The sequence below is a fragment of the Crocodylus siamensis genome, chromosome 11 (assembly GCF_052110815.1).
Source record: "Crocodylus siamensis isolate JL-2025a chromosome 11, ASM5211081v1, whole genome shotgun sequence".
Lineage (NCBI taxonomy): Eukaryota > Metazoa > Chordata > Crocodylia > Crocodylidae > Crocodylus > Crocodylus siamensis.
Window position 1 is genome coordinate 39,333,186 of NC_143405.1, and position 144,179 is coordinate 39,477,364.

The 144,179-nt window shown below is 43.6% G+C and overlaps 2 protein-coding genes across 4 annotated transcripts; one reads left to right on the forward strand and one right to left on the reverse strand.

Moving 5' to 3' along the window:
• Positions 1–19,248: 19,248 nt before the first annotated feature.
• Positions 19,249–78,973, reverse strand: WNT7A (Wnt family member 7A). The gene is made up of 4 exons (XM_090021625.1): positions 78,210–78,973; positions 77,703–77,929; positions 59,396–59,667; positions 19,249–23,025 (listed from the first exon to the last, which is right to left on the reverse strand). Exons 1-4 carry the CDS (start codon positions 78,278–78,280, stop codon positions 22,546–22,548), a joined length of 1,050 nt encoding a protein of 349 aa, XP_089877751.1. The 5' UTR covers positions 78,281–78,973; the 3' UTR covers positions 19,249–22,545.
• Positions 78,974–104,739: 25,766 nt separating this feature from the next.
• FBXW12 (F-box and WD repeat domain containing 12) lies at positions 104,740–123,752 on the forward strand. Of its 3 annotated transcripts, none has more exons than XM_090021831.1 (10): positions 104,740–105,017; positions 105,666–105,703; positions 108,569–108,732; positions 112,177–112,298; positions 115,721–115,930; positions 118,108–118,155; positions 119,556–119,763; positions 121,122–121,303; positions 121,385–121,512; positions 123,420–123,752. In XM_090021831.1, exons 1-10 carry the CDS (start codon positions 104,928–104,930, stop codon positions 123,517–123,519), a joined length of 1,290 nt encoding a protein of 429 aa, XP_089877957.1. In that variant the 5' UTR covers positions 104,740–104,927; the 3' UTR covers positions 123,520–123,752. The 3 variants fall into 3 exon arrangements, with proteins under 3 accessions (XP_089877957.1, XP_089877956.1, XP_089877955.1); XM_090021830.1 differs by having other exon boundaries at positions 104,742–105,017; positions 105,666–105,809; positions 117,991–118,155; XM_090021829.1 differs by having other exon boundaries at positions 104,742–105,017; positions 117,991–118,155.
• Positions 123,753–144,179: the final 20,427 nt, after the last annotated feature.

The window sequence follows — 144,179 nt, forward strand, 5'->3', positions numbered from 1 at the left end:
CCCTATGGCCAAATCTCCAAATCTTTTCCGACTTGATTCGGAAGTTCCAAATCAATTTGGAATGCCTAAAGCTTCCCGTGATTTGATTTGGATTCATAGATCCAAATCATCCGAATCATCTCCAAATATGAATCATGAGCCGAAGCTTTGCACAGCCCTATTAGACACCCACTTACGCAGATTCCATTAGACCTACATGATGTCTTGTATTCGTGATGTTATGTTTTGAGATATGTGCAAATGGACAATGAAGTCCCAACAGAATTTTAGAAGTGGTAAACACAGAAGGAAAATACCATGCAAACTTAAGCAAGGTTTGGTCAGACATTTGCTTAAGAAAGCATTGCTAGACCATAGCTAGATTTCTATTGACATCATCATTCTCCTTTCCATTGGGAAATGTATTGAGATGTTGGAGTGGGAGCAACAAGGATCACTTATTCTGGTTTCAGATATGAGTTTGAAACAGAGGTTGATTATAGACAATGCCTGATTTCTCTAATAGTAATTGTTAAGCCTGATGTTCCCATACTGATTTTATTAGTTTTCACTGATTTTATTAGTTTTCGTATTAAAATTGTATATCATATGATCATAAGGTATTGTTTTCTGGCCTCTGAGATCTTGCAGGCATGTGGGAGTAGGTTTTCAGGACGGAAGTGCTGAACAATTATGTGTTCCCAATCTACACTCCTAGATTTTTACATGTGCAGCATAATCTCATTATTTCCTCAGTGCCTGCTCAGGATCAAGTTTGGATTAAGGAAGTATTTTTTTGTATTCTGAGGCAACAGAAGCTGGCCCATCCACTAAGCGCATCCAAGCTTTTTCCAAAATGGTTTGCAACCTCAGATTTTTGCCAGATATGCTACTATTCCTATATTTGCAGGTAGCAGTGATGGTCCATAGAGCTTTTTTCATCTTCAGCTAGCCAAAATGCTAGTGCACAACTTGGGACACACTTTTCCTGGCCTTGTCACTCTCCAGGTGTCCTGAATGCTACCCCAAAGCCAACTCAGAAGTAGCGAGCACATAATATCTTCTCTGGTACTCATTTGCAGGCTTCTGCTACTAATGCTATTACCTTAGAAATCTCTCTCACCTTGTACTCCAGTTTTCAAATTAGGAATAGCTGAGATGTTTTTGTAGTTGTTCATGGTAAGGCACTGAACTGCAAAACCTGAACTTGTGAGAACTGAGTTTGTCACCCTGCAGAGTGTGATGGAGGGGCACCTTTGTCTACCAGAGTTTTGGCTTATTTTTTTCCCTTCATACTGATATCATGAGGGTGTTCTAGCTGCAGGTATGTTCTTGGTTGTGATATTCTGAATCTTCTTTCATCCTTGAAGACAAGGATTGTGGTCCCAATCCTAAAAGCCTTAGATAAACACTCTTTGCTCACTCAACTAGTCCCACTCATGTCAATGCATAAATGAAGGCTTGCAGAATTAGACTCATTTGATTTTCCAGTTTTTCCATAAATGATTTCAGAGGACTCATGAGGGAAAGAAAAACTGTCCATTAGGTTCACTGTGTAGCACAATTAACTTGAAAACGTTATGCCCTATGGAAATGTCAGTTTCTTTGTCTGTTGAAGTTCTCCTCCAGGTATTTGCAGTGAGTAGACTTGTTAAAGCAGAACAAATACATGAAACTCCAGGGCTGAACGCTGCTCATGAAAAGAAAGAGATTACTGACTAGATTTCAATGGGAGAAACTCAGAGATGCCTTTGTAATGTAACTCTTTATTAATGATAGAAACTGAAGAAAAGGAACGTATTGCAAACCACAGAGAGTAACCAATATGCCACTTAAATATAAATGTAGTTTGTGTTATCTGTAACTGAAGAAGGTCATGGAATCTATGATTTACAGTGAGAGCCTCCAGTGCCAACAAATTAGCATCAAAAGCCCTGGCTTGGCATACAGAGAAGGGCAATAACTACAGCATCTGAAAACTGCTCCACAGAACTGCAAACCTAGGTGAACAGCCTCTTCAAGTTTGTGCTCCTTTCACTAAAATGGCCTGGCTCCTGATCACAGACCTTAATGTACCTAAAAGCAGCCAGCTCAGTCTTAAAAGCAAATGTCAAAAATGGCAATGCCAAGCTAGCCAGTGGGAAACAGAACCAGTGGAGTGTAAGCATCAGTGGAGTTGCTGCAATGAGAAGTGGGTGAGTGAGGTTCCAATAGTGTTTTCATATTTGGATGCTTCTTTGATTTTAGGACAAGGACAAGAGCAAAGCAAGCCCAAAGGCAGCAGGACTTTTGTGAGAGAGGCAGAAAAAGAACCAGCACAATGTGAGAAGTCTTAATTGCTGCTTCCCCCTTCTGAGTAGTCTCAGAGAGTGCATGGGGAATGAAAAAGGAAAATGAAAAGATGGCAAAATTTACTTCAGTGTCCTTGGATGGTGAGTTTTTTAATATGTAAGAACTGAATGAAGTAGAGAGGAGAAATGTAGCAGAGGAGGAGCTCCACAATGTTCAATCAGTCAGTACCTCATCCCCAAACTAATCACCTAAACTATACTTTGTAAGCTCAGCTACATGTTTTTCCTTCTTTGGGTACAATTAAAATGACCCTAATGAATTGTTTCTAGTTTAAATATTTCTCAGTGCTGAGCACAGCATCAAGAAAAGAAGGAAGAGGTGGGTGCCTTGTCCAAGCAGTTCAATCCTAAAGCTTATGAGTACAGCCCACTGTACTCATACCCATCTACACACTCAATTAGGGTGAAAAAATAAACAATTTGTGCCAGAGTTTATTTATTCCAAGTGCAACATTTACATTTGTACCCAGGACCGTAGCATGATGAGCCAGAGCAGAACAGCCCCAGGCTGGCAGGGGGCTTGAGGTGTGAGCTCCAGAATCTGGGTGGCCACAATGGGGGGAAAAGGCCTGGCTGGGGCATACGGGTGCATTGGTGCAGGGCTAGCCAACAGGAAGCTCCCACACTGTAGTATCCTCATGCCCTAGCCAGCTCCAGACACCATCAACACATATGTTGCAGTGGCATAAATTACTCCTCCATAGGATAGTACTTGTCCCAGACAGTACTGTCCTGTGGTGGAGTTAATTTACTGCACCCTAATATGAACTCACATGTAAACAATGACACTTTACTGCAGCGCTAATTAGTCATTTCAGCAGTACAGTGCACGTATAGAAGTGCCCGCTGACTGTGATTCTTATCTGTACAGACTAAAGGTGTGGTGGGGGTGTTAGGAGACAGAGATTGTATTCAGCTTATGCTCACTTTATGATTCATCTTACCCCTTGAGCCAACTGGTTGGTGCTTGTAGGACACAGCTATAGAGCTATCATTTTTTCTTCATGGGAGCAAGGAAGGAACACTCTGTGCAAACTATTTGCTGCAGTGTAAACCATCACAGTCTACATGTGCAACGCTATTAGATCACAGCAAACCGATTTTTGCTGCAGTAAGATAGTACTGTTAGGGACAGTACTGTCTTACAGTGGGAAAAATAACTGTGCCTAAATGCACATTTAAGCACTGACCCAGGTGAATATTGCACCCGGTCAACACAGGCAGCAGGGGACCAGGCCCCTGCCTGCCACCAAGACACATGGCTCCACTCTTTGCACACTCTAGTGCCCCAGCCAGCCCCTCCACAACCCAACATTGTCCCCCAGAGCCTGGACCTTAGCCCCAGGAGCCTGCTGCCAGCTTGAGCCTGCTCCGCCTCAGCTCAAACAGCTGCTGTCCCAGGCACACATAAACAGTGAGCCCAGGAACAGTTAACTGGAGCAAACTGCTGCAGAGTTTATCATATCACCTTAATGGCACATGTAGATGCACCCAGGGAGGACAAAGGAGTGGAATTCTACCTGGTATTTTTTATGGGGACATGAAGAGAAAGAAGCTGCTTTTATCCTTCTGCATGTGCCCATCACACTTCCCCATGGCACAGCCAGGAAGTCTGGCCCTCCAGTCACCTATTTGAACAGTTAATTTGTGGGGAACTTAAATATATTTCTGTTTGTTTCTTCTTAAGCTCAACAATAACACCAAGCTTTTGTATTCAGATGTGACTCAAAAAGAAAAAGAAAAACCAGAGCGATCAGGTCTCATTGAAATTATTATGTCTGTCACAGTATACTGCTCAGGAAACAGATATGAGCAACCTTAATAACAAGATGCAGTTACTGCCATTTGACAGGCAAAGCAGTGTCGTTTTATGATAGGACAATTGATACAAGCAGGATCAGTTAAACAGAGAAAATCAAATAAAAAGTGGATTTTCATAATCTCATGTTGGAATAAAAAGGATTGCTGTAAATGAAAGATTCAGCAGAGTTTTTTTAAATATGAAAGGCACAACTAAAAACATTAACGTTGGTATATCCAAATATAGACTACCATAAAATATTAGAAATGTAGATTTTCTAACCAAAGATCTTATCATTGACTTGGACTACTTGTAACTAAATCAATGACTGATAAGTGATTTAACCTACTGTGGTTAACATGAAGGTTTTAAAAGATTTTAATTGTTGGGAAACAGGGTAATTAATATTTTGCAAATAATTCCAAATGGGTACTTTGGTCATGTTAACAACTGGATAGGTACACTCCTACTCATGAGAAACATTTATTTTGGTCAATTAAGAATCAGAAGTTCTAGATTACAGTGCATGTTTGGGTATCTTAAGTTTCCTGTAATACTATTTAGGAACTTTTATGGGTGAAATTCATTCCTTTGTAGAAGGCCATGACAGGAGCTATGCACTCCTTAAGCTTCACTCAGACCTTCATTACTTAGTTACCATTGTCATCATCAGAAATATATTGGGAGTAGTCTGTTGCATTGATCTTCTACTGGCGCCCCTCAGAGAAGTGAATTTTATCCTAAATGGGCTATATCTGCATATAGTGGCCTGTGCCCACTAACAGTATAAATGCAACCTCTCTCATTGACTTCAAGTAAAGCAAGGTGCAGCTTATATGTTATGTTCTGTATTGTGCACAGCAAATGTCTATGTTGTGCCAGGAATGGGGTATTTAAAATCAGATTAAAATATATTTGCCAGGTTGCTTAGTGTGATATAAATGCTTTGAAATTAAATGTACCATTTAATCTTGCAGCTCTGTAAATCAACCTTTGAACGGACTATTAATCATAATACATTGCATTTCTACATTGTGTATTTCCTCTCCATTTTAAATACTGTCAGGCATGAAGTCACACTTCCTTACAGCAACTTGTAAGAGTTGTAAATATTACTAGTGAAATTTGATTAGCAAATATAACCACATTTGGTGTTATCTATGACCTATGGGAGATTTACAGCTTAGAATCATTTTCTATGAAATCAGGGTTTGAATTTTAATGCCTTTTTAGTTCTTGTTGTAAGTGTATAATACCAGGGAGGAACCAATGTTTAAATACATCTTGTGATTTTGGCAATTCTGTTTGTGTACACCTGGTTGAGATGTATTCACAACTCCGTTTCTGAGCTTTTATATAAGACTGTAAATGCTACTAATTTTTGGATTAGACACGTTCAGTTGGGTGGAGATGACCTTAACAAGGTTTATTTTGAGTCTGTACCACTCCTTAGGAAGTTTACCATGGTGGTGATGGGCTTTACAGTGATTTGCCAACCTAGGAGCTCAGCAATGGCTTCTCAATACACTTATAAACTCACACAGTGAAAACTACAGGCAACCTAAAGCCCCTGTTTTATAGGTTGTGGAAACACTAGTTAGCCTTCAGAGGCACTGCCTGTCTGTCCCCCTCAAGTCTTCCTGAATCATATAATGTTTTCTGCAAACTGATGGGAAAAGCTAATAGATACCTTTTGTTGCTCTCGGTCTTGGGAAACACCAAAGGGGTGTCTACACCTCACCCTACGGTGATGTAACAATGTACTATATTGCTGTACAGTATACTATGGCAACGTAGTGATCATGTGTGTCTACACGTGATTGCCAGCTACATCACTGTAGTGGCATACTCCCTGGGTATAGTGCACCACTACAGTGAGGTAGCAGCAAAATTTACCCCTGCACCATGAACATGGCGCAGAAACCACATGTACTGTGCCGTGCTTAGTACTTCCAAAAGGATGATGCCATGGCAACATCACCATACAGCAGTGTGTAGATGCACCCCAAAAGTATTACAGAAGCCATGAAGCATGCAGATGTGATATTGATGCCCAGTGTGTAGCATGTGTAACTTGAGTATGTAAAGAATATTCCACAGGAGAATTAATGGAAATAATGAAAACAGTAGCGTTTGGTCCAATGTGATCCTGTCCAAAAGGAAAAGAATCCCACTTTCACAAGTAATGTTACAGGCACCCATAATAAAGACATCTTTGACAGGGGTGATGGAGTAGAATCAGGCAAAGTATGCCATGCATATGAAAACAAAAATGAATCCAGCACGCTTCTCCTTAGTTCAGTAGTTCTCAACCTCATTACACCCAAGACAGCTCTCATAAAATGCCAGATCTTAGTTTTCACTCATTTTTGGACTACAGAAAAATAATAGAGGGCTCCAGTTGCAAAGAACTCAGAAAGACCACAACAGATCAGAATGATCTTGACATGATGAATTCCTATTTGAAATCTCTGAGCACATCCAAATAAGCGTGCATATGTGGTTTGTGACGCCACAGACCTATTTCCAGTGCCACAAACCTCATGCGCTGCACATGCAGGAATTTCCTATGCTGCTAATTTGCAGTGTGGCAGGGTTTTTTGACACCAGAAGATTCTGGTATCAGAAAAAACCTCACCAGAAAAAAACTGGGGCAGTGCATGTGGTAGCACTGTGCATCACTCAAAACCAGAGCCTGGCCAGCTAGAGCCCAGGTGCTGGCCCTAGCCTCCCCTACCCCACCTGAGACAATTTGCTGCACACCAGACCACATGTGCACAGACATTCCCCAGGGACAAATAGCAGCAGCACATAGTTGTGCTGCTGCTATTTGTCTCTGAGGAAACGCACGTGTGCACTCATCTGGGAACGCACTCTGGGTTTATCTTGTGAGTAATATTTGCATACCTAGAAGTGCTAACATTGTGTGGCATCCCAAAGCAGTCTTGAAAGGACCTCTAGGTGCCCCAGGGTACCACAGTACCTAGGCTGAAAATCACTGCTTCAATGTCTCAGTTTTGACAAGCAATTTTTTGTAGTACCAAGGCTAACGCACTAGTGCATCAGTTTGCCGCACTGATACAGGCTAATGGCTAATTAGTTTAACATCATTTTACTTCCACATACTGGATTAAGTATTTAAACTTTAGGCATATCAGTATGCTTTGATATGTTCCTGGGTCTGTATTAACTAATTAATTATCTCATATTCTACTTTTAGCTCTAACATTATTTATATTCTACTGCACCCTTGCATGCAGACACAATAAATGTCATTCTGCCTCGGAAACCACTATTTAATCTACCAGGGATAAACCTGTGAAATGTGTCCTCCTATCTAATGAGGTGATTTTATGCATTTTTTTCACTGAATTGCTAATAAATCTTTGAAATAACCATTCTCTAACAGAATTCTATGGGGCTCCACTTTTAACCAACCCTGCTTTCAGACCACTTATTTCTCAGGGTCCTTTATCAGCTCTGACGTGGTAATGCCAAAATGGTGAGTGATCCAAGGTGACAGTGTTACAATCTCATTCTTCTTCTTTTTTAATGCTTTAAGAACTCCATTTTCCCCAGTCCTTGGAGAAATTTGTGTCTTCCCAATGACTAGGCAGCATAGTTTTTAGCAAATGTTTTAGGCTCACTTTATATCATGAACTTAACAAGCAAACTACAGTATCTGCACTCACAGTAATGTGTGATCTTAATGGCTGAATGGCAGTGAATTGTGAGCAAAAACTAATGAAATTGGTGGAGTGTGTTCACTAGAATTTGAATTTTGAGGTACATGCTAGGATAACAGCCATAATTTAAACCCAGTCAAACAACTGGCCTTCAGGAAAAAGAAAAAGCACCCTGTACTGTTGAGGTAAGGAAGCACTGGCTCAAGGAAGTAATTATATATTATGTGGAAAAAGTCAATTTAAGTGCTCAATAATTTACTTAAGTGGTTTACTTGACTGATGTGTTGTCCTGACCCAATGGGGCATAGTGGCAGACACTAAGTTATGGCATAGTTCCAGCAAAAACAGCGGTCATCATTGTCCAACATAAATCATTAACTACTATCTCATTCCAGGTGTTCACAGGTGCTTTAAAAAAAAAGGTGATAAAATTTATGTTTGTAAACATAACTCTGTCAGAACTAATCCTGTTTTGGGCAGATTAAGATGTTGTCCATGCCTCTTTGGTTAGGGAGTACACATTTTCAGGAAATAATGATCCAAGAATAGAATTAGGTTTTAAATGGCAAACCCTGGATAGCAGGGTTTGGGTGGTTATTTTTTTAAATACTGGGCAACCATAAAACAAACTGCTCTGCTGAAATCTGTGCACTCCACTCTCACAAATGATAGAGAAGTGAAGAAATCAATGTTGGCAGAGGTCAGGCAGACACTGAGCATGCATGCTATCCACTGGCACTCATCCCTGATTCAAAAAGACTCAGTGCCTGAGCCAACTTCACCACTTTCCATGCTCTCCCTTGACTCTGGATCACTAGTGGCTTCTTAAAGGTGTTCTTTGGACTCCTACCAGATTTCATACAGTATTCTAGGAAAAGAAAGAGATTTCAATTTGTAGCCATGACAACAAAGCTAGGAAACACCAGCCTTCTCTTTGCTTACTGTACCTGTGATACACAGAGCCCTTTGACTTGGCCTTTTGTTCTATGTATCTTTTCTAAGACATAAGTGAATTTAGTCTGGAAAGCGAAACACTGATAACACTAGCTATAGGCCATATTATGTTCTCACTGATGTAAATCCAGAGAAGCTCCATTAAAGTCAATATTTATTTGAGATTTACACTAGTGTAACTGAGATCAGAATTTAGCCCACAGTTTAATTGTTCTATTATGTCTGCCAGTATTCCTGAATCCTGCCCTGCAGTAACTTTGATGTGTCATTACTGTGTTTTCATTGAGCAGAGACTGTCAGTTGCAGCAAAGCCTATGTTACTTGTACTTTAACTGCCCGAATGGAAACTATGATGAGCCCAATGAAGTATTGATCTGAACCCAGAAATGTTTAAGTGCTAGGCATAGCAACAGGCTAGTAAGCTGCTTGTTCTATTAGATCTTTGCCTTATATCTTCTCTTATATTTGTGATGAGGTAGTGGGTTAGGGTAGTCTGGCATTCAGGCTTCAGTACAACCTACCTGGGTAATACTTGGTGAGAGCATAAACTGATACTATAAACTTATAAAATTCAAATAATGCTTAAAGCTTCAAGAAAGGAAAATATATTCCTATATATTTTTCTTCCATTAAGCTTTTGAAAATATAATTAATGCTGTGCTACTATCCATGGTTATCTGTGTATGCAGTTATAGAGCTAACATCAATAGTCAAGATCATCTAAAACCTCAGGAAGACCTTTCAATTTCAGGTCGGATAGAGAAATTAAACCAGTGGTTCTCAACCTTTTAAGACTCAAGAGACTCCTCAGGAAATCCCAGTTCTTATCTTTCACTTATTTTTTGGCTAGAGAAAAATAATAGATCAGCTCTTCCGTTGCAAAGAACCATGGGCAACTGGTGCTGCCTTAGTTGAGGGGGGCACGTGCCCCTACAGCAATCAGTCAGCGACCGGGGGGGGTGTCTCTCCACAGCTGATCTCACTGACTGGAGGGGTCTTCCTGTGGCCAATCTCACTGACTGTGGGGGCCTGCAGCCAATCACGAGATGGCCGATCGCTGAGACCGATCGCTGCAGCTGCTTCCGGAAGTGGTTGTGGTCACTTCTGGGAGCTCAACAGCACTCCACTCCCCAGCCAGCACTTGCAGGGGGGGCACCAGCACTCCCACTTGCCCCCCGTCCAGTGCCTAAGCAGCAAGCACAGATGGTCAGGGGGTGCACCGGTGCTCTCAGGAGGTGCGCATGCACCCCTGTGCACCCCCTATGCACTGCCACTGCAAAGAACTCAGAAAGCCCACAACAGATCAGCATGTCATCAACATGAAGCACTCTAGATTCCTATTTGAAATTTCTGGGTTTATCTTGGGAATCATGTTTGTGCACCTAACATTGGGAGTATCTACACGGGGCACTACTGCATAGCAGTTATTGTGCATTTATTTTGTACTTGTATAACAAGAGTTACTGCGCAATAGCACTGCCAAATGCTGTTTAAGGGACGCTACTGCATAGTAGCCTAATACTACTGCACAGTAGCATCTTGGCATGGTTTTTGGCACATGAAGCCATTGCACAATAGTATCAGGCTATTGTGCAGTCAGCATCTCATGTAAATTCACCCACTGTGTGACAGCATCACTCCTTGAAAGGATCTCAAATGTCCAAGGGTGCTGCAACACCGTAGTTGAAAAATCTCTGGATTAAACGTGGCAAGCTTTGTGGACCATTTCCAGGCTTCACTGTATACATGGAAAGAGCTAAAAGCTACCTAAACACCCAGTAGCTCATCCCACATGGCCTCCAGATTCCATTGACTTCTCAGTATTTTCTAAGAATAGTTGTTTTACAAATATAAACAATGTTGTGGTTACAATGTTGCCCTAAATAAATTGCTTAATATGATGAATATTTTTCATATTATCCATAGCACTGAATAATTAATAGTGTCATTCATCACCATTCATACTATCTAACAAAGTAGGTTGTTGCCTATGAAAGCTTAAGACCCTCTGAACCAGCTATTCTCCAAGGTACCACCCAGCAGTGCCATCTGCTCAACTTCAGAGTAACACAGCTAATACCTTTGTTCATATATATTTTAATTCTCACCAAATTTTATTCTATTCCTGACCCTTGGTATTAAAATTTTTATGTTATCCATTAAGTGGGATCTCTATGGCTAGCTGAACTTCAGTGGTTCCTGGCTACACTTTCAGTCAGATTTTTGCCTTCCCTTTTCCTTGCCTTCACATGGAATAATAAATTTCAGCCCCAGTGTGTCCTGGCCTAAGATCTCTGAATGGAAAGGCAGAATTTTGTCTACTGTATCAAAGCTGCAGTGACATACTTATTAAAAAATACTGTTATATTTACGATTTTTACAGATAAGGACTGTGTTGAAACTGGTTGCTTAGAAGTTGAGCCATTTCAAAAAATGAGACGTTAAACTTCTTTAATCTGAATGAAAACCCTCTTTGAGGTGAATTAATATGGCAGATTGTGTCTTACATTATTAGTCCCTTAAAAGTATGAATATTTGGAAAGATTATGTTCAGAGGAACATAGTATAAAATGGTTCAACTCTTGCTTGGGAGCCAAAAATAAGAAGAGAAAAATAGTTCATAAATCACTTGGAAAGTGTAAAGGATAAAATGAATTGGAAATAGCATCATTTTATTTTGTGGAAAATAATAGGAATTGTCGGGTAATATAATGAATTAATTTATTTTAAAGAAGGACATTTTTCACTGGCCTTAGGGAGTTGGGTACCACACATGAATTTTCATTAGCAGTGGTGTGCAGACTGTCCCTTAACCCAGTTAAGAGGAGATGAGCAAAACCTCCCTTGTTATTAGGGAAATTCAACTTCAAACTTTCTGGCTCAAGTCCTTTTCTACTTTTCTCTAACAATGGCTATTTTTTGCCAACATTAGAGGTATGAGCACATTTTCCATTGATACATCAACCAATAATTTTCCATGGATTATGTATATAGTTGGTTACTAAATCATTTTTTCTGTTCTTTGTGCATCGCTCCTGTGTCACTGGGTATAGGCATCATATACCCTTCTATAAGGGAGTCCCTGTCCCTCTCAAACGCCATAGCAGTGTTTTTTGGCTGAGGAAATAAGTTTCCTTCTTCCAGATAATTGCTTTCCTATATCTGGCGTTACAAAGCATGCTTTGGAGTGAAAGTTTCTATTGCCTTCCATAGAAGCTGGTAGTAAGAGACCTTATCTGACATCCATACAAGATATACATATATAGTACTTGGTTTAGAAACACCTGGCATCAACTTGAAAATGGACACATTCATTTAAAAGAGATGGAGACAGAAGAAAAAATAAAACCCTTTTGGCAAAGGACCTCTGTGTAAAACCCAAAACAATGCACAGGAAAAGTAGAGGGTAGTGGTCATGTCCAAATGCTGGAGACAACAAGCTGCTCAGTGGAAAGTGTATTTGTTCGTTCTGTTTAGATCTCATTATTTATTTTCTCTTTTCTTCAAACCTAATGTCTTAGTAATGAATTCCAGGGAGATTTTTGAAACCCAGTGATATCATGGGTTAAACCTCTTCTCTACTTTTTGAATGTAAATTCTTTTTGACATTCTTACTTATTGCAAAGCATTGACTTTTTTCCTACAACAAAACCAACCGCTATTTGGTTTTGCATAGTTAACATTTTGCTAATGGGTAGCCAAGATTCTCTCAGCAGCTCAACAACATTTTCTAAAGCACACTGGCGTTGTTGTAGCAACTGGTGGCTGATCTGTGAATAAAGCAGATGTCATTGTGGCTGAATAAAGAGAGAACAATCTATCACCCAGCTACTACCACTCCTTCTGCCCAAACAAGTCATCAAAATGACAACTTTGGTACCGTAGTCATCAATTAAGGTCAATGTATCACCTTTACACATCTTGTTATTATAAACTGATGTTATGCTATAAATGTGAAGAATTTCTCAGCTGCTTGCCACCGGTTTTCTCATGGAGGAAGTGAAGATCTGCTGAGGCCCTGACTGTTTGCCAGCTTCCTTTTAGGCTTTGATTGATTTTGTACTTTCATGCAAACTGGTCTGGCCTAAATAAACACAATGTATATCCTGAGAAGTTTTTCTCTTCAGTGTTTAATCTGAATTCAGTTCATGAGGCTTCCAATTAGAGATGGGCAAGCGTTGAAATATTCTGACCGGTACCCAAATTCAGTACAAAGAGGGAGACAGAAGCAGATAAATTGCCTTTCTAACTTTTCAACAGGCTCTGATCCAATTTTTTTACTTGTTCTCCAAGTCTCACCATTTGTGTGTTAGAGCAGACATGCCTTACATCCTCCTCTTGAGGTAGCAGGGAAGAGTGGGCAGTTTGTGAATAGAGAAGTGACAGAATTTAGTACTTCCACCGTGCCTTCCATTTTGAAGAGTTCTTAACAGTTTTACAGATCTTTAATGATGTAGTCTCACAGTAAGCTTGTGAGGTAGACAAGCAGCATTGTTCCCATATTATATTTGGAGAACAGGAGCCATTGTGCATGGTTTTGGCTTACCCAAAGTCACTTGCTGCCAATGCTGGAATTAGTACCCAGACCTCATCACTTATAGGCCTATTTGTCCTGGTCTAAAGATATTGTTGAAGATGTATTGAAAGGGGAATTTAGACTAGACAAAATCAGATGTCAAGGTTGTATGGCTTCCCCTCACAAATGCTTAATGAAGATTACATTTATTAATTATTATCTATCAGGTTTTGGTGAAGTCTTTGTAAAGTATGAGTATTCTATGATCTCAGTTATCGGCATGTTAGGTAATACATAAAAGGAGAGCTGATCTTCAGAGGACTTCTTTAAAAAACAGTGCTTTTAAGTCTGAACATCTGTATATAGAAAGGGCTTAGTCCATCTGTCTGTGTCTGTCTGTCCATAACACTCTTTAAATGTGAATAGCTTGAAAACTGTAAGAGAGAGAACATTTGTGTCTTCAGAGAAATGTCTTTGTTAAACCTTAGCATTTGTTTACTGACCATGTCAGGATGACCCCAACTTCCAGAACTGCAAAAAAGTCAGGGGCCAGGGCTGTTTCTACTGAGCTCCCCCTGGGAGAGTGCTGGGAGCCTGGGGCAGCGAGGAGGGCAGAGGGAGGGAGTAGCTGAGGAAAAGCAGGAGCTGGGCAGAAGCACAAGGCAGTGGGCAAGCAGCAGCAGCCCCATCCCGACCCCCAAAAAGGGAAAGAGGTGCCCAGGGGTGGTACGGAGGAAGCCTCGAGGCGTGGGTGGTTGTTATGAGGCGTGGAGCTTGTCTGCCTTTGCCCTTGCCTTTGCCCTTGCCCAGCAAAGAGGCATGCAGGCAGCAGCTGGGCAGCAACTCAGAAAGAAGACTTAGTCCTAATGTGGTACAATGGACTAAGAGCTGTTAACAGCCAGAAGTGTTTTCCAGTATGTTCAGACTTTGTCATCTGTGTCAGGCCTGTCCAACCAGTGGTCCATGGGCCATGTATGGCACTTGTAGGGTCAGTTTGCAGCCCTGGACTCCCACCTGGCCACCACTCTCCCTATTGCTCCAAGTTTCTCTTCCCTTCTCCAGCTTTTGTGTCCTGCCCTGCCTCCTAGGTGAGACAGAGCAGTGCAGGGGCAGGACAGGGGTGCACTGGAAGAGTGGGGAGGGAGAGGATCCTCATACAGTACAGTCAAGCACAGCAGGGCAGGGAGAGGTGGTATGCCTGCATGCATGTCCCTGGGATCTGCAGCACGGTCAGGGGGTGCACCTATGTGGCCTGGGGAGCACATGAATGTGCATACACACACCCAGCCCCTTAGAAGCTGGACAGCCCTGATCTGTGTCAAGCTCTGTCTTGTATCCCTTGGGTACAGAACTCCAGCCCAACACAACCTGCAAATATTGTTCATTTTGAGACGGCAAAAATAGGCAAGTGAAATCGTCTTTTAATTTCATTATGCCCCACAGGCCACCATTTGGACAGTCCTCCACTAAGCTGTACAGAGAATCAGTGCAGTCAAGATACCAGTATACTCCCACGAACAGCAGTATATGTCTAACGCTCATTGCTTGCTGGCCTGCCTCTCCTAAGCAAAGCTCCTACTGACACCCCTCTAATTTACTGAAGTTATTTCTGGCTTCTTTCTGTGAGATCCTAACACTATTACCTTAGAGATTTCCATGCTACGCTTCTGAGAACACATTACATGCATGAGATTTTAAAGTTGCACTACAGAGCACTCAAAGAAATCAATGCAACGAAGTTTGCTTTAATATATCATATAAGATCTTCATGGCTCCCAGGTCCCTTCCTAGCTCCCTGGGCTGCAGGCTGCTGTGAACATTTTGCTGTGAACACCTACTGCTCTACATAAATAACAACACAAAAGAAAGGGAGAAATGGTATAAATGTTGCAGGAAGGGATGTCTATTTTCAAATTCTTACTAGTGTAATATACCGTATTTTTCGGACCATAAGACGCACCTGACCATAAGACGCACCCAGTTTTTATGGCAGGAGAGACTATGTGTGCCGGTGGCCGGCCATTTTTATTGCCGGCTCCCGGCCACTGGCACGGGCGCCGGCTTCCGGTGTAAACAAGTGTTGGATGTCCCGCTCGGGCTCCGCCACCTCCGCGGGCAAGCTCCGCCCCGTCTCCCCGGGACACGGCATAAACAAGTGGTGGGTGTCCCGCTCGGGCTCTGCCGCCTCCGCGGGCAAGCTCCGCCCCGTCTCCCCGGGACACACACCTTCAGACCATAAGATGCACCCTCGTTTTCCCCCCACTTTTGGGGGGAAAAAAGTGCGTCTTATGGTCTGAAAAATACGGTAATTAAATAACATGGTACTTTAACGATGACTGTTGACAAGTGTATTTAGAACTAGCCATCAGGAAATGAATAAATATGTGAAAAAAGAGGCATGAGCAATGAGTGCATGAGTTCACCAGATCTTATTAGTCACACCATCCAGTGCATTTACACTTGTGCATCGTCCAGGTCAGAATTTGGCACTATTCCTCCATATTTTTCACTACCATATATCATGTGCAACTGGCCAGATGGCAGGGGCAGGGGGTTCAGTGACTGGCTCAACACTCCTTCCCCCCACTTTTGGAGTCATGACATGGGAGCAGCAGCCAGGGACTTTTTTAAAGTCCCCAAATCGGAATTTCCCCTCGCCATTTCCCCATCATGCTCAGCACTACCTCCCCATCCCTTACCTCTAATCCCTTCCTCCCTTGCCTACTGCTGCCACTGTCCTCAATTGAGCCAGGGGTGGAGAGAGCTCCAGAGCTGCTCCTATCCTGCTCCAACTAGAGAGGAGCCAGACTCAGTTGGGGGAAGGAGCAGCAGTGGCAGTGGGCAGGTTTCCCCTCATGACCAGTCCTGCTGGGTGGTCCCCACCAGCCTGGGGTAGAGTGGGGAAACCTGCCTGCTGTGTCCCAGGTTGATCCTGGCTCCCCAAGCAGTAGCTCCCAGCAGCCCTGAGTGGAGTGGAGCAGGAGAGGCAGGTTCCACAGCAGTGGAAGGGGGGGTCTCCCATTCCTGAGCCCAGAGGCATAAACAGAGAAGGTAAGGGGGGCATGAAAGGGGGAGGGAGGTGCCACTGAGTAGAGAAGGGAAAGGAGCGAGTGCTGTGTGGGAGGGAGATTCTTACCTAATTCAGAGAGTTAAAAAAAGTCTCTGACTGCTGCTACCATGGCAGTGGTCTGCCCACCCTGGTGGGGTGAGAAAGGCTGGATCAGCCTATGGCATCAGGAGGTTTGGTCATTTGCAAGCATCTACAATTTTCCTTGTGTATCAAAATTTAAAAAACACCAGAGCTGGTCCACTGATTGCAAATGCAAGTGAAATTTGATACTGAAGAATTTTGATGATAGGGAGCTGTACACAATGTATCAATCCCAAAGCACATGCATATATACCTTGTGAAAAACACCTAGCTATTTGGACCATTTGGCACATTTGTAATTGTTTTTGTGTCTGTGGCCACTGAAATTAACCAGGAACTATGGAGTGGTTTCTAAGGCTGTACTTAATGTGACAGGAGGAAATGAGATGAGTTGGTGTGGGAGGTATAAACCACCCCTACTTTTTATTCATTTTAAATCCATGTGTAAACACAAAGGTGCTCACAAGTAAATTTTGCTCCTTTCTCTCTCACGTTTGCACACACACACAAAGATACCACTGTTTTCTCTTATATTGGTGAAAACCACTCTTCTTTCAGGGGCAAAAAGACAAATTTTCAATTATTTTTTTTCCTACCAAGGGTAATAGTGGCTGACAAAAATACAACCCTCAGAGGTGATATGTAAGATGAATATCAGTCTACACTGTAGCCATACTTAAACAGATGAGTATGATTTCTCTGTGAGATACAAATAGTTTGTAGATGCCTGAAAGTTCACATCCGGTGTATCTTAGAGGTAACTTGCATGTGCTTCAGTAATTAAGGAGATAGTTATCATGTACATTCCCCTTGCCTTGACCTAATCCGTGAATACACAAGAGCTGGGGCATTCCTACAGCTGCAGAGACATCATCTCTGCTATGCCTCTGGCTCCTATGCAAAAAAAAATTGTAGATTCAGATTATACTTCTTCATTTATTAGCTTCGTTACATATCATTAACATTTGTTCTCAGAGTTAAAATTCTCTGCATTTTGTTCATGGTTAGATTATATGGCTTTAAAGAGAACTTGATGAATTAATGTTATAGTTTCGCCTGGAAGAAGATATTCCTGGTGGCTCATTGGGACATTGCACATTTGGAAAGCTGCTTGAGGCACTCCTATAGTAAGGAAGAGTGTTTTAGTATTTAGGAAAATTATGTAGATTAATTCACTGCCAAGAAGTCAAAATGTATGAGAAATGGAAATATCTGGTGCAGTTTCTTAAATATTACAAGCCACATCTCAGCTCGCACTTCCTGGAAGTATGCTGGAAAACCAGTAGTTGACAGTTTACACGTAGGGTAGAAGCTGACTATTCCAATTCTGGCCAAGTTTGGAAACATACGTTTAGCAGATTTGTCCTCCTAGCAACAATAGATTTTTGGGTATGTGGTTGTGCAGCTCATTTTATTAGGAGCATACAACTCTGTGTGTATGAAGTCTACCTGATCTACACTTCAAAGAACTACTCAACACTGCTCACCAAGACACTTTCATGGACCCAGAGGGACAGCCTTCCATCTTCAGCTCCTTCTGTGAAAAAATGAAGTTTATTTCCTGCCCGTGTGGACTTTTTACCATCTTGTACCATCTATACTTTTATCAGAGCCTGACTGGGAAAACTTTGATCCCAGAAGCTTGCAGAAAAGGACAATTTTCTTGCAATTTCCCGGTTGATCCAATAAAAGGTATCCTTTTGAAACCAGGAGTTCTTGTTTTTTGTATGTCTTCTTGTCTCAGACCAACACAGCTACCAAGTACACCTATGCACTGTTTTGTCATTTCACTGATTTGGGTGTCCTTTATGTGTCTACCATAATTACTTAAATATGCAAATATTATCTGAGGTATGTAAGCTGAATTTCCATCCAGACAGAAACTACACCCTACCCCATTTTTAAATGCAACCATGATAACAGGCTTTGCAAAGTGGTTTTGGTTAAAGCAGTTTTATATTTCCCAAAATAGGCCATTAAATCTTAAGATTATGAGATGCTTCATACATACTTTTTCCTTTTTCTCGTAATTTAGTAAGCTCAGAACAATCTTGCCATTTGCCAAATGAGCCAATTAAGCATACATTTAAAGGAGGTTTTCAGTTTAATTATTACTGTTGAAAGACATGTCTCCATTAGTTTTGTGCAAACATGGCAAAGAAAACTTAGTCATTGATGGATTCTTGTTGTATGCTGGTATTGTACCAAGTATGCAAGCTGACTGAGATCAGGATTGTTACCACCTTTAAAAAGGCCAGTGAAATACTTCAATTAAAGTCCTTTACAGTTTTCTCTGGATTGCTACAGGTAGCCTTTTAACCCCTTTGAAAAAGGCATCCAATTTTAAAGAGTATAGTGAAACGAATTGTTGTAAAACACAGTGCTGAGACAAATTACGCTGGTTCCAACGTTTTTCTTAATGTTCCTCCTGTTTTCAAATATTCAATGTATGTTTGCTTTACGAACATATCCAGGTTATTAATGTGAACATCAATCTGACACTCCGCTCATTTAGCAGAGATACAAAGATGTATTTTCTATTGAGGGCTGCATTGTTCTTAGCTGTGTGCATTTCACTTTCATTGTGCAGTTCTTCACCAAGTAAAAACAGAGCTCTTCTATTCCTTAAGACAAAGAACAAACTGTTTGGAGTAAAAAATATCTACAAAATCGTAAATCTTTCTCTTTCTCCCATTTATTCTTTATGCCATTCAAATACATGGCCAATTAACTCCAGATCCAGGATGGACTCAGATGAGCCAGATTTCTCTTATCTGGGAAGACACAGTCAAATCTTCAAACACTTTTAGGAAGCTGCAGCAAGACATTTCCCTCCTTCCTAAAGTTGCATGGTCCTTTTCACATGCAGCAACCCAACTGTGAGATTCCACGTCCAAAATAAATCATTCCTTATTATGTGGAACACAAAAAATATTGCAAATGTAGGTCAGTGTAAGTCCCCATATTTTTTACGGAAATGTTAAATTTATGAGAATATTACTTTTGAAAACCATTTAAGAATTGATAACATCTTTTCTAGTTTGCAATAAAAATAAATAGATTTTCATTGTGTATCCAGTTCTTTATTATTGAGTAAAACTGTTTAAAGAAATCTGACTTTTAAGAGTTAATGTGCTAGTTGTACACTGTGCATCACCTATGCATCAAAATATACAGGAAGCAGCAGTTTTACAGAATGCTTTCCTATGGTTGAAAAAAAACATACTGCAAAATTAACACTTCATAAAGTAGCAGTAATCAGTGAAGAATGACAAACTTACAACTGTGGTGCATATCCAGATAGGGAAAACCAATGAATATTATTAAAGAAAAAAATCAACCAAATATGTCAGAGATGTGCATTATTAAACCAGATTGTACAATTGTAATTAACCTCCACATTGCATGTTTTATTGAGTTTTTCGTTTCATTATTGAGCTTTAGTACACAGAATTTAGAAATCCAAAAGTATAAACTCATTTTTTAATATACTACTTTAAAACAATTAAATAATGACAAGTCATAAGCTTGAAAGTAAACTGTGTTAATTTTATCTGACTTTTACTTTGATATCTCACACTGGTATTTGAACTACTGTAAAACTGCATATTATGTGGTGAGTAGTAGGTTTGGAAAGAAACACTATGTATTCAGTCATAATTGTACCTTGTGAGGAGCAGGTATTGCATGGTTTGGGGGTTTTCCTTTTTTATTTTTTTATTTTTAATGAGAGGGATAAAAAAAAACCAGGCCACATTGAGGCAACTTCTAAAAAATACATTACTGGACCAGAATCCCATAAAAGGGCCTGTATTGCTTCCATTTTTCCTTTTCTCAGCACGGGTCCCAGTCTTGCTGTTCTAACAAAAGCAAAACCTCCAGTTAAGTAAATGGATCAGACCCACTGCTAATCTGCTTATTCTCTATTCATCCCAATATGTATTGCTTTCAGTGGGAGTCACTAAGGAACACGGATAACTAGTGAATTTGTGGGTTTCCCTTTTTGTCTGCCCTCTCAAATTACTGGAGTGGGTATGATCTTGCACTTCTTACCTATGGAAGAGGTTGCCCTGTCTCAAACTGTGGAACATGCCATAGCAATTAAGAGTCCCAGCCTCAGCTCCTTACCCAAGGAAACTCACCATAGAAAGCAAAACTGTCTGGTCAGCCCCCAAAAGGCTTAGGTAGGAGCAGAAAGATTCTAAATGGGAGCAATACTTATTTACTTGCAAATGTTTGGGGAAACAGGAGGCACTAAGAAAGGAAACAAACAGAGGACACAGGAGACCTTAATGGGGCTTTGGAAAAACAGGTTGTTTAAGGTTTGACTACATGTGGTTTGGGTTTATAACTCAAGACTTTTTGGGGAAAGAACAAGGCAAATGCCAAAAACTGTTGGCCAAAATTGTAAGCTTTGTATCTTATCTGTGAGAATCAGACAATGTGTGTCATGTTAGTTTTTACAGTCATAGTCTACAGTCTTCCACTGATAAAATCAAATTTGACAGTAACACAATATAGAGATTTAACTGACAGCACACACAGCACATTTGCTAGTCATAATGCCACAGTTTAATGACTGACGCATGTGGGAAGCTAATTCAGATTTTTTTTTCTCAATGGGATAAATGAGCATTCAGTTAATACCAATCATGAATTCAAGCCATGTGACAAAACTGATGCAACATACCCTGTTCTTGTTTTGCATATTCTGCAGATTGAACTACAGAAAAAAGCCAGTTTGTACACACATCCGGAGAGAGAGTTCATTCTGCATTTTTGACACATCTACTAACCACAGCTGAATGTATCCAGCTTGCTGCTGTTCAGTCCACAAACTAATCAACCTTTCTCTGTTAAATAGCCTAAGAGTTACAAATTGAATGCCTGTTCTGAGAAAAATTACAGGTTATAGAATTATACAAGCAGACATAGTATAAATAAAATATTCATATAAAAATAGTCTCTTACAAAATATACTCTCTTATCCTATGGTTCATTTTCCAAAATGTGGAAGTTTGTCTGGAGTTTCATATTTATTTTTGATGTATTCCAAAGTGGATTTTCATTATGCTCCTTTTTAATTGGAAAAAAAGAGTATTAGTAAAGATATCATAATCTTTACCAGGTTGATGTTTCCAGACAACTAGCAGCAAACAGCAAAAAATATATAAAAGATGCCTGCCTTTGTACTTAAACATCTAGTACTGCAGAAAATATCCTGCAAATCCAACTAGTAGAAATATCCAAGTAAAGAATAATATATACAGCTCCAGTTTTTTCCTTGCCGTATCTACAAAATTATTCCACAAAGAAAGCAAGCTATCTACTTTAATTGCAGAATAGTTCCAAAAACGTTGGTAGAGTTCTTCTTTAATTAAATAAATTAATATTAGTTATCTGAATAAATTGTTAAATATTGCTATTATTCTGCCCAGATGTCCCAATCCCTGTGCTAAAATCTGCAGCACAAAAAAAAAGAAAGCAGATAAACCAGTGTCTATGGAAAACCATCAACAGTTCTACTTGCTGTAGCAAACTGTGTGAAATGGAAAGATAGGCAAGACCAGCAGAAGCTTTTCAAAACTGTAGAAACCTAAATCTGCATACTCCACACTCTTCAGTAGCAATCCACACTGGGGTATTGTCCACCCCATTCTGTGCAAAGGCCATTTTTAAGGTTTTGTTTCATTTCTCCCACCCTACCCTGCCCCCTTATTTATAGATACTTGTATATTTAACCATCTTTTTCTAAACAAAAGCAGTTTCCAAACTTAGAGATTTTTCATTTGACTCAAGTTCCTTTCATACAGCAGTCAATGCATTAAGCTTTAGAAGTGCAGATTACTTGAGATGATTTGTTTCTTGTTCTGTGTGGTAGGTGACTTGCTTATTTTTTGTTCTTTTTTGGCTGATTTGTACAGGTCTTAAATGTGTATCCACATAAGCACTGAAATACAAGCGGAAAAGATAGGAATTTGTTTGTTATCTTTTGTTCTGGAAGAGAGCAAGTTTTTTTTGCTACAGTCTTGCGTAGGTATGTTGAACTCATGTGCAAATGTATTCATTCCCAGGGATCTAGCTAGTCATCCTCCCCAGCCACACTTTCATTTACAGGTATACACTTCTGTTCTTTCACTGCATGTATTACACTTAACGTAGCAGCACCAATGAAATTTACAGTTACACTGCCATACTCTTGAGTACTGGTGAGTGTTGTAGCCTCGACCACAACACATCAGATCACAGCCATTGGACTGCTGAGCTGTTTTGTTGCACATTCTTCCCTGTGTTCCCACACTGCCAGTGACAGGGTCTTCTTCACAGTAATTTGGAGACTTTTCTATGTACACTAAATCTGTATCCATCGGTTTGCGGTAGGACAACGGCTTCTTTATTTTAAGGAAGGTTGGACGCTTGTTTCGACTTGCCCTCACTGGTTCAACCTGAACTGCTTCATTGTATTTGTCCTTAAGGATGTAGCCCAGCTCCCGGAATTTAGGAAGGGTTGTCCAGCATGTTTTCGTAGTACAAGATCCAGATACTCCATGACATTTGCACTCTAATTTCATATTTTCTTCAAGAATCTAGAATTGAAAGAACACAGAATGAAGCATTAAAATGATAGGACTCCATCAAACATGTTGATCTGATAGCATTACAACAATTTTTTGTTCTCAAATGTGCTATTTACCATAACAGCTATTAAAAACAATGTAAAAAGCCTTGCCTGCCTACACTGCCAATTGGTTACATAACTGTGTCAGGTATCAAACTGCCACTGATGTCAGCTGAGTTTTGTCTATAGAACAAGCATAACTGCTAATCAGAGAGGAGAGCTTTGTGTAACTCTAGAAACTAGCTAGAAAAGCAAAAAAATACTGTCTTTACTAAACAAATGTCTTCACCTTGCTTATTACACATTTCTTTAGTGCTCCTGGTGTGTTTGTGTTGCAGTTTAGAAATATGGAGAGTACATCTCCCCAAAAATCCCTCCCCCTCCCCCGCTCCATTACCACTGAGGCCTCTACCCAGACGGAGGCCCTGGCTCTTGGCTGTGGGGGCTGCCTGGCTCAAATACAGGCAAATGAGATCAGGAGAAAAGACCCCTCCCCTTGCGGGGTGTGCTTCACATTAGAATCCCTGGAGTGCCAGATAGGGGACCTCCAGGCTGCTGTGCAAAGGCTGCATGCTATCAGGGATGGCAAAGAGGAAATCAAGACCTACCACCAGGCTCTTCGCCTGAAGAATGAGGAGGGAAGAACAAGGAAGGCTAGCAGGACAAGGGTGGACAAAAGAAGTCCTCATGAAGTCCAGCCGGGGGTCGCTTGGACAAAGGTCATTTCTAGCCCCAAGGCAACTTGCACTAGTCACCACCCCCTAGAACTTCACAACAGATACGAACCCCTCACAACATCAGCAGAGCCAGCAGAGTCGCTGGCTCCAGCACGCGAGGAAAGAAGGCGGCCAGCAGCCACACATTGGAAGAGATGCAGAGTGGTTGTTGTGAGACACTCCCTCTTGAGGGGAATAGAGGGCCCAATCTACTTTGTAGCCCATGAGGTCTGCTGCCTCCCAGGGATGTAGCTGAGAGAAAATCCCTAAACTTGTCCAACCCTCCGACCACTATCCCATGCTTCTCATCCATGTGGGCACAAACAACACAGCTTGAAGCAATCCCAGCCAGATCATGAGTGACTACAGGGCTCTGGTGGCTGGGCTCAGAGGGTTGGGGGAACAGGTGGTTTTCTCCTCGATCCTCCCAGTTACAGGTCATGGGCACAGGAGGAGAGATGTATCAATGAAGTAAACAGAAGACTGAGGCACTGGTGCCACCACAAAGGCTTTGGCTTCTTCAATCATAGTCCGCACCTCAGAGACAGAGGCAGTGGTCTGTTAGGAAGAAATGGCCTCCACCTCAACCCCAACGGGAAAGAAGCTTTTTTTGACTGGATTGGCTGACCTGCTCAACAGAGCTTTAAACTAAGATTGCCAGGGGACGGGTAGACAACCATCAGAGCAAGCCCAGGAAGTGACAAACACATAAATCAGCAGGTCAGGAATTGCAATTGAACTTACTCCAACACCATCCTAAGGATGGGAGTCTCCTAAATGCACAAAGAAGCCTAGGGCTTCTGAAGGAAGGCTTAGCTGCTTGTACACAAATGCCAGGAGCATGGGGAGCAAACAGGAGGAATTGACCCTTCTGCTAAGCAATAACAAATATGATCTCATAGGGATAATGGAGACCTGGTGGGACTCCATCTATTACTGGACCACAGGTATAGATGGCTATACCTTGTACAGAAGGGACCATGTTGGGAGGAGGGGTGGGGGTGTAGATCTCTGTGTCAAGGAGCAGTACACTTCCATAATAGCTGACATTGGCACCCAAGGAGGGTGACTTGAAATACTCTGGGTTAGAATATGAAGAGAACGTGGTGAAGGGGAATATTACTGTAGGAGTCTATTACAAACTACATAACCAGGAGGAAGAGCTAGGCCATGAATTCTCTAGGGAACTAACAGAGGCTGCACGCTCTTGGTGCATGGTTGTCATGAATGATTTCAACCACCCTTACATCTGATGGAAAGAGCATTCAGCTAAATCTGATCAGTTGCAAAGCTTCCTCACCTGCATTGACAAGCTCTATCAGCTCAAGACATCCACAGGCCAACAAGGGGCAAGGTGCTGCTAGATCTGGTCCTAGCCAAAGTGGGTGATCTAGTGAGCAACCTGAGGTTTGACAGGAAGCTTGCTGACAGTGATCATGAGTTGATCACTTTCTCTATCCATCGCAAAACTGGCAAATCAGTCAGCAATGCACAAATCCTCAACTTTAGGAAAGCTGACTTTCATAAGCTCAGGAGGTTAGTTGTTGAGGCCCTGAAAGATCACAGTCTGACAGGTAAGGGAGTCCAAGATGAGTGGTCACTCTTTAAGGACGCAATCCTAAAAGCACAAGGGAAATCCATCCCAGCCCATAGGAAAGTTAGTAAAAGGGCTGGGAGACCCCCTTGGCTCAACAGGGAGTTCATGGACCTCCTGAAACTTAAAAGAGAAGCCTATAAGAGTTGGAAGGTGGGAAAAACCTCTAAGGAGGACTATGCATCACTGGCCTGTACCTGTAGGGAGCAGATCAGAAAAGCCAAGGAAAAAACTCAGTTCAAACTGGCTACAGGAATCTAGGACAATAAAAAGTCCTTCTTCACTTACATGGGAAGTTGAAAGAGAAATAAGGGCAACATTGGACCCCGGCTGAACCAAATGGGGCAGCTGACATTCAACACCCAGGAAAAAACTAATCTCCTTAATGATTACTTTGTGTCAGTTTTTCACCATCCCTAGGGGATCACCCTACCCAACAGGACACAGGATTACAAGGGCACAGGTGACCACATGCCTACATTTGGTGAAGACCTTGTGAGGTAACACCTTGAGAGACTAGACATCTATGTCAGCGGGCCCTGCTGAAATGCACCCAATAGTGCTAAAAGAGTTGGCTGACATTATAGCGTGACTAATGGCAAGGATATTTGAGAACTCATGGTGCTCAGGAGAGGTTTCTGAAGATTGGAAGAGGGCCAATTATTCTGCCTATCTTTAAGAAAGAAAGAAAGAAAGATCCAGGGAACTACAGGCCAATCAGTTTGACCTCAATCCCTGAAAAGATTATGGAAAAAATTATTAAAGAATCCATCAAGAATAGGCTAACAGAAGGCATCATCCTGAGAGACAGCCAACATGGTTTCATTATGGATAGGTTGTGCCTGCCTAACTTCATCTCCTTCTATGACCAGGTGACACATCACCTGGACAGAAGAGGAGAGGCTGATGTCATTTACTTGGATTTCAAAAAAGCCTTTGATTTGGTCTCCCATGATGTCCTCATGACAAAATTGAGGAACTGCAGTCTCAACAACCTTATGTTCCGATGGCTGGGGAACTGGCTCTGTGGTCGTACCCAAAGCATGATAGCTGATGGAACTGAGCCAACATGGCACATGGTGACCAGAGGCACCCCGTTCAGTACTTGGACCAGTATGCTTTAACATATTTATAAACAACCTGGATTCAGGTGTCAGAAGTGGACTGGTTAAGTTTGCAGATGACACCAAATTATGGGGAAGTGCAGTCACACTAGAGGTTAGGCTGGGAATTCAGGCCGGTTCGGACAGGCTCACAAAGCAAGCAGATCAAAGCCTGATGATTTTCAGCATAGAGAAATGCAAGGTGCTCTACCTCAGGAGAAAGAACCCACATCATACCTATAGCCTCAATGGTGCTACACACATTAGCACTACAACTGATACAGACTTGGGGGTCATGATTGACCACAAGATGATTATGAGCCACCAATGTGATTGCGCAGGGAAAATCTCTAACAAGACCCAAGATGTCATCCTCCCACTTTATTCACCCTTGGTGAGGCCACAGCTGGAGTACTGCATCCAGTTCTGGCCTCCATGCTTTAGGAAGGACATGGAGAAGCTTGAGAGAGTCCAGAGGAGAGCCATGCACACAATCAGAGGTCAAGAGAGCAGGCCTTTTGAGGAGGGGCTGAAAGGCATGGGACTCTTCAGCTTGGAAAAGCGTAGGTTCAAGGGGAACTTGATGACAGCCTATAAATATATCAGGGGTATACATCAGGATCTGGGAGAACATCTGTTGACCAGGGCAACCCAAGGGAAGACAAAGTCTAATGGTCACAAGATGCTGGAAGACCTTTTTAAACTGGACATAAGGAAAAACTTCTTTACTGTCTGAGTCTCCAGAGTCTGGAATAGACTTTCTCCAGAAGTGGTGCAAGCATCTACTCTGAACACATTCAAGAAGCATTTGGATGATTATCTTTCTGGGGTCATCTGACCCCAGCTGACTTCCTGCCCCTTGGGCAGGGGACTTGACCCAATGATCTCACGAGGTCCCTTCCAGCCCTAATGTCTATGAAATCTATGAAATCCATGAAATAGCATGCCCTTCACCAGTACCATAACAAGCAGAGTTGGAACCTGGGACAAACCCTGCAGGAGAGTGGGAGAGGGGGCACAGGTTCTGAGAGTGAAGGCAAGGAAGGCACAGCAGTCTAGTCAATGCTCAAAACTCCTAAGCAGTCCCCAAGTGAGCTAGCTGCTGCTGCCACTGCTGCGTGCTCTGCCCACCCCAGCTGTTGCTTTTGAAGCAGCAGCAGTAGCAGCAGAAGCCTTGGACTACTCTGGAGTTCCCAGCATGGGTGTATTGCCACGGCATGGACTCCACAGGAATTTCAGCACCCCTCCTAACTTGGCACTGGAGATAAGTGCCCCTCTCCCCCTCTCCCCCTCCCCCCCAGTTAGCCTACTGTATCTCACTACTAATGAGGTTGTTCTGCAGAAAAGTTCTTTATGCTATATTTCTGGAAAGTACAATATATAGTTGTATTGAATTACATGAACCAAGCTGGGAAAATAAATTCTATTCCCAGAAATGGCAGGACACCAGCCAGGTGAAAAATTTCATCAGATTTACCAGGTGCTGATGTACTGATAGACATTTGCAGAGCAATAATTTCACAGTGGCTCATCATTCTCAAACTAGTCAGTCATATGTGACATATGGATCACCTAAGAATACTAGCATCATGCCTCAGAAGTCTATAAATTAATGCTCTAACTATGTTCTTATACATTACATTCCTGAACAGTGAGAAGATAGACGAGATGATTTAAGAGTCATAGTCTAGCAGCCGAAGAATGACAGTCTTTCTTTCAGCCCTATTTTTTTTAATTTCTCCATTTTGAGGCTATCAGTGATACGTTTCTCATTTTAATTCAATCCTATTCTCATTCAAGAGGCCAGTTTTGTAATCTGGTACAATGTCTGGAGTTGCAACCAAAACAGTAGAAGCTTAGCAGACTTGTTCTAACTCTCACACCAGTACTCCATCTTGAAATATTAATACTAGCCACATTATGGTCTATTTTCTATGTAGCTAGGTGGAGGTTTTTGTTCCCTAAATGCAGTTCACATTTTAAATAGCCTAAATTCCCTTTCAGTTTATTTCATTAACATCCCATTTACAGACAGCAGTCACTGAGGGAATAAATAGTTCCTGCAGAAAGAGCTGAATAAGCTGATGCAATGGATCAACAGTTGAAAGGACTCATGACATGTGATGAGCTTGCTGTTCTATGTGACGTATGGCAATGCCAACTGGAACTAGCTTAGGAAGTTTTCTGGTCACAGTCAGAGCTGGACACAAGCAGTTGGGATAAAAAGAACTGGCTTCATTTTAACATGACACATCAGAATAATGCTAATCAAACCTAAATACTATGTGTTTTTTGAGAAGACTGAAAATGCAGCGTTAGTTTTTGTATATTATTATGCTTGAGTTTTGTTTTCCTGATTTCTGGGACCTACTTTGTGCCTTTCTGTAGCAATCAGCTGAAAGTAAATTTAGATTCAGACCAAAATCTTCTTCCCCTTCTCTTTTTAATTTGGCCAGATGTAATTTTTAAACACACTTCCCATTTCATTTCTATATTCCCTCCTAATCCACTCTTCCTACCTTCAGACCATTAGCCCATTCATAGGTTGCACTCTTGTTTGCTCTTCCTCCTGCTGCTCGCTGCTATTCCAGAATCTGGTAATTCAGCAGAGACAATTTGTCTCCTTCAGACTTCTCAAAACATAACCCTACTTGTAATCTGAGCCACCTATGTGCCACAAAGCATTTATCACAATGGAGTACTGTGATGGCAGATGTCATTTGTCCTGCACTAAAAAGTATATATAGTGGCATCTTCATGCAGTTGAGTTACCTCAATAACTCATCGGTGCTTTCTCAAATTCAAAACAGGAGCTATGTGGCTACTTGGAGAAGTTGAAGTTTCTGTGTTAAGGGTATCTTTCCTTGGGCCCAGACACCATAGTGCATGTCTGCTGCTTAGAGTTCATATTCAAAAACCTATATTCATCATAATACAAACATTAACCATCTTCAGGGATCCTGGTATTCTGTGATTAAAAAACCGCAAATTCTCCGATAAAAACCCCAAAATCTGCGATTAAAATGAAACACTACTATATGTATGTGTGTGTGTTGTGTGTATGTATCAATTGAACACAATGTTTTATTGAAATTTTTAAGCAATTTGAAAGCCTATCAGTGCCTCAAACACTATAATAAAATAAATTCTAACTACCTATTAATGTTGGTATTTGATTTTGGGTTTTTATATCATGGGAAATCAGAGCTTCCACTGCCCCCTTAGCTCACAGAATGCAGGTCCAGGCCCCCTCACTCCCAAGCTCCAACCCCCAGCCCTGCTGGTGCCCCTCACTCCCCAACCACAGCCCCCCAGCCATGCTGGTGCCCCCTGCCCTCACTCACAACCCCCCGGACCCCAGCCCTGCTGGAGAAGGCCCCAGCTGCCAGGGCAAGGGGCCCAGGTCCACAGCCTCCTGTCCCCCACAGAAGCACCCGAGCCCCAGCTGCTGCCCATGGGAAGTGGTGACTCCTGCAGTGGAGCAGAGTGCAAAGCCCAGCTCCACCACCCTCATGGGCAGCACAGCCAGAGCAGAGCCCATGGCAGGGTGGTACAGACTGTCCTTTGCAGGCTTGGGGGAGAAGGAGGCAGCTCCCCACCATTGCATGCGCTCCTGGGGGAGCAAAGGAGACCTGTGCCCCCCAGATCTGTGCATGGGGCAGGGGCAGATGTGGGGGTCGGCTGCCTGCTATGGGCTCAGGCTCAACACCCTGCTGCCCTCCCCTAGGGCCTCCACAGCCCCAGGCAGGACCTGGTGTGACTGGACAAAGCAGGGCCAGGTGAGGAAGCTCTTTGCTGCTGCAAGCACTACCCTGGCAACATGTCCCCTAACTGCCCCACAGCAGCAAGGGGCACAACCCCATGCCACCACTCCTGCTGCTGCCAGCCAGGCACAGAGCACCTCACCAGGGTGACATGGGGCTTGCAGCAGCAAGGAGCTTCCAAGCCCAGCCCACTCTGCCCTGCTGCACTATGTCCTACCACTGGGCTGCAGAGGCCCTGAGGGAGGGCAGCCGGGTGGGGAGCTTAAACCCATAATGGGCAACCCGCCCTGGACACAAATTTGGGGGGCACATGCCCCCATGCTCCTCCAGGAATGGACACAGTGGTGGGGAGCAAGCTGCACCCCCCCAGGTGAGCCACTCATGGCCCTGACCCACCCCCTGCCAGTGCCCTGAGGCCACGTGTTTTGGCCTCGGACCCCAAGCCCTATTCACCACCCAGCTGGGCAGCAGCCCCAGTCCCAGCCCCAGCCTTGACCTTCCCAACTCCTTCCCTCCATATGACGGCTTCAATTCCTGCCCTCCCTGCTCCCTGACCAGACTTACCTGCAGGAGCTGCTCTCCAGGCTGCCAGGCTGCCTGTGCCCCCTGCCTGATCACCCTCCTCCAACTGCTCCCAGCCCCTTGCAAGCTGGAACTCTGGTAGCCTGCACAGAGTTCTTTGCAAAACTGCAAAATCTCCAGGTTTATCCATTAAACTGAGAATTCTATGTTTTTCTTAAGGAGAAAACCCATATTTTTCTCTGTTTTTCCATGGGAAATGGAAAACCCAGATCCCTGATCATCTTTCAGGAAAAGTGAGATTTGTTCCTTGAATGATTTTGCCAATGACTGAAATTTTTACCTTAGATTAAGAATTGTAATATAGCTTTACATCACTGGATTCAATAATAACCAATTGTTGTTACATAAGAGGGCCATAAGTATCTGAAATATTGTTTGATACCCTGACTAAAGCCAGAAAATGTCTTTCTTCTAAGAGTACTCCAGTGTTGAACACTTATTATAAGGCATTAGAGAGAAAAATTAAGTTATTAGCAAAAATGAGGAAATCCTTCAATATTGGTAGAGAACAAAGAAAGTGGTCTCACCACTTCCACATAGCACTCACAGCAAATAGCATCACAGAGAAGACTCTGAGGATGAAATTTTGCCCCATTTCAGAGGCAGAGAAAAAGGTAACTCATGTTACTTTCTACTGGGAGCAGGAATGTGACAAAATCCTTGAACAACTTCCAAAATCCCCTGGTTCACATAAGGATGTCATATGAGAAAAACACATTTTCCTTACAAGAACCCTGGTCATGTGAGAGATTGGCCATTATGCTACAGACTAATAGCATAAATCTAAAACATATAAAAATACATCAGTTAACAGTTGAACTGATTAGAGACCAAACTATTGTCAAGCAAGGTTTTATTTAAAAAAACCCTGACTTTGAAAAGAGCAATAGATATTGCAGATCTAGTGAAATCTGTGCTTTACAAATAAGGCTTAACAATTACTAAAGTAATTTATGTTGATCTGATTAACAATGACTATTACAGCCTAAAGACCAGGATAAATAAATAGCAGAGAGTAGGTCTGCTTGCAAGATAATGTGAAGGTTCAAGCACAAGGGTAGTGGTTTTATGCCTGTAATAAGAGCTGCCACTTTTTCAGAGGTGTGATTCTCTAAAAAGAAAATAGATTAGAAACAAACACTTGGAGCATACAGTGATAATGATGTAGAAACAGTTTTTTGACTAGCTTAATAAATTTACAAAGCAAGGATGAGTTTGTGAAAGTGGAGATATGTGCAAAAGAAGTGAATTTCAAAATAGATACGGGAGCTGAATACTCCAGTCATAAGATATAAAATATAAGTGACCACCCAGTGTTAAAACTCAGTGTGGTTTATGTAAGTAGTATATCTAGAAGTCACATGTGAAGTTCACATGTCTGTGAAAAGACAGATTTCACTCAAGTCCCAAAGAAGTGGAGGGGGAAGCTTGCACACAACGGCTGCCACTGCCATCCACCACCCTGAGTCACTGCTCCGCATGTGGCCGCTGCTCCAGGACCAGCTGCCATCCCTCACCTCACCCCACCTTCCCACCCCTCCACCCTTGCTCTGGGACGAGCCATTGCTCCAGTTTCAAAAATCCAGAGTTTTCAGATTTCTGGCGTGTGCTCGGTCCTGAGCATGCCAGATTTATGAGGTTATACTATAAAGCAAAAAAAAAATGGTAGTAACTTTTTAAAAACAACTGTAAAGGTCATGGCTATACAATAGTGTGATTATATGTGGGTGACCAGGTTTGGTCTAAAAAACTAAATCTCAAATTCATTACAGTTAAGTGATTCACTTAGAAAACTGCTTGAGATGTAGTACCTAATGGGTACATCTACATAAGATGCTTAATACACAGTAGACTAATTCTACTGTGCATTAGTGCATCACAGCAAAAACCATACTAATGCACAGTAGAATTACTCTACTGTACGTTAAGTGTCATGAAAAGACAGTGCACCATTGCTACTGTGCAGTAACACCACTACTGTGCATTTAGTTAGTACCTCATACTAGAGATACTAAACTTAATGTGCAGTAGCAACAGAGCATTAATGCACATGTAGACATGCCCAGTGACTAGGAATCAAATGAGCCAGATTCTATATATTATCAATTGCTGTAGGTCATAGATGTTTTTTCAACGTAACTGACCGGTTGTGAATGCTTCTAAATCACCCACTGAAACAGAACTATGTTCACATTGAAAACAGGTCTTTGCAATTGCTTTATTGTGTTCAACTATTCAACCACTGGAAATCATATTAACTATATCCTGCTGCAAAATCCTACCAAAATGATCTGACTTCAGAATTGCTAAATTGTAAAACTACTTTTTAAATGTGAAAAGTGAGTTCAGTAAAGAGCTGCTTACATCAGACATTTCAGGAGAAATCCTAAAAATAGGGAACTTTCTGGAAACAGAATACTGTTTTAAAATGTGTTAAGATGCACAAAATGATCTAACTTTGCAGCTTTAGAGAGTAAGTCTAGATGGATGTGTTAGACTAGGCACAAGTATCTCAAAGAAAAAAAAATCCTACGGGGGATAGAGATGCATATTCTATATGAAGGACATCTTGTCACAATACTGAACACCATGAGATCAGAAGTCCTAAGCTTAGTACAGAGCCCCCTCTGCATTGAGAAGTGTAAGGAGAGCCTAAAATGCCCATTTCTGGCCAGCCATGAATACTGCTATCAAAAGGTAGCTATGAGTGAAGTCTATGAGAAAAAATGAAAGAAGTTTTGAAGCACAGTGGTCATCCTTTGCCTAAAGACAGGAACAATCTATTTGAATTAAACAGGAAAGACTACCTCTTATGAGGGGACTGCTACTAAACATTTTAGCTGGGCAGTTTCAATATGCATTATTTAGCAATTTAATAACATATTTTAAACTGACATTGCATGGCAACCTAACTGCACATGATAATAGGACTGGATCATTTCAGCCAGCATCTTTTGTATACCTGCTTAAACACACCACACCAAGCCTTTCCTCTGCATAACCATAAGGTTTGGTGTAAGAAGTCAGTGCAAAATGCAAATTGTGACAAAGAATAAACAATCAGTATCTAACAAAGCGCTTGAACCCAATACCACAAATCCTTAAGTATCATAATCAGAATAAAGTTAACAAAACACACAGAAATAATACTAGGATAAGAATGCAAAACAGTTATCCCCATTGCAAGGGCAAGGAAAGTCCTTGTTCAAATAGAAAGTATCTGGCAACCTGCCAAATAAAAGCTATATTGCAGGATCTTGTGTCACTCTTAAGCATCAGGTTTTTATAGGAATAGAAGACATTTAAAAAGAAATCAATCATATTGGTAGTGGTGGAGTGACGTAGCCATGATAGTCCAGGAAGTATGCAAGATGCAAGGATTTCTGTGGCTGATATCTTGTATTAAATCTTTTATCAACTTCATGGTTGGATAGACTTAGATAAACTTTTAAATGCAATGCCTTCTTCAGGTGACAAGCATACATTGGCTCACTCATCCCCAATGGTATTAAAAATGATGATAGAAGTAACCTATTATTATGTAAAACAGCAAGTGGTTTGGTTTTTTTTTCAAAAGAATAATATTAACTTCTTTGGGATATAAGAACTGTAATAAATAATCAAACTTCATCAAAAATTATCTGTTTCCCTCAGACAAATTATTTCTCCCTGGGCCTATCTGTTCACCTGCTTATGTGCTTAAAGAGACAGTCAGTCCTCAGAGCTTTTTCCTAGTTAATCTTTTGGGAATTATTACTTAAATATTTGTTTGCATGCTATCCTGCAACAGTCAGGTGCAGAGAGTTCTCTTTTTTATTTTATACTATTTTAGCTATTTTATATATATATTGTCCTTAAATATCAGTTTTCCCTTTTCCTTTACATTATGGAAAATAACCCATTCATAATAGCCGATTTTCCAAGTACACCATCTTTTTCTCTGTTATCCAAAAAAATTCAAGAAATTAATTAGGACTATGTAAATATATAGCTTCATAGTGCTTAGGGCCGGAAGGGACCTAAACAGATCATCAGGTCTGGCCCCCTGCCACAGGCAGGAACGGGTGCTGGGGTCATATCACTCCAGCCAAATATCTGTCTAGCCTCCTTTTAAAGACCCCTAAGGTAGGAGAGCGCACCACCTCACCTGGGAGCCCATTCCAGAGCCTGGCAGCCCGAACTGTAAAGTAATGTCTCCTGATGTCCAGCCTGAACCTTCTCTCTAACAATTTGTGTCCATTATTCCTAGTAAAAATGACACTATGAAATGCCATTTCTGTAGGCATGTCCAGATGAGAGTGCACATGGGCAACTGGTGCCTCCTGAGTCAGAGGGGGCACTTGCTCTCCTCCCCCCAGTGGCCAGTCGGCAACCAGAGGGTGGGGTCCCCCCGTGGCTGATCACACTGGCCAGCGTGATCAGCCACAGGGGAACCCTCCCCCCACCGGTTGGTGTGATCAGCCATGGGGGGACTGCGGAGATCATTTCTTCTGGCACACCTACTCTCCAGCCAGCGCTCTCAAGGGGGACACCAGTGCTCTCGCCTGTCCCTCCTGCCATTGCCTAAGCAGGAAATGCTGCTGTTTGGGGGTGCACCAGTGCTTTCAGGGGGTGCACACGCACCCCTGTGCACCCCCTACATGTCACCGTTGAGTGTGCATGTGCGGTTTGCAGGCACTGCAAACTGCATGTGGTGCATGTGCATTTATTTGCCACACTACAAATTTGCAGCATGGTGCCAAAATTTCATACCAGAAACTTCCAGTATAAAAAAAAAGGCTGCAAAAAAAAAAAAAAGGCGGTGTGGTACATGTTCCAGGAGTGGGTACTGAAGTAACTGGCTTCTCCAGGGTGATGCTCTGGCTGCCAGCCAGAATGTCTCCCCTGCTGTACCTGTCAGACCTGACCTTTTACACTTTTCTTCCCCCCCACCCCCCACCATTTTTGCCCTTTCATAGTTTCATAGTTTCTAGGGTCGGAAGGGACCTGAGCAGATCATCTAGTCCGACCCCCTGCCATGGCAGGAAAGAATACTGGGGTCAAACGACCCCAGCAAGACGTTCATCTAACCCCCTTTTAAAGACCCCCAGGGTAGGAGCCTGCACCACTTCTCCTGGAAGTTGGTTCCAGACCCTAGCCGCCCTGACTGTGAAGTAGCGCCTCCTGATCTCTAACCTAAAGCTGCCCTCTGCCAGCTTGTGACCGTTATTCCTGGTCACTCCTGGCGGTGCTCGGGGGAACAGGGACTCCCCCAATGCCTGCTGATCCCCCCTGACTAGTTTATAACAGGCCACTAGATCCCCCCCTCAGCCTTCTCTTTTGGAGGCTGAACAGGTTCAGGTCCCTCAGCCTCTCCTCATAGGGCCTGCCCTGCTGTCCCCTGATCATGCGAGCGGCCCTCCTCTGGGCCCTCTCCATGCTGTCCACATCCCTCTTGAAGTGTGGCGCCCAGAACTGGACGCAGTACTCCAGCTGTGGCCTGACCAGTGCTGCATAGAGGGGGAGGATCACCTCCTTGGACCTGCTCGAGATGCATCTGTGGATGCATGACAAGGTACAGTTGGCCTTCCTAACTGCCTCCCCACACTGCCGGCCCATGTTCATCTTGGAGTCAGTGATGACCCCCAAATCCTTTTCCCCCTCCGTGCTGACAAGAGGGGAGTTCCCTAACCTGAGTTCCCTTTATTTTCCTAGTTTCCAGCCATTTCCTTTTTCACAGACAGCCTCTTTTCTACCTTGAATTACCACCACTGTAGAGTCTCCCCTATTCATCTTCGACTTTTTTTCCCCTGCTTCACCCCGCCCCCCCGCCACCCCCACATTCTACTATTTATTTTCCTAATTTCTATCTATTTACATTCTCACTGACATCCTGTCACACTCTCATTCCTTGGAGTCCCAGAATAACAGAGGCTTCCTATGGTTGAATAAGGGTGACTGTGCCCAAAAGCTTGCTAAGAACTTTTTCCAGCTACTCAGTTGGTCTAATAAAAGATATCACATCAGCTCACAGAACCTTGCCTTCCACTGCTCTCAGGGTACAGACAGAAGAACACCTCCCTGCTGTAGCTGAGAACACCTTGTAGGAAATGTTGTGAGTTACAACAATCCCTGCACCAAACAGAAGCTCACTGTCAGTTCCAGGGGGAGGAGAGTCTAGCTGCAGGCTGTAGCTGGTTTCCCCTAGCAATAGCCCCTCATCCCTCCCAGCCTGTCCCTATTTTCCGAATGGGAGGGAAAAAGGGAGAAGAGGGAGTTCATTCTAGAAGTTGCCCAGCTGGAGGATGGGGTGGGTGCATTGGACACTCCTCACGTCGGGGGGCTTCAATACACCTGCCCCTCCCTCCAGTGCGGGCTGAAAAAACCCCAAACCAAACTCCCTCTGCTCCCTTTCCCCACTCCCATTCAGAAAATAGCAACAAGCTGGGAGGTGTTCCTCATCTCCTCCAGCATGCCAGGAACCAGGAGGAGTGGAGTGGGGAAACAGAAGTTTCCCCAACGTGAGGCATTTTGCTACTATTTGTGCTGTGGCGACTGCACCCCCCTGCATGTGGGGATGCACCCTGTATCTCAAAGATTCCAAGTCAAACTACTCGGTCCTCATTGTTTTTCCCACTGAAGCTCTGTAAACTTAATTCTGGATCTGAGGGTCAGATTAGTTTTCTAAATTTGTATGTCTCTACCAAGCTGCCGCTTTGCACAATTATACCATTAGTTGTATATCTGCAACCCTTAATGTTGATAACTTAGCACATTTGATATGAAATTAGAGACAGCCATAAAATCCTGTATAGTGCCATGTATGAGAGTAAAACTGCACTTAAAGGTTCAGTTAAAGGTCCACCATATTTGATAACACACACAAATGGTATCCTAAGATATTTTTACATGTTGTGGGACATGGCACTGGGTGCTTTTAATTAGCAAGCTGCACTAATTAAAAGCACCTGCATGTCACATGTATCAATGTTGCCACAGATCCCTATGCTGAAAAAATGGCAGTGGGGTGCTTTGAATTAAGTGCATCAGATGTGTTTTATTTTGAAGCACCCCACCACCATTTTGTCAACATAGAGGCATGCAGAAACACTGATACACATGACACGCAAGGCTGCCAGAGTGCATCAGTTTCCATGTTCCAACAGACTCAATTAATGGAGCCTGCTCCAATGTGCTGGATTTCCACTGTGTCAGAGCAGGCACTCCCACACGTGGGTAGGAGCCCCAGATTCATCTGCTTTTTCTTTCTGGAGAACAGATTCTAGTTCTCCCTAGAGAGAACGTATTTGTTTCCTTCCTCTATTCACCAAAATGTAATGTAAAAGTAACAATGTAGCCTCTTAGTACCTTTGGAAATGACCTCAGTCAGTAGCCATAAAGTCTCTTGTTAATACCCTCTCTCTCCTAGTTCACAGCCCTTCTCTATCCCTCCAAGCAGACTGTTTGTATTTGCATAGTCTTTCTTTGATAGTTAGCTCAGCCTGAGTCCGCTTCTTGCTCAGACCTGAAGAGCCCTTGATGCCCAAAAGCTTGTCCAACAGCTCTCCTAACTGCATATCTGGTCCAATAAAGATATCACAAAAAATCCTTGCCCCTAACTCTTTTTGAAATGAATGTTTTTAGTCGCCCAGCACAAGACAGGAATTCACACATATTCTACAAACTGAATGGCCAGTGACTAGGCTTTCAGTCTTTTCTGTTAAATCTATGGCAAACTTTTTAACCCACTCTTTTGTTTTCTATCTGAGAGAATTCACCTTGAAACAAAAGCAATTTATACATGCCAGTCTTTTTACACCTATGATGATTACATAAGTTCCTGTATCAGGAAATGGATTGCAAATTGCTTCTCAATATCACTCTTCTGGCAATTGACCTTTTAAAATTAAGTTGAAAATTAAAACAGCATGGCACTTAAAGTAGTTTTAGACAAAAAAAGGTTTTTCTCCTGTCATACCAGTGCCCATGTTTATCTCTAGTCCATGGCAAGTGCCAGCCACCCATAAGACTGGCACCTGTTTCTTATTCATGGTCAAATCTATAGACAACAAAATCCATTCCAGCTATTTTCATAGAGCTATTGGAACAAAGTTTGGAAATATATCTTTCACTTGCTCTGGATACATTTCAGTTGTTTGCTTTTAAAAATAACCCTATTATCATCTAGATTAAACTAGATCAATCCAATGCCAAATAAATGTTGTCATGTTGGAAAAACAGCTCTTAAAAATTCAATTACTCAGCTTCTCTTAAGAGCAATTATCTTATGGCTTATTCCGTCTGATTTCTGTGCTGGGTATATATGGAAAACTACCTGTTTTGCCCTGCTTAAAATGTTTTCAATAACTTTCATCAGATTATCATAGATACATTCAATATACAATTTCACAATATGTAAAACATAACCCTAGAAATCTGATGTCCTGGTGCCAAAGTGCAATGGAACTATGACATTAGGGACAGCTTGCTTTTATCTCTAGTCAGTGACAAGTGTAATAATTGATGCCCACCTACATTAAACTGTTTAGACTTTATGGATTACAGTCTGCAAAGTAAAATCATCTTGTTGTCCTAATGAATTTATCAATTCAGAAAGTGACAGAAACTGACTGGAAAAACAGAGGTTATTATGATAATTCTTTGGGAGAAAATAATATATTATTTAGTGTATTTCCCTCTAAATGTAGGGCCATTCCCTGTGGTACAGTACCATGATTTCTAAAAAGATAATGGATAACATAATAATGGCAGAAATGAAGGAAAAGATAACTATGAAAGGGTATGACAAAGAAAGGAAAAATTGTTGACCACTGTTACATTTTGTTATCTATTAGAAAGCTAATAAAAGACCATTGTTAAAGTCATTTTTCTCAATGCATCCTTCAAACTAGTATCTTAGGCCTCACTTGATGTACAGGTGAAATCCCAATGAAGTCAACAGCACCTTATCTGAGTGAAGCTTAAAAGAGAAGATGCCAAAAGAGGGAATTTTTTTAAAGGGATTAAAAAGGCAATCTTGGGATGCCCATTTAACTTTTTAATTTAGTTCTCATTGTATAAAGTTACCATTACAGTTCCACATTTTCCATTTAGGAACCAACTGCGCATATTGTTCATAGTGCAACAAGTTGATAGTATTTCTAAATAAGCCATACTGTAATATTATAAGCTCCTCTACATCCATGATTGCGAGAGTAGAATGAGTTAAATGTCTGGTTTATACAGGTTTTACTACAACCTTACTCAACCAGGAATCATCTATTAGTATCTCATTGATACTTACCATTGTAATCTTTGTCACAAGGAATGATTCACACTTAATTACTGTGGCAATGAAAACAGGAAATGATACAACTGGAATCCATTCTTGTCTCAGTGAGTGTACACAAAGTAAGAAATGCTAGATTGTTGACTCATTCCCATTAAGCTTCATCTGCCTTGTAACTCTCTCCAATTGCAGTCAAACACTTTGAGTTAAGAAGTGTTGGCATTATATGTTAAAGAATCATGAGCAACCCAGTTAGATCTCTTTAACAAATGCTTCAGCTGTCAGGAGTAAGGTTTCCAAATAGTGATAAAAACCAAAACCAAGTCTCACTGGCTTCCAGACAATTCATCAGCAAACACCTCTTATACGAAATTAAACCAAGTACTGACAAGGATGCTAGCTGCAAAGCAATATTGCTGTTATTGTTTCTAATCATTCCTAACCAGCATCATAACAACATTTTTATAGGTTCATTTAAACTATGCATGCATTGTGAGATAATTAACCACTTAAATTGTTTTCGGAAGATACGTGCTTTCTACCATTCAACAAAAAAAATAGTAGAAAGCACGTATCTTCTGTAAACAGTTTACTCCAAATGTCGCCAAAATACAAGTCATTTTTTATTTCTTTTTCTATAATTAAAACTTTTCACACAATTTTGTACTTCTACCTAAATCTTTCAATTTGTATATTACTACCTAACAGTTTCTTGATGAAGGCTAAATGACCTTACACTGCTGACCTTTGATATCTCCATAACAGCAATAAACCTTCTGAACAAGATAAGATACCAGGTTTCATCACACAATTCACAGTATTTCTAAATTTCATAATCTAATATCATTTTGCATTTCACATGAAACTGTGAAGTACAACTTTGACCTATTTTTCTCTTAGCTCTACAGTTGACAATTAAGCTAGAGGCAGATATTACACATACACCAATTTAAGTGATCAGAAACTGGTTTAAACCTCTAAGAGTACAGATGTTTAATGCACATAAACCAATCTGAGAATGGCTGAAACTGGTTTGAGATAAACCTGGTTGAATGTAGCATCAGACTTAACTGAGTTGGCTCAAATCAGTTTATGCAATGTCCCAAACCCCTTGCTGGTTTAAGATAAACCAGACACCCACTGTATCCTGGCATGCTTTCTGAGATGGGCAGGGCTCTCTGCTCCACAGCAGGGCTGGGCCCTCCCCTCTGCTCCCTGGCTGGAGCTCCAGAGACTGCAGACTGCTTCCCCCCTCCCTCACCACTCCTTGCTAAGCAGGAATTCCCCCTTCTCCTCTGCCTTCCTGAGGAGGTGTCTGTGTATTAGCTAGCAGACCACATGCTGGCTACCCTTCCTGCTGAATCAACAGGTTGAATCTACAGGCAGAATCAACAAGTAGCTGGTAATGTCCCTCTGTTGTTTTCTTAATTGGGAAATAAACGGTGTTATCTATTCACTGCTGGCCTAATCACAGTGTCCTGCAAAGCCTAGCCATGCCCCCCTCAGCTCCATGTTGTGGAAGGAAGGGTAAGCTGCTCTAGCATTCTCCCCGCTGGCTTCTAACCTGAGCCACTGCAGGCATGTGCCTGCATTTCAGGGATGTCTGTCCAGTTACAAAACTGATTTAGCCAAGCCAGTTTAAACTAACTTGCAAAGACTGAATCAATTCAGGGTCAGGTTTTTTTAATGTCTTTCCCTAGCCTTAGAAGATATGTTCCTGGACCAAATTTTTTTTTCAATGACATCTTTATTCAACTTCTCTCCACTGCTCTGCCTAACACTTCTTCCTTAGGAAAGAATGCCCAATCATCTTTAAGCCTCTCTCTTTCACTTTCTACTGATTTTCCTCTACAAAGATGACATGACCTGAATTGTGTGTCTTGGGTTCCAAGTCTACTCCCAACAAAGTCAGGAGACAGGTTTAAGGGCTTGCTGACATATCACAGGGTGCTAATTCTTGGCATAAATTTGGCCAGTAAAAATGCTTCCAGATAGTCTAGGGGAGCTTGTGTGTAATCCTTTCAACTTTATAGTGTGCAAGTATTTTAGTATCATTGCACAGAATCTCAGAAATATGCATGCACTTTGCTGCAAGTTCCACACGGTGTAGAGTCATCATTTTAAATATTTACATTCCCCTTTATTGCACCTGGGACAATACATCCATATTATTAGATGTATAGTTACCAGCAATAAGCACTGCTGGAAGGCTCTATCTCTATATGCTAGCAGCTGGTAAGATTAGTGTACTCATCTTCAGGCCAAGAATTTTAACAAGGAGCTCCTGGCCTGTTGTCAATTAAAATTTCCTCCCATAAGGAAACACAGAATTTCCTAATTCCAAGTATGATACCCAAAGCTTCTTTTTTAATGTGATACATTTTGTGCTTTGGATTTGCATACAGAAAATTAATTTGTCTTACATTTTAATCCATGGTTTAACTTCAAAGTTATATTTATTAGCAGGTTGTAAAAAGTTAACACATGATTAATACATATTTTAATAAATTATTAATCACCTGTTATAGCCTGTTGGTCTAGCAAGTCAGTAGTTTCCTTGTAACCATAGGAGATAACCAGGGATCTTGGTTTTCTCTGAGTAAAAAATCCCCAATTTTCAGATTTAAAAAGTAACTCAAAATCCAACATTTTTCCATGATTAAAATGAATACCATTGTGGGGTACTTTTTTAAATCTGAAAACTGGGATTTTTTTTTATCAGAGAAAACCAGGATCCCTGGTGATAACTACTTCTTCCATCTTCTACTGGTTTGCTTATAACGACCTATATATATATGGCTCATGCATAATAAATATATACATAGCATACATTTATCCCTTATTAACCTTTGGAAACCATTTATAAGGAGAACTTTCCTAAAACCTTAACTTCTTATGAAAATTTTAGTCTATATTTGAACATACCAATTATAGTCATTTAACAGTGTTTGCACCTGTTACTCTCTGTGCATTATGTCTGGCAACATAGGTCCATCATTGTCTGTCTATGTAGGCTATGCTTCTTCACAAGCTCTTAACTACAACTGACTACAACTGACAATTAATACTAAGTACTTTGTCCATGTGGTTTTCAGTAAGCATCTTCATAACACAGGACATCACAAATAACAGAGGTCAGAGTGCTGTGCTACAAATTTCCTATATGGCTTTGATAACTTAATTTTATTTAGGTAGACTGTTTTAAATTGGCTCAGCTCCACCGATGTGAAATGCCTCTCACATACACTGAAGCTTCTACTTAGGGCAGCTAAAAAAGTGAGCTAATATCACCTTTGCAAGGTTTTCTGAAAGTTGTAGATGACATAACTACTGTATAACCTAGCACGCTGACATTGCCTGTGAATGAAAGAGAGCTATGTTTTTTACTTGAGTCAGTCAGAATTTTAAGCTCTCTTACCCAATGCTTGGAAGAACAGCCTTGGATGTATAATGATTCAGCTAATTTTTTTGTCTCCTCCTCATTCCCCAGCCTGGGTTCACATAAAGAAAATGACCCAGGGTGTCCCTTTGGATCTGTTAGCACAAGTCACATAGGCTGGGGGGGGGTGGGGAATACGGTGGGCATTTGCTTGCTTGTTCAGTTTTTGGAAGGTGGGAGCTTGTTCTGTTTTAAGGGCTTTTTGGTGCTGGAAGCTCCAGGTTCTATTCCTATTGAAAACCTACACTAAGCATGCATGATACATGCATTTGCATACTTATATGACTCATGTTTCCAAATGCACATTGAATAATGTAGGACTACACAAGAGCCCTTGTCTAGTCCACTGCACACTTTATAAGTAAAGTGTAGTACAAAAACCCTTGAAACTAGCATTTCAGAAAGGCTTCACCAAATTATTATTAGCTTGTTAACAATTTGGCTAGCACCACAAAGTCAGTTAAAATCTGATAAAAACCCTATTTTGTGGATTTCAGTTTTCAAATCGCCAAAATATTTAAACTGAAGTGCTTTCTTGTTAGACAGCTAAACTCACACTGATATAAATAAATAAAATTATAAATAAAAGGCCATAATTTCAGAGATGCAATATACCTGTAATTCTCTGGAATTTAATGGAAGTATACTACCTATCCCTGTTTGTCTCACTAGCCACTTACAAAGCCTAATCAAATGTGATAATGTTGCACTTTAAGTAGATTCATTTACCTACACAAAAAGTGATGTCAAATGGAAAAGGTCATGGACCTGGGAAAATTCCAAAATCATGTACGTATCAAGATAACAAAAATAGTACAAAACCCCCCCAACTATCCATGAGTCAGAGTTAATGCCATTGTGTTGTAATATTCATTTCTTCATCTTTACAAAAATAACATGTTTTTATTATATGACCAGCACAAGATTTATGATGCATATAATATTCCATTTCAAAGTGTGTAACATTGTGTGAATGATGTAATACACAGAATCATAGAAAGTTAGGATTGGAAGAGACCTCAGGAGGTCATCTAGTCCAACTCCCAGCTCAAAACAAGACCAGGCCTAACTAGATCATCCCAGCCAAAGCTTTGTCTAGCCAGGTTTTGAAAACCCCCAAGCATGGAGCTTCTACCACCTCTCTGGATAACTTGTTCCATTGTTTTACTACACTCCTAGTGAGAAAATTCTTCTTAATATCTAACCTCAAGTTCCCTTAATGCAACTTGAGACCATTGGTCCTTATTCTGTCATCTGCCACCACTCAGACTAGCCTAGCTCCATCCTCTTTTGGACTCCCCATCAGGTAGTTGAAGACTGTTATTAAATCTCCTCTCAGTCTCCTCTTCTCTACATTAAATGAGCCCAGTTTCCCAAGTCTCTCCTCATAAGTCATGTCCCCCAGCCCCCTCCACATTTCTGTCACCCTCTGCTGGACTCTCTCTAATTTATCCACATCCTTTTTGTAGTGGGGGGCCCAAAACTGGACATAGTACTCCAGATGTGGCCTCACCAGTGCTGAATACAGGGGAATAATTACTTCCCTTGACCTACTGGCAACACACCTACCAATTCAGCCCAGCATGCCACTTGACAACAAGGACACACTGCTGACTCATATTCAACTTATGGTCCACTGCAACCCACAGGTCCTTTTCTGTAAAGCTGCTGCTCAGCCAGTCAGCTCCCAGCCTGTACTGGCACATGGGACTGTTCTGTCCTAAGTGCAGGACTTTACACTTGTCCTTGTTGAACCTCATGAGATTCCTTTTGGCCCAATCCTCCAATTTGTCTAGGTCACTCTGAACCCTGGCCCTACCCTCCAGAGTATCTACTACACCCCTCAACTTGGTGTCATCTACAGACTTGCTGAGGGTGCACTCTATGCCATCTTCCAGGTCATTTATGAAGACATTGAACAAAACCGGCCCCAGGACCGCTCCCCGGGGTACTCCACTTGATACCAGCTGCCAACTAGACATTGAGCCATTGATTACTACTCTCTTAGCCTGATGCTCCAGCCAGTTTTCTATCCACCTTACAGTCCATTCCTCCAGCCCATACTTCTTTAGCTTGTCTGTGACAATGTTGTGGGAAACCATATCAAAAGCCTTGCTAAAATCAAGGTACAACACATCTACCAGTCTCCCTGCATCCACCTCGTGCCAGTCACCTTGTCATAGAAGGCAATCAGATTGGTCAGGCATGATTTGCCCCTGGTGAATACATGCTGACTTTTCCTAATCACTTTCTTCTCCTCCAAGTGCTTAGAAATAGATTCCTTGAGGATCTGCATTATGATGTTCACAGGGACTAAGATGAGGCTGACTGGTCTATAGTTCCCTGGATTCTCATTTTCCCTTTCTTAAATATGAGCACTATGTTTGCCCTTTTCCAGTCATCTGGGACCTCTCCTGATTGCCACCAGTTTTCAGAGCTAATGGCCAATAGCTCTGCAATCACATCAGCCAACTCCCTCAGCACCCTCAGGTGCATCACATCCGGCCGCATGGATTTATTCACATCCAGCTTTTCTAAAGAGTCCCTCAGCTGTTCTTTCACCACGGAGGGCTGCTCACCTCCTTGCCAAATTATGCTGCCCAGTGCAGCAGTCTGGGAGCTGCCCTTGCCCATGAAGTTGGAAGCAAAAAGGCATTAAGCACTTCAGCCTTTTTCGCATCCTCTGTCACAAAGTTTCCTCCCCCATTCAGTAAGGGACCCACACTTTCCCTGATCCTCCTCTTGCTACCAACATACTTGTAAAAACCTTTCTTTTTACCCTTCACATCCCTTGCTAGCTGCAACTGCAATTGCACTTTTGCCTTCCTGACTTCATCCCTGCATGCCCAAGCAATGCTCTTATATTCTTCCCTAGTTATTTCTTCAAGTTTCCACTTCTTATAAGCTGACATTTGGTGATTTACATAAGTATGTAGTTATGTCTAAACAAGCTTAATAGATTTGAAACACTTTTTCTTTTTGGTTTTGGATTATAAGTGAATTATTAATAACTCAGAAGATCTAATCCAAAGGCCACTGAAGTCAGCAGAAGTTTTTCCTTTGACTTCAGTAAGAATGGGACCAGGCCCATGAAGGGGACTGTATAAACTTTAAAATAATCCATTGTTTCTACTTAGATGCTGTACCCCCATGCTACCTGAATGGCATATGCCTGCATTAGCGAATGCTACTAGGACAAAGAGCAAGCCCAAAACGAACTCTAAAACATCTCTCATCTTCCATGTGAAGTTTGTGGCCTAGTTAATGACTTTGTATCACTTAAACAAATTAACTTTAATAGCAAGCATGTACATTTTTGGAATTTGAGATTTTTAGTATTTATTAACAGCACCAAGCCCTTTGTCTTATCAATATTTGTCTAGAGCAGACCAGATTGTCAGCACTGGTAATCAGACATATGAGATACATGGTTTGTTCCTAATTCCAGAATCCTCTAAAATTGCAACTGCAGGTTAATGATGGCATTTATCATTCCTTAATCTTTAGCGTAAATCAAGAATTCAGTTTTCAACCACATGAGTTATAAGAGGGAGTTGAAAGCCAAAATACAAGTAGGACCATGCATCACAATTTCTGATTAGCTGAAAGTGGAGGACAAGTGGAATGAAAATTCATTCTTGTGGATTACAGCTCTTGTGCAGTCCAATTCCTTCTCATAATTTAGAATAACATTAATGTTCCCTTTAGCTTTACTCTGAGCTTTTGAGAAGATGCAGAGCTTGTCTGTCAAGTTTGGTCTTGTTTTAAGACTATTATCTAAAAGCAGTAGGAAAGCCATAAATAGATCTTTGATCCTTTCAAATACAAACAAAACACTGTGAGAGAGCCCAGGACCTGTAATTTTTTTTCACACATAGGAAATTGCTATGACATAGTCCTGTCATGTACTGCAAACACTCAACGGGGGTGGGATTTTCAGTAATGCTCAGCATTGGCTTAACTTGGCTCCCATTGAAGTGAATGGGAATTTTTACCATTGACCTCAGTGGAAGCAGGGTTCAGTAAATGGTGTCTTTTGAAAAATTCCCTTCTTACAAAGAGGAGCTGAATGAGAGCTTGCCAGAAATGACTTGCTGTGTCTACAACTACTGCTCTAGGTTGTCTTCAAGTGTGGTTCCAGTGATCAGCATACAGGCCCTGGCAGGGCACTTCAAAGAGAAAATGAATGCACTTTCCCTGAGCAGGATGCCTGCAACATAGCCAGGATAGGAAGGAGTGAGGAGGGTCTGGGCTCAGCTATAATGAGTTGCCCTGTCATGAAGGGGTTGTGTTGGAACATGTATCTGTTTGGATGGTCCTATGATCCACACCGATTGGCAGTGCAAGAGTGGCTTACTGAGAGGAGCCTTTTGCCTTCGTTAGAACAAGGCACTGCCTAGGCCATCTTTAGATAAGATCCTAAACTCCAAGCATTTTTACTGTTTTCCTTTGCCTGGCTTTAACCCAGCTGATCTGTTACACCATTTAAATAAGCCTACAAACAACAGGGGGGAAATGTAGGGTTCTTTAGTGTGACTACAGATGTATTTTTTTCAAAATGGTACCTGGTATCAGCAATGGAGTTTCCATTCACTAACACAGATTTGTGTGAACAGAAGTGCGACATGCTGCTTTGGCAATTTACCCTAAAGCATGATTTTCATGGGGGGAGGTTGGTGAGTTTCTTTTGAGATGGCACTTACTACTTCAAATACATTCAGTTCTGCCCTCCCTCTCAGACTCCATTGCTGGAAAAACCTCATCTAGCCAGGATGACTGGATGCTGCTACTATCAGAACCAGTCAGCACATACTTCTCCAGCCAGCAGCCATATGCATATGTACAAAAAATGCTCTCCTCATTAGGGAATGAAGAGAAACTAGGCCTTATTCTGTTCTCATGCCAGCAGAAAGCACACTGAAAGTCAATGAAGTTACATCACCATAAATGAAGCAGCTTTATCAATAGTGATTTTACATCAGTTGTGTCTGTGTGATTGAGAGAGAAAACGAATTTACTTTCATATCGCATGTGCCTTTTTCCCAGAAATTAAGACACATCTTCATTTCTGATTGCTAAATGAAGAAACTGATGTCTGCACCAGAATGGAGACAGGGGGCTGTGATCAGCTTTGGCTCATTCAGAGCTGAATGCTCTGGCCAGGGCCAACCCTATGAATGGGCAATGTGAGCAACCACCCAGGGCACCATGGCCAAGGCCACTGGGGCATGTCAGGGAGGCACCCCCACACACACACACACAACAGCTTTCTACCCCTGCTTCTCCCCAGCTGATCTCTACCCTCCCAGTCCCCGCCCCCAACCACTGCTTAGGAGGAGCCAGGCTGGGCAGTGCAGACAGCTGCAGGAGCAAATTCTCCATCCCCCCGATGAGGCCAGGGAGACACCACAGCACTGGGGACCAAGCAGGGGACGGGACCACCTGCCCAGGCAGCCACACCCCCACCTCCCAGCATCCCACCTGTCCAGGACTGGTTGCACAGCTGCAATGGGATGTCACAACTGCTCCTGGCCTCAGTGGTAGCTTCACTTGAGCACTTGAGCAATGCCAGGCCAGGCTGACAGCTGCTAGGTGGCTGCAACATGACAGCTGGGGACAGGGATGAGCCAGGGAAGAAGGCCACCTGCCTGGGCAGCTGCACTCCCCCTGTCCCTTCCCTCCCCGCACTCTGCCTCCCCACCGGCCTCTGCCTGCAGCAGTACTGCTGACTTAGGGGAGGGACAGCGGTGCAGGGGTTGGGCACCAGGGCAGGGGTGCCGGGGCAAGGGGGGAGCACACCAAAATACAAGTTCACCCAGGGCGCCATTTTCCCTAAGGCTAGCTCTGGCTCTGACCACGTGGAGCAGAGGCAGATCACTTCATCAGCATCACTCCCTCATCCCCTGCTGCTCTGCAGGTTTAACCCTCTCATAGCCACTGCCAAATTATGGCCTTGAGAGGGTTGACAACAGTAGCTGTCAGTGGGTTAAACCTGCAGAACAGTAGAAGGAGGGGGAGTGATGCTGATGAGGACACTTCATCCTGGCTCCATGAAGCCAAAATGTTCAGCCCCTGACTGAACTGGTGCCATGGCAGGTGAGATTCTGGAAAAATCTTTTTTCACTCTACCTTCTTATAATAACGTGTGTGTCTTATTTGAAGGCATGTGGTATTAAATACAGTAAGTATTAAAAGCATTGTGAAGTGCCCAATCTAGTCATGCGTGCTGCTATGCTGAGAGTGCTTACTAACAAAGATTCAGCTGAATTGTTTTATACCTTTGACATACTTGTAAGACTGGAGATCCTAAAATTTAGAGATTGTTGCATAAAATGTTTCCAGAAGGCGTCCTATTCTTTGCTCATCAGAGGCCTAGAATCCAACTCTCTTCCTATGTTTTGCAGCACAACACAATGACAGACTCAATTCTACGAACTAATCCTACTTCTTTCTGGTCAATGAAACTTAGACATTAAGTTCAATATGTAGATATTTCAGGGTTTTACATGACACATTTACCATTCATGATGGAAACCATTCTTCTTTCAAAAGAAAGAAAGAAAATAAAATGTTGAGCCCTTTAGTATAAGATGTAGTTATTTTTGGCACTCCTGTGACAAAGTGGCTTTCCCTATTCAAAAAACAGTGTCTTTAGATGGCAAGTCTGTACCTTTTGAGTGGCTACAGTCCAACCATGTCTTTGTATATTTGCCTCTCCAAGTAGTGCTACCATCCATACCATTCAGTTCTCTTGGTAAGAACTGAAAAGGAAGTGGAACATGGACTCCTGGAAGATGATGGACTTAAAATGCTTATAAGCAAAAACAGTTTAACATAAGGATGACTTCCTTCATATTGAGTAGATAACTGTAAAGGGGAAAGTAATTTATTCACCATTAAACAACATCTGAAATATTAAACCTGGGAGGCTGCTAAAAGAAAAGAGCAGTAGGGTTTTTAAACAAAGTTTACTTTACTATAGGGCATTGTTAAATTCTGAGCTTTAAGAAATGTGGCTGTGCCACTGATACCATAATATTACTTGATTGCTGATACGAGAACTATCAAAGCAGCCTCACCCAGTTTTTAATTATTCCCGCTATAAGTTGGTCTCCTAGACTCTCTGGAGTCTAAGGTAATTTTCAGCAACTCCAGACACAGGAGAGCATTTATCCTGGGGTATATCCCTTTTAAGACATTCCTTCTAGTGTGACTGTTGAGACAGCTGAATACAAAGTACATATTTTTGGTTACCATACTTAGTCAGTTGTTCTCTGTTCAAAACTTTCTTAGGTCCAGATTGTGGCTGCCCTTATAAGAGGGGGGGGAAAGCTTTTTTCTGTCTTATACATCTCTTGTACACTTATGGTGCAATGACTTATGGTCCCCTGCTATCATCTGTGCTAGCCAAGTAGCGTAAATCCTAGATTTCCACTGTGTTGGAGGGGTGAACTCCTATAGATCCCATAGTTGATTTTCAAGCTAAACTCCCTCGGAGGGGTAGAAGTGGGATTATCCTTCCTCAGGTGCAGCTGTTCCAACTCATATTGCCTTCCCTCTCCAAAACACACCAGAGAGGTGAATCAAGGCTCTAGTTTGGGCAGGAGATGGGGATGGATCAATTACTAGAACTAGTGGCTGTTTTACAAGGTTTGACCACTTTAAGTCTAGGTCAGGGCAGTGCTACATTCTATTTTACAGCATCACTTTTTTTTCCCTAGCCATTGCTTACTGTTGCTTTTACTCATGTGTCTGGTCATGTAGACATATGCAGTTCCCATCTTCAAGAGCTTATATTCTGTGCTGTTTCATGCTTTAGTGCAACCATGTTAGTCAAAATGTGTGGATGGAGATACATGTTCGGCTGCAACTGAGAATTGCTCTCAGTTGCAGATCGATAGTTACGTTCTTTGCAATAGTGACTGGTGATTCCAGGTCTTTACTGAGAATGAGAAGTGGGTGAAATAGTTACAAATAGTTACAAAGCAATATCTGTGAGGATTCAAACCTATGTCTGAGGTTAAACCCTTTGTTAGATGATAAGAAAGACTGTCTAAAAAGTGGAATAGAACTTCATAATTCTAGGTATCACACAATAGTTTGTTGGCATTCCCAGAAATCCCTTAGTTCCAAGAATCAAACTTTGATCTCAGCATTACCCAGTTTACATCTCCTCTTCCCCAAAGAATAGAATAATTAATAAACGGAAAAGCATACTCTGATAGTTACTTGAACCATTTTGAGATCCACCCTTTATGAGTTTCCACAGTCTTATTTGATAGTCACAGACCCTTTATTAAACATGCTCTGAAACTCTTGTACAAAACTTATTTAAGCTCCTTGAAGAGACAAAGGAGAATCAAAACACTGGTGATGCAGATGATGATACAGTCACTAGATTAGTATACCAGTGTATGTCTGGAAAGAGAAATATCAAATAAAAGTCCACCTTGATGTGCCCTTGGATTGCAAAAAGCCTTCTAATGCAGCCTGTGTCATGATTTATATCAATGACTCATAGCATGGCGTTATATTTAATGTGATGTAACACTGATGCAAGATGTCATTCATGGAATTTCAATGTCACAGAGAAAGCTAAAGCAATTTGAACCTGTCCTTGCCTTCCAATCAGAATGAAAATGATTAAGGCAGATCACCAAAATGCCTAGGCCCTTTCATACCCACTTTGATCTTATTGCAGTCCACTGCTGGAATAGCAGTTTTGTTTCCTGAAGAAAAGCAGCTGCCAACTAGTAAATACTACCTACAGTATGTCTGAATACCTCTGTACATAAGAAGACAAAATTGCTGACTGATGACCCAACTCTGTACACACAAAATCACTGCGTTTAACAGAAGTTTTGAGAGCAAATCAGTGACAGGATGATGCTGATAAAGCAAAGAGTCTATATAATCTCTATTTCTAACATAGTCATTATGAATTCTCCTAACATTCTTCCTTTGCTATTTGCTTCACATGGAAGTGAATCAGCATTTCAGGAAATACTAATTCAGAGAAGACAATAAGCCTTCATTTCTCAGATTTTGAAGAGAACTGCAGGAACCCTCTTAGCAAAAGGAGAAAGGTGCAATAATTTAAGCAATGCTCCAAAAATGGATGGAAGCCAGTGCATGCAAAAGTCCTTCCAAATCTCTCTGAGCATTGTTCTCTGCAGCTTTGGTTAAGGAAGAATTCCTGGGAAATCTTCACTGTGCTTCTGGAGCAGCTATTAAAGAAACTGGGAAACCTTCTACTATGATAGGGCAGAAAGAAATGGAGATACAAATACTTCCTTTAGCCATATGGATAACAGTTTATCCCTTCATGTTAGAAGACTACCATGTTAGCAGATAACTGGTTCTGTGTGACAGATAGCTACTGCTAGTGCTGGGTCTATAGCCTACGAGAGACAAAGATGTTTTACACAAAAAGATTTAAGAAGGCACAGGTGCAACTAGACGTTTATGCACCCTGGGTGCCAATGGTGCATGGTGGGGGCAGCTGCAGCCAGGCTGCTGGCAGTAGTAGTTAGGCCACAAAGGCAGGGGCTGCTTTCTGTGCCACCGCCCTCCAAGTCAGTGCTTTAGGACAGTACCCCAGTCATCTCACCCCTCTCTCAGTTTGAAGCCAACTCCTTGGTTACTCTAGAAGGGGGGCTGTGTGCTGGAAGGGGGGTTGTGTCATATTTGCCATAGCCTGAATGTTACTGGGGGTTGGCATCAAAGTTCAATAGCTATGTGTAACAGAGTGCCTTCTCCGGGCCGATCTACCAACTCCCTGCCCAACTGTTCTGGGCTAACCGCCTGCCTTGTTTCCTGCCATGCCTTGATGATAATTAATGTGTAAGTTAATTAGACATGTTATGGGAGGCTGCCCATTTCTTGACCTGATTCCAGGGGGTGCTATCTGCGGCTCCGTTCCTCCCCTACACCACAGCCCAAGCCTTGCAGATGGCATCCACTAGTTGTTAACATCACCGGCCCCACTCTGGACCCCAGAATCCTCCAATCAGGACCCCTCTAAGATCCCTCCATTCAGGCAGCCTACTCTGCCTTCATTCGGGGCTGCCTAGCTCCCTGATCCATTCTCCCTTAAAAGTGTGGTTCCCCCGGGACCTTTGGCTACATTGGCCCTGGCCTCATCTCCAGGCCAGTCGGAACCCCAGGCCCTCAGCTCTGGGCATCCCTCTTGTTCAGCCCCTGGCCCTTTGACCCTCTGGTCCTGGCTCCAACATTGACCAGTTGAGGGATTTCGAGTCAGGCGTATGAGTCTATAGCCCTCTCTCTCTCTTGTGTCTGGCTTCCTGACCCTTCTATGGGGTAACCCATCCAGTTCTGGGAGCTAGGGTTATTAAGGCACCGCAGCACATCTTTCACCAGGGTAGTAACTGGGCTGGTATTTCCTGGGGACTCCCACACCACTGAGAGCCCCACCAGGTCACCCACACCCAGCAGGGTGCAGTTCTAGGTCATGCCCAGGACCAGGAGCCTCCAAACCATCCCCTACAGCTCCTGCCCTTGCCTCCAGGATGATACATGAAGCCTTGCAGCACCACCTCCCTTGGAAGCCCATTCCAGATTCTGGCAACCCTTACTGTAAAGAAATTCTTCCTGATGTCTAACCTAAATCTGCTCTCTGTCAGTTTGTGGCCATTATGTCTAGTTACGGGTCAACAGAGCATCTCCTATATCCCTTGCTGTTATGTCCCAGTCTGTCCCCTCCTCTCCTCCCCCCCCCCCCCCGATGATAGCCACAAGATCATCTCTCAGTCTTCTCTTGTGGAAGCTGAAGAGATTCAGGTCCCTCAATCTCTCCTCATAGGGCCTTACCTGCAGGCCCCTAACCATACAAGTGGCCCTCCTCTGGACCCTCTCAAGGTTATCCACACGCTTCCTGAAGTTTGGCATCCAAAACTAGATGCAGCTCCAGCTGCTGCCTCACCACTGCCCACATCTTTCCAGGTCAATGCCAACCCAACCACCACCACTCTCTGGGTGCATCCCATTAGACAATTTGCCATCCACCTGGCCATGTAATTATCTACATCACAGCTGCTCAGTTTTTTTATGAGAATAGGATGAGATACCATATTGAAGACTTTCTTAAAATCCAGGTAGATGACATCTACCTCATCCCCTGAATCTAAGCATTTTGTGATCTGGTCATAAAAAGAAAACAAGGTTAGTCAGGCAGGATCTACCTGCTATGAACCCATGCTGGTTACCCTTCGACATTATTTTTCCTGCTGTAAATGTGATCCTTAATAATTTTTTCAAAGGTTTGCCCAAGGATAGAGATGAGGCTAACTGGCCTATAGTTACCTGGATCCTCCTTCCTCCCCTTCTTGAAAATAGGGACCACATTGGCCCTTTTCCAATCCTCTGGGACCTGACCTGAGCCCCATGAGTGTTCAGACAACTGTGCCAGTGGTTCTGCTATGATACTGGCCAGTTCCTTCAGTATCTTTGGATAAAGATCATCCAGGCCTGCCTACTTAAACACATCCAGTCCATCCAAGTGTCCCTTCACTAAGTTGGCACTAACAGTTGGTGGGCTGATTTCCCTTCTGTGCTTGTATATAATCCAATTGGGAGATTTGTCCTGATCCTTGTTCAGGAATACAGAAGCAAAGAACTCATTGAAGAGCTCAGCTTTGTCCCTCCTATCCGGCACCAATTGCCCTAGTCTGCCTTGTAGGGGTCCTAGGTTACCCTGTGCCTTCTTTTTGCTCCCCATATACTTGTAGAAGGACTTCTTGATGTCTTTAATTTTTGTTGTCAGCCTAAGTTCCATTGCAGCTTTGACCTTTCTAACTGACCCCCTGCAAGTGTGAGCCAAGTAAGTATATTTTGCCATGGTAGCTTCCAGAGCCTATATGTCTCTTCTTTTACCCCTAGGTTTTCTTGGATTTCTCTGTTCAGACAAGAGGGTGTCTTGGCACCTTTCCCCCCTTTCCTGCACAATGGGATTGTCTCCTGTGCCCGAAGGATCATTCCCTTTAGGAATAGCCACCCTTCCTGGACTCCCGTCTCACCAATGCCCCTGATCATCAATGCCTCACTAACTAATCTCCTGAGCATATTGAAGTTGGCCTTTCTGAAGTCTGACACTTCTGCCCTACTGGTTATCTTTTCCACCCTTTGCCAGATAGTAAATTAAATCAAGGTTACCTTGTATCTTGTATGCAGATACTTGATAGGTTCAGGGGGGCTAGTTACTATCAGCAGTGCATTCTTCTAGAAGTTTTCCAGGATTTGAAATAGCTAGGACAAAGAGTCTAGAAATGCATGGCTCTGATATTCCTAGCCTGCCATGGAATGGGAATGTTGTAATGTTTGTAGCTATGATGGTCCAGGGTAGGGCTGTCCACATTCTAAGGGCCTAGGGGCTGCATGCTACATAAGCTGCACTAACAGGGCTGCATTACTGTGAGCTATGGGCCCTCAGGCTGCATCCTCCCTGCACTACATATGGGAAGCCCCCAAACCACTGCACCATGCCGCAAGCTCCCCTGGTACCATGGGCTGTGCCACCCTACTCCCTGGGGTGAGACAAGGAAGCAAAGGTTGACATTGGGAGAATACTAGAGACTGCAGCTGCTTCAGCCAGAGAGATAAGGGGTGTGAAGGCTGGGTAGAAGCCCAGGGGCTGCACATTAACCCCATGTGAGCTGCACGTGCCCCTGGGCCAGCAACTGGACAGCCCTGGTCCAGGGAATATAAATATTTTTATCAAACAAATCCTACCTCATAAAATGCCAGTCTAATTCCACTGTTTACAAGCAACAGACTCCCCCCCTTTATTGCAAGGATACAACATGCACTTGAAGTGAGATGCAACTGGAGATGGAAAGGGGAGCATTGTGTACGAACTTTCATGGTAAATAGGATGGAGACAAGTCATAAAGTAGAAATTATTTGAGGGAATCTTGTGCCTTCTACTGGCAGCATTAACTGAAGGAGAGTTTTTGGAACACCAGTGTCCAGAACTTTGAGAAGAGAGTGATAGCACAATTGTACACAGAGTCTCAAGCCTCAAGAGCTTGACTAAAGGCTGGGAAGCCAGATTTTTAAAAGGTGGTTAGGTGCCCTAGATGCAGATAGAAGCCTGCCAGACCATTCATATTAGCTACGCTGTCCCAGATGTTTAAAATACTGTAGTCCCTGAGGTGGCATCTGAAAGCAAAGCCCAAAGATGGTGTCTGTACCACACATCCTCATTCATTCTCTACTGATTTGTGGACATAGAATAACACCTACCCTGCCTTTTACTAAACTTCTATCCAGCTGCACTACTCAAAATTTCAGAAGAAGATCAGTAGTTACACTTGCTAAGGGTTTCAATAACAGGCATAAAAATATTTATATATCAAAAAAGTTTCTGAGCCTACTGAAGAGATGGCAGTTTGCCAAACATAGTCCACAAAGAAGATTGCCAAAGATAGCACACACAATTCTCCTAGATAATAACATATGCTCATTGAAATCTTCCAGACTTGATCTTTTAGGACTCTTTTAGTATATTGTGCACACATTGGTGCTAGATGCAAAGACAAGGAGGGAGGGCATGTGCTGCATCCCTTCAAAGAGCAACACAAAGCTCACATCTTTTGCAATGAAGAGATACAGGTGTGGCTGCCTCCCCAACTGGATCCAGGACTTCCACAGCCCAGTGACCAGTAGCATAAACTGAGGAGAGGGGGTGACAAGGATAGGAGCCCCAGGCCCTGCTCTGTGACAGGGTGCAGAAATAGCCACCACAGTGGTGACAGTTGAGCATGCAGCCAAGATCAGCCTGACAATAGCAGGAAGTGCCCCATCCATTGCAGCTGCCACAGGCGCAGCACTACTATATCTGCACAAAATGACACTCAGGTGTCTAACCAGACAATTTATTTCATTACAAAATTCTGAAAACCAGTAACTATAATAGGCAAAGTTTAAGGTGCTTTGCCCCATTCTTCTGCTTCACTAAAACAAGACCCAAAGCCAAGCACACCTGCTGCTGGTAAGCCATTCTTAACTTTTCTTTTATGCCTACCATGAGTTGCACCAGATAGAAGTGGGAATGGGCCACTTCATTAAACCCTCTTCCCCAAGGTATATGAAAAGGTGGAATCTCATATATTCTGAGCCATTTCCTTTGTTACTTTGATGTGGATTCAGTCAGGTAACAGAGGATAATGTAATCTTACATTATGAAAAAACCTAGCGGAATAGAAAGAGACTCTGACAACTTTTGTGTTGTCATGAGTCTGGCAGCCAAGATGCTGTATCTCAGTGCTTTATGGAGTCTAGAAAAATAACTGAAAGTAAGTTCTTTGAAGAGTTAGCTCATGAGATATGCCCAGAGAGAGTCTCTGCACTGGAGTACCAAACCCAGGCATCTGGGACACTGAAATCAAAACTCAGCCCAGCCTCTCTATCTGATCATTTCAGCAATAACAAATCTGAGGCAGACTTTTTATTGCTTGTGACGGTGACACTTTTTTTTCTCTGTTACCAAAGTCCTTGGGTCTCGCATTTCAGTGCCAGAGGTGGTGTTAAGCCCTAACTTTTACTGCAGCTGCAAAATATTTTAGTGTCTTCATGCTACTTGCCATTTCAGGCAACGCTTATTCAGTTCTGTATCACACCCAGACAACTGCCAAGTTGCATTTAGTTACACGATGCAAACCCATAATGGTAATGGGATGTCACTGTGGTGAACACTTCTGTTGACAGGAAGGAACAGAATTCATTCCACTCTCTTTAGCTGCCTTGACTCCATAAAACTTAACATTAGTAAAAAGCAGTCAAAATATTTTTGTCCCTGGGGTCAGAAGATAGGACTCTGAACTGAACAGATCTTTTCACTAAAGGTAATGAGTCACTTCGATATAATTAATTTTCAAAACAGGACCATGCATACACATGATAACTTAATGTTCAAAGGACCAGCGATTCTGGCCTTTTTTGACACTGACCAATATAAAAAAACAACTTCAGACTATTTTGAACAACGTAAGTTAGACCACCTTTGAAAATGTGCTAGTTTGCAACTTCCCCAAAGAACCAGACCATCCTCAAAGACATAGAGGGCACGGAAACAGCCCTCTGACTTGGGTTCTCTGCTGGACAGGAGTACGAGGCCCTTGATCTTTATTCACTGGCACCTGACAATGGCAAAGCTGAGTTCACTACAATATATCACAAAGGAGGCAACCCAAGAACTGTCAGGATTCCCAGATTTGCTGTATATGTTCCTATGTACACGTTTGTGGGTGTTAGTAAGCAAAAAATCCAAATGCTCTTTCTGCAGTAATTGTGTGTATAAGATGCCAGGCTTTGACAAGTGGTGAGAAGCTGCTCCATTTAAGATGATAACCCTGCCTTATAGACACATGTGTTTGTATGCACGCACACACATAATGTTGTATTAAAATGAGTCAGTCAGTGGTTTGTTCATCTGTTTGTCGAGTTATTTTTTCCCCTTTAGGAGGAGTTCTCTCACAAAGAGCAAGGTTTAGACAGTTGGGTTGAAAATGATCCCTTTCAAATGAATGAAGAGTTCATGCCTGAACATGAAGAGAATCTGATTCACCCACACAGTAGCAGACAAACTCTTTATCACAAGCACCATTTGACTTTCCAGACGAAACATTTGCTTGCATTTCCTGTTTTATCACTGTCAAAAGTAACTGTTAGATAAATATTTGATAGACAGATAGTCCCAAAAGCTTGTATAACTTGCATAGGTACTTATTTCTCTACTGTAAAATGGATTGGCCTTAAAGCAATTTAGTTCTTATTTTCTATGTGAGTTATAATCAGACTACTAATCGTAGGTAGGGAATTATCAAGCTGTATTAGAAGATCAGGGAGATACCTACCTTACGGCCTGCCTCATTGTTGTGTAAGTTCATGAGAGTCCTTGCGTTCTGTTTAATCTCCCTTGCATCCACAAATACTTTGGCGAAACCTATTCCATACCGAATATCAGCAGAGCAGCCTCCCCATTTCCATCCTTCCTCTTTATGGTATTGTCCCTGTTTTTCTTTGTCACAACCACAGTCGCTCAAGTTTCCCTGTGTACAGGCAGCAGTGATCGCATGTGCAACTCCAGCAGCAATGATGGCATATGTGAATGCTGCTTCTCTGCTACCTGAAAGTAAAACGGATTGTGAACACATAGTGCAAGATTTGTGATACAGTGATTTAGAAAAATACATGCAAGTGTATACACTGCAAACATCAGAAAGTTATTATTAAAAGTACTGCAAATGTACAGACATTTCTCTACACATGTAAGTACTGATCTGTGTTGATGTTCATCCCTTCTCTAAACCAATAAATCTCTAAGCTGCAGTATTTATAAAATGAGATAAGCCCATATATGTATACATGTACCCAGATAGCTGCATGAATACATTTCAAGTTGTTATTGGAGCTGGTCAGATATTTTTGCTAGTTTATGCTTTTTGTAGGAAAATGCCAATTTGTCAAACTAAAATATTCATGGAAAGGTTTGGTTTTGCCAAATCTTCCCATTAAAAAAAAGTAAAAATTTGTTGAAACATTCCATTTTGACCTTTTTAAAATGAAAAAATGTTGGTTTTCAGCTTGAAGTAATTTCATTTAGAAATCAATTTTTTTTTCCTAAGGAGGTATCATTTTTAAAAGACAAAATTAATGTATCTCAAAATTATTAAAAAAAACAATTTCAAATGGGCCAAAAAAATGTCTGCTTGTTAGCCCATGAAAATTTTTGCAATAAACCTTGTCTTGATTCAGAATCAGAAAAGGGACAGGAAAATTGTTGTCTGTCCAGCTCTAGTTATCACTTCAAAAAGTGCAACTTTTCCATTAGTGACTCAGACCTTTGCGGATGAAAGGCTGGGGGTCAGACAACTAAGTCAACTGTCAGGAATATTTCCTCATGATTTTTTTTCTATTTAAAATGTGTGGTCTACTTATCTTTAAAAAATGTGGTTCCTAATGACATTATGATGTCCAAGGAGTAAATTGCAGATGATTTTTTATGTTCTCTGGGTTATTTACATTCAAAATACTCTCATGGGAAAAGGACCTGTTTGAGATGCAAAGAATTTGTAGGAGTCATCTGTCAGTATATACAAACAGGTGGCTAATTTAAGTAAAATTTTTATTTGATACATTCTTGAGAAAAAGACATAAAACTGAATATTTGGATGCACACATAATGACAGGTGATAGGTTATTATTCATGGGTAAGAGTGCTTCTGCTGTTTCAAGCTTCATGAGAAACCAGTTCAGAAAGAAATTCCTTACAGTTTCTTCATTCCTAGCTGCCTTTCTCTTCACATATACAAGCTTGTCTGTAGATAGTTCTTTTCATGAAAAACAGCTTCTCCCTATTCCATTACCTGATGGTCATAGACGTATAACATCAACAATATTCGATAATAGGAAATGTCATGGACACTTAACAGCATCAGCGGTGTTCCCAGTGCCACATTTGCAAACAAACCAGTAGTCAGTTGCCTAAAAGAATTTCATTGTCCTCAGTTAAATAATAAAACAATAGATAAGGGAATGCGATTCAGCAGAACATCCCCTTGGGCTTTGTTGACCTATTAAAATAATGGAATCATAGAAAATTAAGGTAGAAAGGGACCTCATCTAGTCCAACCCCAAGGCTCAAGGCCCAAAGCAGGACCATTACCAACTATATCAGCCCAGCCAAGGCTTTGTCTACCCAGGTCTTAAAAACCTCTAAGAATGGAGATTGCACAACCTCTTTGGGTATCCTGTTCCAGTGCTTTACTACTCTCCTAGTGAGAAAGCTTTTCATGATATTTAACCTAACCTTCCCCTGCTGCAACTTGAGACCATTATCTGCCACCACTGAGAATAGTCTAGCTCCATCCTCTTTGTAACCCCACTTCAGGTAGCTAAAGACTTATTAAATCCCCACTCAGTCTTCCCTTCTCCTGACTAAATGAAACCAGTTTCCGCAGCCTCTCCTCATATTACACATAGGGGTGCGCGAAGTGAGCCCTATTAAATTTGGATTCAGATTTGGCCCGAATCGGGGACAATGATTCGATTCGTTGATTTGAATCATTGTCCCTGATTCGATTTGGCCGAACCTGAAGATTTGATGCTGATTGGGAGAATCAGCAATTCAGACATAGATACAGCTTTAAATGTTTTTTTTACATACCTCGAGGTACCAGCACGGCTTGTGAACATTGTGATGCACAGGAGTGTGGAGGGGCCTCCATGTGCTCAGCGGTGAACCCAGAAGTAAACTGGAAGTACTTCCTGTGCACTTCTGGGTCCGCTGGGGAACACGCTGAGGGGCCCTCCCCCCCCACCCCCCGGGGCTCAGCAATCAGCTGCAGACCCTGGGTGCCCCCTAGACCCAGGAGGCACCAGTCACTGAGCCAGGGCAGTGCGGAGGGGCTCCCCCATGCACCTGCTGGTGGACCTGGAAGTGGACTGTAAGTGCTGCTGAGGGCCCTGGGGAGCCCCCCATGCTCCTGTGGGACACGCCATGCACCCCAGCATCCAAGCACTCATGAGCCCCTGCTACCTAAAGGTATGTAGAAAAAGCATTAAAGCTGTCTTTATGTCCAAATCTCTGAATCTTTCCAAATCTCTCCAAATCCATTTGGAGGGCTCCAATTCAATTCGGAGAGATTAAAGGGTCCTCTGATTTGATTCAGATTCAGAGATTCAGCCACCAAATTGGGTCGAATCTCTGCCGAATCAAATCAGGGACCGAAGCTTCACACAGCCCTAATTACTCAGCCCTCTAACCATTTTTATTGCCCTCCACTAGACTCTTTCCATTTTGTCCACATTACTGTTTGGGCTAGCAGTTTGTTATGAAAACTTGAAGTGAGGGACAAGTCTCCAGTATATAGTCTCCAGTTCAGTCATGGCTTGTAGTATCAAAACACTTAATGAGTTGGGCTGCTTCAGGAACTAAAGAACTCCCAAAGATATAAAGGAGAGAGAAACAAAATCAAATGTATCAAAATATTTTGTTGACTTTAGATAACTTTTGTCAGGTATACACTCAAACATAATGTTAAACACAGTATAAACACCAAGGCCCAATGGCCAGGTGGCTAAATGCTATGATTGGGAAATTGAGACAGAAACACCAGTTTCACTAGAACCAATGTAGCTCTTCCTCCTGTTTGAGACAATCACAGTAAACTGAGTCACTGAGAAATTTCAAGTATGGCTACTAAAGAAGCTGAGCCTCTTGAAAAAGGGAAGCAGAGCAGTAACAGAAGCATTACCTTTCTTTTTGAGTTCACTGAGGCCTAGAGGATTTCCTGAAGTTCACAATAGACCCCTATACTAAAATGAGCCCTTAAAGCCATCCTGCAAGGGATGATGTTTTGGCAGCTCTAAGTGGTAAATCTTGAAGAACGTATTGAACAACATTTATTTATTCTGTGAAAGAGAATGTGTGGAAAGCTTAGGCCTAAATTAGTGCGTTTTTGTTTTTCTTTAGTTGCAAAACTTCTAATTCAAGACAGGAACTGTTTTCCCTCACATAATAAAACACCAAGTGCCTAATGGTAATCTAAAAAAAGACCACTGAAAATAAGAAAATAACTTCATTCAAAATGAGGACATAACTAGTGTAAGTAAGCTCAGAATCAGATCCTAACTGGTTATAAAAATGCTAAGAAATACAACTGATTTGAAAAAAGAAATCGACATCTCTTAAGTATTCAAGGATAGTTATTTGTAGTGCAAAGAAGACATGTATCCAGAGACACAGGCCATGGCCCAACCAACTTTCAGCACATTAATTTAGCTAGCTATGAAGTTAAAAAAAATTTAACTGGAATGACAATTGCACATTTTTTGGGTTATATAAATTAACATGCTAAAAGTTGGTCGGGTCATGACCCAGGTGGACCACCCCTTTCCGCAGCCTATGTCCAGAGGAATTCACCGCTAGAAGGTGTCAAAGACGTAATGTAATAGTTATAAAATATCATGCTTGTCATATTTTTAGCTTATTTTTTGCCTAGATGAGTCATCTTCTTGAGCTTCATTACACTTGTTCTACCCTTCAGAATACAAATGATTTTGAAAGATATTCTGGCATTAATATGTGCAATTTTATGTTCTTTTCATTTACTAGTTTTATATGGATTTTGTCATAGTTTCTTCAACCCAACCCCAGTAAATTTACATTCCGCTGTAAAGAAGTTGGGCACTCTCACACACCCTGTGCTTCAGGCACCCCTGCTTTCCTCGCTATTGATTATTTTGCATCCCCCTTCAGCTTTCCTCTCTGGTGAGTCTGTCATGATGTTGTCGCTTTCCTCACTGCCAGTTGACACCAATTCCTGTTCCCAGCAGCAATTGCTGGCAGGAAAATTGGCAGCAATCATTGGCAAAAGAAATCAGTGGCAGGGGAAACAATAACAGAGACTGAAGGGGTGAGAAATTCGCTAAATTCAGAGCTTTTCCACCGCCAAAGGGATAGACCTCATAGTTTGGGAAATACTGCTTTAGAAACTGAAAGGGGGCAACAGGGCTTTGTATCCAATCAAGTCAGAGTGGATAAAGGCAGTCAACTTTGCTTTAAAAAAGTGGGGGGTTGTCTCTCTATTTATTTTTTAATGATAAAAAAATTTAAACGTTTCTGAGCCAGGTTTTGGTAAACTGTATTTGGACAGAAATCAGGTACTCATTAACACACCAAAGTTCTGTTCCTGGCCAGCTTCCACCCCACATTCATCTTTCCATGCAACTGTTTGCTGTGGCAAGAATAATGTGTGCAGGACAGGAAGGTGTGGGTCTCAGCACATAACTATGTGGGTCACGTCCCCTACACACTCAATGTACATGCTGAAATCCCCTACAACTCCACTTGTGGAGAGTTCAAAACCATGGAACAAACTTTCATGGGTTTTGAGGAAGGCAATGCTGAACTGAAATAACTCCACACTAATCTACTCCCTCGCACTTGCTCTTCAGCCTATGTGAATGTGAAGCCCAGAACCAAATTAACCTGTTTTCTTAATTTTCCTGAAAAGGTTTAGCTGCATGAAATGGAGGATGCTGATGCTAGAAGTATCACTGGACAAGTCTAAAGCTTTAATGCCAACACAGTACCATTATTTCTATTTTTAAATCCTGAGTCCCTGATGATGATAGTATCACCATGTGCTGCATAGGTGGGAACAGTAACTCAGTACAAAATGAGACAAAATGACCACTGGCCTAGAAAAATGGACTTAAGAAACTAGAATGGAAAAAACATCAGAAAGTCACCTAGGATTTTTTTTTAACTACACTTTGTATGTCAGTGCCATCCAAGACATATTTTAATTTCTGGAAAAATCTTAATCTTCACTGACAATTCTCTTGAAACTGTAACTTGATTTATATTTACACAGTGACCAAATTAGAAACATGTGACTGGGATCCATGAAAAACTCCATCTGCATAAGTGCGGTTGCCTGCATAAGACTTTGTGTATTTCTGGTGAAAGGTGGAGAGCTTCCTACACATGTACAAGAGGTGTAGCTTGTACTGCCTTGGCTCTAACTAAAGCATACAACTCCCTTGAAAATGCTTCATTTGTGATGTACAACCCCCTAGCAGTGCCAGGCAGATCCCTCTGAGATTCTCCAAGCTGCTGCATTATGGTTGCCTCTTACTTCTACGAGGTATCCACAAAGCATTGTGGTACAAAAACTAATAAATACATTTGGCAAAATCAACCTAAGGTAATGGGGGCTGGGGTGGAGGGTACTAATGAAGTGGTCATAGCACATTAAGCACATAATGCAGAATTGCACAGTAAGAAAATTGTCCTAAAGTCCCCCGACAGGTAGTAACGTGTTCCTGTCTCTTGGACTATGGCAAACAAGGCCCACAATGGACAGCAGCTTGAGAATACCGAATTTTAGTAACCTTTAGAAAAATATCTGTTTGTGCAAGTAATGGTAGTTCTGCAATTACATAGGAGATGATCAAGAGCTAACTTTTTCTATGTTCTCCATGCAGTCTTTAGATTAAGATGCACAGTACTTGAATAAGTGCTTCATAGCTCTAGGAGGACAGATATTTTTGTGTTATGTTTCATGTTGGCTATACATATTTTTGTTATCTTTGAGGCAATGATTTTTGTGGGTGATATTTTTTTTGGACCAACTGCATAGTTGGGATAGTGTTAGACAAGCTTTTTACTTATCTCTCTATTTTTTCTGGACATAATGATACATTATGGCTATTGCTAAAATTCCTGCTTACCCACATATCTGTTTGCTTTGATGAAATATTGTTTGGTGTCTATTACTTCAGAAACCCCCAAACTCCATTATCCTAAGACACGTGTTAGTGTTTTAATGGAACTCTAGTGCTATTCAAGACTGTCTTTTGCTGATCCTTCTTATCACAGTATCATATTAGCTCCAAGGCTGTCTCTAGTCCTGCTACCAAGGACTATACAGTTAACGCCAGTCACAGGAAATGCTAGAGAAGCTTATTAGACATAAAGGAAAATACTGGGATTAGCATGAACAAGTGAAATCATAAATACTACCAGTTCTACCAAGTTCATACTGTATCCTGGGAAATTCCCACTATCTATTGCTAAATATAAGATCAAATATTCATTGAACAGGCAAACATGCAGAATTCCTTTGTTTGAACAAAATTAATCCATACATAAACAACAATTACCCAGATATCAGTGAGGTGCCTGTACATGAATGCACAGAGCCTGGGAAACAAGTAGGAAGAATTGGAAGTCCTCCTACATTCATGGAACTATGACAATATTGGAATAACAGAGACTTGGTGGGAGCTCGCTTGACAGGAGCGCTGCCATGGATGTGTCCAAACTGTTCAGGAAGGACAGGCAGGGGAGAAAAGGAGGAGTTGCGCTTTAGGTAAAAGAGCTATATAATTGCACAGAGCTCCAGTATGAAACTAGAAATAGGCCTGTTGAAAGTCTCTGGGTTAAAGACAGAGAAAAAAATAAGGGTGATATCGTGGTGGGGGTCTGCTATAGACCACCAGACCAGTAGGAAGTGGTGGACAAGGCTTTCTTCAACCAGTTAGCGGAAGTTTCCCAATCACGGGCCCTGGTTCCTATGGGGGACTTCAATCACCCTGACATCTGCTGGAAGGGCAATACAACAGTGCACAGGCAATCTAGGAAATTTTTGGAGAGTGTTAGGGACAACTTCCTGGTGCAAGTGCTGGAGTGGCCAACTAGGGGCCATGCTTCTCTTGACCTGCGGCTCACAAACAGGGAAGAATTACTGGGGAATGTAGACAGCACCTTAGACAGTGGTGGCCACAAGATGACTGAGTTAAGGATCCTGAGGAAAGAAAGGAAGGATGAAGAACAGCAAAATAAGGACTCCTGACTTCAGAAAAGCAGACTTCGACTCACTCAGGGAACTCATGTGCAAAATCCCCTGGGAAGCCAGTCTCAAGGAGAGAGGAGTCCAGGAGAGCTGGCTGTACTTTAAAGAAGCCTTACTGAGAGGGCAGGAACAAACCATCCTGATGCACAGGAAGACTAGCAAGTATGGCAGAAGACCAGCTTGGTCTAGCAGGGCACTCTTCTTTTTGTCAGAAAAAGGAAGTTTATAAAAAGTGGAAACTTGGACAAATAAATAGGGAGGAGTATAAGAGCATTGCTCAGGCATGCACGGATATGGTCAGGAAGGCTAAAACACAACTGGAGTTGCAGCTGGCAAGGGATGTGAAAGGTAACAAGAAGGGTTTCTGAAAGTATGCCAGTAACAACAGGAGAATCAGGGAACGTGTGAGTCCCTTACTGAATAAGTGAGGCAACCTTGTGACAGAGGATACAGAAAAAGGCTGAAGTACTCAGAACAACAGCAGAGTCTCCCTATGCCTGAAGAAGGGTGCTTGTGCCCGAAAGCTTGCAATGAACTTTGTCCCAACTACTGAGTTGGTCTAATAAAAGATATCACATCTACCCAAAGAACCTTGCCTGCCTCAAGTGTTCAATGCCTTTTTCACCTCAGTCTTCACAGGTCTGGTCAACTCCCAGACAACTGCACCAGGCAGCACAGTTTGGGGAGGGGATGAGCAGCCAGCAGTGGTGAAAAAAATGTTAGGGACTATTTAGAAAGGCTAGATATGTACAAGTCCATGGGGCAAAACAGGATGCACCTGAGGGTGCTGAGAGAGTTGGATGATGCAATTGCAGAGATGCTGGCCATCATCTTTGAAAACTGGCTAAATCACCAGGATGTAATCAATGGCTCGATGTCTAATTGGTAGCCAGTATCAAATGGAGTACCCCGGGGTGCGGTCCTGGGGCCGGTTTTGTTCCATGTCTTCATCAATGACCTGAAAGATGGCATAGAGCATCTACTTCAGCAAGTTTCCAGATGACACCAAGCTGAGGGGTGTAGTAGATACTCTGGAGGGTAGGGCCAGGGTTCAGAGTGACGTAGACAAATTGGAGGATTGGGCCGAAAGGAATCTCATGAGGTTCAACAAGGACAAATGCAAAGTCCTGCACTTTGAACAGAACAATACCATGCACCAGTACAGGCTAGGGGCTGACTGGCTGGGCAGCAGCTCTGCAGAAAAGGATCTGGGGGTTACAGTGGACAAGAAGCTGAATATGAGCCAGCAGTGTGCTCTTGTTGCCAAGAAGGCTAATGGCACACTGGGCTGCATTGATAAGAGTGTTGGCAGCAGATCAAGGGAAGTGATTATTCCCCTAATGGGCACTGGTGAGACCACATCTGGAGTACTGTGTCCAGTTTTGGGCCCCCCGCTACAAAAAGGATGTGGATAAATTAGAGAGAGTCCAGCAGAGGGCAACAAAATGGTGAGGGGACTGGGGGACATGACTTATGAGGAGAGGCTGAGGAAACTTGGCTTATTCAGTCTAGAGAGGACTGAGAGGGGATTTAATAGCAACCTTCAACTACCTGAAGTAGGGTTTGAAAGAGCATGGAGCTATGCTGCTGTCAGCGGTGGCAGATGACAGAACAAGGAGCAATGGTTTCAAGTTGCAGCAAGGGAAGTTTAGGTTAGATATTAGGATGACCTTTCTCACTAGGAGGGTAGTAAAACACTGGAGCAGGTTACCCAGAGAGGTGGTGGAATCTTCATCTTTGGAGGTTTTTAAGACCAGACTAGACAGCTTTGGCTAGGATAATGTAGCTGGGGATGGTCCTGCTTTGAGCCTGAGGTTAGACTAGATGACCTCCTGAGGTCCTTTCCAGCCCTAATTTTCTATGATTCTATTAGCTCCATGATAATGAATGTATCACTTGTTCTGGTGATTAAATAAACAGGAATAAAGGTGTGTCCTATGCTGTATATACTATTATAAATAAAGCTTAAGTTAAATGAAAGGTATTTAATCTGGCAGTAAAGAAATTCAAGCTTTCAAGGTTTTTGTGCTTTTTGTGCAATAGCTGACGGCATCACTAATGTCTGAAGCAGAACTACAATTCATGAGAAGACCAGGATCCTTCCCCTTCAGAAGATGAGTTACCATCTCTCTTCAGACTCTAGCTTCCATGATCCTAGATTGCTGTAGGCTTCATTTCCATCCACTATTGCAAGGTGAAACAAAGAACCACCTTTCCACAAGTTAGTAAATGTACAAATCCATTAGTGTTAGAATTCATTAGTTTGTACTTAAACCGACCTTCGGTAAGCTACACCCTGCATTCTCATCTTGCCCTGAGTTCCTACTCAAGTCAAGAAATGAGCACCAAATGGGCTTGACACCTATGAGGTACACTTCCACTAACATTTCAGGCTGTACCTTTAGAGCCCTGAGCCTGCAAACATGCCTGGGCACAGATTTACTCCTGTGAGTCAGTGTTTACAGTACTGTGGTTTCAATTAATTTTTAATTAAGTTAAACCTTTTTTATAAAATGTTTGCACATTAAGATAATAATCAGGAAACCAGGACAGAATCTTGTAATATGGTGCTGGCTGCCCTTCACTCCCAGTGAGTCAAAAAGAACTGATGGTGCTGAGTAGCTCAGCACCACTCAGCACCCAGGTATGTTTTTAAATAGTTTGTTCCACCCTATCAGCCCTACCATAAATTGCCTAATCTGGGAAATAAAAAAGACAAATTTGTATTTATCTCACTGGAAAACATACATTATATTTTCTGCTATTTAAAGCCAAGGGGTCAGAGAGGGAGTTATCTGCAATGACATGAACTGAAATATATGTTGATTCTGAAAATATAAAGATGGAAAATACAGTCTCCCTTGCCAATTATGTGCCATGACTAACATTACTTCACGTTTCTACAGAAGTCATAATTCATATCAAAATGGAGAGCAGAACTCATCTTCTTACTGCTTCGGGGTTTACCTCCTTCTTTACCTTGATAGAATATGGACTTGATTTTTTAAATGTAACACATGTGTTTAATAAATAATGGCAGCTTGTACCACCATGCTTTCCAATTAAGTGCTCAGACCTCTGAGGAGCTGTGTATCCTCAAATCTTCAACTAACCTGAAATAAAATTGAGGACACACCACGTAACAGGAACAAATTACAAATATTTAGTTGCGATAGTTAAGTTGAATTGTTCCTAAAAATGTGAACATGCATAGGTGCTTGCTGCTTCCCACTATATGAGTCTAGGTTTTATTATGCTTCTTCAGCACAGAAATTGACAATATGTTATTCAGAGTCGGGGTACAGCCAGAGGTATGGGCCATTTCAAAAGTATATCCCATTTTAAGTTCATAAAATATTTACGCAAGCTATGAAAGTGCAAAATCATAGCTATAATGGTGGATTTCAGAAGATGAAGTTCCCCCTTTTTAAACATCTTCCCTTCCCTGTATCAGAATGTTTTATGGAGTTGGGTTTGTTTTGAAAAACCTGTGTAACTGACCCAGCAATGGGCGCTAGTTATTCTGCCTTCTAATGAAATGTAATCTTTTTGTATCTCTAAAACATGTACTCACAAGATACATTTGAAGACAGGTATGAAAGCCTTCTGATGTGAATTCCAACTAAAGTGACCTTGGGGCAATGTTTTATCTTATTGTGACACTCACTGCCTAGAAAGATTGACTCTTTGGCATAAAGCAACTGGCTGTTTTTTAGACATTTAGTGCCATATTTCAGCATGGCCTATGCTTTAGCAACAGCAATTTCTTTTCTTTTTATTAAACCTGTGAATTACTGCACCTGCATTACTGAAATGTGCAGAATGTTACCCACGAAAATCATGGCAGTAGCTGAAAACATAAATGCAAATCCTGACTCAGCTGAAGGCAATGGCAAAGCTCCCACTAATTTCCATGGGACCTGTATTTGACTATTTTAGTGTATCCTGGGAACTGCCTAGTACCACCAGTTTAAAACCTAGAGAGTGTGTCACTCCTAAACAATGACTATGCTTAATAGTACATAACAATTTAGAAACTTTTGGTTAAGATAGCAGCCGTGTCCATTTGTTTCCATGGACAATTACATTCTCTCCCTTTTATTTAAAAAAGGAGGAAGCAGGGGCAGGCACTCTACCATTCTAACTTTTTCCCTTCTGCAAATTATGTTAATAAGTTTTTCCTTGGTCTGACACTGTTCTTTGTAAACCAAAGAATCAAAAACTTCAATTTGTCCCATGAAACTCCATTGGAATTGAATGCCAAAAAGTTCCTTGATTCTTCTATGGTGTATCCTGGGAACATGCACATGAAATGATGTAATCTAAAGGGCATTTTCACTCTGAAAAATGTCTGAAGATAGTACCTCCCTTTCTAAACACACCTACCCATTCCCCTTGGCTCATTGAAAGTCAGACCTGCTAATATTAGTAACAAGATAAGTTTTTGTATATCCTGCTCACTGGGCAAACCCAGTTCAGCTAGAGAAGAACAAGCTGGATTCTTTGCCTTTAGGACATCAGTAAAGGAAATATGTTCTAAGTTTTAATTGCTCAGTCAACCAGTTACCATGCGGGCCAACTGTGAATATAAGGGAGTTAAAATGATTTGGCTTGCAGACTATTTCCCATTCATTGTGAATCATAAAACAAGACTTCACCCTTACGCTGCCAGAACAACTTTTTCTCCTGCATGTTACTTCCAGCAGACTATACAGGATGCAAATCAACTGCAAATTTAGTCCAGTCAGCAGAGTTAAGGGTACTGCTAGAAGAGGAGCATAGCCAGGATGTATGAGTCGCTCTTTAAAAGAACTTCTTTGAGTGCTAATCTCAAATCCTAACACCTAGTCCCTTCTCTGATAAGTTTTTCCTTACCTTTTCTGACTGATAGTCTCTCTGGATTAAAAAACATTGTACAAAATGAAAATAAATGCTGAACTTGGCCTCTTGTATCCCTCATATCCCAGGTATTTCACTATCACCTCTAATCCTCCCTGTCTGCTAAAGTTTCACCATTGTATCCAATGGTGAAGGTGCACCAGCAATGAATCCTAGGTCTATTTTTTCTAGCGTCAGAAAAGCTAAAAGAATGGCCCACATATCTGGTAATTATAGACATACAGAGTTCATTTTAGGATGCTATATACCTTTGTTGTGTCACGTCAGTGTGTTCGTTGTTTTTAGCTTTCTATTTTTCTTATGGCTTTCTAAGTATTCAGCTCTCTTGTGAGATCATTCTGTTTCAAGCTGACAGCCTCCCATGGTCCTCAAGCACTTGCACTGAAATAGTGACTCATTTTTTCTTAGTACTACTAGCATCATGGCCATGCTCTTTGTCATAGGGTTGTGCTAGATGTTATTTAGTGAGAGGGAAGAGGTCCAGAGCTTCGCACTGAAATTGCTTGAACTCTGCTGTGTAATGTCCTTATTGAAGTGTCTTCAGCTCAAACAGCCATGTGCTGATTTTTTTTTCTTCCTGTATTGTATCAACCAAGGATCTTCACAAACTGGACTGAAATCATTTTTTACTTTTGCCAGATTTCTTACTTCCATTAGGATTGCTTTCACTTTTGCCACATCACAGTGGAAAGGCACAGTCACAGAGGTTTTGCTGACTCAGAAAAAAACATTCTTCCTATAGAATTTTGCTTCATAATGGCATTGTCACTTCAGCACAAACACCTAAAATACCTGTTCCTTGTGTTCTCACCTCATCGCACTAGTTGGTACTGTCCACTTCTGAGTACAGTCAAATCCCAAGGTGGCCTAGGATATATTTGTGAGAGTAGTTCTCTGCTTATGCCCTGTCATGGGTACTTCAGTTAGCAGGGTCCTGTGCACTGCTCATGGGTTGGGTTGCTGATTCTTCAGTGAAAAGCCTCCATGGTAGAACTTGGTCCATCAGTGCCCAAACCTACATTTGCTGTCGTAGCCAAAGACTTTTCTGTGTCATCAGGTCTTTGAGCCCTACCTATCAATTTCCTGGAACTGAGTCAGCAGGAATTTGTCTTACTGTGAAATGTTGTCCTTGCTTATGCCTGAAGATCCCTAGGTACTGAAATCAGTAGGCAGGCAGCAGGGGGCTACGGACCCGAATCCCTGGGTCTGTAGCTCTGTCAGCTGGGAGCTGCCTCTGGGAGGGCTGGGGGAGCAGGAGCTGTGGGTGGGGAGTGAGGGGCACCAGCAGGGCTAGGTGGGCTGTGGGGAGACCTTTCATTTTAAACATGGATTTGGAGTTTTTATCAGAGAATCTGAGACTTTTTTTCAGGAAAAACCAGGATCTCTCAAAAACCACTACATGAAAGAAATATGGCATTGTAACAATAATGGAACTTAAGTGGTCACTAGCTATAATCCTTTTTCCAAACTATGACTGAAGGAAAAATTATCAAAGTAAAATAGGATTTCCTAATACATTAATTTACAATCAATAATGGACAGCTCTCCTATTGCATTTGTCATCCATAGACAACTGAGGAACAGGGAGAGAAAGTGATTTTTCCAAGGTCATGTAGCCTGCCAGTGGCAAAGCCAAAAATAGAATGACAGGTTTCTTGAGTCCCAAACAAAAGAAAATTAAGTTTGCATTAGTTTGGCTGCATGTGCTGAAGATTACCCAATGCAAGGGAAACTAGTAAAGCAATCAGAGAGACAGATGTGATTTATTCCATTACCAAAACCTCCTCTGATATGCATCAGTCATCATCAATATGAGGTCTTTAGGACAACCGTTACAGATTTATACACCTAATTGTTATTCACTTAGTAAATGATCACAAAATGATGTTAGCATTTCTTTCTTGTATACAAGCACTCCCAAGTTGCAATCTTCAGGCAGTGCAGTGATAAACCAAGTTACATTACTGTCCCCCTTAGTGTAAGTACATCAGTGCCACTTTCAGGTCAGATCCTAGTCATCTAATCAAGAAAGTGGAATGATGTCATGTGGTCTAATGATTTTATTGCATGTTTTAATTGTGAAACCATTTGGTGTAACATTTTTAAAGATCCATCCAGACTAAAAGACTTAATCAGCCTTCAAAGATTAACTAATATTAAAATATCTTTTATAGTATTTTAATAGCATTTTACAGAAGGCATGTCAAGGTATTAAAAAGCTAGAGCTCTAGCTGATTGGCATGAGGAAAAATACAAGTACAAAATATTTTGACCTCAGAATTAATTTGCATTGTTATTAGTGCACTATTTACAATAAGGAGCTATGTTCTGGTTTACAACTTTGTGTTGCATATGTCATTTCCCCAATCCTTATCCTTCTGTTTAGGACAAGGGATGTGGGGCTTTCCTTTTTATCTTGCCTTAATGGTAGGCATTAAGTCTGCCCTTTGGCTTTATGAGGTCTAGGTTGTTGCTCTTTTTAACTCAGTGAAATATTAGTCTAGATTATAGTGAATGGTAATTTATACTTGAGGAGTGGGAAAGGGCAGCTGATAAAAGGGAATAGAAAATTGTGAGTCGCTCAGAGGAGTCTTCTAGGAAATAAGTGGTTTTTCTACTTTTTGGTAAAGTGATAGTGTCTGTATCAAATGTGCAGTGCTGATAGAGATAGGAAGCCAAGGGATTCAGGAGACATTCTGTTGCACATTAACAATTATACTAAAGTTAGTAATATTTAGTGGTACCGAATACGCTTACAATTTTCCAAATTTCAATTTTTTTTGACTTTGCCATCATAGTTTGCTCTGAAACTAACTTTTCCATTAAAAAGGTCAACACAAAATTGATTTTTGTCAGTCTGAAAATCACCTATTTCTAGTTTGGGACAATTTAATAAGATCTCAAAGAGGGAAAAAGACACTTTTTGTAAGAAAATTGACTATATTTTGGTTCATGATGCTGGCAAGGTGAATAAGAAAATGTGTATGTGATCAAAGTTCAAAAAGGGTACTTATGCATTGTAAGTGAGTTTTGTCCATTATCAATGAACCAAAATCAATCCTGAGGTGAGTTCTACAGCAAATGGAGTTAGACCAGTAATGAATTTGTCCTGATATGTTCTAATACACTTACCTATGTAAGCTTCATAATGGATAGATAGAATATATTAAGAAGTATCACTTCAAGGATGGATCAAAATCCACTTACTTCCCTTAATATTGACTTTCTTTAAGAGTACCTAAATATAACCCACCAACTAAATAATTCAGTTTTGGGGGAAAAAACTGTTTATGCAGCAGACCACAATAACTATTCTTTCACGGTCTGATGGACAAAAAAGAAACTCCCTATACATTTTCTATCTATGAATATATAATGCACACAGTATAGGTCATTACTAAATGAGATTGGCCCCTACCCTATCAGTTTTCCAAGATGAGCTTTACTGACATCAGTGAGAAATGCCTCAATAAATCAATGGCAGGAATAAGCTAACTTTATAGAAGTGAAAGCTTTTCAAGGATATTTTCAAAAGCAGCCCTAATTTTGATTCATTCTGCTTGATTCTCAGACATGGGCTTGAATAAATAACCTTTAAGTCTATTTTAGGCTTTTTCCTTGTTTTTATTCTTTATAAGGAAATGAACTTGGGGGAAACTCTCATTCAGTCAATGCTAAAAGCTTTACTTAAACTTCCTAAGGCAAGGAACTTCGACAAGAAGAGCCCATACTGTTACTACTGTGCACCCAGAATGCCTAGCAACTTTGGTGCACTGGGTCTATAATTAAGCTATACTCTCCTGCCCTTGGTCCAGGTACAGAGAGAGGAGGATTGAGACTAAAGAGAGCCTGGAATCCAATCCAGTCAAAGAACTTTCCTAGAACCAAGGGCCTTGCACAACAAATCAAGGAGCCAGCACCCTATATAAAAGAGCTCAGGTCAGACATTGCTCCTTGCCTTCATTCTGCTTTCCAGTCCCCCAAAGCACCCATGTTCTTGGCTATTATAGTGCTCACTCACCTCATGGACCATGCATCTAAATATTGGGTCACTGAACCTCTTCCCAAACAAAGGCTTGGAATCACAGTGCAAGGTCAAGGTCAATCACAGGTCAAGTGCATTTTAAATATATATATTTTGCAATTTTATAGTTGGGAAAAAAAAACCCCAAAAACCCCAATGTGTATTATACAAGAGATAAGCCAAAGCTGGAAACTCACACTGAAACCCTTTGAATGTTTGTGTGGTTTAGGTTTGAATGCTCAGATCAGAAATTGACCCTTAAAGCAGTGATTCGCCACCAGGGTGCCGTGGTACCCTGGGATGCCTTTTGAGATCCTTTCAAGTGTGCTGTGGGGTGACACAGTGTTAGTACTGCTGGTGTGCAAACATGATTCACAGGATAAATCACAGATATTTTGAATAGGAATCCACAGTGTTAACAACATGCTGATCTGTTGTGGTCTTTTTTGGAGTTCTTGGCAACAAAAGAATTGATATGTTATTTTCTCTAGTGAAAGATTGGAGTGAAAACTAAGGATTGGCATTTTCTGAGGGATGCTTTGCGTCCAAAAAGGTTGAGAACCACTGCCAGGACAGGTAATGGTCTGGGGGAGACCCACTTTGGTTTGAATTGGATGGTGCCTGTTGGAGGTCTGGACAAATCAACAGTTGTTCCTAGACCCATTTTAAACGGTAGAAACCTGCTTGATATAATGAGAACAGGTAGGTGACCTGGTAAGACTCCTGCCAACTAGGTTGGTAACTTCTGAGAATGTTTAATTTAGGATCCAGGGCAGGTACAATGGTACAGATGCACCCTGCTTTGGTTCCCTGCCCCACCCCACATTTCTATTCAGGCAGCTCTGGGACAGGGAATTGACTTCCTAGCTCATTATCCTCCCCTTGATTCCTGTTAATCTCCCTCCATCCGCAGGTGTTAATGACCTTTATACTTTTTAATGGTCTTGATTTTCCATTATTCAAACTATCCTGTCTTCTGCAATTTTGCTGTCTGTTGGTCATTCCTGGCAATGTCTTTTTTTTATTTCACAGCCCTGCAGACTGCTTTTAGCTCTAGTTAAAAGCCTTAACTCATGTGTAGAAATGACTTGACAGTGGAGGCATTGTCAAGTGATCCAGGAAGACTAGATTGTTTTATGAATATGAATAAAAACCAGTGACACTATCTTTTGACTATTTTAGTTATTATTTGCCTAGTTTGTTGCATTTTATTGTTATATATAATCTAGCAAATCAGTGCATGTTCCAATATTTATATTAATTTTTGCTTTGATCTTAAATGGAATGACATAGTGCTAGCACCCTAGCATATTAGTAAAGCTTGTAGTTTCTTTTTAACAGGAGAAAAATATAAAATATGTCTTGTGTTACATGTGATGATATGCCACACCATCTGACCCCCACCCCCTTTTTCTTTCCAAAATCCTGGATCTGCCCATGCAATGGCTCATAAGATTTCTGGGCCATGGAGCACAAGTCTAGCCTTTATTCAGTATGTCTCAGTGCAGCCCTTTACCAGAATCAAAGGTAACTTCCATGTCGTCGATTATCTGAATGGAGCTCTTGTGTTTTATAGGTAAAGGGGAAACCCTACAGAAAGGCAGGGCATACACAGGTACACAACAATAGGCTGTGGGAAGGAAGTTGGTGCATTTACCCTGTAAGTACTTCCCTAAAGCATGGAAACGAGGGGTCCTCCAAGGAACCTGTGCAGACAGCATGACTTTTGCCAGCCCTCCCGAATGGACAGAGCCCGTGCTGGCTGGCACAGACCTTCTTTCCCCAAGGCAGCGTCGGAGTCCGTGACAGGTGGGCTAACACCAATCCCTCCTCCGGCTCCGCGCCTCGCCACAACCCCGGGGAGAGGTGACATACCCACTTTCAGCTCTTTTCCAAACACAGTCCGTTCTCCCAGGGCGGAGCAGTTCCAGCGCCCGTTTCGGAACTGGAATTGACACTCGTTGATTCCCATTTGCGACCCTTCTCCGATCACGATGATGGCATCGGGTCTGCTCTGGCAGATCGCCCTCTGTCGCGGAGCGAGCCCCGGGATCTTGTTACAGATGATGCTGGCCCCCAGAGCCACCACCGAGGAGAACCCCCTGCAAGGAGAAGAAGCGGGGCGTGGGCGGGCGCCGGAGGGGCGCGAGGAGCTGGCCGCCGCGTCCTCGCCTCCCCGCGCCTTCGCTGCCGGCCGAGCGCGACGCAGCCCGGCCCGGGGCGGCGAGCCGGGCCGCTGTGACTTGTGCAGGACGAAGCCCGGGAGAGCGAGCACGTGGGGCCCGGGGCAGTCGGGGCGGGGCGGGGCGGGCTCCTCACCTGCCGCCGGGGAGGCTCGGGCGAGGAGCCGCTCGGCCCCTCCAGCCCGGCAGCGCCACTTACCCGATCTTGATGTAGACGATGCCCAGGCTCAGGAAGATGTGGAAGATCCAGCGCCTTGCTTTCCTGTTCATAGTCCCGGCTGCCGGGCTCCGATCACGGTGCGAAGCGATGCCCCACCGCGCCGCCCCGGGCACTGCGGCGCCTTTGTAAATCCGCGGGGGCGCTGAGCATAGCCCCGCGGCTGCGGCTGCCGCTGCCCAGTCACCCCGCGGCGGCCGCGGGCGCACGGCGCGGGGCAGCCGACGGCTCGGATCGCCCCGGAGGTGCGGTGCGAGGCGCTGCCGCCGCGGCTCCTCACTCCGGCTCCCGGGGCGTGTCCTGGCGGGGCGGGAGCCGGCCCGCGAGGGGGAGGCGGTGGGAGGTGATGGCAGGAGGCCCCGGCGGGCGGGTCACCTGCCGGCCGCGATCCCCGCGGTCAGGCGAGGCGGGACGGAGCCGCCGAGCCGCTGCCCCGGCGCCGGCTGCCCGCGGCGCGCACCATTGCCGAGCCGGGGGGCGCTGCCCGGCTCCCGAGGCGCATGGGCACGGGCCGGGCCGGGCTAGGCTGCCCGCACGAGCCGCATGGCTCTGCCCCCGCTCCTGCTCCGCGGCTCGCCGCAGGGGGCGGTTCCCCGCCGGCTTTTCCGCCCTGCCCTGCCCTGCCCTGCCCTGCCCGCCGGGGCCGCCGTCGCGCCCTGCCAGGGAGGGGCCCCGCGCGGCCGCTTTCCTGCCCGCTCTGCGGCCCGGGCGGACACACGGGGCCGCCTTTATGTGTTTGTCACCAGCCCCGACGCTCCTCCCCCCCGACCTCCCCGCGGCTCCCCGTGCCCCCCGCCCCCGCGTCCCCCCGTGCCCCGGCGGCCCCTCCTTATCGCGGGACAACGCCGAGGAACGGGAGCCCCGCGCCGTTCAGCACCACTGCGCGCAGCCCTCGGCCCCGGACAATTTAGATCCTATCTGCCCGCAGTAAAGGCAGGCGAGACGAGCCGACAGCCGCCCCGAAGAAAAAGCTCATTGTTGCCTCGAGTGCAAGTTGCCGGCGCTCCCCCGCCCCCACTGAGCGCCGGCAGGTGTGGGGGGCCGGCCCGGCTGTGGCGCTGCCCCGCGGCGCGCAGGGAGCGCGGGGGCTGAGGGCCGTGCGCGGCCGCGCGCGGAGCCGAGACGGATGTGGTGACTCGTTATTATCCACTTCAAATACATCGGCCAGGGAGGTTACCTCCGCGATAACAGGGGTGTGGTGCTGGAATTGTTCTCCCCGGCGTGTTTTTCTGAAAACAAAACCAAACAAAAACCCAATAAACGGGCTGCCTGATTCGGACTGGAAGCCCGACCCGAAGAGCGGGTCCAGCTTGAGCGGCCGGGCAGAGCGAAGCGGGGTAAATACCCCGCTGACTCAATGACCCTGCGGCTCTCTGGCGGGCACCCCCGTTCAGCCCTGACACACCTGCACCGGGCGGGCTCCCCGCCGTCCCGAACCGCTCGGCTTCAGCACGGCGCGCGACCTGCTCGGGCTCCTCTCCGGGGAGCCGGGTGGAAGCAGAAAGCGCCCGCTGTAAATACATCGACTAGATATTTGGAGGGGGAGGGGGTTGTTTTCCTTTCCGCGTGCTCCCGATGTAACAGAAGCGTCATTTTCTATTAGGCATGTTTGGCAATTGTTCCCCGATGGCATACTTTTTTGGCCATCTTTTCACGCCGCCTGTGCCAGAGTGCACGAGGTGGGTGACCATCATTGCACTTTGTGATCAAAACAAAATAAAATGTGGAAAAAAACCAGACAAACCTTTGCAGGCGCAAACTGTACAGGGAGTGCGAGTGTATTTGAAGGGCAGATGAGCCAAAAGTTTGTTCTGATAAGGACTAGGGATGAACCAAATTAGTTTTCTTTGTAAATGCACCATCTAGTGGCGGTAAATATACCCTGCAGCTAGCCTTCAAATAGGGCCTGAACGCCGACAGATGAAAGAATCAAGGGTAAAAAGCTCGTGGGAACTAGACTTACTTTTGAATAAAACTTGAAAAATCCAGAATTCCGATCATTTAGAAACTTCTGGTATTGTTTTAAATGATATTCTGAAGTGCTGTCAGTTCAGTCTGCCCTGTGCAAGTTAAAGATAAGGGCCAAAATGTTCCAAAGTTAGTGTTTGGATTTGCTCCTGTAGAAGTTTCATTGGTGTCAATGGGGGCACAGCACTTCTAAAAATCAGTCCACTTCTGGTGTCTCAGATGAAAAGCTTAACTCTGAGCACATGGGTTAAAACATCTTGGCAATGGTCCCTGCCCCCAAGGCTCTGACAGGCTTAGGGGTTGATATAGTTTAAGATATACATGTGTCCTGTGCACAAGGCAGCTGCTAATGGCAGATACAATAAAAATGCAGGATAGGTTCTCTTGGGAGAAAAATCTATAGGAAAGGAGGGTTTCAAAGGGAAGTAGAAAAGTAGTATTTCAATTTATGCCCTCACTGAGTCAGATACATGTGGAAAACATGGCAATTCTCACAGTGAGCCCAGACACTAGATGTAATGCTGGGACAGGCATATAACACCATGTATCAGTTTAGCACATGGATCAGCGGGGAGAGGGGAGAGAGGTATGAGGCTGAGAAGGTGACCACCATGAGTTGGCAGCTCTCCCACCAGCTGTGGGACACTCCTGCTCCTGCTCCTGCTCCCCACAGCCAAAGCCTCAAGCCAGCCCCAACTCTCACCCCCTGTCCAAGTGCCACCAATTGCTGTCACCACTGGCAAGGGACTAGGATGAATTTGATCCCACAGTAGGGCAGTGCCCTCAAAGCACCCGGGGCTCATACCCTGGTTTCTTTATCCCTGCTATTGACTGCAGTACCACTAAACAATAATACAGTGAGATACCTGGGATTTGAACAGCTCTTGGTAATGGATCTTGGCCTTGCTGGAGAACAAACATAACCCTAGCCACTCAGTGGAACTACCAACCCTATCACGGATGCCAAATTCTGACACATCAACTGGAAGCCCGGAGTTGCAGTTCTGAGAGTGATTCCTTCCCTTCCATCTGTGTTATCCGAAGGCTTTTTTCCACAAAAGTGTTGTTTAATTTTTTCTTTTTAAAATTGTCTTTTACTCTCTTGCTGCCTTTCATGATTAATAGAGTCATTATTAACTTTCAAAGAGGTACTCCACTTACTTATGCCTCTATACATTCTAGAAGTCACTCCCCGTATAGGTTTTTTGCATGTAGCTGCCCGTCATCCAAGTGGCAGCAGTTGTTTGTTGCCTGGTAGGTCAGTTTTCCATTGGAAAAGAAATCAGTGATGCCAAGACAGAGTACTTTTGTAACATACCGTGTTTTACTGATGCAGTATACAACTGCTCTTAAATGATACAGGTGGCTACAAAGAGCATAAAGGCAGTGTCAGGATTTTCCAGGGATATCAAACCAAATCCAGTACCTAGTTCTTATATACCAATTTGACCACCACAATGAGTTTCGAAACATCGGAAAAATCAGGGAGCAATTTAAAATTATCTTTTATGATTCACGTTCCATGCTTTTGCCTAATATGATATACAAAATAAAATTTAGGAGTTCATTAAGTTCAGTTCATTCTTTGCTTCTTTGCCCCTAATGCTAAAGTCAAGATCAGTTGTTTCATCCAGCTGATATGTACAGCCTGAAAGAAATCTAGGTTGTCTGTTAGGTACGAAAAGATAGGGTTGCCTGTGTTAAAACTAAGCACATTTTTGTCCCCATAGGAATCAACGCCACACCAATAAAAACAAATAATTTACTGTGCTGTTGACTGATTTGCTTTTGTTCTGTTATTCCAAATATTGTCTATTGTGCGAGGGCTATAGATCTAGTTTGCTGAGGTGTCAGAGACAACACATGACTCAAATTGCCCCACTGAATCACTGGCCCTTCTAAAAATCTTCAAAGCCTAATCTTCACTTTTCACTTGTCTTACAATGTGTAGATGCACACCATTTTCCTTTATATACTGTTCCTTTTTAGACTACTTATTTAAGATAGCATTTAAGGATCATGAAATAAAAATCAGTGCACCGCATTACAATAAAAACATGCAGCCCTCAAACAGAGCAGAAACTTCTCTGTTAAACCTGTGGACTTCTGGGAAATTACTGGAAGGACCAGGCAAAAAGGGGGTGAAAAAAAAGTGAGAACAAAGAAAGAAATCAGGGAAGGGGGGAGGAAGCAGGGGAATCAGCAAAAGTTAATCCCACCACAGTAAATCATACCTGAAATCATACTTTAAATCATGAGCCTTAAAGCATACCTTAAAAGTAGCCAGCAAAAAAAAACCTAGAGCCCATGATTCCCTGGAGAAATATTCTTCAGATAAAAAACCTGAATATTGATTATTTATCTAACTGCAGTATGCCCCTGATTGAATTCCCAGAGGCAGAACCAGCATGCCTCAGAGTCCAACAGTAGGAGGCAACAATCAATAGCTTTATTTACTGAAACTAGTGCTGTGAATTTTGTGATGTGCTGACAACAAATACAAATTACAGCAAGTTGTTATCAAGGATACTCGCTTCTGTTCTACAGGGACAAGTTAGCAAGGCTGCGTTCTGCTAGCTTAATACTTTAGAAACAAAGCTCTAGTCTTCTGTATTAGCTATCTCTCTAGAAAAAGACATATTTTAATTCAGCTTCTGGGATGAATACTGTAGTCTGCAATGTATGCAGATCGTCAGACTAGATGGTTAAAATTGTCTCTCCTTGCCATAGACTCTATGAATCTATACCACAGGGCCATATTCTGTAAGATTATACCAAGCCATAAACTGGGCTCATGGTGAGGTAGGCAAGCACTGTCCATATAGCCATATGAGAGACTGAGACTCATAGGTCACATCCAGACGAGTGCAGCTGACACCACAAACCCATCTGCAGCTCCACGCACTGCACATTCAGGCATTTCCCACACTGCTAACTTGCAGCATGGGGGGAGGGATTTTGACCCCTGAAGATCCAGGGGTCAAAAAAACCCAAGCAGAAAAATAGGGGGGCAGTGCACATGGAGGCAGTGTGCCCGGCCAAAACTGGAGCCTGGCCAGTCCAAGCCATGCTCCGGCTGCTGGCCAGGCTCCAAGCTGCAGGAGAGACTGCAGCTTCCCTGGCCCCCAGGACCTCAGGTAAGGCTGCTGGAGCCAGCACAGTTGCTGGTCCCAGCCTCCCCTACCCCACCTGAGGTAACCTGCTGCACACCAAAGGGCACGTGGCACAGTCATTCCCCAGGGACAACTAGCAGTGGCACAAGGTGTCCCGCTGCTAGCTGTCCCTAGGGAACCAAACATCTGCCCTTGTCTGGATGTGGCCAGAGAGACTACATGTTTGGTTCAAGGTCATACAGGCAACGGATATTCATGGATTGGTACTCTTGAGTTTGATTGGCAGCCCTCTCAAGATCATCCTGTCTCTCACACAGAAGACATTCACAGGTCTTAGAAATCACATCTGGGGCAATGGGATGACGAGTTTATTCCATGTATGATATATTAATTCTCTCCATATATTGCCCAGAAAATATATTTCCATTTCTTTATTTAGCAGCAGCAGCTTTTTCTTGAACAAAGACTAAGCCTGAGTTACACCCTGGAACCATTCATCACTTGTTGCCACAACGGTGTTTCTATTGTTAATATCTGTCAGGGTTGCTTTTAGGGGTTAGGCAGTGCAATGAGTCAGCCCTGAAAACACAGACTCAAATATAGGTCTAGTCAGAAGAAGGTAGCTGAGACTGGTAGCCTCAGTAGAGTTCTTTTCTGAATGTTTCAGAAAAACCAGACCACAGCCAGCTATAATGCCTCTCTGCTAAGATAGATTCACTGTTGCTTTTGTTTTCAGGATTGAAATGTGTTGACTAAGCTAAGTAAGGAAGCTTGCACAATGCTTGGCTCTCATCAGGGTTATTAATGTCTCATTTTTCATAAGTATGAAGATCCAAAGTTACTGAAGAAATGCAAAAAAACATTTTTTAAAGATGGCCTCTCACATGAGATCATGAGAGAGAATGTGGTTAAAAGTCCATTTTGTAACTATATCCTAGATACATATACCATCAATACCCCAACTCTGGCTCCCTTTTATCAGGCTAATGATAGCTGCACTGTTTTGTTGTCAAAACATCTCCTGTAATAGTCAGCTTGGAGAGTCCTTTCAGTAGCAGAATTTGAGAGGTTAATACAAAAGCACTTTCCGTATTAAGAGCCTCTTATCTACTAAATGGTTGTTTAAAAAAAAATTTAAAACAATAAATAAATAAATAAAATTACAAAGCCTGGTAATTTCCAAGGCCTTCTACTTGTTGCCTGATGATATAATACATCACAAGGCTGACAGCCCCAATAACCCTTTCTATCTTGTCATTTTTTTCAGCTGTGTGTATAAGGGGACTGCAAAGCAAACAGGAACAGGCTGTAGATGTGCATTCTGGGATGAGTAAATTATGTAAGATGCTGCTGCAGGTCAGAAATCAGGAAAGACAAAAGTCTCCTTCACTGTCTGGATTTTTATATCACAGATATTAGGGCTGATGCTGAGAACTAGACCAGTGTAGACCTCAGAATGAGTACTGTCTGGTTTGGATTTTGGTCATAATATGAACAGCAATTCAGATTTTAAAGAATTATATGACTATTCAGTATCTGAAACAAGACTGAGATATACATCTGAGAGTGCCGGAAGAGTGACTATGGGATTTTTGTGCCTTTTGGGGGGTGAACCTATAATAATTCTTCCAGCTCCCAGAGTTATGCCCCAGAGAGCTGAAGGCCCAGGCAATGGCTTGTGGTTTCAGGGGTTAATTCCAAGCCAAAATATAGAATTAGCTCAGGGAGGCACTTGCAGCAGGGAGCTAATTAGGTGCAGCTGAACCTAGTAACTGATAGGCTCCATGCCTTGGAGGAGTTGGGTTACTCCTCAGAGAAGAGACAGGCAGGGAGGTATGCTGACCAGAAGCCAGGAGGAAAAGTCTGGGTAGAGGTAAGTGTTGTCCTGTTTGGTTTCTGTGTTTTGAGGCTTGCTGGCTATGAAGCTGTTTGGAAGGAATGCAAATGGAGATTCTTGCCAAGTTTGTCCCATCACGTTTAAACCCCAGGTCTCTGGGAAGTTGTGTTCAAGTCTGAGCTACCTCACTCTCCTTATCATCAATCCTGGCTTTGTGGCATTTCTGCTGACTTTATTTTGTACTCTGGAATTGAGTACAGCTTGGTGAAGCCATAGGCTTCCTATATGAATCAGAGTCTTAGACAGATCTCTGTTTGAATTTGGGGTCCTTGAGAACCAAAACTAAAAGAAGACTTACCTGATCTGTGCAAACCCAATCAGTACAGCTCTTCTGTTGGCTACTAGAGGTCTTTCTAGTTACTCATAAACTGTGGGTTTGCTATAGCAGAGATTTTTTTATTACCTCTAATATACCTTAGGAGAGAGAAATCCCTTAAGGGATTTTAAAATGTAACTTTGGTCTCTTAAGTTCATTACACTTTTTTTTTTTTTTTAAACTGTACTCTGGTTATTAGCATCTATATGGGTTACCATAAATGTCACTTCCCTAGGTCTCAATTGCATGCACCCCCTAAGGCTTGGTGTCTTTTTAGCTCTCCTGGGGTGGAGTTTCTTTTGATAAGATTGGGGTTACAGCCCTCTGAGTATTACTTTACTTCAGCAAGCCTGTGGCAGGATGGAGCCCAAGGGGTGGCTGTGATGCCCTCTGGTGGCCCTGCAACTCATGCCCTGTTCTGGCTCTTAAGGTACCCTCCTTCTTCCCTTGTCTGCCCTGCCTTGATGTAGATATTGGTGCATGGGAAGGAAGGCTGCCTCTGGGTCTGAAAGCAAGCCCTTGTTCACTATCAGTCAGTGGGTTCCTCCTGAATCCTGCTAATCACTGTCCTGTCCTCAGGCCCTAGGTGGGACCCTCCTGGCCCATCCACACTCAGATGCATTCACTGCTTTAAGGCCTAATTCTGTGGCCTCTGACTTCCCCTACAACCATGCCTATGCCTCTCAGATGTTGTCATTCATCACTTAAGTAGGACACTTTGCCCCCAAGAAAAATGCTATGCCACCTCCAGCCTTTAGACCCTTGTTGGGGCCTTGCCAGCCTTCACCCAGGTTCTTTAGTCATGCCTTTTTGCCTCAACCTGCTATCCTGGACCTGGCTTCTGAGCTTTAGCCCCAATCTCAGACTACTTTTTCCACCCTCTCAGGCTACAGGCCCCTGGCCCTCCCTGCTTCAGGCTGCTTCTGTCTCCTGGCTTTGGCCTTATTAGTCACTACCTGCGTTATGAGCCCAGCCTCTCACAGAGGCTCTAACAAAATGCTAAGTATTCCTCTAGCATTATGTGACCTCCTTCTCTTGTAGTCACCATCAGTCCACCAGTGTAAATGGTGTGAGCCCACCAGCTACAACACAAACTATGCCTACACTGAGCCTGAACATAAACCCCAGCTCACTAGCTGAGCAGCCAAACTTCCCCTTAGCCGGGGTCCTATTTCCCTGCAAGCCATCACCACTTTACTTGCATTCCCTAAGGCAGCTCAGATGCCAGCCGGACACTCCTCTATTCAGGAAATCTTCTCCCTGCCACCCAAAGGGCAGACTGACTGCCAGTCTCTGGCACTGGTTTTATGTGCCTCTGAAGTCCCACCCCTTCTTGTCACAAGCAGTTCTTTCTGCAGTTATTCCTTCTGGGCTGCTTGGAGATCTGCTCCTGAGTTTCTGTGGTTTCCCCACTGTGCAGCCTATTGCTCTGCAGTGAGCTCTTCCTAAAGTCACAGGAGCTCTGGCTCCCTGTTACAAGGTCCAACTGGGCTTTGAACCCTTCATTTGATTTCTCCCCCTCCTCCCCCTGGAATTTGTAGCTACAAATGATTGACACAGGTACCACACAGCCTCCTCAAACAGCATCCTTTAATACTAACCATAGGAATGCATCATTCAGAGACCCAGGTCTAAAATAACAGAGGGAGGCCTAACCATATGAATAGCACCTAGTATTTAGCTGCTTCCAGCTTAAATATGACGGCTTGGTTGCCTGTAGCTCCTGTTGTCTCCTGGACTGGGTGCACCAACCTCTCCTCATTCTGATTCCTTTTTCTCCCCCACATTCTTTTTTAGCCCTCCAGTTCTATAATAGCTTATTTTTCACTTCACTCTGTTTTCTTATTATGACTGTCAGCCTATTATGTTTGCAGGGATAATCCCTATCTGGACCATCATTTTGACCTTTCAGCTTGGCTTCTTTAACAATCTTTTTTTGTTCCATCTCTATGGCAAGCTACCCACTGTAAATAGAAGCATGTATGATATTCATTTTTAAAAATATGTATGTATTCAGAGGTCACCACAGTATGCACTTAAATGCTTACTATTTTTGTCTTTTTTGTTTTTTTGTTTAACTCTGATACTTCCTTTTATATTTATAAATGGACATGGAGGTGAAGAGATGAACTGCCAGAGCAGACTATTTATTGCCGGACAAAGATCTTGAGTACAATGGACCTGATCCAGCAAAACTGAAACGGATCCTGTGCATAATGCAAGAAGGCTGCAGATGCAGAGCTGTTCAGAGGATCATGTATTGTGCTTTGGGGAGTAAACAATGTACTTGCATGAGGCAGCAAGGTGTGTGTTTTGAAGAAAAGAGGAATATGGGTATACGGTGGAAATCATCCAAATACAGCCATGGCTGCACTCCAGAAATTGACATCAAACATGGTTTCCACGACCCCATTCAGCTGATGCTGAAAACAGTTGCTCTTCTGTTGTCAACAAGTTCAACCATGCACAGCACCCACTGTGGTACCTACAAGAGGTTTGTCATATTTTGGTAAAATGTGTGAACAGTCAGAGTTTACCCAACAACTCCCCAGAGTTCACTGGGGCAACTGCTTGGGGAGAAGGGTGACGGAGAACTGTATGTAATGCCATTTGTCACAGGAGCAACATGAGCTTTCTGTTGCACGAAGCCCTCCGTGCACTTGGTGATGGCAAACCAGATGGTGTGTAGAGGGGTTGGGGAAAAGAGGATGATTGGGGGTGGGAGCGAGGGAAATAGGAGTGATCTATTCATTCTCTGGGAGCAATGGGGAGGTCAAGTTTTTACAGGAGGATGAGCCAGTGTGACTGGAGAAGAGGGAGAGACGAGACTTATTAAAGCAAAGTCAGACTTCATTTTTTTAATTCTCCATTTATAAATCTGACATTAGGCAAATGAAAGATGTTTGTAATATAGTTTCATATATTCTCTTCACTTCAGCCATGGGGGTGTGTGTGGGAGTGGGTGGAGGGTTAATGCAGTACTGTACTGGATTTGTTTTCCAACCAAGTTTGTTCAAACAACCTGTGTTAGCCTCAAGTAACTTTGTCCAGTAAACTAAAACAACTGTACTGCATTGAAGGCTACAGGATTCTGCAGTCCTACAAATAACTTCCTACCACCACATGAGGCCAGGAATTTTCCCCTATTTATATATGTGGAGTATGTGTTGTTTTTTTATCTCGTGATGTAAGGCAGAAGAGCTTGCATGCATTATTTCCTTTAAAATTATATAAACACTGCTAATCTATCAAAACATGTGTGTTCTGGAAAATGCCTGACTAAGCTAAAAAGCTAATTTGTGTTTGTGGAAGTGTTACTAGTGTAGATGCTTGATGCACATCTGTTTACTGTTGGGCCCAGTAACATCTTCAGGATGATTGGTACAGCCCTCTGGTTATAAATTTCCAAATAATAATTGTAAAGTAAATAAATGAATGGTATCAACCATATAATTGTAAACTGTGGAGGTCTAATAACATAGAAGAAAACTGATCAAGTTCTAACATGCTTCGTATGACTAGAGATAGAGGCAAACAATATCAGGACATGCGGCATGCCTTACCAGAAAGGTATGGGGTGGAATAAAACTAGTGCTTTACCAGAAGAGGAATCATGTCAGTTTGACCCGGCTCACCTAGTCTTGGTATAGCTCATGGGCTTCAGCTGGGCTTTTTGGTGCCTTTTTATCTAATAGCTGATTGAATTGGCTATTAGATAAAAGCTGATTTCTAATAGGAGATTGAATCGGCTATTGGATAAAAGCACCAAAAAGCCCAGCTGAAACATGCAAGCTATACAGATGCTAGGCAAGCTGGGTCAAACTAATGCAATTCTTCTTCTGGGCATGTACTGCACTCAGTGCAAAAGCACACCAAGCTGAAAGTGCTGTGCTGTTCTGTTTTTGTTTTCCATGTCTGTAAGCCACCATTATGGCCAAGGGCAGTGAAGAGTAAACAAAAGGTGTTAGTGCTGAATTTTCACTGTAGTTGAAACTCTTGACAGACAGAGCAAGTGAGGAACAACTATGGCTACAAACTGACATTGTGCTTGTTCCAGAAGAAAAGTTCTTGTTCAGGCATTGGTGCCTGTCCCGGTACAAACCCTAAAAAAGGTTCACAAGATAAGAAACACTAACAGTTTTGTCTCAGGACATTGTGATATGTCTTAACCACTGTCCCAGGATTGCATTGTTGAATCAGTGGCAGAGGAGCAGCAACACATTCACCTGCTTGCTAAGCCCTGCTTGGAAAGGTGATATGCGTGCATTCCAGTCCTGAGACTTCTCTGTTCTGGGACAAACACGGGCACAACCTGTCCTGCGATAAATTCAACATCTGTTCCTAGCCTATGTGTAACAGCTAAAACAGTTCAAGTTATATACAGCAAAACTAGCACAGCAACTACCATGAATGGATTGGAACATTTTAAATAATTTAAGTTTTTGTTTTTGGGGGGGGTTTTCTAAATTGGGAAAGGCCCATCTTTCAGTAATCACTGTTAATATATTTTATTTCCCTCACATTTTGATAACTCCCTCCTCGCCTATGCACTGTATAGAAATTCAGATGAGAATATTTCACATCGCACCTCAAAAATTGAAATTTCATATTCTTGTCATACTTTTTTTTTTGATGGCCAGATTTCCTTCTAGTCAGGCTGGACCTCTTCTACAGTCATCTTCCCCGGCTGGTGCTGGAACCTTCTCAAGTGCTAACTTCACTGTAGGGAAACTCTTCTTAATTAAAAGCATCCACGCCAGAAGATCCAGGCTGACCTGGACATGCTCAGCAAATGGGCGGACGAGAACCTCATGGTGTTTAACACCGAAAAATGCAAGGTTCTCCACCTTGGGAGGAAAAACCTGCAGCATCCTTATAGGTTCGGCAGTGCTACGTTGGTTAGCACCACAGAAGAAAGAGACTTGGGGGTCATCATTGACCACAAGATGAACATGAGCCTGCAATGCAATGCTGCGGCTAGTAAAGTGACCAAAATGCTGGCGTGCATCCATAGATGCTGTCGAGCAAATCCCGGGACATCATTCCCCCCTGGTACTCAGCCTTGGTGAGGCCGCAGCTGGAGTACTGCATCCAGTTTTGGGCTCCACAATTCAAAAAGGATGTGGAGAAACTTGAGAGAGTCCAGAGGAGAGCCACGCGCATGATCAGAGGTGAGGAAAACAGATCTTACGATGACAGGCTGAGAGCCACGGGACTCTTTAGCCTGGAAAAGCGCAGGCTCCGGGGTGATCTGATGGCCACCTGTAAGTTTATCAGGGGTGACCACCAGGATCTGGGGGAACGTCTGTTCACCAGAGCGCCCCAAGGGATGACAAGGTCGAACGGTCACAAACTCCTGCAAGACCGTTTCAGGCTGGACATAAGGAAGAATTTCTTTACTGTCCGAGCCCCCAAGGTCTGGAACAGTCTGCCAGTGGAGGTGGTTCAAGCACCTACATTGAACACCTTCAAGAGTAAATTGGATGCTTATCTTGCTGGGATCCTATGACCCCAGCTGACTTCCTGCCCCTGGGGCAGGGGGCTGGACTCGATGATCTCCCGAGGTCCCTTCCAGCCCTAATGTCTATGAAATCTATGAAAAGAACAAAACAAAACAAGAAAACCTCTTAAGATGCTGCTTTTCCATCTTGCAGCTTTTAGCTGCTTTAGCACAAGAAAAACATGGGTCAGATGCCTGCCACTCCTCAGTGTCCACTGCTGGTTGAGTAGGTGGAGGGCAGGTGGTACTGAAGCTACTGATGGCGCTGTTGTAGCAGCTTTCCCCAGGGGCTAAGCAGACTGTTTTCTGCCCCCACCACCCCCATTACCACCAACATCTGCGGCAGTGCATCTCACTGAAGAGGAGGAAGGGATCACTACATAAAACACAAAGACTCGTATTACTGGTTTCAAGGGTCCCAGATTCCAAGGAAGACTTGGAAAAAATGGGGCCAAATAAAAACTTGCAAACCAAGGTTTGCCATGCCCCCACCTTTCATAAGCCCAACATTTTAAATAATTTTGGTGGTTGGTTTTTTTGTTTTTGTTTTAGTTTTGGTTTCTTTAACCACATCGATGACTTACTTGTCTCAGCTTTTCTGCAGTCTTTCGGGCACACATTCTCTGTCCATGTAAGAAGCAGTAACCCAGCCCTTACGGTAAGGGACAGTAAAGACACTGTATTCCTCTACTATAAAGAAATAGAACAGGAAAGATTTAGCAGAAGGCCCACAAAAGCATATATGTTATCAGTACTTAACTATAGCACTTCATCTTCTGCAGATCTTTGTTTCCCAGACTGTGACTTCATATTTTAATTAACTATGTGTATTTTTGTAGGAATTTTGAGCCAGTCATGTACCAGAACCACATTGTATGACACTGTGTACCAACACAGAAATGGTGTCTGCCCTCAGTTTACAACCTCGGTAAAAGAGGGGCAAGAAATGGAAACAAATAAGGAGTGAAAGAAAGAGTGAGATGATGCTGGTCAGCATAATGGCTGGTTGCCTCAGCCCTCTACCTTTTTTTACCATTACTAGTTTGTTATAGACAACGCTGGAAAGCACAAGTTTAAGAACAATGAAGTGGCTCTGTGGATGTTGATGGGGCACTCCCCCCCCCACCCCCAAAGGGGTGACATGAGAAAAAGCACAGCAGTTCTGCTTAACAAGGCTGGTATCCTGGGCCAGAAAGGGGCATGAGTTAATTTATCAATTTTAAATGAGAGATTATAGGATGGGACTAGTCCATGAAACTTGTAGGGAATTAAGACCAAGTGGCTTATGTTTCATGTGACATAGGAGGAGGAGCCAGCGAATGGATGCAAAGAGAGAGTGAGATGCCAATGATGGGCTAGGAAAATGATTTCTGAGGAAATCAATAGCATGTTTTGGCCACATTTAGCTTGGGGTGAACACGAACATACTCAAGATGTCAGAGAGACTGGAATTTTAGTCTGGACGGAAGGAGATGGAATCTGTAATAGAAAGGAAAATCTGTAAGTTGTCTGTATAGAAATGGTAGTTGAATATTGCTTGTGACAAGATGAGGTGTACTGGGGAAAAGAGAAGAAGACCAAGGGCAGAGTATGGAGGGCTGCTCCCTCACAAAAAGTTAGATTTTTTTTTTTTTTTTTCCCCCAAGGGACAAACTGAAGCTTGTTAAAATAGGAGGGCAGATGTCTGACAGGAAGTGGGAAGGTAAATCAAGTGATGAAAGAAGTTTCTCATTTTATCAGTTTTCTCTTGGCAGAAATGGGTGAGATTTTGCAAAATGCTGAGGGGGGATGGGACAGCTTGAGAAATGAGTCAGAGTTGACGAACATCAGTTAGAATCATGGACACAGAATTGGAGAAATATGAAGCCAGGAAGATTATAGAACTAGAGAAATAATGGATCTCTTGTGGGATTTCTGTCAGTGATGTCCTGCAGTGTGAGAAGTGGCACAAATGGATGCTGGGGAAGAGTCAGGAAGGACCTTACAATGGGAGATGTGTGAAGCCTGGAGAGAACTGATGACAGTGCTGCTAGAAAGAAGCATCAGGAGAGGGATGAAAGCAAATGAGATCCTCAGTATGTGAGAGACTGTTAATTGTGAGAGGTTGCATGACAGGAGAGGGAGCTGGTAAGAGATGGTGGGAGAAAAGGGACTTGGCAGGAGAGAGAGCAGTGTTTGAAGACCAGGTGAAGTGAACAGTTTGAAGAAGATGAACTAGACCGTAGTTTGAATGAAGACATGATGAAACTAAACATGTGGCTTCAGTTGGGGATTGAATATGTCATCAGTGTGGAAGATGAATTTGCTGAGGATGAATATAGGAGGTAGCCAGGAACAGAAAATGAAGGGTAAAGCTGATGGGGGGCGGGGGCTAGGTGGATGGTAGATGATAGCATCAAGGGAGGAGGAGATAATTAACAGGATGAAGTTCTGTATGAGAGAAGTGGGTTGGGGATGTGGGAGGAGCTGAAAGATGCAAAGGGTTTATTGCTGCCTGACTCTTCTTTTTAGGAGTGAGGTCAGTGGTCCAGAGCAGCAAGTGAAAGAGAAAGGAGTTGAAAAAGGTGGCATTGGTGGAAATGGGTGAGGCAATGGAGAGGACGGGGACAGGGTTAGGCAAACATCAGTGGACGTAAGGAAGAAGCCAAGGAGGATGTGTGCTGGCAGCAGGGAGCTAGAGGAATTGGGATGGACAAGAGAACCAGGTAGGGTTGGTGGTAACAAGGGTGAGGAAAAACATCTGCTGAGGGAGTGGAGAAGGAAGATTGATGCTACAAACAAGGGCTGTAGTGGGAGCTATAGGTGAGCAGGAGATGGACATTTGCAAAAAATGGAAGAGAATGCATATACCTCAACTGTGGTGTTTGACTCATTGGCATCCTGAAGTGATTAATGTAAAGAATTAGACTTGCACTATTTTGACCCTGTGAATTTGGATGCTGTAATTCAAGCCCACTATCTGTATAATTATGATGTGAATAATTCTTTAAACACTGTGAGGATTTGAGGGGAGAGATGTCAAAAAGCTTTTCTCTGGATAACAATGGTAATCTTTCCACTCCTGCCATCAATCACCAAGCTAATATAAAACTAGTGGCATGCTTCCTGTTGGAGTATAGTCCATTTCGGAGGCAAAACGCGCTATTGTTTAACAGCCAAATATTCACTGGCACTAATAAACGGGCAATGGGTTTGCTCACTCTTGCTGCAGCAATTACTCATACTCTGACTTTGGACATGAGGAAAAACATAATACTTGCTTCCAGTTGATCATTTATATCTATAGTTTATACAGCATGAGAGCACTAAAAATGGCTCTGCTGCAAAGGAAACATTTTTTCAAACAGCTTATACATTTAGTTTGACTCCTAGTAACTGAGAAACTTCAGTATAAATTGAGGGGGTCAATATTTCTTAACTTTTGGGGGTATAATTTATGGGCTATAGTAGGCAATCTTTTCTGGCTGCAAGCTGGAATAACCCATCTCAGGCTAGAGTGTGCCAATGCTAGGACTCTGCCACAGCCAGTGTTTATCCTTACTGAAGCCCCACATCTGCAGGCCAGATTCAATTCATGGGCTGTAGATTTGTCAGTCCCTGGGATAAGGGAACAACCCTGAATGCTTTCAAGCTACAAGGGCAGTGCATTGCCTTTCTAATGGCTGGTGCACAGCTTTATGTCACATATGTCCTGGCATTCTTGGTTCTTGATATTTGGGGGGTAGACTGCATTCTAAAAATATACCTTGGGAGTTGTTTTGGTGGTTACTGTTGTGCTCTCACTCTCACTCTCTTGCTTCTCCAAGTAGGAGAACATCTATAGTTGTATTACACCATTTCCTGCTCATGCCAGTATGTGTCTGTGTGCATGCATGCACAGATGTCTACAAGCACATGTCCTCTGAATGTGTTCTCTCTGCTGCTACAGCCACAAGGCAGCAGGCTGTCCAGGATTCACTGATACTCACCAGATAAGATAAGGTGGCAGGTGGGGGCAGTAAGGACTACATTACTGGTGTGTGTGTGTGTTTGTTTTTGGGGGGGAGGGAGGGGAGCAGGATGCTAATATGTGCACACATCTCAGCTGTGTCTTATTGTAACCAATTGAGTATTAGATATGACTTTAAAAAACCCACACAGACTGCCATACTTGTGTACCGGTAGCCACAGGATTTGTGATGTGCTATCAGGTGTAGTACATTTTCCAAGTGCTGGCTGTTTCAAGCTGGTGGGGGCTGGCAGTGAAAGGGAGGGGGAAAAAAAAAAATCCTTTGGCTTTTTACCTTATCTGAGATTGTCATGCACGCTCAGGAATTCTGTAGCTCACTTGCCTTGCTTAGCCAAAAGCTAAATGGTTCCAAAGGCTTGTTTCCTGGCTTTTATAGCAACTGTCTGTCTTATTTATTTTCATTGCATTCTAGTTGTGGGCTAAAAATAGTTTTGACTGTGGTTCTTGTTGCCTATTATGTAACAATTACAAGCTTCCACCCTCTGAGTTTAGAACTGAAGGATGACTCCTTTGGCCAGATCTCTCACTGCTTCTCAACCAGGGTGTTCAGATTCCCGGGGATGCCTTGATGTCCTTTCAGAGGTGCTGTGGGATACCTTGCAATGTTAGTGCTGTTAGGTGTGAAAACATGATTCACAGGACAACCCAGCATTTTCAAATAGGAGGAATTTGTAGGGTTAAAAACCATTGCGCCCTATGTTTTGTTTTGTTTTTTTTGGGGGGGGGGTTCTGAGTTTGCAAAAGAATTGCTCTGTTTTTCTGCAGGCAAAAGAGTGAATATTTAAAAAAACTGATATTTTCTGAGGGGTACCTTGAGTCTAAAGAGATTTGAGAACTACTGGCTTATGCACTTAACACAATAAAAAGATTGTGTAAAGCCTTTCTTCTTGCAGCCTGGGAGAGTCACACTTTTGTTACCTTGGAAGGGCAGTTATCACAGTTAATCCACCCTCCAAGGTTTTTCCTCAGGATAATTATTGTTTCAGTGACTCATCTTGCAGTCCCTGCCCTTCCTTATTCACACAAAATATCCTACTATCTGCAATATTTCTAGGTCAGGCTCGTGCCACACATGTGACTTCCTCTCGGGCATACAGACAAGAAGAGACCAAGTTAAAGGTCAGGTTTCCCTGGGTTGGCCTACCTAAGTGCAGCTTGCAGGTCATTCCAAGTGTTCCTAATAGGATGTTATCAGATCAATGAATATGCTCAGGACTGCAATAGAGTATCTTTGTGACCATAAAGTTTTTTGGCTTTTTTTTTTTTTTTTTTGTCTCTTTAGGGAGGTTGTGAGGGAAATAGTGCTTCTGTTGTTGTGCTGGAAAATTTCACTGCTTCTGTCTTCAGTGGAAAACGGTTATCACTAGCACATCCTGGCATATAATTTGCCTCATTTATTATTGTCTAGTATTGCTTTAATGCTTATGGTGCATTTCTAAGGTACTTAAAGAGGGTAGTGGTTTTCAAGGAAATGTATTTCATAGAACAAAAAAAATCATAAATAATATTTTGGCACAAATGGAGACAAGTTTTAACTGAACATGAAAAATATAATCTGAACAGACCTTAAAATAAGCTTTTGGAGCAACAGTGGGACATGGAGAAGACAGTGGACAAAGGCAGGATTGCAAGCTGGAAGAGCCAAGTTTGGTTTCTGTCTCTCACTTATTCTGTAGTGTCCCTATTTCCTTCTTACAAGCATGTCATGCTATGGAATTCAGTAAAAGGTTGCATTTTTCATCCAAACAGAATATGCTATGGTATAGGTGTGAAGAATGTACAGTATATGTTGCCTCATAGGAAAAAGATTTGGCAGAAATGGGGGGAAGATGGAGTCAAGAAGTTAGTCTGTCCTATAAAAAATAAAATAATTTAAGGAAACTGATCTGACAAGTAGAAAACCTTACTCAGGGGCACATCTACATGTGCATTTGCTCCAGCCTATAGTGACTATGCAATAAGCTACTGAGCACTAAGGGTTTGGGGGTAGGCCCATTTCCTGCTCTCCTGTGCAGAGATTAGGGAACAGATTTGCCTTCGGATGCCTGTGGTCCTGCAGTGCATCCCTGCGGCCACTGGCCAGAGCTCCAGGCTCCAGCTGCACCTGCCCACGGCCTGGCAGTCCTCTCTAAAAGGCAGCTGCGCTTTCTGCTCTCTAGGCAGCCTCTTCATTTGTTTAGAAGCATGGCAAGCGCAGAGGCAGCACATGGCAACTTTGTGCCCACTGTGCCTCCCTGTACTATGGCTGCTTCAGCCCTGGCAGCGACTAACAGCATCCCGAGATCTTGCTGGCCACTGCAATCACCCTGTTGGCCTGCCGCACCAACTGTCACCTGGCCCTTTCACTTTGCACAGCTGCCGCTGCCAGGAAAACCAACAAGGAGCTGCAGGCTGCCATTGCCAGGGCATCATCCTGAGCCTTCAGCCCTGCCAGCTCTGGGCCCGCCACATAAGGCAGTAGGGGTGGCAGAACCTTGTCCAGCAGACCTGGGATGACTAGCAGTGGACAGCCTGCACATGACCCAGGATGCCTTCTGGGACCTGTTCCACCAGCTCTGGCCCTACCTGGAGTGCTAGGACACTGCTGTCCACCCAGCCCTCGCTGCCAACACCCACCTGGCCCTGGCACTACTGAAGCTGGCCTCCAGTATGTGGCACACGTGTTGGGCATGGGTAAGGCCACCACTAGGGCGGCCACCCTGGAAGTGTGTGGCACCCTCTAGGCAGACGCTGTCCTTGGTGTCCATAATCCCCAAGTGGTGATGGCAGAGTTCTATGCACTGTCTTCCCCCTGTGTATCAGGGCCCTGGACAGGACCCACATACTAGTCACCTGCCCACCTCACAGAGATGGGCCATACTACAGCTATAGAGGATTCCATTCTATTGGCCTTCAGGCCGTGGTGGACCAGCGTGGGACCTTTACCCGTGTAAGTGTCAGCTGGGCAGGCAGCATGCACAGCACCCACGTCTTCAGGAACTCTGGCCTGGTGAGACAGGGGGAGAGCAAACACTTCACACCAGGGATGCTAGACCTGCAGCTGGGTGTCATCATGGTCTTGCCCCTGCTCATCGGGGACCCAACTCAAACCCCTGCCAGGCTACTAAAACTGGTGTCTCAGTTGGACCAACACCCTGGTGGACTGCACATTCGATTGCCTCAATGGCTGCTGGCACTCCCTCAACGCCCGCCTCAAGGTCACCAAGGAGAGCCTGCCCCTGGGTCGTCATTGCAGCCTATGGGCTGCATAGTATGTGCAGGGCCCAGGGAGAGCTATTTCATGAGGCCTGGATGAAGGAGGCATGGTGGGCAGAGGCAGCCTGGGAGTGGGAGCACCTCCTGTGGCGGCAGTGGCAACAGTGGGTTCCCCCCGCTGCAACTGAGGCACCAGGAGAGCTGTGCACTGGGTGTGGGAAGCTGTAGGGGACCACTTCCTACAGCACTCCCTGCTCTAGCCCACCTGCCCTGCCCCCCCCCACCCACACCTCAACATTTTCAGGGCAGGCACGTGTCCAAAGAAGAAACTTTTTTTATTCCCCACACAGCACACGTGCTATCTCTCTCCCCTCCCACGTCAAGAGACGGAGCCACTCCACCACCCTCCCTACCCTCAAACAATTTTAAAAAACCCTCTTCCCAGTGTGAAAACTGTTTACAAAGTCTTTGTTTTGATATCCTAGAGTGTGGGGGGGGGGAGTGCCCAGGGGCAGGTGGCTAGCACCCCAACCTGTTGCTATTTCCCACAGCCCATACGTCACAGCAACTGCAGTGGGTGGGGGTGGGGGGCTCATCCAGGGATGACAGTGCCTGGGGCTCTTCTGTGGTGGGTGATTCTGACTCCAACTGGCAAATTCCAGGCCCAGCAGGGTCAGCATCCAGTCCTGGTGCCCCTCCAGGCAGCTCTGGCTCTATGCCTGCATGGAGCTGGGGTGAGCACTAGACTTGAGCCCTGGCAGGTGGCAGGAGACCCAGGGTGGGGGCCCAGTCAAGGGCTCCTTCTGATGGGAGGTGGAAGAGGACCTTGTCCCAGGCCCAGGCAGGGATCTGCTGGGTAGGTGGCTGCCAGGGGGCCTGTACAGCCAGGGGCAGGGGATGGGCAGTGGCAGGCATGAATGAGACCACCAGTCCCAGGACAGTGTTCAGGTTTTGACCGTCATCGTCTGTGGCCTGCACCGCCCAGTCCAGGATGAGGTGCTTCTCCCATTCCAGAGCCAGGACCTGGGCCTGGTGCTCCCAGTCCCATGCCTCCTCTCAGGCAATGTCCTCCCTCTGCCACCTGTCCTGGAAGTCCAGGTTCCTTCTCCCCCCCCCCCCCCCCCCCCCCCCGAGCTAGGTCTCTTTCTGCCAGGCTTGTGTGATCTCTTCCTGCTCCTCGGCCACTGCCACCAGCTACTGGATGAAGAGGGTCTGGTCCTGCATGCACCTCTGGTACAGCCAGCACATCTGGAGGGTCCAGCAGTGGATGGCAGCATCCCTGACCCAGTGTCCCTGCTGGGCACTCCCAGCATCTGGATACTGGGAGAGGTGGGCCTGCAGAGCCAGGAGACAGAAGCTTTTTGTAAGAGTTTGCAACATTTCAGAGATAGGATGCTGAGCACTAGGAGCTATGCTCCGCCCAGCCTCAAAGCAGGGGTCGGCCATGCATGGGTGCCCAGGGACCACAGTAAGTAGGGCAGGAAGGCCTGGGCCCAGGCAGCTGCCAGCCAAGCCTACTCTCCCCGCATGCTCCCCTGGGATCAGCAGTCTGCTGGATACTGGCCACAGGCACCCTGCCTCCCCCACCCCATTCCCAGGGCAGGACAGGCCGGACTTCTGGCAGCACCTGCTGCCATGGCTCCAGCCCCTGCTGCCCCACCTCTCCCCCTGCAAGCCAACCACTCTGCTGTGCTGCCATCTGACCCCTGGTGCCTGGGTTCAGGGTGCATGGGATTCCCAGACAACTGGGATGAGGAGCTGGCAATGACACTGCCTTCCTCACTGGGGGTTTCTCTATGGAGATGCCCTGGGGCCAGCTCCTCCCTCCCTCATGTCCCTGCTGCGTCCTGAGAATGCCCTGGCCAGTTGACAATGAACTGTTTGTGAAGGATGAAGGGTCCTGACCACTGCACCCTGCTGCTGCTGATTTTTATGGTGCCCTAGGAGCACCTGTGTACCTGGTATGGGACTGTGAGCTACAATGGTGCAGGGGGCCAGCCTGGGCTGCCCTGCAATCTCTGCTGCCACCTAGAGAGCTACCTGTGGCAGCATTACACATCCCTGCCCCCCACTACTGAGAACATTACTGCCAGCATTGACATGTTCCTTGGGGTGTGAGAGGCATGTGGCTGCCTGGCTGCCGGGGCATAGACTCAATTAAGTTTTGCAGTGTGTCCTGCCTCTGTGTTGTGGGGAGGAAACTGGGGCTAGGAGAGCACAGACAGCCAGGCTCCCCCTAGTGCAAGACTTACCATGTGTCTGGGGCTGGCAAGGCTGGCAGCTCAGCGCAGTTCTCCCCATCAGCAATGGCATGTGGCTGTGCCCAGTGTCCTGGTCCTGCGGTGAGTGACTTATAGACACTGGGCCATGCCCTCCCCCCAACTGGTCATGCCCTCACTCCTGCATCCCACCCAGAGCCTCATAAATCTAGGCATTTGAGCATGTGGAGGGCACAGGGTGGTGCTGGGCTTGGATGGAAAGGAGACCATCATGTGTCCCATGCTGGCTCTCTGGGCCCTCCATGCAGCTGTCCCACTGTTGCTGACCCTGGGTAGCTGCCAGCAGCACCCAGGATAGGGGCATAGCACTAGACTGGTAGTCACATGACAGTGGCTATGCCCCACAACAGCTGCAGGCACAGGGCAGACTACATGGAGCCCTTGGCCTGAAAGCAGTGCCGTGGCAGCTACAAGGGTATGCAGAGCCAAGCAGCAGTGCAGGCAGATCCAGGCATGGATGAATCACGTGGCTGCCCAGGGCCCAGACAGAATGGGGACCCGAAAATGGTAATATTTTTTCCAATTTTTGTCCAAGATTATTATTATCATTATCTCTGGCAAAGGGGGACCCAATAGTAAAAGTTTGCCTGGTGCCACCAGGAGTCTAGGTATGGTACTGAGTGCAGGGCTTGAGACAGGCAGGCACAGCTCAGCTGGGGTCTGTCCAGGGGCACACACAGGGCCTGCAGTGCCCAGGGCACAAAATGGCTACAGACTTTTATAGCCTGCAGTCGGGCTGCCCACAAGGCAGCCCAGCCCTGGAGCAAGAGAGACTTCTAGGCCGCAGCCCTGGGGCGGTCCTCAGGCTGACCCCCTAGTGACTGGCTAGACCCAGCAGCAAATTTGCTGCCGGGTCATGTCTCCACATGCATTACTGCGCAGTTAATAATCATGCTTAAATTTGCTACCTATTGGCAAATTTAACCATGATTAGGGATTTTTACTGCACAGTAAGCGCATGCACATGTAGATGTACATGGTTACTGCGCAGTAAACTAGGCAATGGTGCAGTAAATTATCTCATGTAGATGCGCCCAGAAGGCTGAGTGTTTTGTTGTGTTTTTTTTAACACTAGGGACTACCATATAATACCCAACAACAGAGGACTCTGACCTCCTCCCAAATACCAACAAAATTTATGCACTGTTGCCTTGTTTGTATTTCACCTTCCAAAGTCTGCCAGACTGTATGTTAAATGCTATTTTTCACTGAAATGGAAGCACTGTCAAGTAGATTTAACACAGTAACCTGGCAAAGGTTTTGTATCACTCAAGCATCAGATTGTCCAAACATTATGTTAAATCAGTCCTCACTTTTCAGCAGAAGGGTTAATTTATGTGTTTTCTACACACTAAAAACAGCTCGGAGCCTGTGATTTATCTCAAAAGTCACAGCAGTTCTTTAAAATTAGTCGTTTGGTTGTTTTAGTACAGCTAAGGCCTTAAAACTAAGAGTACATTTGAGTTAACCCACACACACAAAGAGAAGTTTCACTGTCATGAGATGTGTGGCAGGTGGCTGGGGATGCCTGCTTCCCTTTTTATGTTCAGACTGTGTTCCTCCTGCCTCTTATCCCTTCAGGTTTGGACAACTCCCGAGATGCAGAGGACTCCTCCAGAGGAGTAATCCTGTATTGTCACTAAAGGGGTGACTTCCATTGTCGGGTTTTCCTATCCAGACTCGGACAGGAACTTGTGCTTCCAAGCAAAGCTCTTTCATCCTGCACTTTCCATAGTAAAGTACAGCTTAATTAGGCTCTAGAAAAGTCTGTGTTTCTATCTCCCTTCTTCCAAAACTTTCTCCCTTTTGACCTGTTTCTACTACTTTTGACTTGCTTAATTCTCTTCCCCTTCTGAGACCTGTTTCAACTCCTTTCTTTTTTCTAAAAACCCAAACCAAAACCGAAGCAAATGTTTATTATGTACTCAAGGAGTTGATCAGGCCTGCTTCTGCTCTTTTCCATGGGAAGTTTTAGTAAATGGCCTTGTCACTTTATATATAAGATACTCCTCATCTTCATCTTAGTAAGCTCCTTATTCTGGGAGGAACAAATTGTCCTTGACTCCCTCCCACATCCAGACAAATTAATTCAGCTACAATTATATTAACCTTTGTATTGCCAGATCATGGCTTAAATTTCTACAGCAAACAACAGTGACATATCTTTCTGTTCCTTTCCTCCCTGGCAGTGATGTCAGACCAAGGCTTCCATTAACTCCTTTCTGTCATGCAGCACTTGTGTGGTGTTGTTCCAGATAATGTGCTTTAGGTTGATTTAAACAGTGGTCTCTTAAACATCCTTGTTATCTTCTTGCCTAACTTTTTTCTCCAGACTTGCTTTATAAGAGCTGTCTTCCTCTTGCATGGTTTACCTCTAGGCCCATGTTGCTGGAACTGGACTACCTGACAGACTTCTAAGTGGGACATGAGAGAGAAGAATCATCATGGTGTCCTGTGACCAGTGGGGTCCCCCAAGGCTCTGTCCTTGGACCCATATTATTCAACATCTTCATTAATGATGTGGACACTGGAGTCAGAAGCAGACTGGCCAAATTTGCTGATGACACCAAACTTTGGGGCAAAGCATGCACACCAGAAGACAGGCGGGTGATCCAGGCTGACCTGGACAGGCTCAGCAAATGGGCGGATGAGAACCTGATGGTGTTTAACACTGAAAAATGCAAGGTTCTCCACCTTGGGAAGAAAAACCTGCAGCATCCTTATAGGCTCGGCAGTGCTACGCTGGCTAGCACTACTGAAGAAAGAGACTTGGGGGTCATCATTGACCACAAGATGAACATGAGCCTGCAATGCGATGCTGCACCTAGTAAAGCGACCAAAACGCTGGCTTGCATCCATAGCTGCTTCTCAAGCAAATCCTAGGACTTCATTCTCCCCTTGTACTTGGTCTTGGTGAGGCTGCAGCTGGAGTACTGCATCCAGTTTTGGGCTCCACAATTCAAAAAGGAGGTGGAGAAACTTGAGAGAGTCCAGGGAAGAGCCACACACATGATCAGAGGTCAAGAAAACAGACCTTACAAGCCATGCAGCTCTTTAGCCTGGAAAAGCGCAGGCTCCTGGGTGATCTGATGGCCACCTATGAGTTTATCAGGGGTGACCACCAGGATCTGGGGGGACATTTGTTCACCAGAGCGCCCCAAGGGATGACGAGGTCAAAAGGTCATAAACCTTACTGTCCGAGCCCCCAAAGTCTGGAACAGCCTGCCATTGGAGGTGGTTCAAGCACCTACACTGAACACCTTCAAGAGCAAATTGGATGCTTATCTTGCTAGGATCCTATGACCCCAGCTGACTTCCTGCCCTTTGGGCGGGGGGCTAGACTCGATGATCTCCCGAGGTCCCTTCCAGCCCTAACATCTATGAAATCTATGAAGAATGGGAACATAGAAATATATCCATAGGGGAAGCAACTGAACAGTAGATCTAGGGCAGTGTTTCTCAATCCCATTAGACTCAAGGCACCCCTCAGATAATGCCAGCATTTAGTTTTCACTTGTTTTTTACTAGGGAAATATTACAGAGCAGTTTTTTTGTTGCAAAGAACTCGGCCCACAACAGGTCAGCATGTTAAGACACTGGATTCTCTGAGATTAGGTTAAATCTCTGGGAATATCTTGTATGGCACCCTTGAAAGGATCTCAGGATCCCCCAGGGTTCTGCAAACCCACTGAGAATCACTGTTTTAAGGTGTTGGAAAACACCAGGGTGCACCCACATGCTGCTTTTTTATTCCTGCTACCCCCCAAAGCTTAAAACCAACTGCCTGGCAGTGGCAGCAGTATTTCTAATCAGACCTTGCTGAGGGAGTCAATTAACTTCATGGCTCATTATAAGCCACATAATCCTAGACCATGGGGAGCATAGAGGGGGTGCGGCAATCTCCACCATCTCGGAGAAGGGCAAGGAGGATTCTTGTAGGGGCTCCCCTAGGAGGAGACTGAAGAGGCTAGGCCTAGTCACTCTATAAAAGAGATACTTGTAGGGGACGTGCTAAGGGTTTACAAAATAGTAAATAATAAATCCCTATCTACTTTCAGTTCACCATTTAGTGTCTCACAATACAGGAGGGGTCACAAGATGAAACTAGTAGGTAGCCGGTTTAGCACAAGGAAGGTCTTTTCCACACAGCCTGTCCCTGGAGTGTGGACCTGGCTCAGCGGAAGCTGCTGGGCTTCAGAAAGGGGTTGGGCACGTCCCCGCAGGGACGAGCCAGGTCGGTTTCCTTCCGCCTCCGCTCTGTCCCGGGCCGGGCCCCGGGCCCTGACGGGCGGGGCCAGGGCTGGGCGGCGCGAGGCGGCTCCGGCGCCCGCTGGAGGGAGCCCGGCGGCGGCCGCCACTCACGTGGGCGCGGCTCCTCCTCGCCGGCAGCAGGAAACTTGGGGCAGGAGGAAGCGGCGGCGAGATGGGCCCGGCGCTGCCCCTGGACTGCCTCGTCCACGTCTTCTCCTTCCTGGAGGCGCCGGACCTGCTCCGCGCCGCGCTGGTGGACAAGGTAGCGGCGCGGGCGCCGAGCACGGCCCGTATCTGCCCCGCCCGCGCTGCCCCTCCCTCGAGACTGGAGCAGAAATGCCCCCCTGCCCACCCTCGGACCGGGGCTGCTCCGCTCCGCCCCCAGCGCGGCCGGGCCGGGCCGCTCCCTGCCGCCGCCTCAGGGGCCGGGCCGGGCCGGACGGGCCCGGCGGGGGTGGTCCGGGTCACGCTGGCCTGGGGTGGGCAAGTCACAAGGCGGGTTTTGCCCACTGCCCTGCTGTCGCTGCTCCCAGGAGCAGGTTGATGTGGCGCAGGAAGGGGTATCCATGGATCTTTTCAGAGTCTGGGTTGTGGTTTGCGAGCCTTGCTGAGCCCCCCTACAGTCAGAGTTTCAGATCTCTGGCTGCCACTTTATCTGTACTGCTGCTCTTATAGGAAGTGTAAACTATAACCGGGCGTTGCTTTGACAGTTCCCCAACCAACCTGTGTAAAACACCCAACCAAAATGTAAAGATTGAAAAAAGCAGGTGCATAGGACGTTAACTAGAGTTCCCAGCCTGCTGCTCCCCTCAGGGGCTGACCTTACTGCACCTTGAGCAGGAAAGGGGATGGGACCAATCATGTTTCCTTACCGCTCTAAAAATGTGCCTCCCTCTTCCCTTCACAACAGGCATGGAACGAAGCTGCAGACACCACTTCCCTCTGGAGGTAGGCCCCCTCCACGTTCCAGCGTTTACCTCTGTACTTGGCCATGCGTAACTGTTCAGCTCTGGTTCTGAAGCAGCAGAATGCTTTGTGCTCTCTGCGCACGTCGGTGGGTGCTGTCCAGGGTTCTTTGCTCAGTCTCTCTCGCTGGCATGTTTCATTATGTTTCCAATTTTCATAAATTTAACTACTTCTTTGCCCTTTTTTAGTCGCCTTCAATTCCATTTTTGTCATCTCTTGGGTGCGGTCGGAAGTCACTGGTCTCATGAGCCTTTCCTAGTGTCTCCCTCCAATGGAGTTTCAATAGACTAGTTTTGTGAGGTGCTGTAAAAGTATCTTGAAGTATTGGGTATCCTCATCCCTTTCAAGCTCTGAGTGAGGGCACCCAGTCTGTCTCTGGTTTTCCTCTTCAGAAACAGTAAACTGGAGATGCACTCTCTCTCCGTTACATCCCAGCATGGGGTTGAAATTCATTTCCTTTAGGGGATGCGCCGATGACTGACTTGAAACTACATTCACATGGATAGGCAGTGACATCTTATGCTGTTTGCCTAGATGTTTACTACTCTGAGAAGACAGCATCTATTTCATCTGATTCTCTTACATACATCTGGTACCACAGCAGCAATATAGATAACTAACTAAATTTTTGTTAGTAGCATTGTATGAATTTTTGCAGAGGAGCTTAACCTTTTGGCCCCATAGGACCGGGCCTGGGCTGGATGGGGCCTATATGCCCAGATCAGGCTCTACATGGCTTCAGCTGATCCCCATGTGCCAGGATCAGGGCCCATGCACTGGGATCAGGGCCCTGCATTGCCCTGCATGCCCAGCATACTGGTGCTTGGCCCACAGGACTCGCACAGACCTGGGGAAAGCTCCATGGATCAGATGACACAGCACCAGGAGCTGAGTTTCACCTGTGGACTAGGGGTTGATCACCTCTGGTTTAATTCTTGACAGTTTCTCCTCAAAATGAGATATTAGCAGTAGGTATGCACCAATAAAGATGTTTTTGGCCAATACTGATGGGCGAGTATATTGGCCAAAACCGATCCTATAAGTGATATGCAGCCCGGCAGCTTGGAGAGCAACATCTGGCCAGTAAGTCTGTGGAGAGGAAGGGGTGAGGAAGAGGGAAGGGATGTGGGGGTGAGGTGCAGATTGAGGTCCCCACAGTGAGGGAGGGAGTGGGGTAGGGCAAGGCGCTGTCCAGCCGGGGCGGGACAGCGTGGGACAGAGCCATGGACAGCTTGTCCAGGGGGTGCACGGCAGGGGGAGGCTCCCCACTAGTGTGCACACCGCTGGAAGAGGCATGGGGGGACATGTGCTCCCCCAGATTTGTGTGCAGGACAAGGGTGGGCTGCCTGCTGCAGGCTTGGGACCAAAGGCTTCCTGGCAGGGAGGCTAGGCCGGGGAAGTGCTCAGGGCAGATGGAGGCAGGGTGGGCAGTGGCAGCACTGGTAGAGGGGCTACAGGGTGACTACAGCAAATTACAGGGTGGATTATAGCTACCCGAAAACCCAGCTCCCAGTGCTGCTGCCTCCCGCCCCGCCCCTGCCCTCACCCCAAGCACAGCCTCGGCTTAGTCCCCCGCCCCCTTGCTGGGAAGAGGCTGGCACAGTGTCTGGCCCTGAGCCCACAGCAGGCAGCCCTCCCTCACCCCACGCACGAATCTAGGGGACACATGTCTCCACATGCCTTCCCCGGGGGTGTGCGCAGCAGTGGGGAGCCACCTCCAAATGAGCTGCCCATGGCACTGTCCCCTGCCCCTCCCCTGCCCCTGCCCCTCCCTTGCCCTATTTCCTCCCTCGCCCTATTCCCTTCCTCACCATGGGAGCCTTGAAACTGCTTTCCAAGCTGCTGGGCTTCATTCCTGGCCACGTGCTTGCTGCAGCTATGTGCGTGCATGCGGCATTTATCAGTGACATTATCAGCTACACAAGCCGAAAGAAAACAATTTCCAATAATGTCAATTTTCCTTTTATCAGTGCCAGTCTAATATGGACTGATATATCAGTGCACCTCTAATTAGCAGGCCAGCTTGGGAAATCTTTTAATGCCATTGAGTATACTCAACACAGCTGCAGCTTCTTGGTCTGGCACTTACTATGAGCCAAAGAATTGGTAAATTTTAATGTTTAGGAGAAAATCATATTCCACTGATCAGGAATGTACAGCTGAGTTCAGGTTGCTGTGGAAGGAGTATTTAACAATACACAACTGATTTATGTCATTACATTACAATGGTGATGGTAAGGCTGTTTTGAGTGTTTGGACTTTATCAGCCTCCCTTTTGTCCAGATAAATTCTGTGCTGGTCAGGAGTCCCCTTCTAGAGTGTGGCAGTGCCTTGGTGGGGGGTGAAGGGGAAAATGCTTGTGCTTCCTGGGCTATATTGTGCTTATTGAAATTGGTGAGAGTTCACATCAGCTCCAGTAGCACAGAATGGCTTCCTCTCTCTAATTCCTTGCTGCAAGGCGTTACATTTCCATTCAAACTGTTCTCAACAGTTTCTCCGGTTCAGTAGTTTAAACATTTTTCATCTTCTGATGTGCATTTAATGACCAAAATGGTAGCACATTCCAACAATATGTTACTAGCTCAATGAAAAAAATGTCCTGATTTTCATCCTGTAATATTTAAGGAAGGAAACTTGTTTTGCAGCTTGTGAGTGGGGGAAGCCCTTTAAAACCCCACTGCTACATTTTAAATTCTCCACCAAAATAACAGATAGTGTTTTTTATCAAAGACTTTCATTGGGATAGTCAGTGTACCCAGGTAGTAACACTTATTTAAACAAACATTCTGTATTACTATTCTTAACTGTCTCCTATTACTAAGCCGATGGCCACCTTTTATTTTATAGAAACATGTGCCTAAACCGTTGGACCTTTTGCAATATCTTAAACCTGACTCCAGGAGTGCAAACATGGAAAAAATACTATCTCCACCGCTCCAAACTTGAGCAACAAATGACATCAGGACGGCCATCAGCTGATTATACATGCATACCCATGAGGGGGCATAGTGGTAGGTGGTGGGAGTGATAAAAGAGCGGTTACTTTGCAGTAATTGTGGTATTTTGCAGTGCTTTGTCTCAGTGAATCCTACTGCTCAAGAAATCTAGGTGGACAAATATCAAAATAAATTTAGTTTGTTATTTTTTATATAGTAGAGGTGGTAACTTGAAAGCAACCTGAAAGATTTTTGTATGTAGTTTTGAACGTGTGTTTTTAGTATGTAACTCCAAGTTTTGGATTTATGTAAATAATTTCTGGGGACTAGGTTTGAAGAAACCTGGCCTGAAGCATGTTTTCCAGAAAAGTACACAGTCCTGATTTTTCATCCCTTTTTTTAATTACTAGGTTCATTCCACAGTAACACTGTGCAGAAAATACTATAAAAAGATATCTGATTTCAGTTGTTTTTATTTGTTATTTGTGCTGTTTAAGTAATGTTGTATGGTTCTTTTCTTTTTCCACTGATAGCTCAGGGCAAGATACATAAAAGTATTTGGGCACTTATATTTGGGTGCCTAAAAACACAGCTGTTTAAAATCTGTCCTATATTCTGTAGAAAGTATTTGTGTAATGTTTTGCAGTACAGGACAAATTATTATATGGTAATGTTAAAGCATGTTAAACAGAACTCTAGATTCCATGAATAGGATATAAATCAATTGTACTTCCATTTAGACAGAAAAAATTAGAGTAAATAACATTTAAACAAAGCTATAGAGGCCACTGATGCATCGTACTGGATTTTGTAAATGTGTTCTGGATGTTCATTGTCAAAGGAGTTAAATTAATTGGGCAATTTTTATTAATAATATAGGTAGTATGTTAAAAAGTTAATTAGCATTTATCTCAGTAATCTCTTGTCAGAATAAGGATTAATTTATATAATTTATTTCTCTCCTGCAGACACTCTGTAGGAAAATCTTAAATGTTGCATTGATTTAAATTTATTTTAGGTAACAATATAGGTAACACTGTGAATCAAAAGTCAGGAAAAGAAAGGGAAAATTGTATTTAGACTATTGGGAAATGCATAACGCTGGGTGTGTCTACACATTCATTAATGCACAGTAGTTACTGAACTTTTAGTTTAGTACTTGCTTAATGAAGTACTAACTAAATGTACAGTAACTACTGTTACTGCACAGTCGTACCAGTGCACATTCTTTTTTGTGACACTTACTGCACAGTAACCTAATAACACTGCGCAGTAGCATATTAGCACAGTTTTTGATAGAAATGCTACTACACAGTAAGCGTCTTGTGTAGACGTGCCCAACGGAGACAGAACATAGTTAACAATGTTTTGAAGGGTAAAATGACACCATTTCAGAAAGTAATTTAGGTTTTTTACTGGTATATATCCTCACTTTGGTCAATGTTATAAGCCTCAGAGGCTGAAATGTTTTGCTGAATAGAGGTCTTGCTGTTCTGAGCATCAAATCACTTGGCCTTATTTTATAGTTTCATAGTTTCTAGGGTCGGAAGGGACCTAAGCAGATCATCTAGTCCGGCCCCCTGCCATGGCAGGAAAGAATATTGGGGTCAAATGACCCCAGCAAGATGTTCATCTAACCTCCTCTTAAACACCCCCAGGGTAGGAGCCAGCACCACTTCTCTTGGAAGCTGGTTCCAGACCCTAGCCGCCCTGACTGTGAAGTAGCGCCTCCTGATATCTAACCTAAACTTACCCTCTGCCAGCTTGTGACGTTATTCCTGGTCACTCCTGGCGGTGCTCGGGGGAACAGTGACTCCCCCAGTGCCTGCTGATCCCCCCGACTAGTGTATAACAGGCCACAAGATCCCCCCTCAGCCTTCTCTTTTGGAGGCTGAACAGGTTCAGGTCCCGTAGCCTCTCCTCATAGGGCCTGCCCTGTTGTCCCCTGATCATACGAGTGGCCCTCCTCTGGACCTTCTCCATGCTGTCCACATCCCTCTTGAAGTGCGGCGCCCAGAACTGGACGTAGTACTCTAGCTGCGGCCTGACCAGTGCCGCATAGAGGGGGAGGATCACCTCTTTGGACCTGCTTGAGATGCATCTGTGAATGCATGACAAGGTACGGTTGGCCTTTGAGCTTGCCTCCCCACACTGCTGGCCCATGTTCATCTTGGAGTCAATAATGACCCCCAGATCCCTTTCCGCCTCCATGCTGACAAGAGGGGAGTTCCCTAACCTGTAGGTATGGTGCCGGTTGTTCCTCCCGAGGTGCATCACCTTGCACTTGTCTGTGTTGAAACCCATCCTATTCTCATCCGCCCACCCCTGTAACCTGTCTAGGTCTGATTGTAGCCAGTTGCATCCTTCCAGTGTGCCCACGTCCCCCCACATCTTAGTGTCATCAGCAAATTTGAACAGGGTGCTTTTTACCCCCTTGTCCAAGTCACTGATGAAGATGTTGAACAGTGCAGGCCCGAGGACCGAGTCCTGGGGTACCCCACTGCCCACGTCCTTCCAGGCTGAGAAGGACCCATCCACTACCACCCTCTGGGTACGGCCCACCAGCCAGTTGGCGACCCATTTGACTGTGTGGATGTCTACACCGCAGCCCCCCAGTTTCTTAATGAGAACAGGGTGAGAGGCAGTGTCAAAAGCCTTCCGGAAGTCCAGGAAGACTATATTCACTGCTACCCCTGCATCTAATGATCTGGTGTTCTGATTGTAAAAGGCCGCCAGGTTGGTCTGACAGGACCTGCCACTGATGAACCCATGTTGGTTGCCCCTAAGCATGCAGTCCCCTGCTGGCCCCTCCTGGATGTGTGCCAGCATAATTTTCTCGAACAGCTTGCCTAGGATCGAGGTAAGACTAACCAGCCTATAGTTTCCCAGGTCCTCCTTCCTGCCTTTTTTGAAGATGGGGACCACGTTGGCCCTCTTCCAGTCCTCCGGTACTTCATCAGAGCACCACGAGTGCTCGTAAAGTTGTGCCAGGGGACTTGCAATGACCTCGGCCAGTTCCTTTAGAACTCTAGGGTGGAGATCATCCGGGCCGGCTGACTTGAATACGTCCAACCCCTCCAGAAGCTCTCTAACTAAATCCTTGCTAACCTGTGGCCCAGGTGTGCCTCCCCCGGGGCCTGAGGGGGGCCCAGCAGGGAGGTGACTGTTCTGGTCCCTACTTAGGAAGACAGAGGCAAAGAAATCGTTAAACATGTTAGCTTTGCGGTCTGGTGTGACGACCGAGTTTCCCATCGTGTCCTGCAAGGGCCCCACATTACCTGGGACCTTCTTTTTAACCCCCTATGTATTTAAAAAAGGACTTCTTATTGTCCTTAATCTGGGAAGCTAGTCCCAGTTCCATCTCTGCCTTGGCCTTCCTAACTACCCCCCTACATCCCCAAGCAACTACAGAATAGTCCTCCCTGGTGATGACCCCTTCTTTCCATTGGGTGTAAGCCTCCTTTTTAGCAAGGAGACATTAAAGTGTTTTCTCTCTTTTTTGTGCTTTTGCCTTTGCAGGAAAAATAATGGATGTGGCTTATTTGTCTGACAGTGACCATGTCTTTGGTGCTGGAAAGCTGAGGTCTGTTGTCTGCACTGCATCTACTGATGGCACTGTACGAGCTTGGAACGTCCAAGAGGTGAGGCACAGTAAAGCACAGATGTCAAGATAGATAAAAATTGAATTTCTTTAGGTTTAATTTAAAAAAAAATACATTTCTGGTTGTCAGACTTTCCTGTTTAATTTTGCACTATATGAAGGCCTAAGCACCTTTTAGTCTATTAAATCTATGTCAAACAAAAAAATTAATTTTAAAATATCTAGTTGACAAGAGCCCCCCGCAGATTTTAATGGGATCAAATGGAATTTAGGTGTGTCTCTGCATCTCTAGATACCCGAGGGGATTTCCATAAGTATTAAAGGGAGCACAGATCATTGATTTGGATGGGATAGAAACCTCTGGCCTAGTTAAATGTCCAGTAGTGTTTTTTAAAATACCAAGTTAGCTACATATGTACATATCTTCAAAAACCTGGCACAGGGTAACCAGAAATAAATCTATCAATTAAGTAACTACTGTCAAAACAGTTGTTTTTACTAAATCAGGTTCAAGTTTAAAATAAGTTTTCAAGAAACTTATTTTTCTTACACATGCAGCACATTCATAATGGTTCTATTAAACGAATTACAAAAAAACCCACTTTCAAATATTTTCACACACAATAACATTCCAATTCTTATCCAGGTGTGGCTGAAGCCATTCTGAAAACAATATTATCTAAGAATTAAGATGTTAGTTACTTATTCATGTGACCAGTTTTTACATTTGTGTAAAATGCATGTTGTTGCTTAAATTAATCCATGTACATAGAGTATACCTTTCTGGTTAATAAATTTAGCTTTGCTTTGCCTTAGAGTCAAGGATATTTGTGACTCATTATCTTTTGATTGGACTGAACTAGTTATGCCAAACAAGGGGAATGGACCTTTCCTTAAGAATATAATGGATGTACATATGTAAAGCCAAGTTTTAAATAACTGATTTTCACCAGTATTTTGATACCGTTTAATTTAAAACCAGTTTATTTTTGGTTGGTTGGTTTCTTAACAGGTCTTTAAGTAAAGCCCAGCCACCACCATACCTGACTACCATTCTGATCTCCTTCCTGTTGCATTTGTTATCCTGCTTTCTTCTTCATGCCCTGTCCCTGCACAACCTGATGTTCTGCTCCATGCTTCCTACCCCGTCTGCTGCCACCTGTCCACTTCTTGATCTGCTGTGTGCCACACACAGCTGTCTGTGCTCCTCCTGGCATAAGTGCCACACGTTGCCCTCCACCACTCCCACCCACCAATCCAGATATTAGGATTGAAAAATATTGAATATTTTTGAAGATTCAGTATTGAATTTTTCAGCTCAAATTTGATTAAATATTTGTGTTGATAGTACTGACTACCCAGATTTTGTTCTGAGTATCACTTGCCTAACTTTATATAGGCAAAGATTGCTTTTTTATATGCATAAAAATATGACAAATTGCTAGAGATTCAGGTTTGTAGTCATTATTCTTCAAGTAGCAAGAGGAAAAACATGATACATAAGGGGGAGCGAAATATCTTCTCTCAAAGATGGACACAGTAGTCAGGAAGAAAGCAAAGAAATCTGGCAGGGTTTGCGAGCAATATATGCAACAGAATGCTAGAAATATTGAAAGAATGTAATATATTATTCATCAGAATTTGTGACTTCATTCAGTTAATGGATCTGTATCAGATCTTAGATCAGCACTTTGAAAAATGAAGTATTTGCTGTTCTGAAAAAGGAAACCTTTTTTCTGCAGTTAAACTTTTTGTTTAACTTACGAGTCTTGCCCCAAAATTAGAGTGAAACGTTACAATTTAGTTAAAAATCACTTCGTTGGTTTCTTGTATGGGTGTTGTGGAAGCTATTCGTTGGGTATTTGCATTTAGGTTATCATCTCTAAAAATGGCTATTATCAAATATTATTCATCTAGCAAAGCTAAGCGTATTTATTACCACACAGTTTTGTTCAATTCAGTCTTAAAATATGTGGAGTAAGAAAATCTTTAGCCTATAAATTAAGATCTGGAATTGTATTAAGTACCCAATTTTAAGGAGAGAAGAGCATTGGAAAACTGCTTATGGAAATGACTGAATAATGGTACCCAAGAAACTCTCTAAGAACAAGTTCCATTCTGCGTAGTGTTTCCTCTGTCTCCTTTGAGGCATTACCATGTAATAATTCTCCTTTTATACATTCTTTTAATAAATTCGTGGACACTGACAATGGTATCAGTCCTCTAAGACAGGGTTCTCAAAGTTTCATGCTGCAGCCTGGCAAACTGCGACCTGGAATTGGCCGTGGCCCGGCAAACCACAGCCCAGCAGTCACAGCTGACTGTGGCCGGAATTTCCAGCTGGCAGACAGGTGAGGATACCCCCACCTCCCAGGTGGAGCGGTGGGCCAAACACTGCGCTGCCGCAGGCCCTTCATAAGGAGCCATGGCCTCTCCACCAGCCTCTGGGGGGTGCCTCAGTTTGCCAGTCTGCAGCCACTCCAGTCCAGCAGCCGATCCACTGCAGCCCAGTACCGGGCCACAGCCCAGGGATTGAGAACCCCTGCTCTAAGAGGCACTTCTGCTTTCTAACGTGTGTCACTGCAATCAGTTAAAGATTTCTATGTAGATTACACCAGGGAATGATTTTGCAGCTGGAATACTTATGTTCAGTTATCACTGACATCAGTGGATGTAATAGAGTTTTTGCCAAGGGATTAATTTGGCCACCAGAACAAAATGCTTCAGGAATGATTTGTAGAAGCATGTTTGGTCCGATTTGATTCTTGTAATTACTTGCCTGTTTCAGAAGCTGTTCTCCAGTTTGGCAGAGTGAAATGCAATTCAGTTTCTGCCCAAGCCTCTAGCAAGGTGAGAAGTAGGTTAAAAGTGAGATGAATTGGCAGAGCAAGGTGGGAAATACTACTGTGCAATCTGCCTGCATTGTATACTGCTCTCAAGTGTTTTAATCTCACTGCATGTCCCTTTCTGGGCTGATGCCCCATAAATTATGGGGAATATCCAAAGAGTTACAAGAGAGTAAAATTCAACGGACTGTTTTAACCACCACTTGAAATGTGAGACTGCAAAGTCACTGGATGTGATATGGAGGACGAAAAAGAATTATGGTCCAGAGGAAGTATCAGGTTCTTTTTGTGATGATGTAATGTTTGGAAGGAGCTTCTTGGCTGCAATTCTGGATTTTTGAAATACACTAGGTTAAGATGAGTCATAATAATTATCCACTGGGGGAATGTAAGTTAAAGCATTCCAAAACTGCAAGCAGAACAGAGTGGCTGTTTTGTTAGAAGAAAACTATTTCAAAACAAATATTGGAAAATATAAGGAAAAGTGTTTCTGAAATATGTAACTTAGAATGATGCAAAAGTATTATTGCATTATTGACAAGTTAAATGTCAGTTAAAATTACCATAACCCAGTGCCTGGATGGTGGTGGTCATGCTTGTCTTTTGTGTTGATTAGGGTATGCAGATATGGTCAAGTCCCATACAAGAAATCCCACTTCTGAAAGTTATTACATTACCAAAATACAAGGTAGCAATCACGACAGATGCCAGTGGAACTATCAAAGCCTGGCAGGGAGAAACTGGGAAAGAGCTTGCTTCATTCTCCACATCCTCCTCTTCATGCAACTTGGTTACCTACTCGGTGAACAGTAAGCCCTTCTTATCGGTAAGTGGACTTAAGCATCTATGAATTCATGATATAACAAAATCGCATACACGTAGATAACTGGATTCAATTAATACAATAATACACTTGGTACGGTTCATTTTGACCACTTGGAAGTGTCTAAAATTTGTTGAGATCCTGGACAAAATCCTGAACAGAAGAGGTAGGTCATCTAATCCATTCATATCCGTGCCATGGTGATTCATCCAGTTGAGTTTCAGTTAGCTCTAGGAACTGGGCTATGACCACCTAACTGAGGAAGTGTTTCCTGAGAGCCCAAATCTTCACAGTCTGTTTTTATTTTCATTAAATTTATTCCTTTATTAATATATCCCTTTGGCTGATCATACTAGAATTATGTATCCTATATTTATGCTGTTCAAAAACTTGGAGGACAGCTATCATCTCTTAGTCTCAAGTTTTAGTAATCTTTCTGCTGAAGTCCACTTGCGTTAGCGGAAATATTACTTATTATTTTTAGTTAGATTATTTTTAGTTTCTTTAGTCTCCCTTTAAGTGACTAAACAAGCAAGTGGCATGAAGGATGATATGTTTTGTGCTTTTTTGCAATAGAAGTAAAAAGGAATTTTTACCATGTATGTTTATGTTTGTGATTATGTAGTGATTATGTTTGTCTGCCCCATAGTGTTAGTACCAGCTACCAGCAGGAGAGGGCATGACTTCTGTGCATTCCTGAATTCCCTTTAATTGCTGCAGTCAACAGCAATAGGGTTAAGAAAACTGTCTATACAGTATTTTCATATTATAGCATAGTGATTTTGTGCTACTACAGTGGTCCTTTGTGTACTGCAGAATTCAACTCGTACATCAGTCACTTGAGTTCAATATGTTAACTCATCCTTAGGAAAACACCACTTTCTTGTGCTTATACTGCTCCCAGTATCTTCATTAGGAACTTCTTTCATCACAGTGCATACACTGAGGCATTGTTACCTTCACAAGATTAGGTCTGGCCTGGATGTCACTTGCTGTAAAGGCATGAGGAGAGCTGGAGTGCTGACCATAAAAAAAATAATAAATCAGCCCCAGTTCCATTAACTGAATCATTACTAAGCACTTTTTGCTTTTGTCTTGTATGAGATGCACTTGAGGATGTGTACAGATGTAACATGTAAGTGTTCCAAGCATCTCCAAAGTGCTCCAAAAAGTGAGGATACGTGTATGCAATCAGTGGAGTACTTCAGAGCAAGCACTTCTGCCTCAAAAATGATACTGAAAATATAGGAACATATTTTGAAGCACTGGGTGCATGTACATGAGATGCTTATTGTGCATTAGCCTAAAACACTGCACAGTAGTGCGTCACAGTAAAGACTGCTAATAGCCTAGTGTGCAGTGTTATTAGGCTAATGCACAATAAGCGTCACTAAATAACTGTGCACTGGCGCTACTGCGCAGTAACTCTAGATACTCTGCATTTAGTTAGTACTTTATTAAGTGAATATTAAATTAAATGCACAGTATCTAAGGGGTGTAGGTTGTAGCTGTATTGGTCTAAGGTCATAGGCAGACAAGGTTCTTTGGGTGAATCCGGTATCTTTTATTAGACCAACTTAAATAGTTGGAAAACAATTATTAAGCAGCTTTCGGGTTCAAAAACCCTTTGTCAGGGTAAGGAAGTTTCTACACTTGGTATGTGCTCTTCCTGGATGGAGTTTTCATTCCATCTAGGAAGAGTACACACCAACTGCAGAAACTTCCTTAGCCTGACGAAGGGTTTTTGAACCCGAAAGCTGCTTAATAATTGTTTTCCAACTATTTAAGTTGGTCTAATAAAAGATACCAGATTCACCCAAAGAACCTTACCTGCCAGTATCTAAGGTGCATTAATCAACATGTAGATCCACCCATTGTTACATACGTTGCGCCCTCCATTTGCCTGGTACTGCTTTTAGCTTAATCAAATCGGGCAAAAAAATATTTGTTGGTGTTTTATGAGCATTAAACTTTCAGCATCGCGTAACTTTTCCTTTGTGGGAGCTAGAATGCTGTAACCATGTGTTTTGGTTTTTTGCCCCTTCCCCCTCTCCCTTTTTTAGGCAGCCACTGCAGGAGGTGCTATTTATACATTAGAGGTTCCTAATCTAAATCAAGTGTCACGTATCACAGCATTTCAGAATTCTAAAATTGATCTCTTTCTTTGTTCACCTGATAAGTTGTGGCTAGTTGCTGGATCTACTGAAAGTGCAGATGTATCTACCAAGGTACAGTATGCTGTTCAATCTGCTTACACAACTGAGAAGTTAATTTAAAAAAAGAAAAAAAATCTCGGTCTATATGAGTTTGTTCTGTTTCTGATATATTCGTGACTTGTAACACACCAAGAGTGTAGAGGTTTTTTGGGTTTTTTATACAAATACTGAATATAAAAAATGGTTACCATGCTGCAAGTACATATGTGAAGTTGCTACTTAGGAGGTACATCTGGAAGTAGTAAGTAGTGCAAATTGGACTAACAGAACTATCAAAGCAATTTGTGCAATAAGGGGAAACAGCTTGCCATATGTGTTCAGTATCTGATGCGCCTAGAAGTTACTGGCACAACTCTCCTTTTCCCCACAAACTGCAGCAGAACTTATTTGTTAAGGCAACATTCACCGTTAACTTTTGAGTACGTTCTCCTCTGAGTGGCTGGGAAGCCTTGGTTTCCAGTCTGTGGCTTTGGCATTACTGCCACGTGGATACCCTCAGATTTGGAGACCAAGATCTTCTAGACTGGGGCAACTAGGTCCCTTGGCGATCCAGCCCTAGGAACTTCCCTGCATTTATCAGCTAACCTTTATGGGAGAAAGGGAGCTAGAATTCTGGAAGTTCTTATGGAGCCAGAACTAGAAGCTCCCAACTCCGTCATGAGGCTGGCAAGACTTGCAACTCTCCATTAACACTGACATATTTTCTGATTTGGTTTTGCCACCAAATAAAGGCAAGGGTTTTAAAAATCCCACATTACTGCACCACAGCAGGCAGCTAGCTGAAGAACCCAAGCAGCACATTCTGTCTTGATAATACCAGATTGTGCGAAAGAAAATACATTATGTTAGTTGCTTGAAATTTGGGGACTTGGGATTTTTCATTGTTTCAGGACAAGTTTTCTGAAGATGTGAACTATAACTCTAACTTGAGTTTTCCTGGGCCAGTTCTGAGCTACCAGTCACTCAAATAAGGATAATTTGAGCAACAGCATGTCTTCAGTAATCTTTGAAAGGTCAGGTTGTTCAAAGGACTGAAAAATATTTACCAGAAGTGTGTTGCAAATAAAGTCAAGTCACTTGATCTCTATTTCCTTATCAGCACTGCTCTAGTAACATCTTTCTAGTTGACAAGACCTACACCCAGCTGTCAAAACAAAAGTGGAATTGATGCAGCATGGAGTACAGTAGCTTAGTTGGTGTTCATATTGACACATCTGTTTAAAGAAATGCTTGGCTTCTGGCCTAGCTACTGCTATTTCTGTCACATTCACTTGTTGAATAAATCGCTAAAAGAAACTTGTAATCCTGTATAACTTATTTTTCTTAATTCTTATACAAGATTTTTCTCGTCTTGCACAAGACTTGTCATAAGTAGTGCTGCAGTCTAAAATGGTGTATATTTTCAATATTAGGTGTTTTCTACAGATTGCTTGATTCAACCAACAGAAGACAAATCACCCATATGCACTTCTCTGCCTATCCGTGAGCATGTTACGGCTTGTTGGTTACCAAAACAGCCAGCAAGAATAGCAGTAATGCATAAAGATCATGCCTTGCATATGAACATCACAGTGTTGGATCTAGCAGTCAAGAAATCTAAATATAAATCAGAAATCCTAGGTATGCTTATAACTTGTCCTATTTATGTTTCGTAACAGAGGATTCACTTTCTCTTGTTTCTTCCTTGGGCCTCTTTACTAGCAATTGATACATTTCCTGCACTATAGTTAAGGATGCAAAACTCCTAATTAAGCCACTCTGGCTGGGGGTGGAGGCTTGACGATTTTGTTCAGTACAAAATCATTTTTTAATAAAAAGAATGTAAAAGATACAGTATTAGGGACTGAGGCTCTTCTTTGGCTTCCTAGTGGTTTCTAGTTCAACTTCAGGATGCTGACATTTGTAAAACACTTGAGTCCTTCCAAACTGAAGACATCTGTCTTGCCATATTTTATCCAGTAGTCAAAGTAAACTGGGTCACACTAATTGCCAGACTTTCATGGGAGGAAGTGTCTCAACTCTGGAAAGTCTCCAGGACAATACACCACATCCAGTTGACCATTACAGCAGAGTCTCTATTAAACTAAACAAGGGTAGAAACACTATGTTTTCTAATTTTTGAGGAATTGGTCCTTATCTTGCATTTTGGATACAATTTTATGTGTGTCTTAGAAAATTTATGTTTTAAGTTTTGTTTTGAAGGAGGAAGAGCAGCATTGAAAGAAAGTTACAAAATTAAAGGGAATATTAACAAAACTGATAATATAGATTGACGGTATTTTATTTCTGGTATCTCATTTGAATGTTCCACAGTAATTTGAGATTTCAAGGTCGGGGTGCTCAACCCCTAGTCTGGTACAAATCCAGCCTGCAGAGCTCCCACAGGTCTGGAAAATTGGTAACAGAGGAACAGTTGGAGCATTAATGTTCCCTATGCTGCCAAATTTCCAGACCTGTAGGAAGCCTCCTGAGTGGGATAACATGGCCTTCATGCCATACTGGGCTAGCACTGGACTGGATCAGGTGGCGTGCAAGTCAGATCAGAAATAAGCAGGTCTGGATTTGGGCAGCAGCAGCTGGATTAGGTAGTAAAGGTCCAATTCGGGAAGTGTGGGTCTGGACTGGGGCAGTTTTTAGCTAGATTCAGCAGTGCGGGAGATTAGGTGGCATGTGGCCAGAAGTGGAGGCCCTGGTCTGGATCATGGCATGAGTGGTTTGGGTTGGTCCACAGACTGGATCCCACATCTGGTTTGCAGAGGCACAGGTTGGGAATCACTGCTTTAAGATGAATCTGCACATCCACCCTGTGCAGATCATGGAACAGAATAGCAGCATCATGCTCAAGAGTTGGTGGGGGGGGGAGACGGTTTCTTAACATTATTTTTTCAAATGCAATAAATGTGATTGAGATGGAAATAACTGCAATACTGAAATCTTTAAGGGGTATTTTTACATGTGTAACAGTGTCTTATGAAAAGCTCAACAGGTCACAAGATTCACATTACCAGAAAACCGTTGGAACATGCAGAGTCTCATGGAGGGGTATGGAACAGAAACCATTCTTATAGGATGTGGGTCAGAGCTGAAGTTATATTCAATCTCTGGGACTCAACTAGAATGTTTCCAGGATCATAAGGACACAATTACTTCACTATGGGTGGTACGTATCTCTATTGCTATTCATTCTTTTTATTGTTTGCTGTACCTTATCTTGACCATATATATTTTTGTAACCTTAAAGGATTCTTTCCGTGTTGTCACATCATCCTTGGATCTCTCTCTCCGTGTATATATGTGGAAAAAAGCAAACCAGGCTTGTGCATTACAGAGCCTGTATCAGTTACTAGGAGGATCTCATAAGTGGTCAAGGTAATGTTTGTTAATTGAACAACATGTAGGATAAGTTATGGTTTCCTCTTTAAGTATTCTTTACATGAGTATCTTTCTCCCCATGTTTGACTAAGCTGTAAGAGGGGGATGTTAAAACGTGCAGCAGTCTGCACTCCAGCTTTGCTTCCTAGCTACCCTGAATTTTCAGACTGTTTCACTAGACCAGTGATTCTCAGCCAAGGGGCTGCCACACCCAAGGTTGCTATGGCCTGCCACACAAATTTATACTCTTGTTAAAAGTGCAGATATGATTCATAAGATAAATGGATTGATTTCAACTAAGAATCCAGTATTTTAAAAAAACCCAAACCATTGTAACCTGTGGTGGTCTGCCCGAGTTCTTTGCAACCACTGCTGTATTATTTTTCTATTGTCAAAAAACAAATGAAAACTTAAGAACTGGCACTTTCTGAGTTTGGCTTTGACTCTCAAAAGATTGAGCGCCACTGGTTTGTACCATGGCTGTTAGGGTTTTAGTATGTCTTGTCTTATGCAAATAACCTGAAAACAGGTAGCTAGTGGGACTTCTGTGGAAAGCTTGCCTTATTTTACAACTTTGATAATTTTGGAAGACAATTTCCTGGGAATAAGACATGTATAAAAGGCAGAAGTCACCATTTGATCATCAGTTGAAGTCCAGATTGCTGTTTAATCTCAAAACATTGTACTGTACAGGAGGGATGCTCAACCTCCAGCCTGCAGGCCAAGTGTGGCCTGCAAGACTCCACCCCCCTGCCAAAATAAAGAAATTTGGCAGCATGGGAGTGGTGGCAGTTAATATGACCACCCTTCCCAGCTGCCAAATTCCCAAACTCCAAGGGCCAATGCAGCAGGTTGGGGTCAAGTTATGCCCCCTTTGCCCCACCTCGTGGGGCCAGGTCAAACTCCTTTCCACCTGTGGGGCAAAGTTGGGACTGGGCCAGGACCCCTCCATCCCCCTGTGGGGTGGGGCTGAAGCAGAGATGCCCCCTCCTCCACTCTGCATGGCCAGATAGGGTCCTACCACAAGAGCCTCATTCCAGATTGGGACCTGGGCACTGCTCATTCAGCCCACTGGCCAAAAAGGTTGAGCACCACTGCTGTAAAGTAAAATGAAGTTACTCACTGAGCTCTCACAGATGATCAAACCTAAAGAACACTAACCTGTCATTTAGTGTTTTAAAGTTACCAAAGTTTTAAAGCTGTATGACTAAATTCAGTTATTACCAGAGATCCTGATTTTCTATTTCCTATGGAAAAACAGAGATGGATTTACCATTTTTCTCAGAGAAAACATGGGTTTCTCCTTTTAGCAGAGAAACCCATGAATTCCTTGCTTTTGTAAACAGCTCTGCAGGCTGGTTGAGCTCCAGCCTACAAGAGCTGTTTGCAAACAGAGCAGGAAACCCCCAGCCCTGCCAGAGAGAGAGGGGGAGGAGGAAGGGCAGGACTTGAGACGGTCAGCCACCGCTCTGCCCAGCTCAGCTTCCCTCTTCAGTCCTAGTGCCTGTGAGGCAAGTGGGGCTTGCAGGGAACTGGGGGGTTGCGGTTCATGGCTGGAGGGGGGAGCCAGCCACAACCAAGCAGGCAGCAGCAGTGGGAGAGCTGCTCCATGCTGCAGCAGCCTGCTGTTGGGGGCAGGGAGCTGCAGACTTGGGTCCCTGGCCCCAGTCCTGGGAGATGGGGGGGGCCCCCCTCTGGCAAAGGTGGGGCTGTGGGTGGGGCAAGAGGCATGAGTAGGGTGGAAGAAATGAGGGGCACCAGCACAGGTGGGGGGGGCCCTGCAGGGGGCTTTTAATTTGAATTATGGATTTGGGGGGTTTTAATGAGAATTTGCATTTTTTTTTTTTGTCAGAGAAAACTGGGATTCCCCATTACAAACATTATTTACAATTTTTCCACAACAGGGGCTTTATTGATGTGGCATGTGACAACGTGAGCATCGTAGGTGTGGTGGCCAGAGCTGATGAAACAAGTATTTTGAGAGCCTATTCTTTTAACCTTTAATATATACCTGTTATCCTCATTCAGGAGTCTGCTTTGTACAAAAGATGATACTTTAAAAATCTTCTAGTTGAAGGCATGTGCTAGGACAGCTCCATTCATATGTATTCACTGTGGTTACCTTGCAGTGTTTAGGCTTTGCATGTGTGTGGACAAAGTTGCTATAGTTTAAAGTAGTCATGCTGTATTGCTAAGTTTGTGAATTGAAGCTTATCTAAAAGTGTCCAATGACATTCTGTTTGTTTTAAGAGATGTTCCTGATTATTTTTTTATTTCAGTTATGCAGGTTTGTTGCATCTTATACAGCATTTTTCAACCTGTGTGCCATGACCCAAAAGTGGGTTGCAAGAATATATGAAAGGGTCACAAATTTCAAAAATAGATAAATTTTTTTAGAGGAGAATCTATTTTTAAAGGAGAAACACATGGGGAACTGTGACTTTTCCCTTGTAGGCTTATACATTTCCAGCCTGTGAGGGGCTGCTTGGGCCCCCCCTGCCCCATACACTGGAGGGCTGGCTATTGATGTTTACAAGCGAGTCCTGGTACAAAATGTTGAGAACCACTGCTTTAGAGCAGAGTTGTCAAACTCAACCCCTACCTCTGGATCTAGCCCATGAGGTGCCCTGTGGAAGGGAACACCACAGCCATCACTTGTCTCCAGTTAGCAAACACATACCCCCAATGAGAGGGCCCATAGGCCAGATGATGAAACTCCAACTGAACCTAACCTCTGGGATAAGTTTGACACCCCTGCTTTAGAATAAAGTATCTTAGGACAGAAGTCTCACTTTACCTCAGGGGGACCTTCCTCCTATAGAATAGAAAGAGAGACTGACAACTGCTGATAGAATACAATTTTAATAAGTCAAATACACAGTCATATGAATTCCATCAGTACAATCTAACGTATTTCCAATGAGAACAAGGACAAACCCAGACTAAAATAAATATTGTGTCTTGCTTTCATAAGCATAATGTGTTTTGAGAAAGGAAGTGTGACATTGTGTAAATCTTTTATATATAGCAGCAGCAGTAATAGTAGTATTGAATTACATGCTGACTGTCCTCTGGTAGCATGGGACAGCCCTACAAGAATTAAAGTTTAATATGTTTCAGCATATTGATTTTATGCTACAACTATAACGCAATTATGAAGTTGTTCATATATTGGAAGCATGTGCAAAACCACTACTCCATTCCTTTAGGTTGCTTCTTGAAATTCATGCAGCATTGGGTTTGTTTTAATCTGGTTTCAATTTCCCTTCAAATCAGTCATCCCTGTTCAGTAGTTAACTTTATTATTTATAGCATCTTTTCAGATCCTTAGCCTAGACCCCATACACATTACTGTGTTTAGGAAAAAAAAAAAAGCATGCAACTTTCATGGAGTTGGCAGCAGAAGCTTCAAACAATGCCTTTGAAAAAAAGAAGAAAGAAAGTTACCCCTCAACAGATATGGGGCATTCCCCATATTTGCAAATTCACTCATAGTAGAGATCACTTAAGGTACTGATGTAGTTTGAGAGAATCTTAAATCTTGAAGGAGGTTATGTTCATTTCTTTAAGCTATCACAGCACTTACTCTTATGAATATAGCAAGAACTCTGCTTTGTCCTCCAAAAAAGAAAAGTCAGCAGCCTCAGGTTCATTGCTACCACATCCCCTTTTAGTGTCATTAAAACTTAGTATGATCAGGAATAGTGGCTTGTCTCATACCATTTCTGTTTTCACATATCAAAGCTATAACAGCTTAGACTGAGCCCAAATGGTCCTGTTGTAATAATAAAGCCCTAAGAAAGGCAGCAGGTTGTATAGTTAACTCCGTGTGAGCAAAATCCCTGCCCTAAAACTATGCAACCTACTACCTCTTCCTAGGAGCCCACTGTTTCTTTTGCAGTTCTTCTAGTTAGTGGCTGCACTGTGCAGCAAGTTGTTAATTTTTTTTTTTTAAACCAGGTTCTTTTGACTTCCTGTTGTGTTTAGAAATGAAGACATTTACATTCATTTACATGGCTAGTCAGTAACAGTGCTTAAACCAGAAACAGAAACATTAGATCAGATATTTTAAAAGAATCTCAGTTAAATCAACTGTCAAATGCTTGTTTTTAAATGCTTCAGTTTTCACCTTAAGCTCTACTCTAATTCCTGTTTTAAACAGATACTTCAGAAACACTTACTATGTAGTTACTCGTCCCATACCAAAAGCTCTTCCATGGTTTACATTTCAGATGGTTACCATTCAAAACTGGCTTTTATGCTTCAGCTTGTTCTTTTACTACGCAGAATTAGACTGAATATTAGGGCTGTGCAAAGCTTCAGTCCCCGATTTGATTTGGCAGAGATTCAGCCCTATTCAGTGGCCAAATCTCCAAAATCGGAATAGAATCAGGGGACCCTTTAATCTCTCCGAATCGAATAGAAAAGATTCGGACAGACACAGCTTTAGATGTTTTTTCTATATACCTCGAGGTACAAGCACAGCACGTGAATGCTGCAATGCTGGGGTGCATGAAGCATACCATAGGAGGGTGGGGGACTCCTAGTGTGCTTGGCAGCAGACCTGGAAGTGGACCAGAAACACAAAAGTCTACCAGGGAGCATGCACTCCCCCGCCTCCACAACTGGTGCCTCTTGGGGCACCTGGGGTCCCCCCATGGCCAATCACCAAGCCAGGGGAGTGCAGGGGGGTCCCCAGCAGACCCAGAAGTACTTCCAGTCCACTTCTGGGTTTTCTGCTGAGCATGTGGAGGGCCCCCCTGCATTCCTGGGACACCCCATCAGCCCCAGCATCACAGCATTCACAAGCCACACTGGTATCTTGAGGTATGTAGAAAAAACATTTAAAGCTGTGTCTATGACTAAACTGCTGATTCTCTAAAATCAGCACTGAATCTTCAGAATCAACCGAACTGAATCCGGGGCAGTGATCCAAATCAATTAACTGAATCGCTGTCCCCAATTCAGACCGAATCCAAACAGAGTAAGGCCCACTTCAGACACCCTCACTGAATATACAGAATGATGTTTCAATGCTTGGTTCTTAACAGTTTCCAATAAACCTCAGAAAAAAAGAGTGGGTCAAAGGCATTGCTCATTTAATGCAGTGTTAACTGAAGGGAGTAATCCCAGCAAAGGTATTGAACTTCATCATCATCTCACCTTATAGATTTGGAAGGTGGAAAAAAAAAACTTGTGCTTAATATTTTCACCCTAAAATGTATTGCTTAAAATTCACAAACAGTAGCTGTTGGGCTCCATGGCATTTTTAGTGCCCTGCTGAAATGGTGCTATTGAGGCACATGTTTTAAACACTTTTGGAGCTGACATCAATTTGATGTCTAGACTAGTCATGGAACAATAATACATTTGAGAGACCTGCAATCAGATTCAGAACCAAGAAGTTGTAGTACTTTTTTCCCCTAGCCAAAAAGATCTTATAGTATTCAAAAAGTATTTCTACACACAGGACACTAAGTTAGACTAAGGAGTGGGCCATACATCTTGAATATACAGCCATGTCACTCACCTGGGATAAGAGTGGTAGTAGTCAAATGCCATGTTAACGTGCAGATCCTAGCCACTTAACGTGGGATCTTAACTTGAATAATCCACTTGCAAGCCAATCTCTGTGGACACCAACTACCATGCAAGAGCTGCAGACTTGTTTTACTCCTCAGGGAAGGCAATAGATTGTATAGTTATCTCCTGAACAGGGTAAAATAACTACCCCACAACTATACAATCTACTACCTCACTCTGATAGAGAAATATGTATTGTCCTTCCCGAAAATACATCTTAGTTGTACAGCTATTTTTCTCTCTCTGAACAACATTTACATGGGCACCCACATTAAGACTGCCTGCCATTGGTAGTACTGTTGGAAATGTAAGCTTAATTTTCCCTGGAAATCTGGGGGCGTCTCCTTTAAACACACTCTCGCATACATACCTGTTTTCTTCAAGGGGAAGAAAAATTTAACAAAGAACAGTAAAAAGATGATCCTCATGAGAACAGACATCTATAAACTAATCACATGCTGTAGCTATATTCATTATGCTTATAAGACCTTTGAAACAGAAATTCTGTACAATGACAATGAATTCCAAATTGAGAAGTTGCCACTGTTGATTTTTCTGCTGCTTTAGGAAAGACAGTAGATTGTATAGTTATCTCCCAGTTGTGGGTATGACCCTAAAACTATACAACCTACTACCTCATCCCACAGTGCAGTCATCTTCATAGCTCGGGTGAAGAGAGAGAACATTTTAGCAAAAGACAACTTAGCTGCAAGACAGCATCCACACTGTTTAAACTTTTAATGAACAACAAGATTCCTCTGCAACCTATGTAACAAGTTACCTGAAAAACCAGGAGGATTTTGATTTCAGATTTAAAAATTATACAAACCACTTGGGTCTTAGACCCATTATTTCTGGAAAGAATGTTAGTGTGTTGCATTTCACCCCATTCATTTGAGATTGAATTTTATTATGAATTTGTTCCATAGTTGTGACCATAAATCTGAAAGGAGAAAAAAAAATGTTTATGTAAACACTTTATGTAAGCCTGTGTTACTTTTCTGTTTGCATACATTAACAAAATCTAGAACCACAGGTATTTGCCATTTTTTGTTTCAAGTATACCATCATGAAGTCTTAATGCTTTTAATCCAAATAACAAGTAATACCACAGATGACCAGTGTTTAACTGTCATTGTCATACAGCAAACTAGTTTAAGTAAATACTAAACTTGAAACATCTGCAAAGCAGCATTTCTGTGCTGCTTAGGTCAGCAAGCTGTTGTAGATCAAAAATTAAGTGGGTGCCTAGCTCTTTTGAAAAGGGACATCTTACTGATAATGCATGCAATGCAACTGATCCCGATTTAAAACCTATAAGCAATAAAATATTTAAACAGATACTTGCGTTTCCAACAAGAATTACAGTATATGCATGCTGCTTATGAAAAGAGGGTAACAGGCTTCATTAATTCGATGCGATGCAAATTTAAAGAAGCTTCCATTATTTAAGAATACTTTAATGTTTCTGAACAAGTTTGAAAAATGCTTAACCACAGTACTAAGAATGAAAATACTTGCCAGACAGATGTGCAACTTAAAATCCCCTTCTTGGCATAAGTATGTTAAAAACAGAGTTGGAAAAGAGAGAAAGCTGTTTTGTCATGTTCCCTCCCTTCAAACATATCTCAGCACCCTAAAATAGAGCATCCAGATATGCACTCTTCCTAAACATCGCACTTCTTACAGTTCTGATTACAAGATTCAGACAAGTCTTCAAACAAAGCCTTGATAGAAATGAGAAGCAAGAGCGCCTAATGCATGCTAATGTCCTTGCCAAAAAACACAACCCGTGATCAGGTCCATTAATGCACAAAAGGATGACGTTATTCCTTCATGAACAGCAAACATAAAAGGAAAAAAAAAATACTTACAAAACCCTTCAATGCTCCACTCTGGAACCCTCATTTGTACAAATATTGACAATGAATTTTAGCAAATTGCTCTTAAGATCCTGCCAGTGATTGGCAGAAATCCCAGACTTGCTTTCGCTAAACCTTGTGCCTATCAAAACTACACCCCCCACCTCCCTTTTGGTATTCCAGTTCACAGATGGGTAAAAGCAGTTGGTGCTAATGCCCAAAGCAAAAATTGGAGCCGGGTAGCATTAGTCAGATAAAGTCAGAAGCCATTATGTAGCACTGGCACAAGGACTTTTTTAGATTAGCTCACAGGCAGAGATCTTGAGGTCATCCAAAAAAATTCAGTACAAAAAGGCTAATATCCTTTTTCATGATAGCTGGTGAATGTTCTGTTCATATAGAAGAGCAAAGGCAAAGCTGTATCTGGATTACCTTTACACAAGAAAGACTGATCAAGCCTGCCAGTGTCTTTTCAGCTGAGTGAATCAAGCTGTATCAGACTGACACAAGCAGATCTCTCATGCCTATAAATAATGGCTCCACTGGATTTTGTGAAATTCCAGATGCATAAATCTGCTTTAATTTCTACAATACTTTAGACCAGAAGACATGCTTAGATTTAGGAAACATCTGAAATATTTGCAAGCAGGTGCTATTGTATGACACCAACATGAAATGCGAACACGAACTATAAAACAGTACTAGCGTAACTGCAAACCTTTTGGTCTAACATGGTAGTCATATAAAGGATACTTTTTAGAATTTGTGGTAAACACTAAGCCAGTACTGCATTTTTTTTAATTGTAAAAAAGATTGTGATTGTAAAGTTCAGATAGCAATATATAAACAAAGAATGCAATGATCAGTTATGTGAATTTAAGAAAAAAAAAAAAACTAGGAATAAAATAGGAACTTACAATTTCCCTTCTTTTCCTCTATGGCTAGAACAGCTGTAAATGAGGAGCTACAAATTTTGTTGTACAAGGAAAATATTTTTTCTGATGAAATACAAACTACCTCCAAGAACAGGAAACTGAGAGGTACTGCTTCAGTCTAATAGCATATTTGTTCTTGGGATCTTAAGCACTTCATAAACATTAACAAGACTGCAAATTCCCCCACAGGACGTAACATCAGTTCCTCATTTTATAGAGGAGGCAGCCCATAGTCATCATGCTGGCAATCAGGGGCAGCATGGGAAATAAACCTAACTCCTAACTTACAAATGTTGTATGCTAGCCATTAAAACTACACTTCCTCAAGACAGCAATGCTGAAATAGTCAAAAGACAGTGGGAGGGAAACAATCGCTATCTTACTGTTGCTTTGAGATGGATTTTTTTTTTTTTTTTTTTTAATTTCTAATTATTCCCACATACTAATTAAGTGAGAGAGAATCATAGGGTAGAGGAAGCTAACTATACCAAGTATTTCTGAAAATAAGTTTGGCTAAACAAAAACAAGTCCACTTCAAAATCTTCAGAAAAGGACGCTGGTGGCCTTTAAATAGGATTTAACAGGTAGCAGGTATTGGAAATTAAAAGAAACACTGCTTTTGAAAACAATCCAGCATCTTTAAAACTCAGTAGGCAAATCCCTATTGCAACTAAATTCCTATAAACTTATTCCAAAAAAGTAGCCTTTCCTCCGAATTCAGATTTCCTCCTCATAACAAAAAAACCCCTAAAATTTACGCTAAACGTTCCAGTCTTTCATTTTGTAAGAGCAGAATTTGCAACTCAATTTCTGCAAGCTTCTGAAGGAAATGATTATTTATTTTTAATAAAATATGCTGTTTAATTATTTTGGGTGACTTGAATTTTCTTTCTTGAACAGATACCTTCTCTATATATGGGGAACAATCTATATAGATTCAAATTTGCCATTTTAATTGTGCAGCTGGTAGTTATCATAGCTAGCTTTGCATAGTAGGTGTGTTACTTCATAAAAAAATACATGCTGACACTTCTAGTTACAGCATTCTTCAAAAAAACCCATTCTATAGGTTATAGCATGTCCTGAATGTTTTTAAACCGTCCCCTCCACCTGATATAACACTGACTGTATTTTGTCTTGCATGCTATTAAATACTAGTACCCATCAGACAGCAAACTTACAAAAGTGTTTCTTCAAATGAAAAGCAGGTATGTTTTCTTAGATGATTCACACAACTTTGGTAACATTTGATTGCATCGGTGACAAAAAACAATTAAGGAATTTGTGTTGTCTAAAATTAGTTGTGTTCAGGAGCACTACCATCTACAGATACTTTTGATCTACCACTATAAGAATGGGTTCATTATCTCTTTAAAGGTCACCATACTGGTTTTATTGTAAAAGCAGTTGGAATTTACCTGTTCATAAACTGTTTTCTTCATTCAGTATAGCCATAAGAAAACCCATTAGCTAGCTAGCCACTGGTTAATTTCCAGGTGCTTGTTCCCTTCCTTTAGTAATCTTCACAACTGTAAAGATGAAGATTGATATCACGCTGCACCTAAAAAGGGGCAGGTGATTCTTCAACATTTCTTCAGTGGAGTTGCATATGGTTAGGGTAGGGGTGGGCAAAACACAGCCAGCGGGCCAGATACAATGGCCTGGTGGGCCGCATCTGGCCTGCGGGGCCCCTACAAAATTTAGAAAATGTAATATTTATCTGCTCTTGGCTGCCTGTAATGTGGCCCTCGATGGCTTGCCAAAACTCAGTAAGCGGCCCTCGGCCCACAATAAGTTGCCTACCCCTGGGTTAGGGTGATCACACCTTCTGGTTTGGCTTCTGAGGCTGCTCCAAGCCAGTTGGTGAAAGTTAGAACAAGCATCCCAGGTGTGGAGCTCAGAAGCAGAGCAGCAGCAAAATATGAAGCCCTAGCAGACAGCAAAACTGCCCTAAAAATAGGTGAGCTTGATTAATGGAATGACCATTAACACCAATTATTACTTCATGGTGTTTGTTAAAAAGCAATGGGTCATTAACATGCCATTGATTCCCTGTAGCCTGAGGGGTGGGGGGGGGAAAATGCGTTCCAGATTTCACACTGTCCCATATGGTCACCCTACTTATGGTCACTGGGGTCTACTGCTTTATTCAGCATAAAACTGCTGATCACTAGGGTAAATGTATTGAGACTCCACAATCAAGCTCTAATAATTGTTCCAAACACAAACGAACAGGGATTCAGAGCTTCCTGGTACCCAGCAAGACCAGTTTCTCAGAAGACTCTTCTCCTTCCCCTTCTGACTCTAACTTTAGGCCCAAACACTTTGGAGGTCATATTAGTGACTTCTCTTACCTAGCACTAAGATGTGGGGAGATGTGGGCATGCTAGACAGGAGGAATAGGCTGCAATCGGACCTAGACAGGTTACAGGGGTGGGCGGATGAGAACAGGATAAGATTCAGCACCAACTAGTGCAAAGTGATGCACCTGGGGAGGAAGAACCAGCAGCATACCTACAGGCTGGGGAACTCCCTTCTCATCAGTGCAGAGGCAGAAAAGGACCTTGGAGTCATCGTTGATGCCAAAGTGGACATGGGCCAGCAGTGTGGGGATGCAGTCAGGAAGGCCAACTGCACCTTGTCATGCATCTCGAGCAGGTCCAAGGAGGTGATACTCCTCTATGCGGCACTGGTCAGGCCGCAGCTGAAGTACTGCATCCAGTTCTGGACAAACGCACTTCAGGAGGGATGTGGACAACATGGAGAGGGTCCAGAGGAGGGCCACTCGCATGATCAGGGGGCAGCAGGGCAGGCCCTATGACGAGAGGCTATGGGACCTGAACCTGTTCAGCCTCTACAAGAGAAAGCTGAGAGGGGATCTGGTGGCCTGTTACCAACTAGTCAGAGGGGACCAGCAGGCATTGGGGGAGTCCCTGTTCCTCCCCGCACTACCAGGAGTGACTAGAAATAATGGTCACAACCTGGCAGAGGGTAGATTCAGGCTAGATATCGGGAGGCACTACTTCACTATCAGGGCAGCTAGGATCTGGAAGCAACTTCCAAGCGAAGTGGTGCTGGGGGTCTTTAAGAGGAAACTAGACGAAGACCTTGCTGGGGTCATTTGACCCCAGTACTCTTTCCTGCTAAGGCGGGGGGGGGGGGTCAGACTTGATGATCCACTCAGGTCCCTTCTGACCCTACCAACTATGAAACTAAGCTATTAACCATGTGTTTCTGACACAGCACCACATTAATTACAAGTGCTTGCACACCATGTGTATCAGCAGTGCAACATGTCTCCGTGCTGAGAAAACGGCAGTAGCACGCTCTGAACTAAAGCACAGACATGTTTTAGTTCAAAGCACACCACTGCCATTTTCTCAGCACAGAGGTGTGCTGCGCCACTGATATGCGACACATGAGGCTGTCAAACCATCCCAATTTCTGTTCCAGCAGACTCGATTAATCAAGTCTCCTCCCAGGCACTGGATTTCCAGTGTCAGACCAGACTGCCCCCATGTGTGCAAGTGCCCTGAAAGTCGGTCTCCAGCCACGCTCCTCATTAACACTGAAACTCACTTTGCACAGCAGGCCTCCCAAACAACTGCATTCTGATTCCCAATACTAAGATTTTATTGATCATTCTGCAAAAGATTACTCCCTGCACAATACCTCCACTTCCAAATTTCACTCACCTGCAGCATGCACATCCCATTTCCCCCCACCCCATTACTCCTCAAACTTTCCTACACCACCAGCCATTTCTTCAACACTTGTGTACTCCGTGGTCTCCCTCCCATTACAACTTCCTCACTCCTGAAAGATATTCAGGATCTTTAGGTAGGCTAGCTACATGTAAAATGACCATGACTTTGAACCTGTGTAAAATTACAGTGCATTTAAATCATCCTTCCTTTCTGCATCCTTTTAAACTGTTCCATCAGGGTTTTCCATTATATTATTAAAGTACTACCGCAAATGAGTCTTGATCCTGACTGGCATCTTCAGATACTATCATCATTTTGTCACCCATTCATATATAGCATGAATCATTTCTAAAATTTTCAATGAACTTCCAGAACACATTTAAAAAGATTAAACTGGGTGTACTTACGTGAGGAGCTGGTTCTCATTTTCTTTGAAACAAATTATACCAATTTCAGAAACGAGATTTTTTGTAATTTATCCATGTTAATTACTAGATTGTGGCGTAATACCTGCAAGTTGTGCCCACCAAACCATTCTCCCACTTGTTTAAAAAGGAAGGGGGAACTAGCTTCAACTAGTGGTTGCTAAAGTCACTTAATCCAAACAAAATATAGAATTTTGAGAAATTCTGTTGAAAGAGGCTCCATCCACTTCATCTTCTTTGCAGGAAGAAGAGCTGAAAATGGAACAGACTTTATAGGTGGTTTTAGTAGCTAACTACAAAGATATGAATGATACTATGCTGCATACTATAATATGATTATTCATTCTGAGACTCAAATCTTTACCAGGAAAAAAAAAAAAAAAGTTTAATTGCGTATTATGGAACACTATAGTAATGTACCCTACAGTGTTCAATTAAAGTTACTTTTTTCTTTTTTTGACAAATGAACTTAACTACGAAATTGCATCTTTTGTCAAAATGCCATCTGGATGTGACCAAACATATTGGCAAGCTGTTGAGATTTTTTGATAATCTGAAAAATTACTACACTAAAAAACAAACAAAACCAAAAAACAGTCAGATAAAGCACTCTTGAAATTCACAGAAGAAAAATTCTAAAGCAGAGCAGAAACTAAAAATTTGTACTTTTCCCCCCCTGTTATGATTCAATTAGTAAAGCAGAGGTTGTGTACTCATTTCTCTAGTTTTCTAGAGATATAGTCCTGAGGTTTCACACTTAGCAAGCTCACAAGAAGCTGAAAGAGCCACACAGGGCCTCCAACATCTTTAGTGTGATAACACCACAGATAAAATTAATTTGCTATTAATCCATGCTTAATCTACCACCAATCTTCCAGTGTATTGAACTCCCATAGGTCAAAAAAGTGTTCTAACCAGGACAAAATTAAGATGTCACAATTTAAAACCCATGCAGTTTTGCAGGTACTTCTAGAAAGGCCACTGTTGTGGGCTATAGAACCTGTACTTTGTCATCCTTATACTTAACACATGCAACTAACAGTGATACTCTTCTGTTTTTCAAGCACTTTTTTCCTTTTATGTTAAAGAAAATAATACAATGCAACTTCCAAATCTGCAAATTTATTCATGCTTAATATTAAAGCATGCAAAAAGCCAGGAAAGTCAAAGAGATAGTTTGCATCTACAAATTCAGGACATTAATATTTTGTTAACTTCAGTACCCAGAATGAATGGCGTTTATAGCCATTATAAATTTAACCTATTCATTGTAATCTAAAATTTCTAAAAAGCACTAGTTACAATGCCTACAATCAGGTTTAAAAGTTAAAACCACCTTAGAATCAGGGTGTAGCAACTTAAACTATAGCACAAAAATATCCGTAAATAATGAAAATGGGAGGAATCAAACTGGCTTATCTAGCTGATGGATACCAATATGACAGAATAACTGGACTCCAGAGACTGAAGGCCATCAAAAAAAGTTATAAAGAGAGATAAATTAAGATTGTACAGTCTAGTATTTACTGCTCACATGCTTGATTTTCCACCTTAAAGTATTTTTGCATGTAATAAAATAAGGGCATTGTTATAAATCCAAGTCTAAATGGATGACTACATGAACAAAAGGCACATGCTACTAAAGAGAAACTTACCAAGTAAGATCCTTCCTGACTCATGGGAAGACACTGGTCACTTGCTGTGTAACCTATGGAAACATAATTTATTCTACGCTTGCTTTTACAAGATGTAAAGCCAACTCAGCTTACCTACCTCTAACTGCTGAAAACCCTTCATAAACTTGTAGGACTTTGGAAGCAAAGACCACTTTAGCTGAACTGCTAGGTCCAGCATTATCATCAGTAGTGCTAGCAGCAGTTTTAGCTTTTGTCTCAAAACATCTAACTACTCTTAATTCCAGGACTTTGAGTTAATTTTTAAAAAATACATAGATTAACTGAATTTTCAGGCACCAGGTTAACTATGCAGTGCAGATACTGAAACAAGCCTTTCAAAGCAGCTGGCAACCTTTTCAGGCTGCAGGCTGAATTGTCCCAGTTCAAGTCAAAGGTGGGTGGCACATGGACACTGGGACCCAGCTGCCACCACATTTCCCCACAAGAGAATGACACGGAGAATGTCAGCAGCCTGCCCACCTGATTAGAACAGGAAAAATTCACCTACTGAAGGTTCATCTCTGCAGACAAGATCAAATTGCTCTGCAGGCCATAAGTTGCCAAGCTGTGAGTTAATCTAAGTCATCTTTAAGAAATCAGTACCATACTTACCTGAATCTAAGATGACCCTGAATTGAAAATGACTCCCCCTCAAAATTAGATTCTGGACATAGAAATGTATAAAGCTGTACACTGGAGTCAGGTGCAGCTGGGACAGTCTGCCTGCAAGCACCAGAGCAAGGGTAAATGGCAGAGGCCTGAGGCTGCCAGGGCTAGAAACAACACAGGAAGGAGGTAGGGGAAGGAGAAGACAGGGCCCCACAGCTGATGAAGGGGAGGCAAGGGGTGCAGCGGCAGCTGCAGCTCAAGCCCTAACCCAGGGTTCAGTTCAGAGCTGGTGCCATAACAGTTGCCTGCCCTCCATCTCCCCCCCACCACCACATTAAAAATGGGGAAGACCTAGTCTTGGAATAAAATATAATATACCATTATATATATTTAGAACTCCCAACAAACAGAAGCCTGCCATTTTCTTCTTGGGAAGGTGAGGAACCACTTTGAACATCATCTGAAATGTTACAGGGTTGAACCACTCTCTCACAGAACTAGTTAAATGTGAGTTATTTATTGCCATTGGTGGTCATCTTTCATTAAGACTATGTTTCCTAGATGAAGAAAGTTTAATATCAGAAATAAACATAAGATGCATTTGATCTAAATTCCTTTTCAGATTAACCTTATTAAACTTACCTCAAGCTACAAACATGAAAGTTAATTATATGTTTTATTTGTACATTATTTTAAAGGGAAAAAAGGTTTACATATATACTTTTGCTTTCATATTTCTTTCCTCAGACCAGCAGCTATAGAAACAATTTGCTCTTACTAACGGAGCATCTGTCATGCATATATAATTTTCTAAATTAAGTTTGTGCATCAATATAAAGCATGATTAGAAGACTGAATAATTTAATGTTTAACAAGCCATGAAGCTTGCATCCTTAAAGCAGACACATCATCAGGTAGAGGTGCAGCAATCCAGAACACAAATCAAACTCCTCCTATTTATCTTCGCAGATCCTGACACTTTCCTTTCAAATTTGAGATCATTCAAATAAGTGATCTTCCAAGTACTAGTTAAAAAGACAAAAATTAGAAGATTTTTTTAAATGGGGACTATAATAAGCACGGTTTCTAACGCTGATTTAAAAAACAAACAAACAAAAAAACCCCACACAAACACTTTGGATTATTTGATTAAGCAGTTTTGCTTACTGCATGCATGATAATTCAATTTTACTAGGAGAACCAAAGCCTATGCATCCTTTTGATAGAACAAAGTCCCCTTAAGGAGAAACTATTGTTTCAATATGGTTAGATTATGGTTTCAAAGTTCAAATTGATCATATTACATTGCACAAACTTCAGTACAACCAGTTTAAAGGGTTGTTCAATAACTGCCCCTCTTCTACTGTTAAATACCCATTTGAACAAGTATGAGAAATAGAGACGAAGGTATTTGCTAAAATCTGGACTCAAGTAAGTCTGTGCAAACATTAATGCAACAAACATTACAACCAAAAGGCCAACAACATTTTGACCAGAAAAGCCATTTAATAAAAGACTTTATTACTGCAAGGTGCCAGTCATTAACCATTGTGTTTCTCCTCTCCTGTTCAGTGTCAGACCATGGAATCTTGACACTCTTCACTGTTGTGAAAAATAAGTTCAACAAAAATTAACCCTCAGCATTTCCAAAGTAAAGAAAGAATTGCCCAGCAAAAACAAAAGCAGAAAATTTTGCTATCTATAGAATTTGATGCAATTTAAATTGAAAAAAACATTATTCTACAAACACTAGCTTTAAAGTTTATGACCTAGTCAGATTAACAAAAAAGCTACTAAAACACTAAAATCCTGCTTTTTACTTGACATTTCTCTTGGAAAGAACAAATCATTTGTATTGATCCATACATTTAAACCCCAGGAATGTAACAACTTCAGAGAAGTGAGGTGTCACAACCTTGAAAATGAGAGGAAATTCTTATTCTTAAGGGAGTCTTTAAAACTCTGACAAATGAAATGAAGGAGCACAAAACCAAAGGAATGTCAATATGCAAAGCTACAGGCATACACCTCAAGGATTTTATGCTAAGCTTATGCAAGGTGGCAGCAGAATGACAGCATATAAACATACCAAGCATAATTGTCCCCGTTCACAGTTTAAAAAAAAAAAAAAAAAAGCAACTAACAGCTGTGAGCAAGGATGGAAGTTCCCTGGCATCACCTCACCCCATGCAAACAGTACTGCTGACAGGCTACACCGTCAATCCCATCATCAATTCCCTTTCCTTAAACAACTTCCTACCCCCTCCCTCCTACAGCGTGACCCAGCTCTCCAGACCCTTCGTAGCCCTGCAGGGCTGAGATGCCATCGCTTAAGGCAAAATGCGGGGCCCGCGCAGACGAACACGTCGGCCCGCGCCTGCAGTCCACTGCGCCGCCTCCCAAGCGGCTGCCGCCCCCGGTGCCTTGTGGCCCGGTCGGGCCCAGGAGGGGGCGTCGGCGGGCGGACACTGCGGCAGGGCGCTCCCAGCCGCCTTCCCCATCTCCCCCGCCTCTGGGGCTGCGGGGGGGGGGGCCAGCGCTGGAGACTCCCCCCCCCCGCGCCTCAGCGCTGCCAAGGGCGCCGGGCAGCCGCGACCCTGCTGGCGAGAGGCCGCGGCCCAGCCACCGCTCCTCAGAGGAGGCGCGGGTCTGCTCGGGGGAGCCGGGTAGCTGGGGACCGAGGCGGCGCCTGCCCTGGGCGCAGGTGGGAACGGACCCCCCCACAGCCAAGGTCTCCCCTGCCCACACACTTGATAGCGGAAGTGACGTACTCAGGCACTGACGGCACCCGTCGCCTATAGCAGACGGGCGTTGAGACCAACCGGCCAGTCCGCACCGCCCAGGGGTGGGACTTCCGGGCCTGCAAGTTAGTCTGGAGGGCGGGGGGCTACCCCTCAATGCGAAAAATGTGACCGGGAGAAGATGGCTGAGACGGCCCCGCCCCGCCCCACCAAAGCTGCCGCCGGGATCCAGCACGCTGCATCCCCGCAGCCGACCCTGCAGATCCCGCGCACCTGGGGGCGATCACCCCGGGAAGGCACCCGCCCCCCCGCGCCGCCTCCTCGGGGCCGCGCCCGCAGCCTGCTACCTGCCGCAGGGTGACCCAGAGTAGTGCCCAGGACCCGGATGGAGTCGAGGCCGCCAGTGCCGCCGCTTGACGCAATGCACCACGGGAAGGGAGGACGCGCCCCCCCCGCGCCGCTCATTGGAGCAGGCGCCCGCGGCCCCGCCCCGCTCCCTGGCGGCGATGGGGGAGGGGGAGGGGGAGGAAGCCACCCGTCGCTCACGGGACTCCTGCGCTCTCATTGGGGCAGGGATCACGGGGCTCCACCCTTTTCGTGTTCTCCTGTTCGCTCATTGGGCTACAAGGTGGAGCCCCGCCCCGCCCCGCCGCCATTTGTGGGGCCCCCTCATTGGAGGAAGTGCAGAGGTGGCACCACCCCACTGCTGGCCCTACTGGGGACGGGCTAAGCCGCCGACCCCACCCCCAAGGCCGCGTTTCGGGTTCCAGCTGCTCCGCGCCCGCCCTGGGCACCCGGCCAACTCCGTCCTCCCGAGGGTCGCGGTGCTCTGGCCGCGCGCTGCGAGCGGGGTGGCGGGGTCCGGCCTCCGTTCCAGCCACTGCCAAGGAACCTGCCGGCCACAGACCGCTTGTGCCCCTTGGGGCCAGGATGGAGGCGGGGTGCGCGGAGCCGCCGCCGGGAGCTCCATCATACCGGGCCACATATCTCCCTGCCATCAGTTCCCCTTTGGGTTGGTCCCCTCACTGGGGCCTTTGGCTCACACTAGCCCCGGCCACCCCCAGGCCAGTCGGGACCCCAGGCCCCTGGCTCTTGGGAGTCCCTCTCGGTGGGTCTCCTTGCCCTTCTGACCCTCCTGGTCCTGGCCCCCATCTGGACCAGTCAGGGGATACTCTGGCAGGCCTCACTGGGTCCCATACTCTTTTCCTGGGGTCCCCCCCTCTCTGGGTCCTCCACAGACATGGGGAGCTGGGGTACCTTACACCATGACTGAGGCCTCAGGGTCTCATAAGGGACTCTCAGTTCCCCCCTCCCCAGCAGCAGGTCATGGTGCTACTACTGGTGTTATCTTTGACCCCCCACTGCCTCCCAATGGTGGAGGACTTATCGGGGTCAGAACTCAGCTCTCACTCTCTCTGGCCGAGTCCCCGTTCTTCCTTCAATGGGGTCCACATCTCTGCCCCTCACACTGGGGCTTCTACTGAGGTTTCTCATTGCTGCCCCCTCAGTTCTCACACTGCCCCCTCACAACTGGGGCTCAAATGTTATATTTGACCCAAACTCTGCCTCCCAATGGTGGAGGACCTACTGGGGTCAGGACTCAGCTCTCTCACCCTCTGGCTGAGCCGCTGTTCTTCCCTCACCACTGGGGGCTTCTCCTGCTGCCCCCCTCACCACTGGGGGCTTCTCACTGTTCATCACACCCCCTTTACTCTACTCAGGGTCCCAGGGCTTCACTCTTCAGGGGGCTCAGGTGGCCAGAGCCATGCCTGGCCCCAACTCTCCTTTCTCAGGGTCTCAAACGCCCCACAGGGCTCAGGCAGCCTTGGCCACACCTGGCCTCTGACTCTCCACCTCAGGGCTTACACCCCCACAACTACCTCCAACAGAATACAACACACGCAAAGGTGAGGGCTAAGGGTTAAAGCACCCCAACCCACCTTTCACCAGGGTTATTACTGACCTGGCATTTCCTGGGGGCTCCCACACCACTGGGAGCCCCACCAGGCCACCCACTCCCAGCAGGGTGCAGTTTTAAGTCACACTCAGGACCAGGAGCCTCCTGACCATCCCCTACAGCTCCTCCCTTACCTCCCAATGAAACTCAGCAACCCTATGACCAAACAGTATTATTGCCTGACCTCCAGCAGCCAAACTGCCTTGTTTATATGGGCAGCCCTGAACCCAAAATGGCTGCCCTCATTAGACACCTGGAGGCTGCCAGCTCCAAGGCCTTAAAGTGGCGGCACACACAGTGCTCTGCCACATCATCCTTTTGATGAGGCTAGGTTTAAGGCAATGTGTATTTCTTTTCTTGCTCCTGACGTTTAGCCAATAGTGTCTTTTCTAGTTTGCTGTTTACCTTGACTATAGCAAGGCTTTTAATACAGTCTCCCACAACGTGCTTGCAGATAATCTAAGGAAGTATGGGCTGGATAAATAGACTGTAAAGTGGATAGAAAACTGGTTGAAGCAGCAGGCTCAGAGGGTAGTAATCAGTGGCTCGATGTCTAGTTGGTAGCCAGTATCAAGTGGAGTGCCCCAGGGGTCAGTCCTGCGGCCGGTTTTGTTTAATGTTTTCATCAACAACCTGGAAGATGGCATAGAGTGCACCTTCAGCAAGTTTGCAGGTGACACCAAGCTAGGGGGAGTAGTAGATATGCTGGAGGATAGGGCTAGGATTCAGAGTGACCTAGACAAATTGGAGGATTGGGCCAAAAGGAACCTCACGGGGTTCAACAAGGACAAGTACTTAGGACAAAACAATCCCATGCACCAGTACAGGCTGGGGACTAACTGGCTGGGCAGTAGCTCTGCAGAAAAGGACCTGTGGGTTACAGTGGACAAGAAGTTAAATGTGAGCCAACAGTGTGCCGCTGTTACCAAGAAGGCTAGTAGCATACTGGGCTACATTGGTAAGAGTGCTGCCAGCAGGCTGCCCACTGCAGGCTCAGGGCTAGGGACTATGCCAGCCTCTTCCCAGAAGTGGCAGGATTGGGGCGGGGGGGCTGTGCAGAGTGGACAAGCAGCAACACTGGTAGGGGAGGCTATAGGGAATTTTGGGGTGGCTGTAATCCCCCAAACCCCACTTAACGTTCCCCCTGCTCAGGGCACTCTGCTTGTCTGCCTTTCCCTCAAGAATGCTGGTGCCCTGAACAGGGGCAGCACTAGTGGGGGTTTGAGAAGCTACAGCCACCCAAAAATTTCCCATAGCCCCTCCCCATAGCCAAACCTCCCAGTGCTGCCACTGGCTGCCCCTCACAGCTGAGCTTACTCCACCCCTGTGACCATCCCGAGTATAGCCCCATCTCCAGGAAGAGGCTGGTGCAGCCCCTGGCCCCAAGCCCACGTAGGCAGGCTGCCCTCACCCCATGCACAAATCCAGGGGGGGCACATGCCCCCCATGCCTTCTCCAGATGTGCACTCATTGGCAGGGAGTCGCCACCCCTCCTCTCTCCCTGGACAAGTTACCTGTGGCTCTGTCCTACTCCCAGCCCCAAGGCAGGGCAGGTTTGACTGGGCAGCACCTGCCCCTACCCCTGCCCCAGTCCGCCCTCACTGTGAGGCCTCAATCTACACACCCCATGGCCCTTCCCTTCCCTCAACAGACTTATCAGCCAGATGCTGTTCTCCAAGCTACCAGGCTGCATTCTTGGCCACGTGCATACTGTGGCTGTGCACATGCATGTGACATTTATTGGTGACATTATGAGCCCCAAAAGCCAATTGTTGATAATGTCAATTTTCCTGTTATTAGTGCCAATCCAATATGTGACAAATATATCAGCACACCTCTAATGAAAATGGTTAGGGGGCTGGTGCACATGACTTATGAGGAGAGGCTGTGGAAATTGGGCCTATTTTAGAGAAGAGCAAACTGAGGGGAAATTTTGTAGAAGTCTTCAGTTACCTGAAGAGGGGTTTGAAAGAGGATGGAGCTAGACTGTTCCCAGTGGTAGCAGATGACAGAACAAGGAGCAATGGTCTCAAGTTGAGCAAGGGAAGTTTAGGTTAAATAGGAGGAAAAACTTTCTCACTAGGAGTGTAGTAAAGCACTGGAACAGCTTACTCGGAGGGGTTGTGGAATCTGCATCCTTGGAAGTTTTTGGGACCTGGCTAGACAAACCTTGGCTGGGATGATCTAGTTGGTGATGGTCCTGCTTTGAGCAGGAGGTTGGACTAGGTGACCTACTGACATCCCTTCGAACCCTAATTTTCTGTGATTATATGTTCTATATGTGTTTTTTTCCTTGCTACTGTCAGGAATAGCATCTTTCCTAGTTCGCTGTTTAGCTATACATTTAATACGGTAAAACCATCACTGCATGTCCTTAAATGTCCTTTGCCCATTTACTTTCTGTTGCCTGAGACTTTTGCTTGGGTGTTAGTATCTTTGTTTCTGGCACTACACTCACTTTTGTACCTGCATCCAAATTCGAATGAACAAATATTCTGTGTGCTTTCAGACAAAGTGTCCTTACATCTATGCAGAATTCCTCTGAGTTAATGGTGCTGTTGTCATCATCTTTGTCCATGCTGTGCATACTCTTCTGGTGCTGCAAACTCTTGCAAAATGCTGGTCACTGAATCCCTTTCAAAAGGCTGCTCATGGTCTTGTCCTGCTTGACACAATGTATACAGTCCTAGATACTGTTATCACAGGCTCTAACTTTGAACTCTGAATGCTTTTACGCATTGCTTCTCTTTTTCCTGGTATTTTGGATTATTTGCTATATGCAGATGTTTACTTAGGTAACTTCACATCAGTGTATAAAGGGAACATACGTTGCAACTCCCTGAAATGGGGTACTTAATCAAGTGCAGAATTACCCCTGAAAGAACCCAGGGTACAATTACGTATCATTTATCTGCACTTATTGGACAGTAGCTTAAAGCAAACAAACTGCTAATTGCTCCCCTACTATTAAATAGTAAGGGGCTGTAATAGTAGCTGCTCCCACAAGATAGCAGCATACCTATTCACTCCAGAACCTAAGTATAATTTACACTGATATACAAACACAACGTAAGTTGCACATATTTAAACATGCCTTCTGTCCTAGGCTGTACTGTCACAGCATTCTTTGCACTCTATGAACTAGACTGGGTGCCTTTTTTTGTTGACA

Coding starts and splice junctions, on each gene's coding strand:
- WNT7A (XM_090021625.1), bottom strand. CDS start 78,280: ATGAACAGGAAAGCAAGGCGCTGGATCTTCCACATCTTCCTGAGCCTG. Junction 59,668..77,702: donor TGGAAAAGAGCTGAAAGTGG/GTATGTCACCTC, acceptor TTTTACTTTCAG/GTAGCAGAGAAGCAGCATTC. Junction 23,026..59,395: donor ACAATGAGGCAGGCCGTAAG/GTAGGTATCTCC, acceptor TTTCAATTCTAG/ATTCTTGAAGAAAATATGAA.
- FBXW12 (XM_090021829.1), top strand. CDS start 104,928: ATGGGCCCGGCGCTGCCCCTGGACTGCCTCGTCCACGTCTTCTCCTTC. Junction 112,299..115,720: donor GAGCTTGGAACGTCCAAGAG/GTGAGGCACAGT, acceptor TGTGTTGATTAG/GGTATGCAGATATGGTCAAG. Junction 119,764..121,121: donor ATATAAATCAGAAATCCTAG/GTATGCTTATAA, acceptor TCTTATGAAAAG/CTCAACAGGTCACAAGATTC.